This window comes from Peromyscus californicus, unplaced genomic scaffold (assembly GCF_007827085.1).
Source record: "Peromyscus californicus insignis strain IS unplaced genomic scaffold, ASM782708v3 Scaffold_10__1_contigs__length_136768540, whole genome shotgun sequence".
Lineage (NCBI taxonomy): Eukaryota > Metazoa > Chordata > Mammalia > Rodentia > Cricetidae > Peromyscus > Peromyscus californicus.
The window spans coordinates 134,239,961-134,352,834 of record NW_026294391.1 but is presented as its reverse complement, the minus strand read 5'-3'; the positions used below and the strand labels follow the sequence as shown (position 1 = coordinate 134,352,834).

Below are 112,874 nucleotides of genomic sequence, written 5' to 3'. Positions count from 1 at the left end.
GAGGCCTCTGCAAGTGGCACATTAAGCTGCATGGTGGATTTAGCCTTTGCTGGTACAAAACAAAAAAAGAGGTTTCTGGACTACACGCTGCTTGGATAAAAGCATAGACCCACACTAGCTCCCAGAGCTCGTGGTAAACCACCGCCATGTTGGGAAGCTGAGGTGGGCGGAGCCAGCAGCCACAGCTGCTGCAGCTTAAAGCAATAGATTCACAATAAGACAGATTCAGATGTAATAGTTTACAATGTGTGTAAAAGATACGTAGGCTTGAAAGAGACAAAAAAGATGATATATAGAGTTATAGAAACAAATACATAGTTTTAAAAAATAAAGTCTTTAAAGAGACAGTAAAGGTAGTATAAAAAATAAGCCATGTAAAAATGGATATTACACAGAGAATCTGCATTGTGTTGTCTTTGGGACTTTTAACTGCAGAAAAACATTTGATTGTAAAAGCTGTTGAGTTATGCCAAAATGTATATTTTAAAGGTACCTTGACTTCAAAATTTGAATATAAGGATATGTTACTTTGGAAAGGAGACTCTGCTTTTGTTCCCACAGAAAGCCAGAGGCTATGGATTTGTTCCAGATTAAGATACATCAGGTTTGACCAGCCAAGACCCCCTGAAAGGTCTCCGATGACACCATGGCCCAGATGATCCAACATCCAGAACGATTTGAAGGCAACTGGCTCAGACGATACAGCCTCATGGACTATTTCATAATCCTAAAATTTTCTTTGTTTCCCCATAAGATACAGCGCCCCCCTCCAGCAGGAAGTAGTAAGAGAAGCTACGCCCAAATTCCCAAATTATATGTAATTTTACTTTGTTAAGGTTAAAACCTTCCTTTTTGAAAAAAGAAAAAAAGGGGAAGTGCTGTGGAATGTTCTGTATGGCAAATGTGTTGCTAATTAGTCAATAAATAAAACACTGATTGGCCATTGGCTAGGCAGGAAGTGTAGGCGGGACAAGGAGGAGAATAAAGCTGGGAAGTGGAAGGCTGAGTCAGAGAGACACTGCCAGCCGCCACGATGAGAAACAGCATGTGAAGATGCCGGTAAGCCACGAGCCATGTGGCAAGGTATAGATTTATGGAAATGGATTAATTTAAGCTGTAAGAACAGTTAGCAAGAAGCCTGCCATGGCCATACAGTTTGTAACCAATATAAGTCTCTGTGTTTACTTGGTCAGGTCTGAGGGGCTGTGGGACTGGCAGGTGATAGAGATTTGTCCTGACTGTGGGCCAGGCAGGAAAACTCTACCTACATTGTTTCTTTTCTTTTTCTTTTTTTTTTGGTTTTTCGAGACAGGGTTTCTCTGTGTAAATCTGTGCCTTTCCTGGAACTCACTTGGTAGCCCAGGCTGGCCTCGAACTCACAGAGATCTGCCTGCCTCTGCCTCCCGAGTGCTGGGATTAAAGGCGTGCGCCACCACCGCCCAGCTTTATTGTTTCTTTTAGTACCGTGTGGTCAGGTCTTCAGGTTGGAATTCCAAGATCATGGTGTTGGCAGGATTGGTTTCTCCTGAGGCCTTGACTTGTGGCCTTTCTTCTGGGTGCCTCCCATCACTTACACAGTTTGCTCTGCTCCTAAATCAGCTGTTGCTCCTTCCCATTTCCGAGCTTCTACACATTGTCTCATTAGGTACTTCTCTTATTTTCTGTTGTGACTATATTTCTTTAGATAGTTGAATTATTTGTCTGTCATTTTGGCAGAGTTTTGAGGAGAATCAAGGGCTAATCATGTGTTCCATTTCTCATGTGTCACTCAAGGTGCTTAAGACTTCTGAAGTCACCTCAACTCCTCAACTTCCTCTACCACCTGCCTCTCTGATGGCCATTTGCTCAGCTGAACACCATGGGCTGCACTTGCCACTACTCATGGCTTCTTCCCTATCCTGTGGGAACTTCCCTCTCCCCACACCAGTCCCTTCTTCTAATCTGCCTCTCCCTGAAAGGGTGCTATTCCCCACACACACCCAGACAGATCAAACCTAGGGACTACTTTGCCTCTCCAAATTGTCAGATTGTCCCTTGAGATTTCAGGCTTCTGCTGAGGCAAGGCCCATGTTTGTTTCTCTTACTTTCTCAGCCTCTATCTGTGTCTGTCTACCTACCTACCTACTATCTATCAATCAATCTATCAATCTATCTCTATCTATCTATCTATCTATCTATCTATCTATCTATCTATCTATCTTTCTATTTATCGTCTGTGGTTGTTTGAATAAGAACAGCCCCCATAGGCTCATATATTTGAATGACTAATTTGAATTAGTCACCAGGGAGTGGCAGTCTTTGAAAGGACTAGAAGCATTAAGAGGTGTGGCCTTGTTGAAGGAAAGTGTGTCACTGGAGGTGGGCTTTGAGGTTTCAAAAGTCCATTTCAGGCCCAGCCTCTCTCTCTCTGCCAGCTGCCTGTGGACCAAGATGTGGAACTCTCAGCTACTTCTGCAGCACCATGTCTGTCTACATGACATCATGCTCCCCTCCATGATGATAATGGACTAAACCTCTGAAACTGTAAGCAACCACAATTAAATGCTTTATGAGTTGCCTTGGTCATGGTGTTTCTTCACAGCAATAGAACACTGACTACAACACTATCTATTATCTATCTACTATCTATTATAATCTATCATATCTATCTTTCCTAGTTAGCTACATGGGTCAACTTAACACAGCCCAGAGTTATTTGAGGGAGTCTCTTGGGGGATTACCTCAGCCAGATTGGCCTCTGGGCATGCCTATGGGCACTTTCTTGATTGTTAATTGATGTAGGAGGGCCCAGTCCACTGTGGGCAGTACCATCTCTAGGCAGGTAGGGCTAGGTTCTATAAGAAACCTGGCTAAGCATAGGCCAGAGGGTGAGCCAGTGAGCAGCTTCCCCCCGCCCCATGGTTTCTGCTCCCATTCCTGTTTGATCTCCTGTCCTGACATCCCTTAATGATGGACTGTTGGAAGTATAAGCCAAATAAACCCTTCCCTCAAAGTTGTTTTGGTCAGTATATTTTTTTTAAGTTTATCAAGACAAGATTTCTCTGTGTAACCCTGGCTGTCCTGGAACTTGCTCTGTAGAACAGGCTGGCCTTGAACTCAGAGATCTGCCTGTCTCTGCCTCCCAAGTGCTAGGATTAAAGGCATGTGCCACCATCACCTGGTGGGTCAGAATGTTTAGCAGAAAAGCAAAGAACTCTCTCTCTCTCTCTCTTTCTATCTACCATCTATTATCTATAAGTCATGTTTCCTGTATCATCTATGAATCTACTATCATAAGTTTTTCTTTTTGGCTTTCTGAGAAAGGGTGTAACTCTTGGATCTAGCTTACCTGGAATACACTGTGTAGCCCAAGCTGGCCTCAAACTTGTGCCAATCCTCTTCAACAGCTTAAGTGCTGGGATTATAGGCCTGAGCTACCATGCCTGGGTAACTTATTGTTCTACTAATCCATCACCTATTTCTCTATATTAATAGCAATCTATGTATCTGTCTATCTATCTATACCCATCTATTATTTACTTATTTTGTGGAGAAATTCACAGACGTCTCTTTGAAGTACACGGTTCAGCTGTGTTTTGGAAATTTGCAATATTGCACAACAATTACCTTTGTTGTTCCAGAACATTTTCATCACTTTCCCCCAAAAGAACCTTGTATTAATTAAACAATCTCTTCCCATATCCATTCTTCCAATTCCCCAGCCCTGGCAGCTGTACATTTGCTTTGTGTTGCTATGGATTTGTCTGTTCTGGATAATTTCATTTAAATGAAATCATAAAATACTTGGACATTAGTGTCTGGTTTCTTTGTCAGTATCATGTCTTTAAGGTCCGTGCATGTTGTAGCATGTGTCACTGCTTCACTACCTTTTATGGCCCAGTAATATTCTACTGTATGGATATGCCACATTTGTCCATCTGTGGGCACTCAGGCTTCTGTGAATATTGTGTAGAATCTACACCATGGGTTTCTGACTGAATGGCTGTTCTTAGTTTTTTTGGTATAACACAAGGGTGGGAATGCTGGGCAGTATGGGAACTCAGCTTAGCTTTACTAGAGCTGCCCACAGCAGCCCCTCCCTATCCTGCCTGCCTCTGTCTCCTGAGGGCTGGGATTAAAGACGTGTGCCACTATGCCTAGCTTACTGCCCAGAACTTCTACCAGACACCAAGTCCAGGAGGCAGGAGTGTACTTTCCAGAGGTTTTTACTGAGGGGGCTGTGGGGGGCACCCAGCCAGAGGGCTGAGGGCCTAGGAAAGGCACACAGCGGCAGTGTGTGTGGGGTCTCCCTCTTGGTGAGGGCTGGCTTAGCAGACACAGCACCTCCTATGACCCCTCTTTGGCACTAAGCTGGGAACATTGTGCCCTCACTCCTGCCTAGCCGGCAGAGGGCACTCCCAGTGGCAGTGTAGGCTGGTGAGGGGCCAGGTTTGGCACCAGAGGCTGGGCAGACCAAAGGGACCACCCAGTGACCTCCTGTGCTGGCAGGGTGCTCATGTTGGCAATTCAGACAGCTATAAACTGGGAGTCAAATAAATTAGGTTGTAGAAGGTGGAGGAGTGGGAAGGCCAGGGCTATACTCTTCTCATGGTTCAGGAGGAACACTGTACTGTTCTGGGGGTTAACATGGGGAAGGAAGGGCACACTTTGGACCTTGTCTGATCCTATGCCTCATTCGGCTGTTTCCATGAGGGGGTGTCCTGTGGGACAGGGGCATTGGCTGGCCACCCGAAGAAATGGCAACAAAGGGATCAAAGGAACAATGAGGACTTGGGTTTCACAACCACCAGGCTTGCCAAACATTCTGGCTGCTGGCAGTAAAGGGGCAGCTCCTGCTTACTTCCTATGGCTCAGCCATACTGGTGTAGGGTCAGGACTAGGGCCTTCCAAACCCTCCACCCCTCCCCAGAGAAAAGTAAAGGACACATTACCCTAACAGGGCACAGTTCATGGAGCAGATCTCAGGGTGAAGGTGGGATGGGGGCAGGAAGAAGCAGAGTGTCCTCATTCATATCCACTTGCTCGAGAGTGGGATCTTCAGAGAAGGCAGGCAATTGGCTAGGAAGGAGGAAGGCATGCAGGGGAGTGAAGGGAGGGTGGGAGCTCCAGCTTCCTTCATGTGATCCGAGAGCCTGGAGAAGGGTAGGGGCTGGGGACAAGGTCCCCAGTCAAGTGGAGACACCTGGGACTAAGGGCTGAACTGGGGCTGCAACCTCGCCAAGGATCTGGCGGAGTTCCTGAAGGCGCCCCTGCATCTTGGGGATGCCTGCCAGCTGCTGCTCCAGGCGCTGCTTCTCCTCAGTCAGGCTCAGGCGGGCTGCAGAGTCCAGCTTCTCAAACTTCCAGCCTCCCTCCCCATCAAACTGCAGCAAGTGTGTGTGGTACTTCCTGAACAAGAGAGAGATGGAAGGCTGTCACAGGTGCTTTCCCACCTCAGGTGGCAGCCCCACTCACAACTCCAAGAGCACCTACCAGAGGGAGGGCCGGTGGGTGATGGACAGTAGTGCGATACCAGCATCTTTGGCTGCTTGGAAGATCTTGCCTTCCACATCAATGCTCACAGCACTAGTGCACTCATCCAGGAGGGCGTACTTTGGCCTTAGGGTGGGAGTGGGTGAAGAGAAAAGTTGGACTGTGGATTCCCCACCACTGTCCAACTTCTAGCCCATGGCCAGCCATTTGTGAACCATGGCCCTGTTGTACTGGGATGAGGGTGAGAGTCCTCCATGTAGTTGTCTTCCTCCTACTGGGAGCACCCACTGTCCCTTCCTTGTTGGATCCAAATCACTACATGTCCTTGAAAGACACTGCAGTGCTCACCTGTGGTAGAACATGCGGGCCATGCCAATCCTCTGCTTCTCACCTCCAGATAGGACGTCCTTCCAGTCACACACAGCCTCCCAACCTGGGCAGGAGGTGAGGGGCTCAGCTCAATTCAACAGGTACCCAGTGAGAGTCAGGGTAGGACCAGGGTTAAGTGAGGCTGATGGAAAGCCAGAGCACTTTGACCCTGGCTGAACTTGTCCAGCTGCAGACTTCTGCTCTGTGTCCTCATCTGCCTGCCTATAACACTAATAGCTAAAAGACTTGGAACAAGAACTGTCTTTCCCACATAAAATATGCTGCAGTCCTACCTCCAGAAGGATTTGGAAAGAGGGTCTTTCCAAATGTGCTCAGGTTGAGGTCAAGAAGGTGGACCCTAATCAAGTGTGGCTGGTGCCTTTATAGAGAATGGACATTTAAACACAGAGACATATATAGAGAAAAGATGTGAAGACACACAGTGAAAAGTTGGCTGGCTACCAGCTGAGCAGAGTCCCTTGATGTGTTCTTCCTCATAGTCTCTGAAGGAGCTAGCTTTGCCACACCCAAATTTGTCTCCAGAATGCCAGAAAACAAAGTTCTCTGTTGAAGCCTGTGAGTCTGTGGCACTTAGTCATGGCAGCCCCAGGATACCTAATGGGTTGACAATAAAGAACCTGTCAATACTGCCCTCAGCAGGCAGCAGATGTTGAGGGCAAAGAGCCCCAGAGACGGTTAGAGTGTTCTCCCCAGAACAGAGGCTCCTCACTAGAGGAATTGGGTCATATCTCATGGCCTGGTGCTACTATGCTGGCATAGAGGACTGAATGAGCATGTGAGGAGGGTGACTTGTCAGGACTGTGTGGCATTAGTGGCATTTCCTCTCCTATCATCCACCCTATGTTTCTATATGACTAGAAGTTTCCTTAGGGCATGTGAAACATTTTAGCTTGTCCTCTTGTGAATGGTAACCATGGTGCTAATTCTAGCCACTGTCATACATGTAGTACCCACAGAACCTTCCTAGGAAGACAGAAGGCAAGTATTCTTTGTCTTCGTCCTTCACCACTTCCTCCATCCTACAGCCTGTGACTGGACATGATGACTACAGCAGTCATATTGGTAATAAGGTAACTTTAGGAATGGAAGTCATGCACAGCATCATAACTTGGTATAAGAGCTTGTATCCCTACAGCTTATTGTGAACCTTTCTGTCCCCCAAACTGTGGCGTGTTTCTTTTAGGATCTACAGCACAGTGGAATTAACCTGTAAATGACTTGAACCATTATGAGGACTAGCATGGTACTGTTATTCGGAGTTGAATTCGATCCTAAGAGGTTGCAATTGTTGGCTACAGGTACTAGTCATTCAGAGCAACCACAGGGCACTGCAGGAGATGTTCCTCAATAAGCTTTCTCTTCTCAAAAACACTTTCTCTAGCCACTTGTCCTTCCCTCTTGGGGGCTTTCCTCAGAGTCATCCATGACTCTGCCCTCCACTCACATTCCAAGCCTCTGTGCAAACAGAAACATATACCTGGCCATCTTACCCTACCTACAGAAGGGTCAGCTTGCTCAAATGCAAAACTGATCTTATCAGTTCGTTTACCTAAAGCCTCAGAGCTTCCAGTATCTCACAGAGGCAGACAATATCTTTGTACCCCAAGCCCCAGTTGCAACCTACCCTGCTGTCATCTGGCTCCCTAACAAGGTGATTGTCCTAGGTTCTTCTTCTTCTTCTTCTTCTTTTTTCTTTTCTTTTTTTTTTTTTTTTTACAGAGGGTTTCCTAGGTAGCCAATGAGGCAAGTGCTCTGCTACTTTTCTTGGCACCCAAGCAGCCTGTTTACCCTTTCTCCCTGGCAGGCACTTTGAACTCCTGGATGCTGAGGTAACTCATGTCCCCTGCGATTAGGGGAAGAGGCCAGAGGTAGGTTGGCAACAGGTTCCCCATTAAAGTCTTGGGACAAAGGGTGACTGATGTGTGACCCCATACCCTGTCCCTACCTCCCTCCCGTTGCAGGATGTGGCGGAGATGCACGATGCCCAGGATGGCTTCCAGCTGCTGTTCCGAACAGCCCTTCCTCCGCATATCTTCCGCAGAATCAGGATAGATCACTTGGTCACGCAAGGAGCCCACGGACATGTAGGGCCTGTGGGAAAGCTGCATGTCCACTGGGGCAAGGTAGTCCTGTTTCCCAGCAGTGCTCTGTGCCTTAGTAGGCTCCGGAGTGGCCGTGGCCACAAAGCTTTCCAACTGTTGACATACCACACCCAGGTACTCCCCCAGCTAACATGTCCATATATTCACCTATGTGCATGGACACAAGTATGTGTACCACCCCCATTTGTGGGCATGAGTGTAAGAACCACCGTCCTGATCTGAAATGGACAGGACGAGTTTGTGCTCCTGACTATTGGCATCCCGATGCACAGATGGGAAAAGGTGGAGAAGACACAGGGAATGGATTTACTCACCTCTGAGGGATATAAAACATGCGCTGGGGTGGGGGCTTATAGAGTACACCACTGTATGTGGGCCAGAGTCCACCCAGGATTCGGAACAGTGAGCTCTTGCCACAGCCATTGGGGCCTGTGATGAGCAGGTGCATGCCTTCTTCCACCTGTGGAAGAATCAGGGCATGGCATCCAGAGCTTCAGTCTCTTTCCCCATACTTGAATCACTGTGGCCTCCTTCCCAGTCTCAATAAAGCTTTCTATATCTGGGATGGGGATGCATCTCAGTTGGTAGGGTGCTTGCTGAGCACACACAGACCATGGGTTCAATCCTCAGTACCACATAAACCATGTATGCTTGTAATGCAAGCACTTGAGAGGTATAAACAGCAAGATCATAAGTTCAAGTTCAATTCAACTTAAATCCTTGGCTACACAGTAAGTTCAAGGCCAACTTGCATTACATGAGATCCTGTCTCAAAAAAGAAAGAAAGAAATGAAGAAAGAAAGAAAGAAAGAAAGAAAGAAAGAAAGAAAGAAAGAAAGAAAGAAAGAAAGAAAGAAAGAAAGAAAGAGTAAGATAGGAAGGAAGGAAGAAAAGCAAGCAAGTTAGTTTCCTATATATAAGGCTGGCATGTGGGTTTTGCTATGTTGCCCAGGCTGGTCTGGAACTTAAGTCTTTCTGCCTTAGAATCCCAAGGGCTGAGATTTTAAGTGTGTGCTACCATACCAAGTCCACTCTTGATTTCTTGGCAAGTGACTACAAGGCCACAGGGATGGGGTCTAGTATGCAGAGCCTCAGCTGAATGCCAGGTCTAGGATATAGGGGAATGGACAAGACTTGATTCTTTCCCCTAAGGTCCTAACATGCCTCGATAATACAAACCAAACACAGGGGCCTCATTGGCTTTTAGACCCCAGAGTAGCTGAGCACTGGAGTTCTGGCAGCAGTAGCAGGAAGGAGGGGTTAGTCCATTTAGTGTCACTGCTAGCTAGTCAGAGAGAATGGGTCACAGAGGAGGCACAGCACCCTGCAGTAGACATGGCATGACCATCCCCAGCACTACTATCCTCAGTCCCTTCCTTTTCAGTGTAGGTGTTTCCTTATCTGCAAATGATAAGGGTGTTACTGCATGGGGCTCCCTGGAAGATCCAGGTTCTGGCCTTTGATTTACTTTAAGCAATGTGATAGGTTGACCTGTGTACCCTGAACTTATCTGAAGTACTATGTCCTACTGTCTCAGAGTGGGACCTGCCATTGCACATGAAATTAGCTAAATGAACACTAAGGCATACTGGAGGAGAGTGGGTTAAATCCAACATAGCTGGGGTCCTTACAAAGAAGTAAGATTCAAATAGACACACATAGAGGGGTGTGTATGTGTGTGAGGATAGAGGCAGAGAATAGGGTGATACAGCAGAAACCCAGGAACATTAAGGACTGTCAGTGAACCAGAAGTCAGGCAAGGCCTGGGGTGCACATTCTCTCCAAGAAAGAATCCATCTTAGTCCTTGAAGCTAGACTTCTGGCCTCAAGAATATGGAAGGAGTCCATTTCTGCTGATAATGCTGCCCAGTCCAGGGGGCTTGTTTAGGGCAGCCCCAGGACACTCACTAGCATAGGACAGTTGGTTCTGGAGGGTAGGAGTGGCAAGAGGGTTTCAGGCTCCCTCAGGGCCCCAGCCCTACTCTTCCACCTGATTCCTTGGCAGTCTTGCTCTCCATTCAGGTTCAATCTGTTCACCCAGGCTGCAGTATCTTTGCTTCCTTGGGCAAGGCAGGAAACTACCTACCTTGGGTCCATCAGGGACCATACCATTATGTTATGCTGTTTAGGGAAGGGACATGTGCTGTATGTACTCAATTGGCTTTCTAGGATCTTGCCCTTCTTCCTCCTCTCCAGGCTCAGCCAACCCCTCAGTGAAGGCAGGGGCCTGATATTCCACTTCCTCTTTCATCTTTCTAGCTTCCTCCCTTGCTGGGACATTTCAGGCCCAGGTCCCTTTGTCCCTTAGCCCCTAACTCAAGTTGTGTCCACCTATCTACCTCCTATGTTTTGAGGAAAAGCTTCACTGGGCTTCCTCTTATCAAATGATGATCAACCTTTGGTGGCATTTATTGTACTCTGCATCAGAGTCTAACTAGAGACTCTTTAAATTTATTTATTTATTTAGTTGCTTTTTTTCTTGAGACAGGGTCTCACTATGTAGCCCTGACTGTCCTGGAACCCACTCTGTAGACCAGGCTGGCCTTGAACTCACAGAGATCTGCCTTCCTCTGCCTTTTGAGTGCTGGAATTAAAGGTATGCACCACCACACCAAGCAGTGGGTAATTTTTAAGGGCATCCTAGTCTCTGATTTATCTTTGGTTTCTAATAGCCCAGAGTTCAGAGAAGCTTGATAGGATGAGCAAATGATCAAACCAGGAGTACTTTGGTAACCCTTGGACAACCCTGGTAATTGTTAGTCTCTTTTATCAGCACTCACATTATTGCTTCAGAACTCATGGTCAGAGACACGTTTGTCTCTCAGCTTGACCTTGGCCTTTTTGCCACGCAGACCTGGGGACAATGTCACTGCTAGCACAGCTAAGCAAGATGCCAAAGGTTAGGGTTCACAGATGCAGGTGGCCAGATAAACTGGGAAGTGTACCCTGTCCCCAGCTACTTGGTCCAGACTGGTTAGCACTTCAGGTTGGGCATGCTCCTCCACTTGACCTACCCTGATGTTGAGGCTGGCCACCACCACCTCTCCTGTGGGTGTGATGATGGGGATGTTCTCACAGATGATCCCCTGCTCCACATCTACCACCTGGCCTGTAGAGAGAAGGCACGGAAGGATAGGGGCACAGCATTTTTCTGCTTTCCTGTGCCCTGATGCTCACCCCAGTTCCCTTGGCACAGGCTTAACCTACCTCAATAGTAGGCCCTAGGTTCTCAAATAGTATGGTGTGGTCCAGGGCCCCATGGAAAACCAGAGGTCTTCCAACAAGTTGATAACCCCAGAGTCAAGTAGCATGCCCTAAGCTTCCACCTTTTGGTCCTCTGGAATCCGAGGCACTGAGCGGGTACTCTTGCCCTGTGACAACCCCTCTTGGCAACATTGTAAGATCAGCTACAATGCCTGAGCTCCACTGCTGCAGTACCCTGACTCCTGTGAACTGGCAGCTGGCTGGAATTTCTTTTGTGCTTACACTCTGCCTTGACTTTTTTTTTTCTGTTTCTTTTTGAAACAGGGGCTTATACTATAGCCCTCACTGGCCTTGAATATGCAGCAATCCTGCCTCAGCCTCCCAAGTGCTGGGATTACAGGCATTAGCCACCACTTATGAACGTAAATATTTTATTTATTTACTTATTCATTTATTTAATTTTAGACAGAATGCTAAACTTGACACCACCATTCCAGCTTTATGTGGTAGTACGGATTGAACCAAGGGCCTTGTGTATGCTAGGCAAACACTAACTGAGCTATATCCCTAGCCATGCAACCCTTTTTTTTTTTAATTGCAGTGTTGGGAAATAAACCCAAGGTCTCATTTTTGTTAGGCAAGCACTCTACTACTGAACTACATACATATATCCGCATCCCTCACTGCCTTGATTTATCTGTGTGGGTATAAGATAACCAGCACTGAGAGTCCATAACCCTTTCTGTCTTAACTGGTAACCCAGACCAACATACTTGGGAGGGTGTGTCAGTAGCCAAACCGGTAGCCAGTGCTTGGAGAATGCAGGCTGCTGGGCCAGCCCCCTCCCAAGTGATCTAGTTTTCAATGATCTTTCTGGCAATGAGTGCTGAGTGGATGAGACAGGATATACAGGGTTCCTTGAGTGTTGGGGTAGTAATGTGAAGAGACAAAGCAGTGGGTAAGAAGGCAGAGGAAGCACTCTGCACCAAGGGTACCTTACCTTGGATCTTCAGGGGCCCCTCTACACGGACACCAGACTGTACCATGGCCCCAGGCCTAGCCTGAGCCTCCTCTAGATCCCCGGTCCTCTTAAAACGACAGTGTTGGACATCTTCAAATACCTGGAACATCTCATACACTCTGGCTGTGTAGCCAGCCAGCTCTGTCACCTATAAGGAGGGTGACATGGGCTCAACTTCAACTAGTTTGGGAGTGGGAGAGCAGGCAGGATGGGAGCTGCACTGGGGTTACCTCCTTGTAGGATGACATGATCCTCTCGGTGGCATCTGCAGCAGCTGTGAGGAGGTTTCGGGCAATGGTGAAGGCTTCTGTGCGCTCACTAACCAGCTCCTCCTCCTTCATTTCCAAGGCTGCCTTCTTGATGGCTTCTGAGTCTACAAACCAAGGTTAGGGGTAGGAGAGACAGTGGAAAGTCACAGAGCTACCATGGAAAAGATGAGCATTGTGCATACCATGTTATGATAGATGTACAGAAACACTTATGTTCTCAACCTCACAGCATAAATAAAAACTGACTGACTCACAGGAGAAAATGGGTAAAACTTGTTCTTAGATTTGATTTCTTAGCCATGTGCTGTGGGATGGTCTGTATGTCAAGTGTGTTGCTGATTGGTCAATAAATAAATCACTGATTGGCCAGTGGCCAGGCAGGAAGTATAGGCGGGACAAGGAAGAGAATAAAGCTGGGAAGTGGAAGGCTGAGTCAGAGAGACACTGTCAGCCGCCATGATGAGAAACAGCATGTGAAGATGCCGGTAAGCCATGAGCCACATGGCAAGGTATAGATTAATAGAAATGGATTAATTTAAGCTGTAAGAACAGTTAGCAAGAAGCCTGCCATGGCCATACAGTTTGTAAGCAATATAAGTCTCTGTGTGTTTACTTGGTTGGGTATGAGCAGCTGTGGGACTGGCGGGTGAGAGAGATTTGTCCTGACTGTGGGCCAGGCTACAAAACTCTAGCTACAAATGGCGTCCAACGTGGTGAGACTAGAAGCACAAGTAGTTAAAGAAAAACAAATCAACCTGAACTTCAAAATAAATACTTTTGAGCACTGAGGGACATCATCAGCAAAGTGCAAAGGCAACAATACAGACTGGGAAGGAATGCTTGTAAACCACATGGCTAGTAAAGGTATGGTCCTCTAAAACTTTTCTTAGCCCAGAGCAATCTAGCATTTGGTTGTGGAGGCAGGAGGATATATATATATAATATATATTATATATAATATATATATATATTATATAATATATATATATAAATGCCAGGTGTGGTAGCACACACCTATAATCTCAATACTCTGAAAAGGCTGAGGAAGGAGGATTGCCTCAAGTTCAGGGCCAATAGTGTGGAACATTTTCTCAAAAAAATTAAAGATATATAAAGAGCAATAGGGTGGGCTGGTGAGGTGGCTCAGCTGGTAAAGGTGCTAACCACAAAGCCTGATGACCCAAGTTTGACCCCCAGGATCTGTATGGTGGAAGTTGAGAACTAACTCCCAAAAGTTGTCTTCTGACTTCTACATGTGTGTAGCATGAGTACTTCCTCATCCTACTATCATAATAAATAAGTAAATATGTCATCCTGACTAGGGAAGCTGGAGCAATGGGAGGTAAGAGCAGACATTGACCAGGTGAGAAGTAGGACCCTCACCCATGGCTGGGAGGAGATGAAAATAGAAAAGCACTTGGCAGTTCCTTACAAAGTTAAACAGTGAATTTCCAAAGGACCTAGGAATTCCTCTCCTAGCTATATAGCCAGGAGAAACAAAAGCATGAGTTCACACAGAATCTTGTATGGAATGTTCACAGTACTGCTATTCATAACAGCCAAAAGGTGGAAACAATTAGCCTGTTTGGTAATGGATGAAGACATTGAAGTGTATATGGTAGAACAAAACTAGATTCCTATCTCTTGCCCTATACAGAACAATTCTAAATGAATCAAATACCTTTTGTACCCTTGGTATGAGGATACACTCTTGAAACCCCAGCACTTGGGAAGACAAAGATGAAGATCAGAAGTTGAATGCCCTCCTTGGCTACATAGTGAATTCCAGGCCAGCCTAAGCTACATGAGATCCTGACTAAAAAAAAAAAATGCATGCTGGGCATGGTGGCACACACCTTTAATTTCAGCACTTGGGAGCTACAGGCAGGTGGATTTCTGTGATTTTGAGGCCATTCTGGTCTACAAAGCGAGCTCCACACTAGTCAAAGCTACATAGTAAGACCCTGTCTAAAAATAACAGCAAAATTAAATACCAAACAAAACAAAACAACAAGCGATCCAGTTACACACACACACAATCTGTGTGGCATGTGTCTACCACATCATACACATGCACACACAATAAATAATAAATAAAAAATAAAGAAAAATGTTGAACACCCTAGCTACCAGGGAAATGGAAGTAAAAAGTATACCAAATTCCATCATCCTACAGAGGATGGCTACCATCAAGTTCCAGGCCCACCAGAGATACAAAGTGAGAACCCTGTCTTAAAAAAAAAATAAAGTCTGCCAGGCGATGGTGGCACACGCCTTTAATCCCAGCACTTGGAAGGCAGAGGCAGGCGGATCTCTGTGAGTTCGAGGTCAGCCTGGTCTATAGTGCAAGTTCAAAAAACAAACATAAACTTACAAAAAAAGGAATGACAACAAATGCTGGGAGGATGTAGGGAAAGGTGAACCTCTTTCCTTTTTTTTGTGCAGGAATGTAAATGGGTGCAGCTGCTATGTCAATCAATGTGGAGGATCCTTAAAAAACTGAAAATAGGACTTCCATATGACATATCTGTACCACTCCTGCACAAACACCTAAAGGACTCTAAGTCCTACCACAGAGATACTTGCACATCCATGTTTATTGCTGCACTATTCACAATAGCCAAGAAATGCAATCAGCCTAGATGGCCATCAATAGATGAATAGATAATGAAAATGTGGTACATATATAAAATGGAGTTTTATTCAACCATAAAGAAATTGAAATTATGTCATTTGCTAGAAAATAGATATAACTGGAAATCAACATACTAAGCAAAACACACTGGACTCAGAAAGACAAACATCATGTTCTCTAAAATTTATGAAAACGGAGATTAACAGGGGCAGGGAGAGAGACAGGAGAATGTAACAGGAGGTGAATCTGGTAAGAGTACATGATATAGTTGAATGAAAATGTCTTTATGAAAGCTGAACATAGTGATGCATGCCTTTTATCCTAGTACTTGGGAGGCAGAGGCCAGCCTGGTTTGTATAGTGAGTTCCAGGAAAGCCAGAGCTACATAGTGAGACCCTGGCTCAGAAAAACAAACAAACAAACAAACAAACAAACAAACACTTTATGAAACCTATCATTACATACAATGAATATATAGTTAAAAAGCATTTATAAGTCAGATGTGACGACACATGCCTGTCTCAAAAGAACAGAAAGAGAAATTGTGGTATATGCATATAATGAAATATTAGTCAGCCATAAGAGGGAATGAAGGACTGGTTCACTTCCAACATAGATGAACCTTGAAACAATTATGTTCACTGAAAGAAGCCAGACAGCAAAGGTCACATACCATATGATTCCATTTCTATGCGATGTCTGGAATAAACAAATCCATAGAGATAGAAGGCAGATTAGAGGATGCCAGGGGCTGAGTGACAGAAGATTAGGAGTGACTGATAATGGATCTGGAGTTTCCTTTAGAGGTAATCAAAGTGTTCTGGACTTAGATAATGGTGATGGTTACACAATTGTTAAAAAAAACTGGAGAGATGGCTCAGAGGTTAAGAGCACTGTTTGCTCTTCCAAAGGTCCTGAGTTCAATTCCCAGCAACCACATGGTGGATCACAACCATCTGTAATGAAATCTGGTGCCCTCTTCTGGCCTGCAGGGATATGTGCAGACAGAACAGTGTATACATAATAAATAAATCTTAAAAAAAATATAAAAAAATCTTAAAAAAAACCCCTGATTATATATATATATATATATATATATATATATATATATATATATATATATATATATATATAAGTTTTTTGAGACAGGGTTTCTCTGTGGAGCTTTGAGCTTTGGCTGTCCTGGAACTTGCTCTGTAGACCAGGCTGGCCTCGAACTCACAGAGATCCACCTGCCTCTGCCTTCAGTGTTGGGATAAAAGGTGTGCTGCCTTGAGGTATATTTTTAAAAAGGCTGAATTGAATGGTCTGTTAATCACATCTCAATAACATCTATTAAGGAGCTGGAGAGATGGCTCAGTGGTTAAAAGCAGAGGATCTGAGTTTGAGTAGCTTCCAACTGCCTGTCACTCCTGCTCCAAGGGATTTAATGCTTCTGGCTTCTTAAGGCATCTGTATTCACATGTACATACTTGCCCTCCACATACACATAATTGTTGGGTACCTTATCAGTTCTTCTTGCTGAATATCTGGATTTCTTCATTCAGCTCCTACTGAGCTTTGTTTCTTAAGTGTGACTTTTCTCCTCCTGACTTTGCAGTCCCCCACATTCTCCCTCACATTCTACTCTGTGGTCTCTAACCTCCTGTCAATGGACATCTCTGATTTCTTACAAGAATCACTCCTGTCTAAACCTGCTGTTTTGGTCACAGTTTATATCCCATGGCCATGCCCTTAAAGTCTCCATAGTTGACAGTTTAGACTTTCAAGACCTTATGACCCACAGAAGAGCAAGGCTTTAATAAATTATTATTATTAGTAGTAGTATGTGTATGCATGTATATGTACATGTAATATGTGGGCACACATGTACAACAGCATACATGTAGGGGTCAGAGGACAACTTCGTGGAGTGGGTTCTCTTCACTTTTTAAAAAATAATTTATCTCTTTTTATTTCATGTGCATTGGTGTTTTGCCTGTGTGTATGTCTGTGTGAGGGTGTCAGAATCCCTAGAACTAGAGTTACAGACAGTTGTGAGCTGCCATGTGGGTGCTGGGAATTGAACCCGGGTCCTCTGGAAGAGCACCCAGTGCTCTTAACCACTAAGCCATCTCCCTTTTCTTTCCACTTTTATGTGGGCTCCAGAAATCAAACTCAGACCACCAGGTTTTCAGGGAAAGCACCTTTATCTGCTAAGCCATCTTGCCAGCCCCAGTGCAAGGTTTTTACACATGGAACCTGGAAATGTGGTGGGGAACATGAAAGAAGCCAGCTCCAAGGGGGGTGCAGATAGATGAATAATGAGTGTCCACTGGGGAGTCATCAAAGGACCAGGGCTCTGGTAGGTGAAGCTGTGGGAGGAGGTAACCAGGATATATATGACCCTCAAGTGGATTAATGGCTGGGGTTGGTCAGGGAGGAAAAGGTACAAAGAGTCAGCTCAGAAAAGTTCAAGTTTGAAAGGGAACAGGATGGATGCCTTCAGGGCCTGGCCCAGGAAATGGGGGAGGGGAAATTAATGCACTAAAGTTGTGGTGAGCTAAATCTAAATATCCCTTTTTCCACTGTGTCTTCAAAGACATAGCTACAGTAGGCAGCAGAGACATTAGCCCTTCTTCCCAATATCCCTATAGCTTTTCCTTTGTCAGTGAGACAAAGGAAGGGACATGTCTTTGTGACCAGGACATTCTGGCAGCAGCTAGCACTTCCTAGAGGCAGACCATCCTAGGACCTTTGGAGTTAAGGCTTGGCAGACAAGATACTGCAATCTCAACCCCTTTCCAGCCCTGGGGCTACCATTGCAGGACAGCAAAACAAAGCTTATCTAAAATCATCCCCAGTGGTAAGGTAAGGTGGCTTCCTCTAAGGCTTTCTTTGAAGTACTTGGAACATCACTTGCCACATCTATACCCTCATTCAGCTCACCATAAAAGGTGAGGGAGAAAAATCACACAAAGAAGTGACATACACAAAGAGGCAGTACTTGGGAGAGGAGTAAGGCAGAACACATAAAGGTAGGCAGAAATAGTTAAATGTTTTAAAAAATTCAAGTTGGACATGACTGAAAGAAAAACAACAGGTGACCTGGAGAGTTATTAAGCAAAAAGAAAGACTGAGAAGCTGAAAAGCCTAAATATGGCTCATTGGTTAAGAGCTGTTGTTGCTTGTGGTTGTTTGAATGAGCATGGCACCCATAGGCTCATATTTCTGAATGCTTGGTCCTCAGTTGGAACTGTTTTGGGAAGGATTAGGAAGTATGGCCTTTTGGAGGAGGTGTGTTAAGGAGGGTGGGGGTGGGCTTTGAGGTTTCAAAAGCCCATGACAGGCCTAGTCTCTCTGGCTCTCTGCCTCCAATTTGTGGGTAAGATGTAAATTCTCAGCTACTGCTCCAGTGCCATGCCTGCTTGTCTGCTGCCACGTTCTCCATCATGATGGTCACGGACTCACCCTCTGAAACTATAAGCAAGTTCCCAATTAAATGCTTTCTTTTATAAGCTGCCTTGCTCTCTTCTGGCTTCTGCAGGCACCAGGTATGCACTAGGTACACAAACATATGTGGTGGCAAAACAATCATATACATAATATTAAAAAAAGAGAAAAGCATGCATATTTGAAGGAAATACAAGTCTGATGCAAGGAGAAGCAGAAACTCACACCTAAGCACATTTCACTAAAGCTGAAGAATACAAAAGAGAAAGAAAATGATAAAGGTATCTAGAGAGAAAATGCATGGTACTAATAATTAAACTAACAAAAAAATTTAACAGCTATGCAAGAAGGGAGAAGACAATGAAATTTTGTCAAATGACTGGAATAAATTAACTGTCCACTAAATTTTTATGCTTAACCTAACTAGTTCAGGAATAAGAGTAAAAGATTTAAAAAAAGAGTGAAAGATATTTTCAGACAAATTAATTAAAAAAGACCCCATGAAGCTGGGTAGTGGTGGTGCATGCCTTTAATCCCAGCACTCAGGAGGCAGAGGCAGGTGGATCTCTGTGAGTTTGAGGCCAGCCTGGTCTACAGAGCAAGATCCAGGACAGCCAGGACTGTTACACAGAGAACCCTGTCTCGAAAAACCAAGACAACAACAACAACAAAAACAAAAACAACCCTCCAAAAAAGAACCCAAAATCAAAAGACCTCATGATACCCTTACTAAAAGAACTTTTTAGCCAGGCACAGTGTAATACTAGCACTTTGGAGGCTGAGGCAGGAGGATGTTCAAGGGTAGTCTGGGCTACAAAGAGAACTCCATTTCAAATCAAAACAAACCACAAAAAGAAAGAGTTAACTTCTGAAAATGTCTATCAGGAAGGATGACTAAAGGAAGGGAATGCTGAGCAGAGATATCAGTATCCATATGGGTGAGTTTACACAAATCACACAAAGCCATAATAGAGAATGAAAGCACATGATAGTCAGGTGTGCTGGCACTCACTAGTAATCTCCAGCACTCAGGAAATGGGTAGGAGGATCAATAATTCACAGTCACACTCAGTTACATAATGAGTTCAAGGTTAGCCTGGGCTATAAGAGGCCTTCTCTCAAAAATCAAAACACACAAACAAAACAAACAAAAAGAAAAAAAACCCCACAAAACTTCAGGCGGGGTTGTAATGACAGGTGTCATAGGGGTTGCTTCTCAGTTAAACTATTCTAAGGCTTAGGAGGAGGGGAGCTATTGATTAACCTAAGGAGACTTTCAAGAAATGCATGTTCACCTTTTCAAGGGCAATCACTAAAAGTTGAATGAATAAATTGCAAACCAGTAGAGGAACAAACAGAAATAAAGACAATCTGACTACCACCAAAGTGACAGGTAGGGCAGCTTCCTACTCCCTACAAAGGCCTTGCAATTTGTAAGAACCATTTGCTGGAAGAAACCAAGGCTGAGTCATGAAGGGATTTACCCAAACCATTTCCTATGCTTATCTCCAATTAAAATTGGGCTGAGGACAGATGGGTAAAGGGTACACACATGTGGAAAAGTGGTATGTGGAGTTCCTAAATCTGTGGTGCCTTCTTGGCACCAAGGACCCTGAGATGCATACATGGCAGCTAAGAGCTCTGAGGAATGCCTGACTTCTGATAATCTCAAGGCCAGTAGGACCTCAGTGTAGAAGGGAAAATTGGATGGCTGAGCTCTGGGCCCTAGTCCCTGGATCCTTGGTTCTTACCTGACTCTGCATAGCCAGTCGCTGTGATGATGGGGACAGCTACCATGAGCAGGCCAGATGCACTCCACACATATTTCATGAGGAACTGTTCCAGCATGACATACCATAGGCGTTCCAGCAGGATAAGGTTGATCTGTGAAGCCAGGTCTTGATAGGAGTGTTGTAGTAGTGCCAGTTCCACCTGCAAGGGCAATAGATATCCAACAGTCTTGTGACAACTCCTGGGGGGTAATGGTGAGCATCCCCAAGTACGGCCCACATACATGCTAAGCTATTTGATGGCCACAAGGCCAAGGGATTCAAGACTATATTTGTGGTGGGGCCAAGTCTCAAATAGGGGTGATGGTAAGGGACTGCCTGATGTTATGGGGCAGCTCCTATCCTTTCAATTACTGCTGTGGTTGGGACATTTACTGCTTTCCTCTCTGTATCCTGCCAGGGCAGTTTCTGGATCCAGGCCCCCGAGGGCAGTTGCCTTTCATCTTCTGCTGACCCCATTTCTTTGGGCTCCCTCCTAGTGCCTCCCCACTCCAGAAATCATGAGCAATAGTTTTTCTACCTTGAACTAAGCAAAGTGCAGCATGGGAGAGCAAATGATAAAGCTCTTGGTTTTGTAAAACTCAATAAATAGTCTCAGTCTACTTAGGCTCTATTTCCTGCTACTTTTCCAGGACTCTTTTCTCTGAGAAAATTACACTGAATTTTCCCACCAAAACAAGTAAATATACTCTCAAGTCTGGTGGCAGCTGCAGTCAGACAGGCCTTGGAGGAGTCTAGAAGTATTGGGAAGTATTCATGACAAGGTGACTGTGGTGTTTCAAATTGCTCTGCCCCCACCCCCATGCCCAGCATGACACTGGTTGTCAAGTGTTTTCACTTCTTTCTCCATTTTGCTGCCATACACCTCATTGTATATATTCTCATGTCTATTGCAAGACAGAGAAATAGAGAGAGACAAAGTGACCTGCTCAAGCTCATACTGCCTGGAGATAGCAAGCAGTGTAGGAATGTGGACTGAATGGGCCGGGCTGTTCAGAGAATCAGATTTTCATTTTGGTTTGAGGTATGGTGGCTAGAATTTAGGTCCTTGGGCATTCTAGGCCTTGAGCATGCTAGGTGAGCACTCTACCACTGAGTTTATTTCCAGCCCTAGAGAACCAGACTTCTGTTTTTTATATATTTGTGACAGGGTCTCATTATATAGCCCTGGCTGGTCCGGAATGCTTTATGTAGACCAGAGCCAACCTCAAATTTGTGACAATTTTCCTGTCTCTGCTTCCCAAGTGCTGGGATTACAGGTGTGCACCACCATGCCTGGCCTTTTTGTTATTTTTGAGACAGCCTCACTCTGTGCTGAGAAACTCATTATGTAGACCATGAACTCACAGTCATCCTCCTGCCTCAGCCTGATAACTAGATTCTTACAAATAAAGCTGATTTAAGACTTACTTAGTTCTTTCAAGCAGGAGGTTGTATACATATGTATGTGTACACATAAATATGCACTGTTTGAAATTCTAGCAAGAATATAATACCCTGCTGTTTGCCTACCTGCCAGCCAGCCAGTTAGTTCCCTTCTGTCATAAACTGTTAATCTGAATCTAGGCCCATGTCCACAGTACATTAGTCAGTGGGACTAGAGTGGGACATGTGCCTATACAAGGCAGTCAACTCACCACGGTGGCCCATCATTTCATACAGCTTAGACAAGCAGACCAAGGGTGTACACAAGGTCCCTGGGTCCAGCAAGAGAACTCTATTGTTGAATGTGCTATTTCCTGAAGCTAGCCCAGAGGAAGTCTTTCTAAATACCATGCTCTTTCTTTTGCATGCTCTGCCTAGGCCTGCTCATATAGCCCAGCTTTCTTCAAACCCAGCTTCTCATTCCTAAAGTGAGTAAACTACCTTGCAGCACGCTGGTAATCTAGGTTTGTGCCTTGAGCTGGTAGCAGTGCCAGCTCAGGCTGATGGTGTAGCTATGGATATTGTGCCAAGTGCCTCACCCAAGGCCCTGGCTGCTTGCCAAGGCCCTGCAGCCCGGTATGCAGAAGAGAATGGGAGAGGGGTTATAGTGAGGGTGAGACACTTTTTCTCCTCATCTGAAACCTGACCTGGACCAGAGATACCTCTCTTTGCAGAATGTAGAGACAAATCCTTTCTGAAAGTCAAAGACAAGCCTGATTCTCTTTATGATATGGAGTCAATGAGACAAGGTCCTGGGGCAAGTGGCTACCTGACCCAGGAAGCACACACAGACTTTCAAGAAATGGGTGATTTTGTGTCCCTCCCTCGCCCCAAGCACTGGGGAACCGAAACTAGTTGCCAGAATAAGGCCTGAGGCAGCTGCAACCACAGGCCTAAGGAAGGGGAGGGGCTGCCACAGAATAAAGCCTGCACTGGCCTGAAGTACCTTTCCCAGTGTCTGACAGCTCTCCTGGACCCAGCCTACCTCATAGAGTGGCTGGGATCTGGGCGGAAGGGCGGGGGTGGGGGTGGGGTGGAGCTTGTCAGGCCTTGGGCCTGCGACCAGCAGAGGCTGGGGCCAGGCATCCCCTATCCCTGGGAGGGAGGGAGGCAGCTAGGAAGGTTGCTTGCCAAGCCTGTCAGTCACCAGCCAGGCATGCCTGGGGCTTTGATAGCCTTGACCCTGAGCACTAGCTGCTGTGCTGAGCTCTGCTTGTTAACTTCTGCTTGGGCTGAGTCATGCCCATAATACTAGTCAGCCCAGGCAGCCAGCTCTGCTGGATGCTGGCCTTCAAAGGGCCCAGAGGTGCAAGAGAGGTTAGGTAGCAGGCTGTGTCCTACCATCCCTGCTCCCAGATGGTAGGAGTCTAATTCCTCCCAGTTGGTTGCAGGAATGGTTGACTGCAAGATTGGAGTGAGCTGAACCAGTAGCATCTCAAACCACTAGAATCTAAAGCTCCAAGTCCAAGACAATTTCACCAAGGAAGCAGAAGTGGCCTGGAGGTTGCAGGCAGCCAGCACAGGGAAGTTCCCACCCAGTGGTGCCATTTCTCCATTTCAGCTCCTTAAGACTAGCCATCCAAGGCCTACCCCTGAGCTCGTTCCAGTGCCTAATCACAACTTTAACATCAGCCTGAGTAGGCCTTAGTCTTTCTCTACTGCTTATAGCCAGCTGCCATGGGTCTCCCAGACACCCCCTCTCCCATATAAGCAGCATTTCAACCTGCCCCACCTCATGGCCCCCGTAGAAGGCAATTTCCTCTGAGTTGGCCACCACTCGAGAGTGCATGTAGCGCAGTTCTCCCTTCCGCCTGGCCTCCTCTGCCACCAGCTCCCCAAACTTGGGAGAGAAGGCTCGAAGCACGTTGGCTGTTAGGAACACCACCAGGCCAGCGATGGCTGAGGGCCAGGCTGTGCCAGCTCCTCTGGAGCGGGCAGCTCGAAGGAGAGTGTAGGATGTCACAGCCACGTCCAGGAGCGGCTTGGTCAGGTTGGAATACAGGTGGGCTACAGAGGCAGCAAAGGCTACCACATCCTCCGTCAGAGATTGGTCAGGGTTTCGAAGCCGTCCATCCATGTTGCTTACTCGGTAGTAAGTCTGCTGGGAGAAGTAGAGGCTGTAGGCATGAGCAACTAGACGACTTCGGAAAGACAGAGCCAGCTGGCCCTCTAGGTAACGGATGGCACTGTTGATGAAAGTGGCAGGAAGGGCGATGAGGAGCCATTGCAGCAGTTGCCAGCTAAAGGCCCGTGGGTCCTTGCGTACAATGCAGCGGGCCAGTCTGCCGTCCAAGCGGGCCACATACACAGACAGGAAAGTTCGGCTTACCAGAGCAGCAGAATGCAGGGCCAGCAGCCCTGTTTCCCGGCACAAGACTCGGGGGAACAGCAGCCTCAGGAGCACCAGGAGCCGCTGCAGGAATACCCGGTTCATACCAGCCCTGGCTGCTGTGGCCCCAGAGGTCTCTTGCATGGGCTCCCCAGTTGGCACCTGAGGGCCTCTGGCAGGAGTCAGACACTGCCGTACTAGAGGGTAGATTTTGTGGACTCCATAGGCTGTGAGGGCCAGGACCACAGCTGTGCGCTTCAGCGTGGTCACCCTCGAGGATCGTGGAGTAGAAAGCACCGGCATGTCACCTGGACTGGTGGGCAGGCTGAGGGGTGGGACTATTGCCCAAGGCTGCAGTTGCAGGCAGATGCTGGAAGGGCTGTTGCTCCGACCCAGGGCTCGTTGTCTAGGCAACTGGAAACCTTGAAGTGATTCCTGAGACTGTGGCTTTAGGTCCCTGGAGTGGTGCTGGGGCCCTTAGATCGGTTGGCTTAGGATCCTCCAGGGTCGTGGCCTCTTCAGGCAGCCCAGGTGGAGGAAACTGGCTTCCCTCTCCAGATAGTCCCTTAGCCCCTGAGGTCAGAGCCTCGAGAGGTCTTAAGGAAAGAAGCTGTCTCTTCCCTTCCACCTCCTCTTACTGCTACTCCTCCCCTTTGTGACGCCCCTCCCCGGGGCACCAGGAGTGTTCGTCCGCTTTGCACCCGGGCTGAAGCTTCAGTGACTTCGCCACAGCCCAGGATCCCCACCCACCCACCCCTCCCTAGGGGGGATGGGAGGCGGAGTTGGAGCGGAAGGCGGAGTCCGGGCAAGGGGTGCCCCACCCCGTTCTCGCCCTACGGCTAGGTTCCACTCCCTCTCTGACCACAGAGACGAGGGACGATCGCGCAGGCTAGAGAAGCGGCCCTAGCCTTCCCGCCAAGGCTCCTCCGATCTCCACCCCTGCGTGTCCGAAGTGTAAGAGGCGCGGCACTGCAGGCACTTCCTCTGAAGATCTAGGCAATGGCCTGCGGCCTGGGGGGGCGGGGCGGGAAACGGCAGTGGGCGGAGCCGTTGGGGACCTCACAGGGCTTGTAGGTGTGGCCCAACGCGCGTTTCCGGTTTCCGGCCGCGGGCTAAGGGGCGGTCTCGAGCGGTGGTGAGAGTTTGGTAGTTGCGGTTGGGCGTGCGTGTTGTCTGAAACTCGGTAAGCTGGGTCCACGGGCATGGCTGGCTCCCGGACCACAGAGGTTCCCCCAGCCCCTTCATGAGGGCGGAAACTGATCCCAGAAAGACTGGGGATTCTGGGAAATGTCGGGATTCCGGCCGACTTGGGAGTCTAGGGCAGGGGCCGGTAGAGGGATGTTGGAGTGGCATGTGGAGCGGTGCTCCAGGGGCACGAGGGCGGGGCCCAGTGATGAGGTCCTACCCGAGAGAGCTGTTCAGGTAGGCCTAGCTCCTCGAAGGCCACCTGGCACGATGGAACTGGGTGGCATTGTGGCGTACTAAGGCTGTTAGGAGGTTGGTCCCTTTGGCTTCGGGAGAGACTTTTTGGTTCTGGAACTTTCTCCAGGTAAGGCTTCGAGGTGTTCTGTGGAGACCTGCATTTGCTTTTGGCCTGGATTCCTGCCCTCTAGGAGTCGCTCTTGTGGGCCTTTTGAGGGTACGTTAATGCTTCACACTTTATGTATCCGCAGGAGCAGTCAGAAGGCCTGTTTAGTTCCCAAAAAGCAGCTTCAGCGGGAGGCTGCTGGGTTATCTGTCCCTCCCAGGTGTTAGGGGAGGAATGGGCCTCCTTGCTTGTTCAGGAGCCGAGGCAGTGGCGTTTGCAGAAGGTGCACATATGAACATTTGTAGTCCCAGGCCCATTGTAGCAGTGACTGAAAGACATGTAGCTCCTGCAGAGGCTTCTGGTCTGGGAAGGGAGTCTGAGGGGTGCTCCTGTTTATGTACTGTTCTTATGAGAAATATTTTCTTAGTTAAACAGGTCTAAGGAGTCCCTTGGACCCCCCTCCCCCGCCCCCAAAGAATCATCAACAAAGGTACCTTGTCGTGGTAACACACATGCTTGAGGGTCATAAGTAACTATCCCAGTCAAGGCATGTTCTTTGACTGGTTAACATTGGAGGGACTCTAGCAGGCCTCAGCATGGCAGGCTTTGCCCATCTCCCAATCCCTCTTCCTTACTAAAAACGGTTAGATTACATTCTTAAAGCCAGCCACCAAGGTCTGTTCCCTTATTTGGCCACTACCTCTTCCTGAGGCTGACTACCAAGGTCCAGCTATCAAAGTATTGAAGTAATCAAAAGCCCCCTTTTGGGTACCCTAATTAACATGTCCATTCAAAATTAACCGACTCATCCTAACACGGGGTTTCTCTTTTTCCCTTTATAAACTGCCATTTGCCTATGGGCCATGTCTTGTTTCCTCTCTATCCAGAGGCAGTCCTTTGTCCCAGAGGGACAAATACCCATTCTCCCTCGATCTCTGTCTCCTATTCCTTGTCCTTTGTCCCTCTGGGGCAAATGAATCTCCTTTGTGCTGAGAACTTGGTCTTGGGGTGTCTTGGGCTGACTTTACAGTCCCTTTCAAACATCATTGACCAAGTATCCCTATTGGGTTAAGACCTGTTTCAGCTAGGTCTTCAAAAGCTCTGAAGCAGAGTGCTGGAATCTGTTGTGAAGAGTAGCAACCCCAGCCTCTCCAGGGTCCTTGAACTAGATGTCAGTGGCTGCCCAGATCACATGGTTCCTTCTTTTCCCTCTGACCTACCAGGAAACAAGCTCCCGTTTCTCTGTTGGAAACCTTTAAGTCACAGGATGAGTCTGCAGTGGACTGCCGTTGCCACCTTCCTCTATGCAGAGGTCTTTGCTGTGTTGCTTCTCTGCATTCCCTTCATTTCTCCCAAAAGGTATGGCTAGTAGAGCAATAAGACAAGCATATGGGGAGGGTGCCTATCTAACCCTGAACCTTATAGTTTCTGTGTGCAGAGTTGGTGGACCCTGAAATTAGGGCTAAACGGAAACAAGTAAAACCTGTCTTAGATGAGGGTGGCAGCAGTGGGTTTTTTGTTTTTTGTTTTTTTAAATCCTGCACACTGTTTTGCTTTGTCACCTCTTCAGTTCCTTTCCTGTGCATCTGGTCTTTGCAAAGGAAGATCTAGCTTCAGTTTTGTGAATAAGAGTCTCTTGCCTATTCTTAGGCCTCAGGGCTGTGGGGGATGGTTGTGTAGAAATCAGAATACTTGCACCACTGGCTTACATTGTTGATTTGCTGACTTTTGTCCTCCTAACTAGCTCTTACTGGCATTGCTTAGCAGCCTCATGAGCATTACTCAGCCTATGAAAGATGAAGCCATATTCCCTTTTAACAAACAGGATTTGCTAAAAGTTAATTAGGTACTAATTTTTAAATTATACATAGTACATCAACACACTATTTAAATTAAGATGTCATAAAATCACCACAGTTAATAATACCCAAGGAATTATTCTTGCCAAAACCCACATTGGCATCCAATTTACAGGAAATACAGAGACCAAAATACTGGTGGGACTGTAGGCTTGGATGCTTTCTAGGACAACTTTGTTCCAACACTCAGGAGGTGAAGGCAGGATCAGTTCAAGGTCTATTTTGGCTACATAACAAATTTGAAGCTCGCCATGAGACCTTCCCTGTCTGAAAATGATAAGGGCTAGGGAGATGGCTTGTCAGTAAAGTGCTTATTGTACAAATATGAGGATCTGAGTTTGATCACTACCACCCATGTGAAAGCTGGACAGGGTGACACACTCCTGTAATATAGTGCTTTAGAGGCAAAGACTAGGAGGATCCTAGTCAGTCTAGCAGAATCAGTAAGCTCTGGGTTTAGTGAGACCTTTGAAAAAAAATAAAGTGGAGAATGATTAGAGAAGACATCTACCTAAGGCCCCCACACTCATGTGCATGGACCAGAACACATGTGTATCCACATATAGATACAAACACATAGAAAAAAGTGAAAAAGGAGAAGGAAGCAGGGACTAAGACCAACTTAAAACACTAAGTGCAAATTCAGAACCATGCCATGTCATGTTTCTAGCAAACCAACTGTTGATTTTTAACTCTGCATCTGATGATGAAGGTGGTTTGATGACAGGGTCTCAGTATGTAGACTTGGGACTTGCAATGTAGACCAGTCTGGCCTCGAACTCAGAGATCCACCTGCCTCTGCCTCCCAAGTGCTGGGATTAAAGGCGTGTGCCACCATGATCATCCTGGCTTGCTGATTTTTAACAGTATGGAACGCCTTCTGAAGGCTTTTTAAAACCATATCTTGAATATTTGTTCTTGAAAATGGAGAGTCTTTTTATAACCTAGGGTGGTAAGAGTCTAGACAAAAAAATGATTGTTACATAGTAGAAAGACAAAAGGAAGCCAGACATAGTGGCACACTTCTTTAATTCCAGCACAGGGAGGCAGAGGCAGGTGGATCTCTGAGTTCAAGACCAGCCTGGTCTACATAGTGAGTTCCAGGACAGCCAGGGCTACATAATGAGACCCTGTGTCAGAAAAAAAGAAAAGATAAAAAGAAAGACAAAAGGAATAAACTATTTGTGGCAGACACTTCAACTACTACAAAGAAAAGTACAATGAAAAATAAGTTTCTTTTTTCTTTTCTTTTCTTTTCTTTTTTTTTTTTGGTTTTTTGAGACAGGGTTTCTCTGTGTAGCTTTGCGCCTTTCCTGGAACTCACTTGGTAGCCCAGGCTGGCCTTGAACTCACAGAGATCCGCCTGGCTCTGCCTCCCAAGTGCTGGGATTAAAGGTGTGTGCCACCACCACCCGGCTGTAAGTTTCCTTTATTAGAGACTGCCAGTGTTTTAAGACTAATTTTCTAGGTTTTTCTGCAGGTGGACAAACATCTTGGTCATTGGAGAAGAGCACCAAGCTATCTTTCCATTTTGCTCAGGGTTTGGATTACAAAAGTGCGGCTTCTTTAGTGTCTATCTTCATCTCCTTAACAGATGGCAGAAGATTTTCAAATCCCGGCTGGTCGAGTTGGTAGTGACCTATGGCAACACCTTCTTTGTGGTTCTCATCATCATCCTTGTGCTGTTGGTCATTGGTGAGTGAGCTGCAGTAGGGGTTGCTGCTTGACCAGATCCTGTGTCATGGCTTCTAAAGCCCTCTGTCACGTTGGATTGATAGAAAAGTTTTACCTTCTCAGAGACAAACTAATTAAGTGCCTTTTCATTCATCTGTGACGGAGGTGCTATTAGCAAGGCTTTCATTTCAAGAGGTTCCTATAGCAGTCTGTGTGGGCTTATACTCAGTGGCTTTTATATACTCTTATGACCACCTGTGTTTCCAGGGTACTCTAGTTAATTTAAAACTGATGCTGAGAGAACTAACTGGCCTGTGACATTGGTCCAGATAGTGCTGCTTTTTAGTCATGTAGGCAGCAGTGTGGTCTTCTCGCTTGAAGCCTAACATCATCATCTTTTTAAATTTATTTTGTCTTTTACTTTTTGTTTATTTGTCATTGTTATTATTATTTTTTGTTGTTTGAGACAGGGTCTCTCTATGTGGCCTGGGCTGTCCTGGAACTTGCTCTGTAGACCAGGCTGGCCCCAAATTCAGAGATCTGTCTGCCTCTGCCTATGCCTTCAAAGTGCTGAGATTAAAGAGATGTGTGCCTGGCTGCTTTTTGTTTGTTTTGTTTTCTCATCTTAAGAGGCATGACAGGGTTGGAGAGATGGCTCAGCAGTTAAGAACAATGGCTGCTCTTCCATAGGACCCGGGTTCAATTCCCAGCACCCACATGGCAGCTCAACACTGTAACTCTAGTTCCAGAGCATCTGATACTTTCACACAGACATACATGCAGGCAAAACACCAATACACATAAAATCTTTAATAAAAGAAAAATATGAGTTGTTTTTTTCTTTTATTTGAGATATGGTCTTACCCTGTAGTCTAGGCTGGCATTAAACACCTGGCTCAGTCTCTTGAGTGCTGGGGTTACATATATGTACCAACATGCCTGGTGAAACAGGGCTTCCAAGTACAAGACAGACCAATTAAACAGCCTAGCTGGAAATGGGGTTCTGCCTTATCCTATAGTGTAGGTAGAAAACTAGGTGTTTAACAGCATGTCTTAGAGACAGAACTGAGACCTCTTTGCATATGTATAGAAGTAAAGTCTTTCCAGGTCATTCAGTTGTATAGTATTGTAAACTCCAGCATTAATATGCATCATCCACAAGATTTTGAAAGATAAATGGGTCAGAGGGCAGGCTCAGGTCTGTGGCCTTGATAGGTGGTATCAAGATGGAAGGGGAGACAAGCAAGTTGGTGCTTGCCTTTAATCCCAGCACTCAAGAGGTAGGTGCAGGTGGATCTATCTCTGTTTGAAGCCAGTCTGGTCTACATAGAAAGTTCCAGGATAGCCAGGGTTACATAGACCCTGTCTCAAAAAACAAAGATGGAAGGGGAACATTTTACCGTGAGGTGGTAGTGAGCCCATATAGAGACGGAACCAATAAAGCTCTTGTCTGGCTGTTGAATGTTTGTTGTTTTGCTGTAGTGAGCCATCAGTCTGTTCCCTTGCTTGGACTCAATTTTCTTTACTCTGCTGTGAAACATCAAGTCCTGTTTCAGAGATGTGATGCCCACGTAGGCATAGAGTACTCCTTTCTCAAGTTCCTAGCAGAAACATTGCAGGGTACAGTGTGGGTTAGTGTTGTGCATCGCTTCACCCACTCACTGCAGCATTGGGCATTTTCCCTTAATGTTTAGTGATTGATGGGATTTGTTCAGGCAGGACTTCCTCTGAACAGGTCAAATGTGCCCATAGATTTCCAGGCACAGCTGGTGGGTGCCCGCTACTCACATACCTTTTGAAACGCTTTTAGCACGATTCCATGAGGCAGTTTTTTTCACTTACGGTTTGAGTAGCCTCTAGGGTAGGAGCCAATAGGGTGTATGTAGGTCTTGCTTAGAGTTAGCAAGATTCCATGAGGCAGTTTTTTTCACTTATGGTTTGAGTAGCCTCTAGGGTAGGAGCCAATAGGGTGTATGTAGGTCTTGCTTAGAGTTGAACTTCATGAAATGCCAAGCTATAATAGTTAGTGTAGTAGTACTTTTTCATCGGGACCATCAGCCTACAAATAATGAGACTTATTTATTATTAATTATGAAAGCTCAGCCTTAGCTTAGGCTTGTTCCTAACTAGTTCTTATAACTTAACCTATTTATATTAATCTGCATTCTTTTATGTGGCTTGTTACCCCATCTCTGTACCGCCCATCCTGCTTCCTTCATGTCTGGCTGGTTACTCCTCCTTTCTTCTTTCCAGAGTTCTCTCTCTGCCCAGAAGTCCCTTCTATACTCTCCTCCTAGCTATTGGCTGTTCAACGTTTTATATCACCAATCACAGCAATACATCTTCATACAGTATACAAATATCCCACATTTCCCCCTTTTTGTCTAAATAAAAAGGAAAGCTTTTAATGCTAACATAGTAAAACTATTTACAGTAAGAACAATTATCAGGTAAGAATTAGATTCATAATGTCCAGTCTATTTCTATTTGGCATATTCAGAGAAAATACTCTTATTATTTATACTTTCTTTGTGAGTCCAAAGTTTTATACCTAAACCACTTTCTATCGTAACTTGTATTACCATCCTAAAAATCTTTTTAGACCTTAAAACATTTTCTTAGATAAACAAGCTTTAATGTTTTTGAACCTTATAAACTTTACATCTTTTATGTAAGTTTCTTTTCTGAATTTGGTAACAAGGAAAACTGTAGGCAAAGTTTTCTCGTCCCAGCAGCCACTTCCAAATTACTACACTGAGGCTTATATTATTTATAACTGCTTAGCTAGTAGCTGAGGCTTGTTACTAACTAGCTCTTACAACTTAACTCATTTCTATTAATCTATGTGCTTCCCCAAGGCTCATGGCTTTTACCTCTATCTCATTTTGTGTGTCCAACTCGTTTGTTCACTGTGTGTCTGGCTACTCTTCTGACTCCGCACTTCCTTATCCTATTCTCCAGTTTGGCTTTCCTGCCTAACTTTATCCAGTTAAGCTATTGGCCAGTCAGCTTGTTTATTAAACCAATCACAGTGACATATATTCACACAGTGTACAGAAGGATTATTCCACATTTCCCCCTTTTGTCTAAAAAAGGAAAGTTTCAACTTTAACATAATAAAATTATTACAACAAAAACAGTTATCAGGTGAGAATTACAGTTAAAATATCCAGTCTGTTTGTATTTGGCAAAATTGGAGAACATAATCTATTATTTATCTTATCTTGGTGAGTCTGAAGTTTTATACCAAATTTGCTTTCTGTCATAACTAAGGAAAACTGTAAGTTTAACTATTTAGTCTTTAACTCCATCAAAGACCCCAGAAGGGTGAAATGTTACCTAATGACAGGGATATCAGGCTGTCTAGAAAGTCACCCAAAGTTCCTCTGCAATATTGGGGCATCCAACTCTGGCCTACAGGCCTAGCATATCTGACAGACTTTCCTGTGAAGCAGGAGATTTTGAAGGACTGTCTTACCTTGTCATGGCAAAGTTTGGTAGTCGTTTTCTTTTGCATCCTGCTGGTCCAGTTTGGAAAGTATACTGTTAGCAACTGAGGCAAGGGAAGTTTTTTTTGTCCATATGGCTAGCTTTTCCATAAAGAAAACAAACTCCATACAGAGTTTCTTTAATGCCTATTATCTTCATCTTTGAAGTAAATTGGTGTTGGCAGGAGCAGATTATCTCACTGTCATGAGAAGCCTTAGGTTATAAAACATATTAAATGCCATATCCTATAGGTCTTTGACGTTTTTGAAGACCATCTATTTAAATATATTTGTGTATGACCTTGAAAACATACTAACATGACTATAAGTTTGACTATTATAGAAGACTATTAATCTGTATTTCTTAATTATAGATTACATTTTTAAATGAGTTGCATAAACACAATACCCTAAGCAAGAGTAGAAATATACATGCAGTATAACAAAATTAACTTTAAATTTGTATCACTAAACCAAAATCCATACCAGTACAAAATATTTTGAGATAGATTCAATAATCTACCTTTTCCTATATCCCCCCTTTTTTTCTTTTCAGAAAGAGATCCTTGAATCCAGTCTCTTTTGTTCAGTGTTTTTCTGACCATGACCAGTAACAACTTGCAACTAACACCCCCCCCTAAACAATGACAAACATCCACTGAAGAACCAGAAACCACCCACCCCACCTTTTGGGAATGTGGGCATCATGTTCTTTAGACTGCTTCCTGTTGTCTGAGGGCAACAGCATCTTTAGGGGACCTTGAGAAAACTGGGATAATGGTTAAGACCTGGGAGAGCTAGCTGTATTATTTTTGTTTAGTCTTTGTGTGATGGGAAAGTGTAGAGCTTATCTGAAGTCCTGGCTGGAGTAATCTGTGAGGCTGGACCATCTCAGGTAGCAGTTTTGAAGTTGTTTTAGATGTAGAATTTTTAGGAAACTGCAGCAGAGGCATTCTGAAAGGCTAGGATCACCTGGGCTGTTTGTTTTTATTGCTGTCTGTTTTTTCTGAAAACAAACTTTTAAAGATAACATATATATCTGCATTAATACAAGTATGGAGGGGCTGAAGAGATGGCTCAGTGGTTAAGAACACTGGCTGTTCTTCCAGAGGACTTGGGTTCAATTCCCAACACCCACATGGCATTTTACTACTGCCTGTAACTCTACCCCCAGGGCATCTGACACCCTCACACAGACATACATGTAGGCAAAATATTAATGCACATAAAATTAGAAAATAAATCATTAAAAAAAACCACAAGTGTGGAATGTATGGTGTATACAAGTCAGCTAAAGATGATTTTTTGTTTTATGTTTGAGCAAGTAAAAGACATCTGTCAACTTTATAAGTCTGTTTGGACTGCTTAACCAAACCTCTGTCCATGCCATAGGAAAGGATAGCATGTAATACTAAGTCATGAGGACTCAGTAGCCAACAAGATTTATCATGTCTCATCCAGTCTCAGAGCTGTTCCCATGTAAAGAGATCAGTATATATGTCATATGTCCTGTAGTCTTTTTTGTTTTTTTCTTTATGTTTGTAGCCAAGATCCTCAGGAGGTCTCCCCCATCAAATCTGATCTGATCTTTATTAATTTTGAAGAGATCCATTGGTTTTTGTGTGGAAATAAAGGCATAACCTCTCCCAATACAGCGTATTTCCTGACTTCTGTTCTGAAGTTAAGACATCTTTAAAATGTATAGGCTGGTTCAATTCAACAGTTTCTTACACAATCTAACATCTTTCAGCAGCTGTCATTTTGTTCATTAGCATTTAAAAAATTCAGTCAATAAAACACCATACAGGGTCCAGATACCCTGTGTTTTTCCCAACCGTACATGGTTTATTCTTTTTATATTACTTTGCTTTTTAAAGACTTACTATTTTCAAACTATTCTATACCCATTTATTTTCTTCAGCATGTAAACACATTTTAAAGCATACTCTATCTGTTTAGAGATTTTCTTGGTTTGGAACTGACGTTTTGTGCATCTGCAGCGTTTTCTGGCCTCAAAAATCAAATTTTTTTTTTTTAAGATCTATTTATTATTTACTTATTATGTATGCAGTGTTCTACTTGCATGTGTCTTTGCAGGCCAGAAGAGGGCACCAGATCTCATTATAGGTGGCTGGGAATTGAACTCAGGACCTCTGGAAGAGCAGCCAGTGCTCTTAACTACTGAGCCATCTCTCCAGCCTTCAAAAGTCAAATCTTAAAGGGCTAGTCCATCCACTGCATGGTTCTGCACTGGTGCCTGGCTCAAGCACACAGCCAGCAGCTGGTAGCCTTGCCTCTGTATGCTGAGCACGGTGCCACCTGAGAGACTATGGGACTAGGAAACTATGTCTAGCTCCTTGTTTCTTCCTTCCCTTCCCTTCCCTTCCCTTCCCTTCCCTTCCCTTCCCTTCCCTTCCCTTCCCTTCCCTTCCCTTCCCTTTCCCTTCTCTTCCCTTCCCTCCCCTCCCTTCCCCTCCCCTCCCCTCCCCTCCCCTCCCCCCTCCCCTCCTTCCCTCCCTCTCTCTTTCTCTCTTTTTTTAATTATTTTATTTTATTATTTAATTTTATTTATTTATTTATATATTTTTGTATATGAGTGCACTGTCTGTACTCTGGTATGCTAGAAGAGGGCATCAGATCCCATTATAGATGGTTGTGAGCCACCATGTGGTTGCTTGGAATTGAACTCAGGACCTCTGAAAGAACAACCAGTGCTCTTAACCATGGCAGGGCTTCTTGCTAACTGTTCTTACAGCTTAAATTAATCCATTTCTATTAATCTATACCTTGCCACATGGCTCGTGGCTTACCGGCATCTTCACATGCTGTTTGTCATCGTGGCGGCTGGCAGTGTCACTCTGACTCAGCCTTCCACTTCCCAGCTTTATTCTCCTCCTTGTCCCACCTACACTTCCTGCCTAGCCAATGGCCAATCAGTGTTTTATTTATTGACCAATCAGCAACACACTTGACATACAGACCATCCCACAGCACAGGGTACAGAGCCATCTCTCCAGCCCCTTTCTTTCTCTTTCTCCCCTTTTTCTTTCTCTTTCTCCCTCTCTCTCTCTCTCTCTCTTCTCTCTCTCTCTCTCTCTTTCTCCCTTCTCACCTTTCTCTCTCTCTCTTTCTCCCCTCTCTCTCTCTTTCTCTTTCTCCCTTTCTCTCCTCTCTCTCTTTCTCCCTTTCTCTCTCCTTTCTCTCTCTCTCCTTCTCTCCCTTTCTCTCTCTCTCTCTCTTTCTCCCTCTCTCTCTCTTTCTCTTTCTCCCTTTCTCTCTCTCTCTCTTTCTCTCCTTTCTCTCTCTCTCTCTCTCTCTCTTCTCTCCCTCTCTCTCTCTTTCTCCCTTTCTCTCTTTCTCTTTCTCTCCTTTCTCTCTCTCTCTCTTTCTCTCCTTTCTCTCTCTCTTCTTCTCTTCTCCCTCTCTCTCTTTCTTTCCCTCTCTCTCTCTTTCTCTTTCTCCCTCTCTCTCTCTTTCTCTTTCTCCCTCTCTCTCTCTTTCTCTTTCTCCCTTTCTCTCTTCTTTCCCTTTCTCCCTTTCTCTCTCTTTCTCCCTTTCTCTCTCTCTTTCTCTCTCTTTCTCTTTCTCCCTTTCTCTCTCTTTCTCTTTCTCCCTTTCTCTCTCTCTTTCTCTTTCTCCCTTTCTCTCTCTCTTTCTCCCTTTCTCTTTCTCTCTCTCTTTCTCCTCCTTCTCACTCTCTCCCTCTTCTCTCTCTCTTTCTCTCTCTCTCTCCCCTCTTCTCTCTCTCTTTCTCTCTTCTCTCTTCTCTCTCCTTCCCTTTCTCTCTCTCTTCTCTCCTTTCTCTCTTTCTCTCTCTTTCTCTCTCTCTCTCTCCCTTTCTCTCTCTTCTCTCTCTCTCTCCCTTTCCCTCTCTCTCTCTCTCTCTTCTCTCTTCTCTCCCTTTCCTCTCTTTCTCTTTTTTCTTTCTTTCTCTCTTTCTCTCTTGGAAACTATGTCTAGCTCCTTGACCAGAACTTTTCTTTTTTCTTTCTTTTCTTTTCTTTTTATTTTATTCTCTCCTCTCCCCCGCCCTCTCTCTGTACGACTCATCTGTACTACTCATTCTGCTTCCTCCATGTCTAGCTGGTGACTCTGCCTTTCTTCTTCCCAGAGTTCTCTCTTCCTGGAAGTCCTTTCTATACTCTCCTCCTAGTTATTGGCCTTTCAGCTTTTTATTACACCAATCACAGCAATACATCTTCACACAGGGTACAAATATCCCACAGTAAGTTAGTTTGTTGTTGTTGTATGGTCCCTGTCTCCCAAACCCCCTCCCCCCAGACAGGGTTTCTCTTTATAGCTCTCACTGTCCTGGAACTCCCCCCTGTAGACCAGGCTGGCCTTGAACTCAAAGAGATCTGCCTACCTCTGCCTCCTGAGTGTTGGCATTAATGGCATACACCACTACCTGGCACTTTTTTTTTCTAAAGTAAATTTGTGTGCTTGCTTTTGAGTTTGGGGTAGAGCCAAGAATTGTAGCGGCAAGGCACAATTGGGATTATTCCATCAGTCTTGCTCTGTCCCCTAACTAAAGCCATGAAAGTCTTTGATTTCCTAGTACAGCGTAGTGGGCCAGAGAGATCTATGTAGAAGATACTAGTTGACACAAACTTGATTGTTTTTGTAGATCAGGGATCTGCAGATGTCTGCGTGGGGATTCTAGGGAAATATGGCTCTGATGACTGGTGACTTCCTCCTTTAATGCTATGAAGCATAATCTAGGGGGTGTGAAGATGGCTTAGTGCCATACTGTGCAGGTGTAAGAACCTGATTTCAAATTCCCAGAACCCACATAAAAGTCAGATGCTGAATGTGAGTGTCTACAGTCCCAGAACTTCTATAGGGAGATGGGAAATAAGAGTTGAAGAATCCCTGGCAGTTTGCAAGTCCTGTCTCAAACAAGGTGGAACACAAGGATTAACATCTGAGGTTGTCTTATTACTTCCACAGATGTTCTGAGACACACTTGTGTTTATATTCACACACAAATACACATATGCACACACAAATACACATGTATACACAAAGATGATTTAAAAATTAAAAAAACGTAACCTAGAAAAGTCTACATACCTTCTACAGATAGAGGTGCTGGTTGATAGCAATACTATGAAGATAGTGGGCATAACCAGTTAGAGCCCTCCTCACGTGGAGGGACCTAGATTAGATCTTTTTGAGAGAGTTGGAGGTAAAGAGGTTACGTTCTGCTGCTGTCCTTGGTTATGTTGATAGTATACAATTTTTCTTATTCCTGGTTTCCTCTTTGTTGTTTGCCAAGGTAGTCCTTGGAATGATGGGATTCCTAAATATAAGTAACAATGTAAAAATGTTTTTAGCTTGTTTTCTAATTATAAAAATAATGAATATTTTTAAATGCAAAAATTAAACACTTAACAATCCCTTGTAACACATATTAAATAGTTAATCATCATGAATACTTTATGTGTTGAAATATTTACAACCTGGAGTCATGTACATTTTCTTTGTGCTTTTTCCACTTACATGCTGTACTTTAGACATCTTTTGATAGCAATTGCATTCTTTTTAAAGAATGCATCATATTCTCCCATAATGATACCACTTTATAGGCATCCTTGCATTTGTATACAAAAGATTCTGTGGGATAAATTCATAGAGGTAGAATTACTGAACCTGAGGGTATGAATGTTTTTTATTTTCTACCAGGTGTGTTATACCAGTTTATGATCCTACTGTCAGCACTTGAGAGTGCTTGCTTCATGGCACAGATTTAATGCAAAGATACTAGGAGGGCAGGCACATTTTGTAATGCAAGATGGGCTTGAAAACCAAGTAGTCTCAAACTACAAACTACAAACTGAACAGACAATATCTTGCCTGTCTTACATAGAGGTGTGTTAAGAGCCTCCTTCAGATAGATTTTTTTTGTTTTGTTTTTAGTCATTCGTTTGAGACAGGGTCTCATCCTGTAGCCCTGGCTAGCTATGACTTGTGACCCTCATGTCTCAGTCTTTCAAATAGGTATATACCACCATGTTCAGCTCTTCAGGTAGATTTTTATGTGCTGACTTCAAAAAATGTCCCCCCTTTTTTTGGTGGTGGTGGTGGGAGACAGTGTGTAATTGTATGTACCCTTGGCTGACCTAGAACTCACTCTGTAGACCAGCCTGGCCTCAAACTCAGAGATCTTCCTGCCTCTGCCTCCCAAGTGCTGGGATTAAAGGTGTATGCCACCAAGCCCTGCTAAAATTCTTTTTTGAGGTAAGTGGTGGGGGAGATTAGTAGATAATACTAAGGTTCCATGTCTGCATTACAGACCAAAGATTCTGAGGACGTATATTATTAAACCAGAGCACTGTGTATCTGACAATGGCTCTTGTGGGAGCAGAGGCTGTTCACTCACTCAGCAGTATAGTTTTTGCTATGTGCCCTGTGTTAAACTCTAAGGGATATAGAGGAAAAGGCTTTTCAGTTTGTAGTCTGCTGTGAGGAAGATGGACAGGAAACACAGATTGAAGATAATTTCAGTGACAAATGTATGTTATAAAGATAACATAGGGTGATGTGACCAAATGACGTTAAAACTGATAGCTGTGTATTTACACATATGGATATCCTGCTATAGGTGATTGTATTAGAGATTTCTTCTTTTTACAATTTTGCTGTTTGAATTTTTGATGGACATGAATTCCTCTTTTAAAAAGCCTTTAATTACAGTTTATTGGTGGTAGGAGACACATGCATGCAACAGTGTGTATGTGGAGGTCAGAGGACAACTGGCAAGAGTCGGTTCTGTCCTTTTACCATGTGTGTCCTGGGGATTGAATTCAAGTGGTCAGGCTTAGTGGCAAGTACCCTTACCCACAGAGCCATTTTGTTAGCCCATGAAGTTCTTTTTAATTAAGTAAAACATAATAATGCTCACTGTTGCCAATGCCTCCTGGACAGGTTTTGTGAGCTTTCTACCAACAGGACCCCTGACTGATCAGTTAAGTGGCTGGCAGTCCAACTTGAGAGAAAACGACAAACTGAGGTTGGAAGTATCATGGGAAAGGGAATCTATCTCCATTGCCAGCAATGCCTCAACCCTGAATAGCATCTTGAAGTGTAATACAAGCTCGTGATCTAACTAGAGTAGGGTGGGTTTGGTTTGTAAAAAGTTAAAAGGAGGTCTAAGGTTGAGAACTTTTGATAAAACCTCCCACAAAGGTTGTGTATAGAATTAGTACTTGGATTTGAAGGAAAGGAGTCTTGCTACCTGTTTTCCTTGTCAAATGGCCATCTCTGTTCTCCCAAAGATGCTGTACGTGAGATCCGGAAATATGATGATGTGACAGAAAAGGTGAACCTCCAGAACAATCCAGGTGCCATGGAGCACTTCCACATGAAGCTTTTCCGTGCTCAGAGGAATCTCTATATTGCTGGCTTTTCCTTGCTGCTGTCCTTGTGAGTAGGGAGGGGTCAGGGACTTGTGGAAGAAGCCGTGGGCTAACCAAGAGTATAGAGCTGTGTAGTTTGGCCTTCTCCTGTGGCTTTAATTCCTCATTGTGTGTCCTTGTTTGTGTTTGATAAACCACATAATTGCCTCCTGACCTCCAGAGGCAGCATGGAGATTGGGAAGGGTTGAACAAATTCCAGAAAACCTTCTCTCTTTTTCTTTTTTTTTTTTTTTGAGACACTCTTACTGAGTATCACCTACTATCCTGGAACTCACTATGTAAGCAAGACTGGCCTTGAACTTAATTAAGATCTATCTTACTACATTTTGTAGTAGGTCAGATGTATTACCATTTTATGCTTTGTTTGCTTGTCGATTGAAGTAAGTGGCAAAGCTTTCTCTCTGGGAAAGATCTTTGGAGCCCATCTCATAAGGGACTTACTGGTTTGGGGCCTTTTGTATATGGGGTACTGAGTTGTGTAGAGTGGGCAGAAGTAACATGAATGGGTTGAGACTGACCCTGTCCTCGGGGCCTTCCCTAGTGTAAATTTGTATCCAGATCATATTGTAATCTATGGTGTCTTGAGTATTTTTGGTCATTTCTTACAAGACTGAAAGCCTTGACCAAGCCTGCAAGGGTGCCTAATTGGGTAAGATTAGATGAGGTGAAAATGCCTATTAGTGTCTAGAGCCCTGTTTTCTGCCCCTGGTTTCACCCATGGACTTTAATCTAAGGGCCCAGCGGAGAACTAGACAGACACGCTCAGGTTAGGGCAGGTAAAAACGTATTAAAAGGATATCAATAATAGGCTGGGAATATAGCTCAGTAGTAAAGGATTTGCCTGGTATGTGCAAGACCCTGGATTTGATCCCTAGCATTATTCAAACACAATAAAATCATACCTAAAATGTTGGTTGCTCTGTTGTTCAAGGCCAAGTGTCTTAGTGTATTTGTTCTGTGGTAATAAGTGCATTTCTCACTGTTCTAGAGGCTGGGGCATCTGAAATCAATGCATGGAGAGGCTTGGTGTCTAGTGAGGGCTGCTTTCTGCTTCTGAAATGATACCTTGATGCTGTATTTGTATTCTCTGGAGGGGAGGAACACTGTTCTCACATGCTGACAGCATAAAAAGCCCAAGTTAGTTTCCTGTGGACCTTTATAAGACACTAATTCATTTATGAGGGCAGAGCCTTCAAAGCTTAATGATTTCCCAATAGGCCCTACTCTAACTCTTAGTATTATCACAATGGAGATTAAGATAAACACATGAATTTGGGGGTCCATTCAGACAGTGCTACTGTGTTAGTGTGTGGATTCTCATGCTAGGTTTGAAGATAGTCATTCTCACCTGGCTTTAGGCCCGAAGACTCAAAATTTAGTGTTTAAGGGATTTTTACCCTCTTAATCACCTGGCATGTTGTGCTTTAGTAGGCATTAATATTCTACCTGTCCAGATTTTAGCTTTCCAGAAAACAGCCAGTCATGATCTTGGATTTTTCTGGATCCAAGTTGAGGAGAGTGAAATATGGAGGCAAGTGAGGATGTGTGTGTGTCTGTCTGTGTCTACTTTGTATCTTTTTAGTGTTTTAGTGTGCTGAGTCATCATTGTATGTTTGTACAATCTAGGGCTCTACAAATGCAAAGCACATTATGCTTTGCTACTACCTTCACTTTCAGCTCTTAAGACATTTTTAAGACTATATATATGTTTATGTGCATGTGAGTGTTTAATATTTTTGTGGTACCAGGCCTTGAACCCAGGGCCTCTTGCATACTAGGCACATATTCTACTACTGAACTATATCCTTTGCTTTACTTAAAATTTTTCTGATTAGATTTATTTTTATTTTATGTGTATAAATGTTTTGCTGTAGCATGAATCTTAAAGGGTCTTATTAATAAAAACAAACCTGAGGCCAGTTATTGGGGTGAATGCTGGAAGATCAGAGAGACAGAACAGGCCACAGCTTCCTCACCTCGCCAATTCCTCAGCTGATCCTGTTTCCTCAGACTGGAAGCTTCTGTGTCCTCATCCAAATAGATCTCAGCTGAACTGCTGCTCTAAAGCCTAAAAGCTTAACCAGGCTCTAGTTCCTGGTTCTCACGCCTTAAATACCTTTCTGCCTCCTGCCATCACTTCCTGGGATTAAAGGCATGAGTCACCATGCCTGGCTGTTACCAGTGTGGCCTTGAACTCACAGAGATCTAGGTGGATCTCTGCCTCTGGAATGCTAGGATTAAAGGTGTGAGTGCCACCATTTTCTGGCCTTTATATCTAGTGGCTGTTCTGTTCTCTGACCCCAGATAAGTTTATTAGAGTGCACAATATTTTGGGGAACACAATACCACCACATTTTACCTGTGTGCATGTATGTGCACTACATGTTGCCTGTTAGATCCTCTAGTATTGGGGTTATGGGTGGTTGTGAGACACTGTATAGGTGCTTGGAATTATATTCATGTCCCCTGCAAGAGTAACAAGTACTCTTATCCACTGAGCCATCTCTCCAGACCTCTTTGCTTTAAGATTTGAAATGGGGTCTTATCAAGTTGCCTGGGCTGTTTTTCAAATTTACCATTCCTTTTTAGCCTCCTGAGTTACTGGTATTATTAAATATGTGAGCCTGCTTCGCTTGAAGTAGTATGTTTGATCATCTTCAAGCTTAGCATCTTCAAATTTAGGAAAGTCAGGAAATGAGAATGCTGAGAGAAGTTGGCATATACCCTAGATATATAGAGTTTTTAAAAAAATATGATGGGAATGGGGCTGGGGGTGTAGCTCAGTGGCAGAGTGCCTAGTGTGTTCAAGGCCCTAGGTGACATCCTTAATGTGCACACACACATATACACAGAGTAAGGAGAGTGAAAACTTGCTGTTCTGCACGGGGAAATGAGAAGAACTGCAGGAAAAGTAGGCTTTACATGGCTTTGTTAAGTAAGGAGATGGAGGACAGATTGAAACCCCCAGTATATAAGGCTCTACCAGAATGCCAAGCTTCTCCAAATAATTAACTTTGCTTAAACATGATGAAATTTTATTCAGAAACTATAAGATCATCTAGAAATGGAATTGCTACTGATCCTTAAGGAACTCCAGAGAAGGATAAATGCTTCCCAATTACCAAGTAGAGAGGGTGAATGGGGAAATGACTAGAATGGGAAGATTTTATTTAGACCTGAAGTCATATTCTAGAGAGGTGGTGTGCTTTTGAGAAAGGGGGTCTGAATTACTGGAGAGTTCTGTAAGTCTTATCCCTTCTTTCTATAGATCAAACATAAGATTCTCAGTATTTGCCAGGTTGAAATGTTAGGGGAGATTTGCTCATGTTGATTGTTCTGAGACCACCACCAATGGAGCTGACTTCTGTTTGGAGGGTAAAGTCCACATTCAGCTGCCTGGAATGGGCCATGAGTTCTCTGGCCAGACTAAGAGGAGAAAGAGAAGCACACAGAAAAGGAAGAGGCAGGGCCAAGGGGTTGCGCTCACTTAGATGAAGGAAGTAGACTCTCAGGTTTATTCCTTAATATTTATCCCCAAGTTTTATTTTCCAATAAACGATAAAATATCCCAATACTGAAAGTTCTCAGGGACCCAATGCTAAAGTGTGGGCAGGGTGATGGCCTAACCAGTGTACTTAGGTATAGTTGCTACTATGCAGATCAATGCCATTTAGATAGAGGCCACATGAGGCTTTTGCCCACCCTTGGCCTATTCCATGCAGATGAGGCTGTGGTGAGCAGATATGGCAAGAAGTAGACACTAACAGAAATAGCAAATAGATGAATGACCTTTCAGAATCCCAGCTGTCTAGATTGCCTCACTAATTGGGCTGGCTGGAATGTGAGACTTGAATTTGTAATGGGAAGACATTTATAAATGGGCATGTAAGGTTCATCAAGGACAAAGAACACTGAGGTAAACAGGAACACAAAGACTTGGGGAATAGACCTTGTTGCAGCTTAGTTGAATTAGTGGCAAAAGCTCATAGGCAGGGAAGGAGCCTGTAGTTTAGTTTAGTACTCAGCATTTAAAACAAAACAAACCAAATGAGCAGGGGCTGGGCGGTGGTGATACAGGCCTTAAATCCCAGCACTCAGGAGGCAGAGGCAGACAGATCTCTGCATTCCAGGCCAGCCTGGTTTACAGAGCAAGTTCTAGGACAACCATGGCAGTTACACAGAGAAACCCTGTTCTAAAAAAACTAAAATAAAACAAAAAATGATTAACAGTTAAGAGCACTTTTTTTTTTTACAGATGCCCTAGGATAGGAGGTTTGATTCCCACCACACACGTGATGGCTTCACATCCATTTATAACCAATTCCAGGGAATCTGACACCCCACCCTCCCCCTCCTCCTCTACCAAGACAGGGTCTCACTGTGTAGCTCTGGCTATCCTGGAACTCATATATACATCAGACTGGTTTCATACTCACAGGGATCAGGCCTGCCTTTGCATCCTAAATGCTGGGATTAAAGTTATACACCACCACGCCTGACTCTTATTTATTTACTGGCCCACCTATTTATTTGTTTATGAATATGTATGTATGTATTTATATGTATATGTGTGTCTTATCTGCATGTGTGTTTCTGTATTATGTGCATACCTGGTTATAGAAAATTGTAAGCTACCATGTGGGTGCTGATTATTGAGCCCTGGGCCTCTAGAAGAACAGGCAGTACTCTTAACCACTGGGCCAACCACTGAACCATCCCTCCAGCCTGATGCCCTCTTTTGACCTCTGTGGGCACCAGTCATGCACATTGTACTTATACATATAAGCAAGCAAAACACTCATATATAAGTAAAATAAACTTTAAATAATGAAAGGGAAAGGTACACAAAAGTAAAAAAACAGTGTATCTTTATGGGGCATGAATATAGCTTGCAGTACAGGCCATTGCTCTGGGTGAGATATTGGAGGGGGGGCTGAGAAGTTAATGTAAAGGACTACCATGCTATAAACTTTATAAATACTGCACATGTAGGCTGCTTTTGTTTTAAATTTAACTTTTGATTTTTTTTTTGGTTTTTTGAGACAGGGTTTTGTTAAGATAAAAAAATAGTTTATTGAATCTACTTTTAAAAGGCAACTACTAAGCCGGGCGGTGGTGGCGCATGCCTTTAATCCCAGCACTCAGGAGGCAGAGGCAGGTGGATCTCTGAGTTCGAGGCCAGCCTGGGCTACAGAGTGAGTTCCAGGAAAGGCGCAAAGCTACACAGAGAAACCCTGTCTCGAAAAACCAAAAAAAAAAAAAAAAAAAAAAGGCAACTACTAGTTTTAAATATTTTACATTGGATTGGATATGTTAAGATAAAAGAGTAGGGGGCTGGAGAGATGGCTCAGAGGTTAAGAGCACCGACTGCTCTTCCAGAGGTTCTGAGTTCAATTCCCAGCAACCACATGGTGGCTCACAACCATCTGTAATGAGATCTGGTGCCCTCTTCTGGCCTGCAGGGATGTGTGTGGGCAGAACATTGTATACACAATAACTAAATAAATAAATCTTTAAAAAAAAGATAAAAGAGTAGATTATTGAATCTACTTTTAGAAAGCAACTACTAGTTTTAAATACTTTACATTGGATTGGATTTTTGTATATTGTATACAAATTATGTATATTGATACAGATTTGAGATTGATTTTGCCAGAAAATACTGCATATATATTTCTAATCTTGTTCAAGGTATTCTACCTTATACAGTTCATTTAACAATGTAATGCAAATTGCTAGTCCTTGAAAGTTATTACCAACTATTTAAGATATAAAGAAATGAAAGTTAGTAGTTGGTTATTACAGTTGAACTTGTAGTCATATTAGGTATGTTTTCAAGGTCAAACAGATATATTTTAGATAGGTCATCTTCAAACACTTCAGAGATCTACAGAATATGGCATTTAAGATGTTTTAAGAACATAGATTTTTTTTTTCTTTTTTCTTTTTAATGACAATGAGACATGTCTTCTCCTGGCAGCACCAATCTATTTCAGAGAAGATGATGGGCATTGAAAAAACTCCATATGGAGTTAACTTTCACTGTGGCAAAAGTTAGCCACTGGGCAAGAAAATGCCCTCGCATCAACTGCTGACAGTATGCTGTCCAAAATGGATGAGCAGGACACAAAACAAAGGACTGCCGATCCTTGCCAAGACAAGGTAGGAAGGCTCTTTAGAAAATCCTGCTTCACAGATGTGTCTGTCAGATATGCCAGGCCTGTAGGTCTAAGATGATGCCCCAACATTGCAGAGAAACATCAGGTGACTGTCCAGGCAGCCAAGCTGTTTCTGTCATTCCTCACATTTCTTGCAAGTTGCTTGTTTGTACTTCCTGTTTTACTAGGTAATGTTATTTCCTTCTTGGGTCTCTGAGGGAGTTGAAGACTAGATAGTTATAGTTTTCCTTGTTAACAAATTCAGAAAAGAAACTCACTACAGAGGTGTAAAATGTATAAGTTTGAAAGACATCAGAAGATATTTTTCAGTTGGTAATACAAGCTAGGGTAGAATGTGAATTAGGTACAACATTTTGGACTCAGCAAAATAGGATGAATAATAGAGTTTTTTGTCTGAATCTGTCAAATGTTAATGGACTGGACATCGTTAATGTAATTCTTGACTATATATATTGTATATAGTTTTTTTTATATTAGCTATAAACTTTATTTTAGACAAAAGGGGGAAATGTGGTGATATTTGTACACTCCAGTAAAACTTATCTGGGGATCAGAGATCAGAGTCAGTCACCAAATTAGATATAGAGGTCAGATATGGTGGCACACACCTTTAATCCTATCACTCAGGAGGCAGGAATCTGTCTGGATCTCTGAGTTCAAGGCTACACTGGGAATAGAGCCAGGCATGGTGGCACATACCTTTAATCCCATCACTAGTTAACCATAGAGGTCTGGAGGTCAGTCAGACAGACAGGAAGTGATAGAGCTGGGTGGAAAGAGGAAATGATGTAGCTGGACAGAGAGAGGAAGTAAGATGGCAGGGCACAGAAAGGTATATAGGCGTGAGTATACAGGAAGTAGTTTTCTCTTGGGCTGAGGATTTCCTAGGGTAAGAACTTGTGGCTTGGCTTGTTCTATTCCTCTGATCTCTCAGTTTTCACCCGAATATCTGTCTGGCTCCAGGTTTTTTATTAATAAGACCTTTTAAGATTTGCCTTACAGGTTCTGTGTAACAGTCCTGGCTGTCCTTGAACTCACTTTATAGACCAAGCTGGCCTTGAACTCATAGAGAGCTGCCTGCATTTGCTCTTGAGTGCTGGGATTAAAGGAGTACACCACCACATCCCAGCTAACTTTTGATTTTTTTAATAGCACAGTATAAGCATAAACTCATTGGATGGTTGCACAAAAACATTGTAATTATTCAATAAGGTTTTTTTGTTTACATTTTGAACTTTTTGTTAAAACCAAGACACAAACAAAATCAGCCCAGGGCTATGTAAGGTCAGAATCATCAGAATTGCCACTTTCCACCTCTGTATCTTGTCCTACTGCAAGGTCTCCAGGGGCAGTAACACATGTGGAGCTGTCCTCTCCTGTGAGGACAATATATTCTCAAGGATCTACTTAAGTCTCTTCTTTTTTTTTTTTTTTTGAGACAGGGTTTCTCTGTGTAGCCCTAGCTGTCCTGGAACTCACTCTGTAGCCCAGGCTGGTCTCAAACTCACAGAGATCTGCCTGCCTCTGCCTCCCGAGTGCTGAGACTAAAGCGTGCGACACCACTTAAGCCTCTTCTTGAGAAAGTGTTACTTTGTTGAGAAATATGTTCATTGTGACTTCGTTTGTGTGTTTCATCATATATTTGCTTATAAAGCAAATTATACACACTGAATTGTAGTTGGAGTTTTCCTGCCTGGCCCACAGTCAGGACAAATCTCTGCCACCCGCCAGTCCCACAGCCACTCAGACCCGACCAAGTAAACACAGAGACTTATACTGGTTACAAACTGTATGGCCGTGGCAGGCTTCTTGCTAACTGTTCTTACAGCTTAAATTAATCCATTTCCATTAATCTATACCTTGCCACATGGCTCGTGGCTTACCGGCATCTTCACATGCTGTTTGACATCGTGGCGGCTGGCAGTGTCTCTCTGACTCAGCCTTCCACTTCCCAGCTTTATTCTCCTCCTTGTCCCGCCTACACTTCCTGCCTAGCCAATGGCCAATCAGTGTTTTATTTATTAACTAATTAGCAACACATTTGCCATACAGAACATTCCACAGCACTTCCCCCTTTTTTGTTTTTCAAAAGGAAGGTTTTAACCTTAACAAAGTAAAATTACATACAATTTGGGAATTTGGGCGTAGCTTCTCTTACTACTTCCTGCTGGAGGGGGGCGATGTATCTTATGGGGAAACAAAGAAAATTTTAGGATTATGGAACAGTCCATGAGGGTGTATCGTCTGAGCCAGTTGCCTTCAAACCATTCTGGATGTTGGATCATCTGGGCCATGGTGTCATCGGAGACCTTTCAGGGGGTCTTGGCTGGTCAAACCTGATGTGTCTTAATCTGGAACAAATCCATAGCCTCTGGCTTTCTGTGGAAACAAAAGCAGAGTCTCCTTTCCAAAGTAACATATCCTTATATCCAAATTTTGAAGTCAAGGTACCTTTAAAATATACATTTTGGCATAACTCAACAGCTTTTACAATCAAATATTTTTCTGCAGTTAAAAGTCCCAAAGACAACACAATGCAGATTCTCTGTGTAATATCCATTTTTACGTGGCTTATTTTTTATACTACCTTTACTGTCTCTTTAAAGACTTTATTTTTTAAAACTATGTATTTATTTCTATAACTCTATATATCATCTTTTTTGTCTCTTTCAAGCCTACGTATCTTTTACACACATTGTAAACTATTACATCTGAATCTGTCTTATTGTGAATCTATTGCCTTAAACTGCAGCAGCTGTGGCTGCTGGATCCACCCACCTCAGCTTCCCAACATGGCCATGGTTTTCCGCCAGCTCTGGGAGCTATCGGGGGTCTATGCTTTTAGCCAAGCAACGTGTAGCCCAGAAACCTCTTTTTTTTGTTTTGTACCTGCAAAGGCTAAATCCACCACGCAGCTTAATGTGCCACTTGCAGAGGCCTCATTCCCGCCATACTGCAGGTCGAGTGCGCACGCCAGTAACCCGCCAGTAGCTCAAACCGGCAGCTGCCGCTCATTTGAGAGAGACAATTAGGAACTGTTTTTAGCTCCGTTTTAGAATCTTTTCTCTCAGTTTTTAGGTGGAAACTCTTGCCACCACGTTGGACGCCATTTGTAGTTGGAGTTTTCCTGCCTGGCCCACAGTCAGGACAAATCTCTGCCACCCGCCAGTCCCACAGCCACTCAGACCCGACCAAGTAAACACAGAGACTTATACTGGTTACAAACTGTATGGCCGTGGCAGGCTTCTTGCTAACTGTTCTTACAGCTTAAATTAATCCATTTCCATTAATCTATACCTTGCCACATGGCTCGTGGCTTACCGGCATCTTCACATGCTGTTTGACATCGTGGCGGCTGGCAGTGTCTCTCTGACTCAGCCTTCCACTTCCCAGCTTTATTCTCCTCCTTGTCCCGCCTACACTTCCTGCCTAGCCAATGGCCAATCAGTGTTTTATTTATTAACTAATTAGCAACACATTTGCCATACAGAACATTCCACAGCACTTCCCCCTTTTTTGTTTTTCAAAAGGAAGGTTTTAACCTTAACAAAGTAAAATTACATACAATTTGGGAATTTGGGCGTAGCTTCTCTTACTACTTCCTGCTGGAGGGGGGCGATGTATCTTATGGGGAAACAAAGAAAATTTTAGGATTATGGAACAGTCCATGAGGGTGTATCGTCTGAGCCAGTTGCCTTCAAACCATTCTGGATGTTGGATCATCTGGGCCATGGTGTCATCGGAGACCTTTCAGGGGGTCTTGGCTGGTCAAACCTGATGTGTCTTAATCTGGAACAAATCCATAGCCTCTGGCTTTCTGTGGAAACAAAAGCAGAGTCTCCTTTCCAAAGTAACATATCCTTATATCCAAATTTTGAAGTCAAGGTACCTTTAAAATATACATTTTGGCATAACTCAACAGCTTTTACAATCAAATATTTTTCTGCAGTTAAAAGTCCCAAAGACAACACAATGCAGATTCTCTGTGTAATATCCATTTTTACGTGGCTTATTTTTTATACTACCTTTACTGTCTCTTTAAAGACTTTATTTTTTAAAACTATGTATTTATTTCTATAACTCTATATATCATCTTTTTTGTCTCTTTCAAGCCTACGTATCTTTTACACACATTGTAAACTATTACATCTGAATCTGTCTTATTGTGAATCTATTGCCTTAAACTGCAGCAGCTGTGGCTGCTGGATCCACCCACCTCAGCTTCCCAACATGGCCATGGTTTTCCGCCAGCTCTGGGAGCTATCGGGGGTCTATGCTTTTAGCCAAGCAACGTGTAGCCCAGAAACCTCTTTTTTTTGTTTTGTACCTGCAAAGGCTAAATCCACCACGCAGCTTAATGTGCCACTTGCAGAGGCCTCATTCCCGCCATACTGCAGGTCGAGTGCGCACGCCAGTAACCCGCCAGTAGCTCAAACCGGCAGCTGCCGCTCATTTGAGAGAGACAATTAGGAACTGTTTTTAGCTCCGTTTTAGAATCTTTTCTCTCAGTTTTTAGGTGGAAACTCTTGCCACCACGTTGGACGCCATTTGTAGTTGGAGTTTTCCTGCCTGGCCCACAGTCAGGACAAATCTCTGCCACCCGCCAGTCCCACAGCCACTCAGACCCGACCAAGTAAACACAGAGACTTATACTGGTTACAAACTGTATGGCCGTGGCAGGCTTCTTGCTAACTGTTCTTACAGCTTAAATTAATCCATTTCCATTAATCTATACCTTGCCACATGGCTCGTGGCTTACCGGCATCTTCACATGCTGTTTGACATCGTGGCGGCTGGCAGTGTCTCTCTGACTCAGCCTTCCACTTCCCAGCTTTATTCTCCTCCTTGTCCCGCCTACACTTCCTGCCTAGCCAATGGCCAATCAGTGTTTTATTTATTAACTAATTAGCAACACATTTGCCATACAGAACATTCCACAGCACTGAATATTCCTCCCTCTTAGTAGAAAGCTTTTGTGGGTTGTGGTCAGTGTTTCAAACTTTTTTTCCAATGTTGAATATTGAACCCAGAGCCTCTTGCACACTGTATACATACATAGTCTGCCTCTGATCTATAAACTTCAGTCCTATGTTTTTTAAAGTAGATTATTGAGATCTATAAAGAACTTCGGCTAAACCCTTCACTGTAAATTTTGCGGTTTGAATGTAGTTTCCTTTTCTGTTTCAACTGTGTATTTCCTATAGGCAAAAGCTATGTTATAATCTAATCAGAGCCCTGTTATGTGTGGTGAATTGTTGAACAAACTGTTAGTGCATGAATGTATAGTAAAATTCTCACTTTCGGGCACATAGTTCTGTTTTTTCCTTGTGCTGAGGATGAAACCCACGGACTTATGCATTCTACATAAGTGATCTAACACAGGGAAATGCAGACCATCAGGCAATACCATAATAAGTATACAAAAGTGTTTTGAAATTTCTTTCTAATCTAAATGGGTAGCTTCCGATAAAAAGTAGGTCTCATATATAATCTCATAGTGATACTTGGGATGGAAAACTTCAGTTTGGGTCCACCACCGAGTTTGCTCATGTAGTCCTAATCCTCTATCTGTTAAATTGACAACTGCTGTTTACCCTTCTCCCTTTGACAAGCATATAAGGCAAGACAAATGGCTGATTTAACTTCTTCCTCAGATTGCTCAAGCAGCCACAAGTGTCTGCTCCATGAGCCGTGTGCTAGCTGCCTAGCTGTGCCTATAGCACCCTCCTGTGGCTCCATCTAGTCACAAGGTGGTCCTGTGCCACATCTTGGAAAAAGATGCAACAATCCCAAGGATCAGTGTGGGTTACCAGTTGCTCACAATCTATTTAGTTGTTTCTAGGATTTTGCTAGAAGTACATTCTCCTCCATGATCTTAGGGTCAGATTCTATGATAGTGGCTATAACCCTTAAAGAACTTTGTTACCCAAACTGACCTCAACTGCTTGGACTCAATCTTCCTTCTTGTCTTAGCCTTCTGAGTAGCTGGGGTGGTAAGTGTATGCCATTCCACTCAGCTGGAAGAAATTTCTTTTGTGTGTGTGTGTGTGGGGGGGGGACATGGGGAAGATAGGATCTCACTGTATTTTAGAGTGCCCTTGAATTTACTGTAGTCCTCTCATGTCAGCCTGCCCTAGTATAGCTAGAATTTCTGTTTTTGTGTGATCTTAGCCACAGAAATATTCCTGTCTATACCTTATATCTATAAAACTCATGTGTTGCTCAGAAACACTTAAAAAATAACCATCTTTTTTATTTTCTAGTTACAGAATTACTATACTTGGTCACAAACAGATATAAACAAGAGTCTTAAGTCATTCAAACTGTAGAAGAAATGTCAAACTGAGGCTGGGAAGATAGTTCAGTGGCTAAAAATCCTTTCTTAACCATGAGGACCCTGAGTTCAAATCATCAGCAGTTATGTAAAAATCTTGTAACTCAGCCGGGCGGTGGTGGCGCACGCCTTTAATCCCAGCACTCGGGAGGCAGAGCCAGGCGGATCTCTGTGAGTTCGAGGCCAGCCTGGTCTCCAAAGCGAGTTCCAGGAAAGGCGCAAAGCTACACAGAGAAACCCTGTCTCGAAAAACCAAAAAAAAAAAAAAAAAAAAAATCTTGTAACTCCAGTGCTGTGGTTAAGCAGAGACAGGAGGATCTTTGGGGCTTGCTGGCTGCCAGCCTAGCTTCAGGTTCAGTGAGAGACACTGTCTCAAGGGGAGACATGATAGAGTGGTAGAGCAGGACATTAGATGTCCTCCCTTGGCCTTTACTGGTGTGCACAGTTACATAAACAGACAGACAGACAGACAGACAGACACACACACACACACACACACACACACACACACACACACACAGAAGGGAGAGAGAGAGAGAATGTGGATATGAATATTGAGGGGAAAAAAGCAAACCCAGAAATTTCAGGCTGGGGATATGTTTTATGCAAGACCCTTGACACTGTTTTGTTGTTTTTTTCAAAACAGGGTTTCTCTGTGTAGCCCTGGCTGCCTTGAACTCACTTTGTAGACTAGGTTGGCTTCAAACTCAGCTGAGCGCTGGGATTAAGACGTGTGACACCACCACAACCTGGCAACACCATTTTTTTTTTAAAGTACACATAATTAGAGAAATGTCAAACTCCCTTGTGATCTTATCCCCAGACATAGCTACATGTAATACTAGGAATGTTCTGAACTTTGAATTGTTTGTTATTTATTTTTTTGAGCTAGGGTCTTGCTGTATCACACAGGCTAGCTTTAGACTGCCAGTAGTCTTACTACTTTCTTTTAGAAGTATGTTCTTGCCAGGTGGTGGTGGCACATGCTCATAATCCCAGCATTCAGGCAGGCAGTGGTAGCACACGCCCTTAATCCGATCACATGGCAAGCAGAGTCTCTGTGTGTTCCAGGACACACTAGGGAACAACCAAGTGTGGTGACACACGTCTTTAATCCCAGTACCAACCATAGAGACCTGGAGGCCTGCACAGACAGTCAGTGACAAGGAAATGAGGTAGCTAGGCTACGAGCCAATGAGAGGGCAGAACAGCAAGGCAATAAAAGCCTGGGTAGACAGGAAGTATCTCTCTCTTGGGAAGCTACGGCGGCCCGGTGAGCTAAGGTTAGTTGGTGGCTCTCACTGTTTCCCTGATCTCTACGGCTTTCACCCCTATATTTGGCTCAGTGTTCCTCATTTAATAAGACTGTTTAGAAATTTGTCTATACAGAGGGATGCCCATGTTATGTGGGAGCATAGGTGGAGAGCAGACATCTTTACATTGTTGGGTTATCTGTGCTTGTATGGGCAGTAGAATGATATTAGAGGTTCAGTGGGCTTATGTTCCCATACCCATGCTTTTCTTCCAGCAGCTCTGTGGCTTTAAATAAGCAGCCTTCCTCTCTTACCCCTAGTCTTCAATTTGTCAAATAAGGCTTATCTAGGACACTGGCCAGCTACAAGATGTCCCATGTGGGGTTTTGGGGTATGTGTCTGAGTCTAGTGTATTTTGTTCAGGTTCTGGCAGAAACCAGGAGAGACTGTAACAATCCTTTATATTAGATAGGCCTTTGTAAAAATAGAGGACACTCAGGAAAGGCTGCCATACCCAGAGTCCATGCCTGATTCTAGACCTGGTCCAGATAACGCATTCCTTGCAGTGATAAAACTTGTTAGTACTGGATGAGTGAGTTTATGTCATATCCAGCTGCAGATCACATAGTAGAAAGCTCTTTTTCCTGGCTTTTGCTAGGCAGGTTTGGCACAGTTTGAGAGCTAAACTCCACTTCCCTGTTTGTGTTAGTCTTGTTGTAAGAGGTTAGTAACTGTAATGTCTTATTACCTTTCATATATCTGAAGATCAATAAATAAAATGGTAGTACATATTTATTAGAGGAATATAAGGCTTTTTTTTTGTAGTGCTAGAAATTGAACCCATATTCTTTTGCATATTAAGTAAGTTCTTCTCAACTGCCTTTAACCTTCGTCTCACCCAAATGAGACTTTAAATGAGCAAAAATAGGAAAATAAGCTCTCTAAAATATTGTATTACCATTTGGTGTATGTGCATGTATTTGTGGGGATGTGGAGGGCAGAGGAGGACATCAGGTGTCTGGCTCTGTCACTTTCCACATTATTTTCCCTTGAGATATGTTGTTTGAATCTTAGATAGTCTTTTAATAAAAAACCCAAAGCCAGATATCAGGGTGAAAGCTGAAAGATCAGAGAAGCAGAGCAAGCCACAGCCAACCTCACTTCACCAATTCCAGCCGATCCTGTTTCCATGAATCCTCAGACTGAAAGCCTGAGTCCTCACCCCTGAGGGTCTCAGTTGAACTGCTTTAGTTCCTGTTTCCCCACCCCATATATTTCCGCCCTGCTGGCACTTACTGGGATTAAAGGTGTGTGTGCTTCTCAGTACTTAGATTAAACGTGTGTGCCACCACTGCCTTGCTGTGTTTCCAGTGTGGCCTTGAACTCTGCCTCCCCAGTGATAGGATTAAGGGTATGTGCCACCACTGTCTGGCTTCTATGTGCAATCTAGTGTCTAACTCTGTCCTCTGACCACAGATAAGTTTATTAGGGTACACAATATATCACCACAGAGATAGGTCTCTCACTAAGCCTGAAACAAGGCTGGCATTCAGTGTTAGTGGCAAGCAAGCCCCTGAAATCCTCCTGTCTCTGTTCCCCATAGTACTAGGATTGTAGGTGCGTGTAGTCATGGCCTGCTTTTTATTTGGGGGCTAGTGTCTGAATTCAAGTCCTCATGCTTAGACAGCAAGCACTCTTACCCACTGAGCCACCAACTCTAACCCTGTTTATAGCTGCACTTCTTTTTTCCTTTGAGATGGTCTAACTATGAAGCCCAGACTGGCCTCAAACTCACAAAGATTCCCTTACCCCTGCCTCTCAAGTGCTGGGATTAAAAGCATGCACCACCATGTCTAGCAATAGCCAGTCTTGACATAATACCTTTCCAGATCCTTCTATAAATATCAATCTTATTACTCATTAAGCATTTTAAGACAAGGCACATAATACAGTTTTGGACTTTTGCAAGGAAGAAATTGACATTCAGAGTAATTCAGAAGCCTCTCTGACTCCCAGAGCTTATCACTGGCTGTGTTGAAGTTTCAAATTTTGAACGCTTTGACCACGAACATGGAATTTTTTTCTTCTGGAGAATCCACCTCATTTTAAAAAACAGAATCAAGTTTTACCTGCTTATTCCTACAATCCCAACACAAGGGTGGCAAAGGCAGGAAGATCATAGCATGTTCAATGTCAGCCAAGACTGTATAGAGTTAGAAGTTGCCCCCTACAATGCAGTGTTCATTTCTACCTCTACATTTCAGGAAGGTGTATACTTCTACAACATTTTACTTTCACATTAATAGTTATTTCTCAGGGGCAGAGGGCATGGCTTAGTGGTAGAGGATTGCCTGTTCTGCACAAATATTCCAGGTTTCATGAGCAAAACCACAAAAAAAATGTTCTTAAATCTTTTTTTTTCAAGACAGAGTTTCTCTTTCTAGCTCTAGCTGTGTTGGAACTCACTCTGTAGACCAAGCTGGCTTTGAACTCACGGAGATCCCTGCCTTTGCCTCCCAAGTGCTGGGATTAAAGGTGTGTACTACCACCTCCCAGTTGCTAACTTGAATTTTTAAACTAGTTTATTGTGAAGGCTTTTCCATCTATCTTTCCAGCATTGTGTTATCTCCAATTTCCATTTGGTGGACACAAAGCCTTTGGCCCTATTTTTTTAAAAAATACATTCAGTGGCCAGGCAGTGGTGGTGCATGCCTTTAATCACAGCACTTGGGAGGCAGAGGCAGGAGGAGGATCTCTGAGTTTGAGGTCAGGTTGGTGTACAGAGCGAGATCCAGGACAGGCTCCAAAACTACATAGAGAAACCCTGTCTTGAAAAACCAAAATGAGTGGAAAATGTCTCTCAGTTGTCATTTTTCCTATGCCTTAGCTAATCTGACCTTGTTTGAGTCTCCTGGTCCTTTTTGGGATCTCTGTGTTGCCCTTGTTGTCTCTTTTTGCCTTCTGTGTTCTTGTTTCACTGGGAGGAGCTGAACAGGTCCTAGCTGATAGAGTAGGGTAGAAGGGTCAGGATAGACAAAGGGCAAGGTCTCTCAGTGGTGGACAGTTAAGTTATTTAAGTAGTACTATGTCAGCATCATGGATTAGGAATTTTTTTTTTGTAAGAGTATATGGGATGGAGGAAAGCAGGAGAATCTAGGCATGAAAAGTCATCATGAGAAATGCTGGTGTCTGAACCAAGGCAGTAATGGCAGGAGTGATGGTGTGAGAGGCACTGGCAGCTGGGATATTTTACTCTGAGTGTATTGAATGTGAGAACCTAGATGCTGGCTAGAAAGGGAGTTCTGGGTGGGTGCGGTGGCACACTGCATGCTTTTAATCCCAGCACTCAGGAGGCAGAGGCAGATGGATCTCTGTGAGTTTGAGGCCAGCCTGGTCTACAGAGCGAGATCCAGGACAGCCAGAGCTACACAGAGAAACCCTGTCTCAAAAACCACAACACTCCCCCGCCCCCCAAAAAAGAGAGAAATGGAACTCTGTGAACTGCTTCATAAGGAGGCTTCTGAGGGAGCAGCTCATGGATAGGGGCAGCAGAGCACACTGAGGGCATGCCTGGGAGGACAAGGCAAGCAAGCTGGACTGAGCACAGTCAGGACTGAGTGTATTCCAGAAAGAGGAAGAGGCTTGGGAGCTGCAAAGGAGAGGGAAGCTAGGAAGATGGAGTGCCAGTGGTGAGAGAGAGCCAGGTACACTCACCCACGGAAGATGGCATGGTTTCTGCTAAGCCAAAGTCAGAACACATGGGTGGGGATTAGCTTGCTTCTGCCACCTATTTACATAATACTTGAGTCACTTTCCTACCTCTTGGGTTTCTTTTCCTGTAATATGTGCTATGCCTGAAAAGCACTACTTTAACCCTGTCTCCGAACCCAGGAACTGAGGGTATGCTGTCCTGTCTCATCCCATGTGTCTTGTGCAATTTTAATGGAAAACACACATAATCACATACTTACCAGTCACCATCTTAAGTATAAAAGCACTCAGTATTGTTAACAAACTTTCATATTCTTCTGTAGTAGCCTCTAGAACTCTTCTCTTCAAATCTGAAACTACCCATGACACAGCCTGTGGGTCCCTTCTCTTTTTTTTTCCCCCAGAGCTGAGGACTGAACCCAGGGCCTAGCAAGCGCTCTACCACTGAGCTAAATCCCCATCCCATGGGTCCCTTCTCTAAGCCTCTCTTCCTCTACCCTTAGGACCACTACCACAGCAGAGACACCATTATCCTTTATATCCACTGGCAGGAGCCTTTCCTACAAAGTGTTCTACTGCTAGTCTTGCTCAATCTAGTTTGTCTACTGTGCTCTGGTCAAGGGATATTGGGCATAGAAACTTGACATAGATCCTTGATGCTGTGATCCCAGGAGTTTCTGCCTTACCCTCTGTCATAACTCAGCCATGTGGATCTCCTTGGAGAGCCTTGAGTGTTATGGCCCCTTTTTTTGAGCATGGCTGGCTTGACTCTCTATCTCTTCCTTATTTTCATGACTGCTGGTACTTGAGGTTGAGAGGCCTGGGGCAGTGGGAGCTCTGGTACTACCATGCTTCACCTGGAGTCTTGCCTGGGCATCTCCTGATTGTGGTTCCTTGTCGGGTAGCCACCTCATCTTTTCTTCTAATAGTTGAGGCATATTCACAGAGTGTCCCAAGGCCATGCCACACTGTACGACTTTGCTAGACAATAACAACATGAAGTCAGCAGGTGGCACTGTGACACCAAGGCCCTACTTGGTATGGGGCAGAAGTGTAGAAGAACTTGTGTATACAACATGTCTGCAGGGGTAGCTTCTCAGCTGAGGCTGTTCTGGGCCACATCATGGGACCTTTCATTTGGGACTTGCTCCTTCTCCTACTTCCTGTTCATGTTTTTCTCCTTCTGTTTGCTCACTGGGATAGATAGGTGAAAAGTGCCTGTGAGCCATGTCTCTCTACTTAATGTATTTGGCCTGTTTCTCTAGAGGTCAGAGAGATTCAGTTTCTTCTGCCTTCTCTTATTTACTCAGCCTTTTATAAAAGCATGATAGCCCTGCTTAGCCTCCAAGAATATTTTACCAGGAGCACCAAGTTGAGTTCAGGAATTTGTGTGCTGAAGGCACATCTGTATTTTGTTAAGTTTTGTTCTCTGGGCTTCATGTCTGTGCTTGGATTCAGTTAATCTGAACTGTTATCAATGACTACCCTAGACCTTTAGGAACTTTCTTTGGTTCTTTGGTTTTCACCTATGTTTTTTAAAGTGAATAGGTATGAACAGTTAATCTGAGTAAGTCTTTAGAAGATAAAACAGAGCATGATAGATAATACAACAGGAGTAGAGGCCATAAAGTAGTCATTTCTGATTTCTATAGGCTGATGTGTTTTGGGATCAGAGTATGGCAATTCTGAAGCTTGTCCCTGTTCACCATATGTCACACTTAGTACTAGGGGCCTGGAAAATGCCATAGAGAACAATGTAGACAGTGCCTGAGAGGTGACTAGCAAGTGGGATCTGGATGTACAGCTCAGTGTGAGAAAGAGCAGTAAAATGTTCTAGAAGGCTGGCTCCTAGGCTGGCAAATGCTGGAAAGGGCCTAATCTGTCTTACTAGGGCCCTAAGGTTTGGGGTGGAGGCCAGAGCTTTGGTCTGTCCCTAGCTTGAGGTTGTGAATTGAGTTTCCCATGTGGCTTCTCAGCTGCCACTTCGGCTATAAGCCTAGCTTGCTTTCTGACACACAGAGTGTCTGAGCCAGCACCTTCCCTGCTGCTTTTATGTTCTCTGTTGTTAGATAGGGCGGTGAGTGCTATATTGGCTTGTCCTCTCCCTCCTCCCCCAGTGCCAGGCTGCCAGGTAGACAAAGGTTTAGCAAGAAAAAATGGGCAGGCTTGGACCTGACTATCAGCCTCAAACATGCCCCTTCCCCTGTCCCAGGAGTGAAATTAGGTCACCTGGAAAGCTTCTTTTCATTGTACCTGGTCTGGGAGAGTAGAGATGGCATGTATAGGGACAGCCTAGAGGTGTTTGTAGCCCGATAGGGCAACCAGATAACTGAATATCCCAAGAAAGTGGATACAAGTGGGAGCTGCTTTGGGAGCATCAGAGGGTGCCTCCCCAACAAGAAAATCTTTCCCAAGGGAGGTGATGGTTGAACTGGCTAGGAAAGGATATGATGACTGATGTGCAAAACTAGGCATGTTTCAGGGATGATGATGCCTTGGCATTACTCTCACACAGTGGCTCAACTAGAGGAGAAACCAGTCAAATATGTCAGCTCTGAGGTGGATGGGAACTCTGTACAGATGCCAGTAGGAGGAAGCACCAGACACTAGCAGTGGGGTGACTAAAGGGTATCCTCTCCAGAGTTGAAATGGAAAGCACTGGATAGTGACTTGGGGTGAGGAGCAAAGAGGACAGAGTCCAAGACCACTTACATGCTTGGCACTACATCAGGGACACACTTGGTAGCTCCATCTGATGGAGTAAGGGAAGACCTATCTTGGCAGACTGTGTTGGGAGTGTTTGTGATAACATCAGAAGCTGATGTTTAGTAGGTAGTTGAATTATGAGTCTGGTAGCAGATAAACCCTTTAGGTGATAAAGTTAGCTGGAAGAAAATCTAGAGTACAGAGTAGACACCTGAGGAAGAGAGTACTAGGTGGCAGACATCTTAAAAGTGATCTGTTAGTAGCAGCATATGTTACAGAGTGCATATCCTCTGAAAACTCAAGAGTGAAGGATGAGGCAGTTAGGGGGTAAGGCCAGGGCTTAAGTGGAAATGGCAAGAAAGTTGACGAGGAGCTGTAGACAAGGGCATGAGATGCAATATACCAAGGAAAATGACCCACAGTCAGCCTTGGATGGATTAGAGGCATAGTTCCAACACAGGTGGTGTTAAAGAACTGTCGGTGTGTGTTGGTGCAATTAAATTGTTTGCCCTTGGAGGCCAACTAGAGTGCCCTGGAAGGGAGGTGGGAAATATCCATGACAGTTGGCCAGAGGAAGGAAAATCAGGACTACGTTGGCAGTTTGGTTCTCTTAATGGCTGAAAACCAAAGGCCAGAATTATGAGCAGACACTGTCTAAGGTCTTATGCTTGGGTTTTGTGGAAGCTGGATTCTGTGGGTATCCTGGACTGTCTAGGAAACCCTGGTTCGCAATATCTGAGGAAGGCCTAGGATAGCACTGACGATAGCTGTTGCACTGTGACTGTTGTTCTTGACAGCATCGCCTTTCTGGTTGTGATAGTCATCTACCACTGGGGTGACAGCTGTGGACACTCCCTAGTAGCCATTTGCCTGGCCAGGTGGGAGTTAGCAACCCTTGGTTACTCACTGATTTTTGTTAGGACCCAGCAGTGTCCATGGGCTCCATCTCTACCACCAAGTGACACACATTGCCCCCTTGCCCCATTTCTAGCTATGGGGAGGGCCCTCTTAAACTTTAAAGGGACCTGTTTGAGAACCAGGAAGCTTCTGTGCTAGGAGTTGGGACTAGTCACACTTGCCTTTCTTTCTGGCTTCTCTGTGACTTTTGACCACTATGAGTCAGGCCCATGACTTCTTGCTGGCTGCTGGGGTAGCTTCTTCTACTTTCAGGGCTTCAGCCCAGTGGGGGGCAGGCTGGTGGGCAGCTTGGGGCTGAGGCAGGAAACCTGAGCTCTAGGCCACGAGGTCTGGGCCGCTAATTTTAGAGAGCACATGTCACTGGAAACTCTCCTCTCCTGCCAGGAATCAACAGCCTGGTTTTCGCAATGCCACCAGAGACCCCTGGGAGCTTCTCCTCAAAGCAAGACCTACGGAGCCCCTCTATTCCACATGTGCATTCCCAAAAAGGGTTCTGTTAGAACCCTGCAGAGCCTAGGCTGAAACTGAGAACAGAGTTTACCTGCTCTGTGCTTCTGGTTCTGTTGCCTGCCCAGGCTGTAGGTAGGGATGACAGAGTGCCAATGCATTATGGACCAGAGAGGTCAGCCCTGGAGCAGGCCACTAAGTCTGTTGCTACTCTTCTGAGCAAGCACTTTTTAAAAAAAAAAAAAAAGATTCATTTATTTATTATGGAAACAATGTGAAGAGTGCATTAGATTTCATTATAGGTGATTGTGAGCCACCATGTGAGTGCTGGGAATTGAACTCAGGAACTATGGAAGAGCAGCCAGTGCTCTTAACCTCTGAGCCATCTGTCCAGCCCCCTGAGCAAGCACTTTTGTTGAAGTGCCCTGGAATAGGCATCAGGCATATTTTCTCCTTTTTTCCTCATCCTTTTTCCCCAGGCCTCTGCATGCATTTTGCCTGACTACAAGTGCTGTGGTTAGACTTTCTGAGACATGTGTGAAAGTATTCCCCTTTCTTGGCTGCCTGAGCAGTGCCTTTCTCAAGGCTGTGGCAATTCCTTCTATTTTCTGTCTAGTCTTACTGTTGAGGGACCAGTGCTTATCCCCACCTGCTACCTGTTTACCTTTCCAGTTGCTTGAGACAGGCAACAGACACCTGTGTCCTGATTCTTCTTTCTCTGTCGCAAGTAGTGAAAGACAACCTCGGTTTGAATGCTATCATATAACAGATACATTTTGTCAGCTGGTTGTAAGATGTGATTGGGAAGGGGATTGGAGGAGAGGTTTTTTCTTCTCATGTTGGGGCCTAGAAGCTGAGAGAATATGTTTCTCAATGCAGGTTTTGGAGTCAAGTAGATAGGAGTTGGAATTATAGCTACGTGAATTTCTGACTCTTTATCTTAGACACATTGCTTCATCCTGCTGAACCTCGGTTTTCTGTCAAATGAGGGTAGCAGTACTAACTACCTCATAAAGTAGCTCTCAGGAATTTACTTGGCAAGTTGGAAGCACCCAAATTTGTTTTTCTGACATTGTTCTCTTAGGGAGGCAAGCCTGGCCTTGCAGGGAGGAAAACAGTGCTGAGGCTTGTCTAGCACATCTAGGCCCTTACCTGGAAAATACTGGTGTTTCAAGACCTTTTGCTATATAGCTAGGCCATGCCTGGGTGTGCTTCTGTTTCCAATCCCTCCCTGAGATACTTCCCAGAGCCCAGTGTAGCTGTTTGGGGGAGGTGGCAGAGGACAGTTCCTGGGCCCTGCTTTGTGTTGCCAGGTCTGGGCTGGAGGCAGGCTGGGCAGGTAGCAGCCAGGAAGAGTTCCTGCCAGGCCCTTTGCTATTGTGCTTCTCACTTCTCCCTTCTTTTTGTAAACAATTGCAGCCTGCTTAGACGCCTGGTAACTCTCATCTCCCAGCAGGCCACACTGCTGGCCTCCAATGAAGCCTTTAAAAAGCAGGCAGAAAGTGCCAGCGAGGCAGCCAAGAAATACATGGAGGAGAATGACCAGCTAAAGAAGGTGAGTTAAGTCGGCCTTCATAACCTGAGTGGGATGCGCAGAACCACAGTGCTAGAGTCACATTTCTGAGGGTCCACAGTAGTCACTGTAGGCTGGGACCTGTGTGAGAGTGCTGTTGCCTGACAAAGGGAGGTTTTAGTGGGGATGATGTGCCTGTTGGAAGGATCTGGGGTGAGTCTCTTGCCTTCTGTTATCTCGTAGGGACATAGTAGTGGAAGAGGGTATTGCCATTATTGTATCCATATGCTGGTTCCAGTTGTGGTCTTTTCTGATGAGAAATCTGGGAGCAGGGACCTATGCTGGGACTTTCAGCCTCTTATTCTTCAAAAGTTAGCTGTCAGCTGCAGTCCTTCAGGAACATGGGACTGATGGACCCCTTGGTACTAGGAAAGAAGCAGAGACCAGTTTGTTGGCCTGTCAGAAGAGGTGAAGTATAAGCCAGCTAGGAAAGAGAGTGATGGTCTGGCGATTGGTGGGGTACAGCTGGATAGGAACAAATTTTGGGGTCATTGCCTGCAGTGAACTGCAAGAGCCAGGGAAGAGAAGGAATAGGAATGGTTAGGTTATCTGGGCAGAGAGTTCCAGGTGACAGCAAGTTGAGTCTCTGGTTAGATGAGTAAACTCCATAGAGTCATTGAGCTTTACTGGTGGGAAGGTAGGTCTAGGGGCCAGGGTGGGCAGAGTGTGTGGCCTGTGAGCTTGTAGCAGATGCCCCTGCTGGCCATTCTCCTTTCCTCAGCAGCTAGCCATATCCTGGTCTGTGCCTGGGATCTTGTAGTGGCCAGTTCTGTCTTGACATTTCCAAAAGGGCAAGTAATTCCTTTAGGTAGCTTGAGAAATCACAGTTCCATGGAGTACACTGGTCTGGAGATGCTTTACCTTCACTTTCCCTAGGGAGCTGCTGAGGACGGAGGCAAGTTGGATGTTGGGAGTGCTGAGGTGAAGTTAGAGGAGAACAAGAGCCTGAAGAATGACCTGAAGAAGCTAAAGGATGAGTTGGCCAACACCAAGAAAAGTGAGGATTGCCCCCCTGTTACATCCAGAGGCTCTACTGCATACTGCTGTCTCCTTGTATCGAGTATTAATAGCACACTTTATGTGCAAACTCAAAGTTGGGTGGAAACAAACATAGCGTTCTGCACCTTCATACCCAAATGTGACTGAGTTAGTTCACTGCTAGAACATTTCATTGGTTTGAGTAGGCTTTGGAGAAGCCCTAGCAGTTGCTGTGTATGCTTTAGTAGTGCCTACTGGGGCTTTCTTGTCAAGGCAGGCAGGCAGGCAGGGGGAGCCTCAAGATGCTTGGGAGCTGAAAACAAAAGAAATGTCAGGAAGAAGAATTTGTGTGGTCTATTCTCCCTTTCTCCCTTCGCTTTTCCATCTCCTAGATTAACCCCAGACTCATTCAGTACTGTAGGTATTGACCACTAATACTCTGTAAGGTATCACTGTCACTAGGAGTCTTAATGCTGGGATTTTGCTCATTGCTTCTCATTGCCAGCCATTCAAAAGGTCACCGCTTCTGAGAACCACTAATGTCCCTCCATTGAAGGGACTAATGGGGGCAGTGCTCTGACTTTTTGTGCCATCTATCTGTTGCGTCATCCCTTCCTTTCACCTCTCTAGTGGCAGAGACATAAAGACAGAGACATTGACAAACACTGGAACCTGTCTGTACAACCTCTTTTGAGACAGATTCAGAGCAGTTTTCCATGTTTTAAGTAGGTAGGTTTTTTTTCTTATATAATCCCAGTCTTCTAATTTCTTCCTGTCTTCATTTGTATTGTTGCCAGAACTAGAGAAAGCTGAAAATGAGGCTCTGGCCATGCAGAAGCAGTCCGAGGGCCTTACCAAGGAATATGACCGCCTGCTGGAAGAGCATGCCAAGCTGCAGGTCAGTATTTCCCTACCTATAGGTGCAGGTTAGAGTTAGGATGGTCGGGGTCCTGCAACACAGTTCCTAGGGGTGCTGGCGAGCCTGCTGCCTCCTTTATTGCTAAGTGTGGACTTGCTGCAGACTCAGCTGCTAGAACCCTTCATGCAGGAGGTATGGCATAGTACTAGATGCTAGGCTAGAACCTGCTAAGGGCAGCCCATGTCAATAGGTTGGCTCTCTCTGCTTTGAGCCCTTAGTACCTAAAATCCACTGTCAAGCTCCTAAAGAGAGGGTACTTAACATACATGGGAAAGCTGGGTGCAGTGGCCACACCCAAAATGCTAGTACTTTAGGAAGCTGAGGCTGGAGAATTGAGAAAATTCCAGGTCAGCCTAGACTACATACTGAGACCCTGCCTCAAAAAGCAAAACCCCTCAATAAGTAGGGATCTTCTTCTGTCTACCTTTCCTATGGGATGGGAGGAGGGTATTGTTTGGCAAAGTCTGAAAGGATACTTAACCTTGTTGTTCAAATCTTAGATGGTCTTTTAATAAAAAACCCAGAGCCAGATATCAGGGTGAAAGCTGAAAGATCAGAGAAGCAGAACAGCCAGCAACTAGTTCTTACCTCTATGAAATCCTCAGCATAAAGAGAATGAGTTCCTGTTTCCTCGTGCCTTATATACCTTTCTCTGCCCAGACATCACTTCCTGGGATTAAAGGTGTGTGTGCTTCCCAGTACTGGGATTAAAGGTGTGTGCTACCACTGCCTGGTTCTGTTTCCAGTGTGGCCTTGAACTCACAGAGATCCAGATGGATCTCTGCCTCCCGAGTGATAGGATTAAGGGTGTGTGCCACCACTGCCTGACCTCTATGTCTAATCTAGTGGCTGGCTCTGTCCTCTGATCCTCAGGCAAGTTTATTAGGGTACACAGTGTATCACCACATCACCTGGTAGGTGCTAGTTGTTGATCTGAGTTTTCAGGCTAGCCTCACAACTCTAGGTTTAGCAGGAAGCTCAGGTAGTCAGGAAAGAGCCAAGTTAAGTATCCCTAGATTTGTTTGGTTTACATCAGGTAGTGGGTCAGAGGAAGGGCCCAGCCCCACAGGGATTGCCTGGGCCCTCAGAATGAATGTTCTAGGCTATCTGGACAGGACTTGGGGGTTGGGGTCCATATGTCCATGTCCATGTCGACACATGTGTATGGACACCAGAGGATAACCTTGGTATCACTCCTCAAGAGCTATCCATCTTATTTTTATGGGACAGGATCTGTTACTGGCCTAGAACTTACAAAGTAGATTAAGCTGACTAGCTATAGAGATCTGCCTGATCTGTCTCGCCAGCTCTGGAATAATAAGTATGCTCTACTATACCTGTCTTTTTATGTGTTCTGGGGATTGAACCCAGGTGTTCATGCTTTTATGGCAGATATTATCTCCGGACCCCTAAGGATTTGGGTTTTAAGAACACCAATGGAAAGTACACAATGGTGGAAAGATCCTAAATTGAGACTTAAAGGCTGGTGGTCTGCTGTGTGCTCTAGAGGAGGTCTTGGTTCTGTTCTCACTGCACTGTAGTAAAAGAGAACTATAGTTATCGCCTCCAGCTGCCACTGCACCCCAGTGGGGCTCAGCTCACTGAGGTCCTGCCAGTCCTCTCCTGGCATTAGGTCCAGGGTCTTCCCTAGTGAATGGATAGGCTGACACACCAACCCTGGCAAGCTTTTGGGTACTGTTGAGGGTAGGGCACCTTGCTTGTCTGGGTACTTGTTAACAGGAGAGAGGAACCAAGTGCTTGGGGCCATAATACTAAAGGCCCAAGGGGTGGGGGTGGGCCCTGCTAACTTACTTCTTTGAGGTTTCTTTCCTTTTCCAGGCCTCAGTACGTGGTCCCTCTGACAAGAAGGAGGAGTAAAGGCTTGTTTCTCTCCCTGCCTGCAGCTGGCTTCCACCTGACCCATGCTCACTGATTCCTGGGAGCTTAGCCTTCCCCCTGGTACTTGGGTTTATTCCCTTCTACTTCCCCAGTTTTCTTCCACAGCTTATAGATCATTATTTTAAACCCCTTTACACATACTGTTATCATACCAAAAGGGACCTGATTGTTGCTCATTTGGAGTAATTTTGCCATGGTCCTGCCTGGCTAGGGCACTTTTCACTCCTAGAAGTGTAGAAGGGCACTTGTGACCTGGCCTGCAGTTGAGCCCCATTTATTTTGCTGTGTGTCCTAAAGGAGGCTGTGAAGCAAGTCACTTGTATTTTCCTGGGGGCAATAAAGGTTGTTATGTTACAAGGTGTTTGTGTCTGAGGCTTTGGGGATGGTTCTGCTTCTCCCCTTTCAAAGTATCCAGGAAAGTTGCAGACGCTCAGTGTGGTACTCTTCCTTTCCTTGAACTTGTTCTTAGCCCCTGAAGAGCAGGCTCACACTTGCCCTCAAAGCTCCTCTTTTCTCTGCCCCTGCCCTTCCCCCTCTTTCTCCCCTTTAGCCAGGACAACTCTAGTTTATGGCTCTTGGGGAGTGTCTGTCTTGTCAGTCTCCCTGGGAGTTGGCAAATGTCTGGGAAGCCCGCTAAACCAGCAAGACTTCCTGGTGCCTTCTCTGGGTTCCTATTCATCACATTCAGGACAGATAGAATGTGGCAGAGTGCCACCAGTCACTCCCTGCCCAACCCCCTCCTGATGGTTTACAGCATGACCTCTGACTAATGCTGACTGGGAGAGGAGACTGTCCTTGGCAGTGACCTAGAGCTAGCTAGGGCAGAACAAGGCAGTGGAGAGGGGCTGCAAGGCAACCAAGAAGGGACTGCACAGTGCTTGGATCTCTCTTGGGTTCATCAGCTATGAAGACTTGATGGGGTGGGGTCCTGCCTCTCTGCACTGGCTTGCTTTGCTGAGAAGTCCATGCCCTCACTGCTTACTTGGTTAGAGCAAAATCAGCCTGCAGCTAAGCTTCCATCCAGCAGGGTGCAAGAAAGGGCCTGTCCCTGATCAGGTGCTTTTCACCCCTTTCTCCCTTTCCATCAGCCTTACTGTTCAGGGTGTGTGGTATGCCTACTGTCTGTGAAGACTGGGTGGAAGGATTGTGGGAGCAGGTTAGAGGTGTCTCTTGGAATTGGAGTTAGTCCTGAAGATGTTGATATTGGCTAGATGGTTGACAGATAACTATGTTCCTACTCCTGTCTGACCTGTCTGGGATTAGGCGAAGCAGCTGCCTTCTTAAGCATCCTGTTACTCTTCCCCACCCTCAAAGCATGGCTGCCCTGTGAGGAGTCCACCCCTTTCCCAGCAGTCTAGAGGTGGTGCCCATGGGGGCAGGGACATTCAGGTAACACCCTCTGATTGCTATGCCAAGGCATAGGACTAGTCTGCTTTTCCAGGAAGTGTTCTGGACTACTTTGGGCCTCCCCAAGCTTGCTTGTCTGTGCTTTGGAAGGCTAAAGTCCAGATCACCTCTCTTGCTTTTCCACTCTGAACCTGGCCACTACCCTCTCTGGCCCAGCTTATGAGGCATCCTGTCTGATGGTTCACCACTCCATTTTCTCACTCTACTTGGACTTTTTGGTCTCAGTTTCCTAAGCCCTTTATAGAAACAGATTTCCTGAGTAAATAGGCCCCATCTATTATAGCACCCAGTGAAGCATACAGTGAACTCTGTGAAGTTGCCTTTCTGTGATGTCACTATTTTCTGTATCTGGTGTTAAGACAGTTTGCTGAGAACGCCTTTAGCATGAAGGGGAGTTGAATGTAGACCAGAGTTCTAATCCAGAATAGATACCTGGTGGAGAGAGCCTGAAGCTGTGAGCTCCTCATGGGTGGAGTTAGTTGAGAGAAAGAATGGTATGAGGGCTTGGGGAGAATTCTAGTGGACTTTAGGAAGATCTTTTGCAGCTGAATATAACAGGCTGAGACTTAGGGATGAGAGTAAGTAGGAGATTGGGAATAGCACTCTGGGCAAGAGCAAGGGGTCTATAAAGGAATAAAGACAGAAACTGAAGAAGAGTACTGAGAAGAGGGCAGGGGAACTATAGCCTGCCCCAGGTGATGACTGCTTCCTGCTCTGCATGGAACAGAACCACTTTGCACAGAACAGAACTAGGGCTGTCTGGTTACCATCCCTCCAGTGGTGCCACATACTCATCAGAGGCTGACCTCTGTGTGCACTATGTCCCACCCTTCCCAAGACCTGTCTTCTATCACTTTTTTATATTATAGTAAAACATAAATTTATATACTTGTAACACATAAAACGTCTTCACCATTTTCAAGTGCATAGTTTGATGGCATTAAGCACTTGCACATGTAAAACTTGACATCACCCGTCTGCACAATGAAGTGCTCATCTCCCCATATTGCAGCTGTCCCCATTAAACCATGTTCCCGTAATCCCAGCCTCTGGTACTCATCATTCTACTCCATCTCTGTGGATTTGACTGCTCTAGGAATTTCCTGTGAGTAGAATCATACAATGTTCTTTTGGAAGTGGCTCATTTCACTGATCGTGTCCTTCAGGACCATCCATGCAGCATATACCTCAGTTTCCTTTTTCAGGCTAAATAATACTGTATTCTGTGGACAAGCAATACTTTAATTCATTCATGTACATTTGGGTGCCTCCCTCCATTGGGCAATGAGCCTAGGGTTTTGCACATGCTAGGCAAGTGTTCTACATCTGAGCTGTATCTCCTGCTCTTTATGTTTTGAGACAATCTTGATTGGTTGCCCAGGATGACTTTAAACTTACCCTGTAGGCCAGGAAGACTTTGAATTTATGATTCCCCTGTCTTAGGCCCCCAAATAGCTAGGATTGCTAGGCTCAGCTAACTCCACCACCACCCTACCCCACCCCATCCCTTTTGGAAACCTGGGAATTAAACCCAGGCCCTTGTATATGCTAGGTAGGTGCTCTGTCATTGATCGTATCAGCTACTAAGTTGGCCTTGAACTCACTCTGCAGCAAAGCAACCTTGAACTTTTGGTCCTCCTGCTTCAGCCTCCTGAGGTAGCTGGTTTGACAGGTATACTACCTGGCCCAGTTGACTTTTTATTCCAATTTTTAAAATGAGGTTTTTGCATGTGGCCCAAGACTAGTCTTGTCTAGGTCTCCATGATCTCTGCTACACAGTGAACTATAACACCATCTTTGTACCCACTTATGCTCTCCTCCCAGTCCTTCCAGACTCAGGACTCTTCTTCTGTATGTGGTGAGAACTTCAGAAGTTTTAGCTCTAGGCCAGATTTTCTAGAACTGCAAACTCCTGTGTCCATTTGCCAACCAGAGATCTCCAATTGGATGACATTTCCCAGATGACATGGCCAAAGCCAACTCCCAGTTGTCCTCGTCACAGGATCTGGCAGCACCATTCTTCCTGTGGCTCAAGACAAACTCTCTTGACTCCTCAATCCTACATCATGTTGTCATCCACAGCCCCCTCTGGCCCTGCCAGCAAAGAGACCTCAAAACAAAGAACCTCTCCTACCCCACTCCAGTGCCACAAACCAGGTGTAGATGGTGGTGCCTAGTCCGTGGATCATTGCCTCAGCTTACCTCTTACTGTCTGTGATCTCCGTGTGCCCTCTACTTTTTAATCTTGGAAGGCTACTTGCTCAGGAACACACTTCTATTGATCCACCTGCCTCAATATCTTAAGTGCAGGGCTTATAGCAATGAGCTACCATGCCTGGTTCAATAAAATTCTTAAGAATAATTCACGGCTGCAACCTACCTTCTCTACTGCATTTGTTCCTATTGAACTTACTGTCACCCCATGCTCTTCACTCTAGGGGACTGAGGCTTTAGCCTGCATTCCTTCCCTGCTCTATTTCCAGTTTCTGACATGGTGCTATGTAGGTGTAGAATCCCTCAGAATGAGCCTTACCTAATACAGAGCTGGAGCTGGAGGAAGGTCCTCACACCTGTATCCCTACCTCATCCCTCTTCCAGAGAAGCAGAAGCAGGAGCCAGTTTTGGAAAATGAAGTGTTTTTATTGCTATGTTTGCAGTGGCTTTTTTAGCACAGTAAGAACGTCCCCAAAGGCCTGCACCCTTACCCAGCCCCACCTCCCTGGCTTAGTCTAGCCGTGTGTGAAGGAAGCCTTTCTCGGGGCTACTTGGCTATTTCAGGCGTGATGGGACACAGATGTGAGTTTAAGCTGCTACACGGAAGACTTGAGATGTCAGAAGTACATCAACCTTTAGCTTAGAGGTGGGAGCTGTGCCCAGGATCCCTTCCCTGGGCTGTGTCCATGGGTGATCCCTGCAATCATGCCCAGCCCAGGGAACAAGGTGTGGGCAAGCCTGAGCATGCCAGGTAAGCAGACCCAGATCCCTGGGACAATGCTGTAGCCTTCTACCCCATAGACTTAGGGGCAAAGGGATAGTGTGGTGATGCCCTTGAGGCCCCCACTTTTCCACTCCAGTCTCAGGCTGGAGACCATACAAAACATCTACACAACAGACTCACATACTCAACAGCCTGAAGCTTTTGTTTTGCCTATGAAAATTAAATCTATAAATTCACACTCCTTGGCTAGGGTCAGAGAAGAAAGGTGGGGATGTGAAGGAAAGGAGTGGTAAGGTGGGGATGGTTGGGGCTTTTTAGAAATATACAAGCAGAAGTCTCACTCTCAGTTTTTTTTTCATATAAAATGTGCAAAATACAAGCCTCCTTTGTCCAGAGGCTCTTTTTACTTCTGGTATTCACCTTCACTAAGAGATTAGAGATGTACACATCTTCTATACACTCACACACACACACACACACACACACACGCACACACGCACACACGCACGCATACATTCAGACCCAAGCTCATACAATTAATATTGGTGGCAATTGGCGCAAGAACACAAGGTTCCATTGCTGACTGGCTCTCTAGCTTCTAGAACGGGTGGGAAGAGGGGTCTAATCCAGCTGAAACATTTGCCTTGGTTCCATTGTCCCTCTCTTGCCTACCCTCCTGTCTCACCTTATTCTTTCCCTCCTCTCCTGTTCCCCAAGCTGCCACTGTTGTTTCTAGGGTGAAGGTGTGTTACAAAGCAGAGCTTGGAAGGCAGGCAGGTGGGGTTGGCAAGGCTAGGAGATGAGTCCTGGGGACTGGGAGGAAAGGAAGGACAGGAGTTGGGGCCTGGAAGCAATGCAAGTACCAGCGGGGCTGGGGGCTGGGGAGGAGAGGCATCTATTTTTGGTGGGTTGTGATATTTTTGGCATTTTATTAAAAATGGAAAAAGTTATTTTTGTTAGCACTCATGGTGCTTCCCCCCCCCCAGGCAGACCCCCAAACTGTCAAGGAAAGGCAAGCCCCCTGGAGGGATGGGTAGAGGCTAAAGCAGAGGCTGCTATGGCTACCAAAGGATGAGCTGGTGATATGAGCTGGGGGTGCCTGTCACATGACACTCTCCACCACGACGACCTTGCTGCTCTCGGACACTGGAGTCAGGGTGGTCAGGCCCCTGACATCTGCATCCTGAGCTCTGTATTCCAAGTGGTGGAGGCCCCAGATAGGCTGGGTCAGGTGCTGCCAGCGCTGTGGGAGAGGAGGGCATGTTGAACCTCCCATGAGTCACTTGCTCCACCCCATGGCAACAGCTTCTGCCTCTCTAGCTCCTACTACCTGCCACCAGGGCAGGTCTGTTTCTCTTAGGGCACCCTTCCAGGCCATGCTCCCTACAATGGGAAGCAAGGTTAAGTGGTCCTTGTGTGGAAAATGAGAGGTAGGCCTTGCTTCCTTGGTGCCACATGAAGCCATGATGGGTTAGCTTTCCTTCCATCTACCTGTAGTCTGTCTGAGCTGACTGTGTTTCTGGATGATGATTTGCCCCTCCCAGGGAAGGGTGGGGTAGGGATCTTACCTCTGCCATGGTTCCTTTTGCCCTGAGGAGACAGCCTAGGAGGTGGAGGGGCACACACAGCATGGAAGAGAGTGCAAAGGCCCAGCCCATGGCTTCACCCCACCATGGGTACACATAGGTATTGTTGTAGACCAGCGGCTCATAGTATACAACGTTGAAGATGAAGATGCCCTGTGGACACAGATGTTTTCAGTCACTGGGGCCCCATTACACTGCCCCACTTGCCTAGCTTCCCCAGTCTTACCATGCAGACCAATGGGGTGAAGAAGGACCAGCACCATTTCATCCAGGGGCAAGGTCGGTACCCAATCATACAGGCAATGTCATCCATGAAGCGGTCAGCTCCTGGAACAGGGTGAGGTGGATGGGAAGGATAAAGTTGGAGACCAGACACCTCCATTCCACCCTATAATTTCTAGGCCAGCCCTTCACCCTGACCTACCGTAAACCCAAGCCACCACCACACACTCCCAAAAGGCTTGCCAAAGCAGGGTAGTGCCACTAGCTGAGTAGTAGTCAAACAGCTGGAAGACGTACATCCCGCCCTGAAGAACAGAGCCAGGTCAGGAAAGATGATAGCCCATGGCTGGAGACTGACAGTAGCCCACCTTACTCCCACTCACATCGGTCACCATGGAGAGATCGATGACAAAGCAGAGGACACAGCAGAGGGCCACGGAGATCTCCCTTTGGAAACGGAAGTAGTAGGAGGCCGGGAGGAGATCCAGGAGCCCGGTGATGAAGCCCTCCACACCTACAAACTGTGACCAGGGCAGCTCAGGCCCAGGTCCCCCATGTCCCCGTGCATCTCTTGCCCAATGTGCCAAGCCCCCTGACCACCAGCCCCTACCCCATTCTTGCCCTAGAGCTCCTGCAAACCTGGCTGTCCAGACCGAGCAGCAGCAGCATGAAGAAGAACAAGGCAGCCCAGAGTGGGGCCACAGGCATCAGTGTGACAGCCCGTGGGTAGGCAATGAAGGCTAGGCCAGGCCCTGAGTGCAAAGATACAGGGTGAGACTGGGCCCTCAGCACCATCCTGAGTACCGTGATGCTCAAGGTCATGCCCATCCCCCTGATAATAAAATAATAAAAACTTGGGGACTATTTGTGCTTCAGCATGGCTGAAGGACCATTGAGGTCCTACAGGCATCTCGCACCAGGAGTCTGGAAGGCTGTGGTCCTTGGTAGCCTCACCCTGTATTAGCAGGGCTCCTGATTCACACTACTCTCCTTGGGCTCCAAGAGCCATGGCAGTTGCTGGTTGCCCTGGGGTGACACAGCAGGGACTGAAGGAGCATCTCCTTTTCTATCTCCAGCACTCAACAACTATGAAGACACACCCTGTAGCCCTAGAGGTGGGTGGCAGGGGGGCCCCCCTGGCTCCAGAGAACAGCCTTGTTTCAGGTGCTTAGAGCCATCAAACAGCTAGATGAACTTGTCTGTCATGTTTCAGAATGTTTTTGTGCATGCCCTACATTAGGGTATTAGGCAGCTCTGGAGGTGGGCTGAGGTGAGCTCACCTGATTCTGCCACCTTGGAGATGTGCACACCCTGCTCTGTGGCCATAAAGCCCAGGATGGAGAAGACCACAAAACCAGCAAAGAAGCTGGTCCCACTGTTGATGAGTGCCAGGATGATGGCGTCCCTGGAGGTGGAGGGGCAGAATGTTCTGGTTTAAGCAGCTCCACTGCTCCAGGGCAGGGCAAGGCAGGGCAGGCAGGGCAGGCAGGGCAGGCAGGGCAGAGGCGGGTGCCTACTTGTAGCAGTTGTTGTTGAAGCGATTATAGCTGCCTAGGGCTGTGAGGGCCCCCAGGCCTATGGCGTAAGAGAAGAAAATCTGGGTCCCAGCATCTATCCATACCTGGAAGGGATGGGCAGAGAGCAGTTATAAGGGACCCTGCTCAACAGGTTTTGCCCCCCAAATCCTGTTGCCACAAACCACCTTTTCTCACCTGAGGGGACCCCAGCTTCGACCAGTCAGGCTTGAGATAGTAAATGATACCATCCAGGGCTCCAGGCAGCAGCACCCCTCGCACCAGCAGCACAACGAGGACCACATAGGGGAATGTAGCAGTGAAGTACACGATCTAGGGGGCCAGGGTGCTCAGGTTCTGAACCCCTGTTCCCCCTTAAGAGGCCTGCCTAAGCTTGGTGGCTAGCTCCCAGTATTACTGTGAGCTGACCACATGGGCTACAGTCTCCCCAAGTTTCAGTCATGCTCAGAATTTAGGTGAGGAAAGCCAGTAGCACTCATTCTACTCCTAAATGACCAAGTACCCCCAGGGGAGCTAGGGGCCAGGCTGAGGCCCAGGCAGCTTCATAGCAGGCACTAGTCAGCTGTAGGAGGTCAGAGACAGGACCATGGCATTCCAAGGTGAGGGTCCCTAGGCACATCTAAAGTATAAAAAGGGAAATCAGTCCATAGGGAGTGAAACAATGTGAACTCTCCTGAGGTGCAGCTTCTGGGTATGTCCATGTGGGGGCATGCCTATAGGAGGGCAGGAAGGTTTGGGGAGTATGGGCAAGGAGAATCTGTGGCAATGTTACATGGGATTTATTTTTTTTTTTTGGTTTTTCGAGACAGGGTTTCTCTGTGTAGCTTTGCGCCTTTCCTGGAACTCGCTTTGGAGACCAGGCTGGCCTCGAACTCACAGAGATCCGCCTGGCTCTGCCTCCTGAGTGCTGGGATTAAAGGCGTGCGCCACCACCGCCCGGCGTTACATGGGATTTTAATAAGCACATATCCCTGAGAGCCCTGTGGTCCCAAACTCCAGGTCATCCTTGATAGTTTGGTGGGGTCTTTGGCAGCTAGGGATTCTAGCTGGGCAAGTGGATGGGGTTGGTTTTACAGCTTGGTGTTATTGCTTAAGAGAGATGGAAGGAGGGAGAGGGAGGGAAGGAGACACTTAACACTTGAGGACCCTGCTGTGAATGAATCTTAATGCACTGCAGTCTGGCCCTCTAGGCACCTGACCACGTCCCATGGCTTGGCAGTTTTAATATGTTGGTTCATCTGTATCTGTAACCTGAGAGAGAACCTCTGAAGGAGGAAAATACAAAGTCTTCCTGAGGGGCCTGAGGATCACAGAGGTGAGGAGAGCCCCAAAGATCAGGTCTACCCAGAGTGAAAAAATCGATTTAGGCATCTAGGGATGAGTAGGGAGAAACAGAGAGAGGCAGTGGGAAAGGAAGGAAATGGAAAGTGAAAGGGCCGAGATGGAGTGGTGGACACAGGGAAGGGTAGCTACTGCCTGGACCTTTCACCCTTAGGGCTGCAAGCTACTATCTCTGGATGTGAGATTGAGAAAGAATGCCCATCAACAGGGTGAGAATAAAAGATATGAGTGTAAGGACCTGTCTACTCTGTAGGTTCAGTCCAGTCACCTCCTGTTGTATTTGTGTCCCTTGAAGACATGCACACCTCCCAGGCAATGCTGCCCCCACCCTGCCTGCCTCCAGCTATACCTTTCCTGTTGACTTGACCCCCTTCCACACACAGAAGTAGACCAGCACCCAGCAGGCCAGCAGGCATAGGGTCACCTCCCAGTTGAGGGCCCCTGGCACCTCTAGCCCTGCAGAAAGCCTCAAGACTTTGTTCCTAGGGTAGAAAAGAAAGGAGGGCACCTGAGGATCATGTCAACAGAGGGTACAGTGACTAGGATTTGCTTTGGAGTTGATAGGTCCTTCCTCATCACAGCCCTGGTCCAGGACCCATCATCAGGTGTCTGGAGGTCTACCCCAGGTCATCATCCTCACCTCAACCTTCTGCAAACATTCAATCTCAGCTCCTTAACCAGGCCAACATGATAGGACAATGGCAAATGTCATGTTGCTGTAGGAGTAATATCTATTTAAGCCCCAGGACTGGCCTAGGCACTCCTGGAGGATAGGGACAGACAAAGCCCAGGAGTGGTTGTTTTGCATCCCTGGCCATGTGCCTCCAGGGCTTGACCACATAGAGAGTCCAAGGGATGAGATAGGATGGACTTGGCCCAGAGGTACCAGACTTACTCCCAGAACTCGATGACAGGGGACCGACGGTCAGCAAGCTGGTCACATGTGAGGTTGGCCAGGCTGGCATTGGCACAGTCTTCATGGCGAAAGATCTCCACACAGTCAGGAGTGTTCCAGGTGTGGCCACACGTGGCCCAGGGCAAAGTGGTGGTGAATGACTTGACCAGGTAATAGAAGCCCCAGGCCAGCACCATGATGTAGTAGGTGTTGCAGTAGAAGACTATCACCATGGAGGCATAGCCCAGGCCTGAGGATGAGTGAGAAGCTTCCTTTCCTTCTGGGCTCCTTTGTGGCCATTTTTCTACTACCCCCATCATCCCCCTTCCAGAGCTGGCACTGATTCCTGCTGAGTTCCTGACAGCTTGCTCCTTGTATGTCTACTTCCCTCCCTGTGTTCTCTACTTCCCTTTATCCTGCCAGAGGCTTCTCCAAGCTTTTTGAGCACAACTGTGTGTGTTCCAACAGGCTACCTTTCCCATCTGTCTGTCTCCCACTAACATTTGCCCTGTTCCTCTACTACTTTCTGTGCTTCAGCTCCTCTATCTAGCCCAGAGCTAGACAGCCCTCCTGTCCTACCTTATGTGGCTACTACATTCTGCTGATTGTCCAGCTTCAAATGCTGCCCCTTTTCCAGGTCTCACTGTCACCCTGCAGTTACAGAAGGCAAGCTTCCACCCATGTTACCCAGTAATCACCATTACATGTCAGCTGGGAGAGCTTTCTAGTAGCCTAAAGTGTGGGAAATATTCACCCCTTCAATGGGCAACCTTGGCAAATTGCTTCACCCGTGTGTCCAGCTTCTTCAAGGACAACAGTAGGACCTCTGTAGTAAGTCAAGTATGTCCAACAGGTCCTGTCCCTAAGCCTAGATGTTTCTGCTCCATCTTTTCTCTTTTAAGCAAACGTGCTACTCCACCCTAGTTCCTGACTCTTCAAGTTAACTGTGTGATGTCCTGTAGATTCTCTGCTAAGCCTGGGAGAGTATTTCCTAGCCCCCAAGTCTAGTGCTCAGGATTTCTTCAAGTGGGTCACAGTCATACTCTGTTCCCCTGCCCTCATCTCAGTAGTTGGAGAGAGGAAAACTAAGAACTGGCTCAGGGTGGCTCACCTTTGAATAGGGGACAGATGTTCCAGACATTGATGCTGCCGGCCTTCATGAATTGGCCCAGTGAGATTTCCAGGAAGAAAATGGGGATTCCTCCAACCAGGGCGATCAGGATGTAGGGAATAAGGAACACACCTAGTGGAGAAAGCATGGAGTAGACTCAGGATGCCTCCCAATGACCCCCTACAGCAGGAAGGGGACTTAACTTGAACCCCTTAGCTAAACTGTCCAGACCTCATAGACCAGCCTGGCCTCTAGAAGTCCTAGAAGGTGCAGGCAGAACCCCAGCTTCAGGCTGCACACCAGTCCCATGACTTCCCACTGAGTGAATCAGTGCAGGAGTGGCCACTGACTCAGAAGCTCAAGGTGAACAATCCTAGGAGATGAGCTCTAGGTTTGAGAGGAGGCACAACAGCAGTGCCTAGCCAGTATTTATTCCCTGTACCATGGGGCCCTTGGCCTGTGGACACCTAGGGTGACCTAACAGGCATCAAAAACACACAGGCTTATGCATGCAGGCCATCTTTTGTCCCATAGTTCTTTTTGGCAGGCAGCAGAACAGGAAGGAATGGCTAGGGTGTGTGTGTGTGGGGGGGGGGTGCTCAGGCTTGGGGGCTTGTCTAAAGGCAGTGAGCCCAACTACCCTGTACTTTGCACTCATGAGGGTCACAGGAGGAAGCTGGGTGGGTGGCTTATGGGGAGTATTGGTGTCGGACAAAGGTAGACAAGACAAGGAAAGGGGCTGAGGCAAGATTTCAGTAATTAAATAGGGTGGTAGGAAGGAGGGGAGAACTGAGCAGCTGCAGCTCTGACCTACTCCCCTCTACTGCTCTCTAGGACCCCTACTCTGCTCCAGCTCAGCTCTCTCTGCTACTTAGTAACAGAGTTAACTGCAGTTTGCCGGGTGGACTCCTGCTCCCAGCATCCTTCCTGTGTGTGACCTTGGACTAGAGGCCTTCCTTCTGGAACTCCATTTCCCACCCATCACCCAGCTGCTTTAGCTCTCCAGCAATCCAGTTCTGCTTTGCAGTCCCAGGACAGGCGAGTGCCCATTACTGTTGCGAAGCTCGGCAGCTGGACATGGGATGTGCATGCAGCCTGTCTAGTGGCGGCGCCAGGCGGGCCAGGCCGCAGACTTCCCAAGCCTGGCTCAAGCACCCAGTGTTCCAAGCCTGGGACAGAGGGGAGGGGAGAGGAGAGAAAAGAGAAAAAAAGGGGGGGGGGGAGTGGAGCGCGTGGGGAAAGACAGAGTGGCCTATTGTGTGTGTGTGTGTGTGTGTGTGTGTGTTCCTGCGTGCACACGTGGGGGGGGGCACACAATGTGTCACTTGTGTGCCTGACCCATGGGGGCAGGCAGGGCTCCTCACCTCCCAGAGTCCCCTCCACTGGGGGCAGGCCTTCCCTTCCCACCTCAGTGGCCAATCACTCCTAGTCTGGGAGGCAGCCCCTCAGTTCTTCAGGAAGCTCTCCTTGATGCCTCCCCCTACAGTGCCAGGCACATGACCGGTGAGGGAGGGGTGGTGGAGGCTGGCGTCCTGGGTCACTGCGTGCTTGGTCGGTGATGGGGCACCATGACCCCCACGCGCTCTGGGCGGGCCTCCCCACCCTCTGGACTTCGCCCCACTGCTTTGGTGGGCCTGTGGCAGGCTGGGGGTGGGAACTGACCCCTGATGAGAAGCCTGGATGCTTAGGGGTGGGGGCGCTCACCTCCGCCATTCTTGTAGCACAGGTAGGGGAAGCGCCACACGTTACCCAGACCCACAGCGAAGCCCACGCACGACATGATGAAGTCCATCTGGCGTGTCCAGGTCTCTCGAGGCGGCACGGCAAGGCGGCCACCGGGCGCCCCAAGGCCCACGGGGCCATCGCCCTTGGCAGGGGCACCGTCGGGCCCGGGCACGATGAGAGGACCCTTCTTTTCGTCGCCAGACACGCTATAGATACCGTTTTCGGCACTCTTCTTCGCCATAGTACCTGGGGCCGCCAGGCAGGGCCGGGGGTCGCGGCGCCTCGAGGGTGGCGGGCAGGCAAGGGGCTCTGGCTGCACCTGGAGAGAGGGCCCCGAAAGCGGGGGCCCGCCCGGGGGCCTCGGGGGGCGGCCGGGCCGGGGAACGGGGCGGCGGGCGGGCGGGGTGCGGGACGGCGTGGGTGGCGCAGTCAGAAGCAGTCTACGAAGCACTTGAAAGTGAGCCTGAAGAATCTCATGTGTGTCGGGGGCCCGGGAGCGCGCGGGCGGCTGTGGAGCCTGACCAGGCGGCGGCGGCTCCCGAGACTCCTGCCCGCGGCTCGGGCGGCGGCGGCTGCGGCGGTGACGGCTCGCCCGGCCGGAGGCTCACCCTAGCGCGTCGCGGGTGGCATCGGAAGCCCACTGTTTGCAAGCGGCGGCCGGAGCAAGGGGCCTGCGGTCCGCGCCCCCCGGCCCCGGCCCCGGCCCCGGCCCCGGCCCAGCCCCTCGAGGCTGTCCTGCTTGCCCGTGGCCCAGCTGTCTCTAGCGGCTCCGGTGGTCCCAGGCGCGCCTCGCCCCCTCCTTCCCGGCGACGGCGGCTACAGCCGCTCTCCGGGCAGCGGCAGACTCAGATATTCACCAAGGCACTCCAACTGTCCCTCTCTATCCTGGCGCGACCGGCTGCTGCTTAAGAATTGACTCCCGGTGATGTCACTGTCGCCCCACCCCCACGACCCGGCTGTTCCCCCTCCCCCTCCATCCCGCCCTCCTCCTCACTCCGCCCCCTCCTCCTCCCCTCCCCCTCCCCTCCCCTCCCCTCCCCCTCCCCCTCCCCCTCCCCCTCCCCCTCCCCCTCCTCCTCCTCCTCCTCCTCCTCCTCCTCCTCCTCCTCCTCCTCCTCCTCCTCCTCCTCCTTCCCCGGAGACGCCGCTCTAGTCTGGAGCAAGATGGCTGCTACCTGGGGCTCTGGTCAGCACCTCCTCCTCAGTGGGCCGAGCCTCCATTCGTTCCAGGATCACCTGGCCCAGGTGGGGCCAAAGTCCCCTCAGGTTTTTCTGAATCACCAGGAAAACTGAGTCTAGCTGACTTCCAGACATCCTAAGTCCTTCTCCTTTGTCTCCACTCTTTCTAGCCTGGAGTCTCCTTTCCTGGTGGACTATCCTTCACCAAGGTCTGTCCAGCCTTCCTGACGTCTCCCAGTTAGGACCTAGGGAGAGTTGGGTACCCAGGTGCAAAGTTTCTTGGTACCTGCACCAAAGTAGGTGCACTGTGTGATTGCCTCCTGAAGGACTAGCTCTGTGATGGCTTGGAGAGTAAGATCTCCCTCCAGGGGGTCTGTGGAACTTTGCCACAAGCATTGAGCTGTCTCCTCAAGATTTTTAGGCCTCTCCAAAGATACAGCCTGGAGGCTGAGGGTCAAGATGTCAGCTCTGGGTGTGACCAATTTCTGTTTTTCTCCAGAGTGAGCAAAGGGTAGCTTGCTTGGTGGAGGATCAATGTTACAATTTGTCACCAAGGTAGAGAAGGGGACTCCATAGATAACTCCGGTCAGTCCACCCTTTGCCTGGTGTGGGGGTGGGTAGGACGTGTGACCTATGATACTGGGATAAGAATAGGGTAAGGCTGCCCCCTGGTGCCTGGTTGCTGTACAGACCCTCCCCCTAAACTCAGCACCTACCTAATCTGCTCCGCAGCGACCTCCAGCGACCATCAGCAGCTGAGCAGCTTCTTGGGAATTTTCCAGGGCCAAGACTAGCCTGGAGTGGATTAGAAAGGTGAGGTGTGCCCATTTCAATCCCAAGCTCCCTGATCTGATCAGACACCAAAGTCCCCAGATGGCTCATCCCATCATGCTAAGCCTGCAGCTATCAGGCAGCTTTAGAAAAAAAAGCAGTTCCAGCCAGAGCCAGATTGAGCCTGATAGGTGCGGGAGGTGGGAGGGGCAGCATCTCCACCCAGGCTGTATCTGCGAGTGCTCTCTCCCTCTCTGTCTCTCTGTTTCTGTCTCTGTCTCTCTCTGTCTCTCTCCCTCTGTGTGTGTGTGTGTGTGTGTGTGACGTGCCTGTTTCATGGCAGAGTCTCCTTACTCATTAGAGGACCCTAATTTGCGTCTTCTCTGGCTCAGCCTGGGACCAAAGTCCTGGAGAAATAAAGGCCATAGAGGACTTACCCATAGCACACATCCTGGAAGAGCTGGAGCCACCCAAAGAACAAGAAAAAGGGGCATTTAAGAGAGGAAAGAAGAGGATCCCAAGGAATGAGCACACAGGACTCCAATGCAGTAGAAGGACAGAGTGCAGATGTGAGACCTGCAAAGGGAAAGGAGCTGCTGGAACAGAGACCTGGATGAGGTGTGGACAGAGGCCAGTCAACAATAGGAAAATCAGGCTGTGGAAGTGAGAGCAGAGTGGGAGCTGGGTGCAGCTGCTCTTAGGAATTTAAGACCCTGCTTATCCAGAGAGTCGGGGTGGGAGGGAAAGAACATAGTGGCCTGAGAAACATGTGGGTGAGCTGATGGCACTTTGAGGAGATGGTCACTGCTGTGTGTGGGGGGGGGAGTCTAGAGGTGAAAAAGTCAAGGCTAGATGCAAGGGTGAGGGCCTCCCTCCATCCTGGGACTGTGCTGAGCAGCTGAATGAAGAGGCATGTGCCAAGCCCAGGTACAGGAACATAAGGAAGGAATATCATCTTCACCTAGGCACAAAGAGGTGCTTTAAGGTACCAGTCACCCATGCTTAGGCACCTGGGACTGTCACCACCTTTGTGGGCTTAGAAGGTGGCCAGACAACTGGGAAACAGAAATGAAATGCCGTTGAGAATAACCTGAGGATTCATGGGCCTCTACATCTCAGGCGGATAAGTTCAGCAGGCCTCAAGACCTGATTCCATGGGGTACCACTTATCCCTTGCCTGGTAGTGACACCACCATCCAGCTCCCCTCCAGTCTTTCAGTATTCCTAAATTTCCTGCAGCTGTTTTCTTGACCACCTAATCTTCTTAGGGCCTGAACCTCTCCATACCCCAATGGCTAGTTCTGGACTAGGGCCACACTGGCCCACTGGCATTCTGCAGTGGCACAGGTTCTATTTCTTTACTGACTTTCCATTGATGGTCAGGAGGCTAAAGAAGGAGGTACTGGTAGCAACTGCCCTGTCAGCCACCCATGAACCATTTCTCAAGAAGCTAAAAAGCAGAGCCAAGCAGGCAGAGTGCTGGCAGCCTCTGTGCCTGTGGTGTTTGCTCCAACCAGACTGTGGAAATGTGTGCACTGATGGGGACAGTTCATGTGTCTAGTGACAGTTCCTTGGAAATTTGGAGCACTAGGGGGAACAAAAGCAATGGACTTTCCAATCCTGGGAAGGCTCTTTTCAGGGCATGCTCCTGCAGGGGGTGTGTGCAGTTGCTAGGGAGGAGTATGGTGGACTCCCCAGGATCTCAGCTGATAGCCACAGGCTCTTCCTAACTAGCGCTGTCCTTTGGGGCCCTGGTGTTCCATTCGTAAAGGCATTGAACTATGCTGAGAGATCCTAGGAGCTGGGGTAGAAGCTGAGAGCAAGCTGGGGTAGAGGCAGTAAGCTGAGAGAGAGCCCTTGTTGTTTGTTGGAGGCTGGCAAGTAAGGCTAAGGTTGGACCTAGTGCCTTTCCAGGCCTGAGATGGCCATGGACTGGGAGAAGGCTGGATGGAGGCTGTCACCCCTACAGTGATTCTGTGAGGAGCTAGGCAGCTGAAGGCAGGGTTTGGGCACCTCCTCTTCTGGAGGCCCAGCACAATGAGCTTTGGAATTAGAATGAGCTGGGAACAAAGGGAAAACTGGGGTCCACTTGGCAGGGCTTTGTACTTCCAACTCCTGAGCCAACAGGCAAGGGAAATAAATGGGACCAGGGTCAAGGTTCATGGAGCTGGGGGTGCAGCAGCAGAAGTCCCCTCCCCAGTACAGTCTATCTTGTCTACCAGTTGTGCTCACTCCTGCAGACAATCAGAAAGGACTGATGTTTTATGTTCTGACATAAACTTCTTCTTCCCTTTGTGGGGGCATGGTGGGACAGTGGCTGATCTTGAACTTAAGTAGATCCTCTTGCCTGAACCTCCTGAGTGCTGAGATTACAGGTGTGAGAGAAATATTTTTCCAATGTTTTGAGACAAGATGTCATTTGGTCCAAGCACCTTGAACCCACTATGTAGCTGAGGGTGATTTTGCTCTTCTGACCCTCCTGTCTTCATCTTCAGAGCACTAAGATTCCAGATGTGGGATACTATATCCAGGTTAGACTTTTTTTAGATTTACAGAAAAATTGGTGCAATAGTAATGAGCACTCCCACACCTCTCTGCCACAAAATTCTTATGCTAGATTGTTGCATTTATGCCAGATTCTTGCATTTATTCCATTTAATGAGTCAACAGAGACCCTCTATCAAGTATAGCCTAGTTTATTCAGCTTTCTACAGCATTTCTCTAAAGTCCTTTTGTTGTCCCAAGATCCCATCCAGGATCCAACACTCATTTGGGCTATCGTGTTCACTGTGACTGTGAGGAGTGCTTTGTTTTGATGACTGATAGCTCTGAGGAGAGCTGATTGAGGTTGAATGCCCTTTTTGGGTCTTCCACCATTTCTCTCATAGCTAGCTGGGCCTTAGGTGTTTGTAAGGCCATGCTCATCAATCTTTTGGGGTATCAGTGCTTACAACACCATTGTCCAGTGTTCACAATGGCTGTCTGGTGGAAGTGTGCCAGATTCCCATCCATCAACGGGACCCTTTCTCCTGTTTCCATACTGTACTCTCTTTACAAGGAAGACATCATGCCCACCTCCCTGGGGCTGTATTAGTCACTTCCCATTCCCATACAGAGGTGGGGTTAGTTTTAGTTAACAATTTTTGGAGTTTCAGGCCAAAGTCACTTGGATCTTTGTCATGTAGTGAGGCAGAACACCACGGCAAGGGCACATGGCAGAGCAAAGCTACTCACTCCATTTTGGCCACAAAGCCACAAGAAGAGGTCCCCAATATCCTCTTCAAAGACACACTCCAGTGACATAACTTCCTCTCATTAAGCCCTATCTATTAAGGGTTCTACCCCTCTCCATAGTACCACCGGCTGGTGAGCAAGCCTTTAATACATGGCCTTTGAGGGACAAGTTAACACAAACTGTAACAGACAAGAGTAGCTATGGTGATTATGTGGCATTCTTCCCTCACAGGAGTTTTATTTATTCTCTGATGTTTATTTGTTAATAGATGATTTATTACAGTTTGGACTTAGGAATATTTGTACTTTTTTGTTATCTTGTTACTTTTTTTTGTTGTTGTTGCTGTTTTGAGAGAAGGTCTTGCTGTGTAGCCTTGGCTGTCCTGGAACTCACTATATAAACCAGGCTGGCCTCTAACTGACATAGATCCTCCTGTCTCTGCCTCTCCAGCACTGGGATTAAAGGTGTGCACCACCACACCTGACTTTCACTTGTTACCATATAATATAGCTCTAGCTGGACTAGAACTTGCCATGTAGACCAGGCTGGTCTCAAACTTGCATTGATTCTACTGCTTCTGCTTCCCAAGTGCTGGGACTGCAGGTGGTGTGTCACTACACTAGATGTAGTTTATATATATTTTTATAACCCAATAGTTCTCTAATGTGTTACTTACATTTTCTGTCTGTGACTCTTGAAAGCTCTTTCAGTTGACTCCTGTGGCCCCCTGTCTTAGTAACTTTGTGGGTACTGTGACAAAATAACTGCCAAAAATAACTTAAGGAAGGAGGGATTTATTTTGGCTCATAGTGTGAGGGGTACAGTCCATCATGGAGGAAAATCATGGTGGCAGGAGCATGAAGCAGCTGGTCACATTGCATTCACAATCAGGATTCAGAGAGGGATGAATGCTTGTGCTCACCTTGCTTTCTCTGCTTTTCTTCTTTTGTCTTTTTAGTCTGGGATCTGAGCCTATGGAATGTTGGTGCTTACAATTAAGATGGTTCTTCCAATTTCCATTAACCTAATCTAGATAATCCCTCACAAGAATGCCCAGAGGCTTGCTTTTTCAGTAGTTTTAGGTCCTGCCAAGTTGACAATCAGTGTTAATTATCATGGGCCCTTTTAAATTTTATTATTTTTATGTGTATGTGTGTTTTGCTTCCATGTATGTCTTTGTACGACTTGTGTGCCTGAGGACAGAAGAGGATGTCTGATCCTCTGGGACTGGAGTTACAGACAGTTGTGAGCCAACATGGACCCTTTTAAAAAAACTGTTTTTGGTACTATATGGGAAACTCATGGCTTTATACATGCTAGGCATGTGCTCTACCATGGATCTTTTCTCCCAGCCCACTTCCGTATTCCCTTGACACCTCCTCCATCACTTGTGTGAGTGTACATGCCTGTTTGAGCACTTTCTTGCTTTCTGGCTACATGCCCAGTTTATGTATTTCCTACTTTGGATCTTGAATGAGCCATTTCTCCAAGGACTCATTCATTGGGAATGCTCATTGTTGTGGACTAGTGTTTCTGGGCCCTCTCAGCAGACAGAGCAAGGATCTTGCAAAAATCAGTACCCTGTACACTATAAATAGACATGCATCGGTGTCTGCATTAAGCTAAATAAGAATTCAAATTGATGTCTCTGACTCTAACCCATTACCACGTGGCTCATTCTAGCCTCTTCCCTTTGCAAACAATCTGGCTTCCACCTTTGGCCAACAGGTAAGTAATTGTTTAACTGCCCTATAGAGATCTAGTGGTCTTAGGATTGTTAACTCATACCCTTCCACTGCACCCCATCTGCCTTTAGTATTTTATTAATACTATGTTGCCCTGGCTGGCCTGAAACTCATTATGTAGACCAGGCTAGCTTCAAACTCATAAAGATTTTCCTGCCTCTGTTTCCTGAGTTCTTGAATTAAAGGTGTGTTCCACCATGCCTGCCTTTTTTAAAAAAAGTATCTTTGTGAACATGTGCATGCATTTGCGTGCGCGCGTGTGCATGCAGTGGCCAGAAGTCAATTTTGGGTGTCTTTCTCTATTTCACTCTCCACCTTATTTATTTATTTATTTATTTATTTGTGTGTGTGTGTGTGTGTGTGTGTGTGTGTGTGTGTGTGTGTGTGTGTGTGTGTGCCATGTCACACATGTGGAGGTCAGAGAAAAATTTTCCAGAATTAGTTCTCTCTCTACCATGTGGGGATGAAAGTCAGGTCATTGGACCTGGCATCAAGCACCTGCCAAACCATCTTGCTGGCCCTCCACTTTATTTTTTTTGAGGCAAGGTTTCTCACTGGACCTGCCCTCACTGATTCAGATAGGCTAGCTGATCATCAAGTCCCACAGATCTTCCTGTCTTTGCCTCCCCAGGACTGGGATTACAGATATGCATTGGCTTTTTATATAAGTTCTGGAGACCCCAACTAGCTTTTCGTGTGAGTTCTGGGGACCTCAACTTGGGTCCTCATGTTTGGGTGGCAAGCACTTTACTGATTCACCAATCTCCCCAGCTCTAATCTTAAACACATGTATTTATTTTAATATTTTAGAATACATTTTAATTAAAATACGATTATATCACACCCCTTCCCTTTCTTCCCTTTAGCCTCTCCTATAATTTTTATTGCTGGAGATGGAACCCGGGGTCCTATGCTTGTTGTGCAGCCTGCACTTAAGTCTTCTAGACCCTACTCTTGTCTAGAGTGACTTAAATCAACTCTTTCCCTTGCTTCAGAGATGAATATATGTGTGATACAGTTAAGGTCTTTTTGTCACAGTCTGCACTCTATGTTGTGACTCCTTTACCTCTTAGAAGATTACCGGGACTTGTATAAATGGCAGTTCCCTCTTCCACTACCTAGATACTTCTGCTGAATGTCAACCTTCTACCATGACATCACCATGCAGAATGGTTTTGCTGCTCTCAAAAATCCTCTATGTTTCCCCTAGTAAAACACTGTCCCCTTTCACTCATCTGATGACTGCTGATTTGTTTCTTGTCTCTATAGTTTTGCCTTTCTGGCATGTTCTATAAATGGAGTCTATTGTAGGTGGTTCATTCCTCATGGCTTATTTCACTTAACAATATGTTGTTTGTTTTGTGGGTGGGGGAAAGGTCTTATGTATCCTAGGCTGTCCTCAAACTTGCTATGTACCCGAGGATTACCTTGAACTCCTGATCTTCCTGACTGTATTTTCTCAGTGTGTGTGCCACCATGCCTGGCTCAGCAAAACCCTTTGAAGAATTATTAGTTTCTCTGTGTGGTTGAATAGTTTTTTCCTCTTCCTCACTGACTAGTCCTCCACTGAGCTACTGAGAGAATCCTGCTTGCTTCCAGTCTTCACTAATTTTATGAATAAAGCTGGCAGACATAAACTTTCAAGTCTGTGTCATAAACACTAAGGAATATTATCACTGGACCATATGATAAACGTAAATTTAGCTTCATTAGAAATTGCCAACCCTCATTGGGTACCAGTGACACACACCTTTAATTCCAGCACACTGGGAGGCAGAGGCAGGGGGATCTTTGAGTCTGAGGACAGCCTGGGCTACAGGACTAGTTCTAGGACAGCCAGGGCTACACAGAGAAACCCTGTCTCAACCTCCTGTCCCCCAAAATAAAGAAATTGCCTAGCCAGGTGTGGTGGCACCTGAGAGGCTGAGGCAGGAGGATCTCTGTGAGGTGGAGGTCAGACTGAGCTATAAACATCCTATCTCAAAAAAACAAAGCAATCCCCCCATGAAACAAGGCAAAATCAGACACAAAAAAAGAAAGAAAAAGAAACTGCCAAACTGTCTTCTAAAGTGGGTGTTCCAGTTTTCATTCCCACAGGCAGTAGTAGATGACTCCCACTGTCCCCATGTCCCTGCCAACATTAGCTGTTATCAGTGTTCTGCGTTTTGGCCATTTTAAGAGGTATCTAAGAACATTCTGAAATTCTCTAATGAGATATGGTGGTAAATGCCTTTTTACATGAGTATTTGCCTATTACATTTCTTTGTTGAGTGTGGTGGTATTGTGTTCCCCAAAATATTGTGTGACCCTAATAAACTTATCTGGGGTCAGAGAACAGGACAGCCACTAGATACAGAGGCTAGAAAATGGTGGCACTCACACCTTTAATCCTAGCCTTCTGGAGGCATGGATCTCTGTGAGTTCAAGGCCACACTGGAAATAGCCAGGCATGGTGACTCGAGCCTTTAATCCCAGGAAGTGATGGCAGAAAGCAGAAAGGTATTTAAGGCGTGAGAATGAGGAACTAGATGCTGGTTAAGCTTTTAGGCTTTTGAGCAACAGTTCAGCTGAGATTCATTTGGATGACAACTCAGAGGCTTCCAGTCTGAGGAAACAGGATCAGCTGAGGAATTGTCGAGCTGAGGTGGCTGTGGCTTGTTCTGCTTGTCTGGTCTTCCAGCGTTCACCCCAATACCTGGCTCCAGGTTTGTTTTTATTAATAAGACGTTTTAAGATTCATGCTACATCTGGTGCCCAATGTTTGTGGTACGAATTCACGAAAAACCTGCTTGCCTGAGGCCTTGCGGGGCCCCAGCTGAGACCCAAGCTACACGTTGCCAGTTGTGGTGGCACACTGGTTGGATTTACTGAAGGAGGCAGAGGCAGGATCCCTTCGGCCAGGGATGAGCCACAAACGGTGGCGGTGGGGCCATGGAGGCAGTGGCTGCTGCTCTGAGTTGCTGGCTGCTTCTCATTCTGTTGGTGACTGCGGTGATGCTGCTACCTGGGATTCTTGTTCAGAGAATTTCCTGGACCATCTTGTTACAAGAAAGCATCGGCAAAGGTCAGTTTGGAAAAGTTTGGCAAGACAAATGGTGGGGAGAAATTGCTGTGACGATATTCTCTTCTAGGGAAGAATGTTCATGGTTCCGGGAGACAGACATTTATCAGACTGTGATTGCTCCAAACCACAGAGGAGGCACAAAAAAAAATGTCTTCAGGGAACCATGACCACACCCAACAGCGACTTTGAAATCTTCAAAAGGATGACAGGACCCCACAATGACGATTCCACATGGACTATGATAAAGCCATTAAGCTGATTAACACCACGGAAAGGAAAGATCGACTCTGGACTACAAACTACTCAGGACAATTTTGAGATGGCTAGCTGAGGTGATCCAGCCTGACGGACTACTTGAACAAGGACTTGAGACAAGCCCTGCATTTTCTCATTATGCAGCGACTGGACAAATGATACAGGACTTGACAACCCAAAAATATTCTTTTCAAGATTCCCTAAAGATGCCTTCACCCCCAGAAAGCAGGAAGTAATTTTAAGAAAACAACACCCACATTCCCAAGAAGTGGAATGGCTGGTTTTTCGGTTGTTTAATGAGTTATGAATATTGTCATTGTTTATGACGGTTGGTTACAAGTTGTTAATTGTTAATGGTCAGAAAGAAAGCTGAACAAGGAGATTAGATTCAGAGTTTTTGTTTAAGAAAAAGAGAATATAGATTTGAGGTAGATCATTGAATCTACTCTGAGGAAAAAAAGATAAAGAAATAATAGGATAAATAGGTAGATCATTGAATCTACTCTAAAAAGAAACAGGGGAAGATATAAAAATGACAAAAGGTAGATTATTGACTCTATTATGAAAAGAAAAAAGAGAGAATATGGATATGATAAGATAAAAATGGAGATTATTGAATACACTTTTAAAAAGGAATTACTTGTTTTAAATAGGATAAGCAATGAAATTTTTTTTTGTCTGAGTTTATCAAATGTTACTGGACTGGACATTATTAATATATATAATGAAGTTTTTTGTCTGAATCTGTCTAATGTTAATGGACTAGACATTGTTAATATAATTCTTGACTGTATATATTGTATATACTTATTGGATAGTTTTTCTTGTATTAGTTATAAGCTTTTTTTTATTTTAGACAAAAAAGGGGAAATGTAGTGGTATTGTGTTCCCCAAAATATTGTGCACCCTAATAAACTTATCTGGGGTCAGAGAACAGAACAGCCACTAGATAGACACAGAGGCCAAAAAATGGTGGCACTCACACCTTTAATCCTAGCATTCCAGAGGCAGAGATCCGCCTGGATGTCTGTGAGTTCAAAGCCACACTGGAAACAGCCAAGCATGGTGACTCACGCCTTTAATCCCAGGAAGTGATGGCAGGAGGCAGAAAGGTATTTAAGGCGTGAGGACGAGGAACTATAGCCTGGTTAAGCTTTCAAGCATTTGAGTAGCAGTTCAGCTGAGAGCCATTTGGATGACAACTCAGAGGCTTCCAATCTGAGGAAACAGGATCAGCTGAGGAACTGGCGAGGTGAGGTGGCTGTGGCTTGTTCTGCTTCTCTAATCTTCCAGCATTCACCCCAATACCTGGCTCCAGGTTTGTTTTTATTAATAAGATTTTAAGATTCATGCTACAGTTGAGGTGTCTCTTCAGAGCTTGGCCTGTTTTTAAAAATTGGATTGTTCACTTTTCTACTTGAATTCTCTGTGTACTTTGGATATATTGAGTGGGTCTGGGGAGAGTTGGGGGCAGAGTGAATATATTCAGAATGTATTAAATTTTCAAAAAATTCATGAAAATATAATTTAAAATAATTATTTTATTTTAAATTATGTTTATGGAGGGGTGTTGATTTGTGCTCATGCCTGTAAGTGCCTATGGAGGCCAGAAGAGGGCATTGTATCCTCTAGAACTGGAATATAAAAGCAGTTGTGAGCCACCCGATGTAGATACTAGGAATCGAGCTCAGGTCCTCTGGAAGCAGCAGCAAGCCTTATTAATAGCTCAGTCATCTCTCCAGCCCCTTCAGTTGATTTTTGTGTAAGGCATCCCCTTAAAGGATTTTGAAAAGTTCTTTATTAACTGCCACCAACACCCACCACACACACGTATCTTGAAGTTGACATGCACAGTATTTAAATGGATGTCTAAATAGTTGCAAATGTCATAATTACTGAATGCTGGTGTGGTGTTTTGAATGAAAATGGCCCCCATATGTTCAAATATTTGAATACTTGGGTCCCAGGTGGTGAAACTGGGAAGGATTAGGAGGTGTGACTTTGTTGAAGGAGGTGTGTTAACTTTGAGGTTTCAAAAGACTCCCACCATTCCCAGTGTCTCTCTTTCTGCCTCCTACTTGTGGATCAAGTTGTGAGCTCTGAGCTACTGCTCCAGTTCCATGCCTGCCCATCTGCTGTTATGATTCCCAACATGATGATCATGGATATTAACCCTCTGAAGCCATAAGTCCTAAATTAATTAAACTCTTTCTAAGTTGCCTTGGTCATGGTGTTTTATCACAGCAATAGAAAAGGAACTAAGACAACTGGTGTCAAACAAAAACTAGGATGTCATTTTTCATAGGTGTCATTTAACTGAGGTTGACCTGGAACTCTAACCTCCACTTCCCAAATGTTGGGATTTCAGGAATGCATCATCAAACCCAGCTTGTGACATCATTTTTTAGATGGCGGCGGCGGCGGCGGCAGGGGCTGGGGTGGGGTGGGGTAGTGGGGTCTCAGTATGTTGCTCAGGCTGCCCTTGAAATCCTTGAAATGTCTTGAAATCCTGATTCTCCTCTTCAGTCTCTCAGGTAGCCAGGACTAGAGGCCACTTGCACCTGCATGTGATTTTTCACATGAAGTTGGACACATCCAAATTGCCTCACAAGGGCTGAGAATGGAACTCTCAGTTGGCAGAGTGCTAGCCTTATATATACAAAGCCCTGGGTTCCAACCCCAGCACTGACTGCATAAGAAGAAGCCTGTTGATACACGACTATAATGCCTTTTCTAGCCCAAAGTTCCAAAGTCCTTCCACGATCCTACCCAAAACAACATGGTCAGCTTTGTCACAGCAATACCCCGGTTTCTTGGTACCAACTTCTCTGTCCTAGTTAGGGTTACTATTGCCATGATGAAACACCATAACCAAAACAACCTGGGGAGAAAAGAGTTTATTTCAGCTTACATTTCCAGATAACAGTCCATCATTGAAGGAAGGCAGGAGCTGATGCAGAGGCCATGGAGGGGTGCTGCTTACTGACTTGCTTCCCCATGGCTTGCTCAGCCTGCTTTCTTATAGAATGTAGGACAACCAGTCCAGGGATCGCACCACCTACCATGTGTTGTGTCCTCTCCCATTGATCACTAATTAAGAAAATGCCCAATAGCAGGATCTTATGGAGGTATTTTCTCAAAGGAAGTTCTCTCCTCTCAGATGACTCTAGCTTGTGTTAAGATAACATAAAACTAGCCAGCACACCCCATACATAACAACAAAAAAGAAAAGTCCAACCCCCCAAAGAAACAAAGTCACATCATGTGCAGATACTGAACCCATCACCAGAGCAGGAAATAGGCCTCCAGTTGGCATATGCTGCTCTGCTCTCCAGGAGTCTCTGGGCCTTCTTATCTTGCTCAATGTGAACAGTCTCTGGTTATTCAGAAAAAAGTGTGTGTGTGATACATTTGTGAAATATAATATTTGCAAAATAGCAATTTTTTTTTACTTTTTCGATTTTCATAACTCTCCGCCTTAATCATCTGTTGTGGAATATTATTTTAAGATATGTTCATTTGTTTATGCTGTGGAACATTTGTTTTAATTATGCAAAGATGTGTTGCATTTGTTTAACTCTGTGAAGCTGTGTTACTGTGCCTATCTAAAACACCTGATTGATCTAATAAAGAACCAAATGGCCAATAGTGAGGCAGGAAAGGATAGGCGGGGCTGGCAGGCAGAGAGAATAAAGAGGAGGAAAAATCTGGGAGAAAAAAGGAAGAGTAAGAACAAGGAGAGGAGGATGCTAGGGTCCAGCCACCCAGTCACACAGCCAGCCATGGCATAAGAGTGAAAGTAAGATTACAGAAGAGAAAGATAAAAGCCCAGAAGCAAATGGTAGATGGGATAAATTTTTTAAAATTAATTTATTTATTTTGTATACAGTTGCAGACCAGAAGAGGGCACCAGATCTCATTACAGATGGTTGTGAGCCACCATGTGGTTGCTGGGAATTGAACTCAGAACCTCTGGAAGAACAGCCAGTGCTTTTAACCACTGAGCCATCTCTCTAGCCCCATAAATGGGATAATTTAAAGTCAAGAAAAGCTGGCTAGAAATAAGCTAAGCTAAAGCTGGGTGTTTCTAAGTAAGAATTAAGTCTCCATGTGTGATTATTTGGGAGCTGGGTGGCAGGCCCCTAAAAGAGCAAAAGAGCAAAGAGTTAAAAAACAACAATTATCATCAGGGCATTAGACATTCTTGGGCTTTGGAGATCTGCAGGGATCTTTGCAAGAGCAGCACTTCCTGTTGTGCCCCTTCAGCTCCCCTCCTTTTCATGTCACCTGAGCATGTGGATAAGATTGGATCTAGGCTCAGTTAACCAGGAGAGACAACTGGGAAAGGTAAAGTGAACTAGAGTGAACAAGCTACTTTTAGTCTTTGTAACTTGGCAGAGGCCTTGTGACATAGACTTGTCTGGATGTGCTCCTATGACAGTCAATAGACCCTTCTTACAGGAAGGACACAGAGCTGTGATAGGGCTGGATGGCATGGGGATGGTGGTATGGAGGAATCTTCTAATTGTTGAGTGAAGGTTGGTCTCAGTATTTCCTGAGTGCCTCGCCTGGACTGGGTCAGTTGCTTTGGGGCAGAAGACCTGGCAAGGTGATTTGCAGTGGCAGGTGTTCTGAAGAGGGGACAGGTCCTGACCTAGAGAACTGGCAGGCAGAGGCAGGGGAGGCCTGTCTGAGGAGGCAGCATGCCAGACTAATTAATGGAGTGAGGGCTGAATTGAGTAGACATCTGGACAAAGAAGGTCAGTGCATGGAAAGGCCAGCAGGCAGGTGCCGAGGAGGCTAAAGAGGGGAAAAGAGTCATCAGACCCTGCAAAGACTCCTACTCTGCCAGAGAGTGGTATATGTGCCTCCTGGAGCCACATGACATCAGCAAAGGGAATGCTGTGGTAAAAAGAGGAGGAGCAGGAGGTAAGGGTGGAAGCAGAGAGAGCCCTGCTGGTGGAGACTTACGCCAGGTCACTACTATGTTGACATCAAGGTTTCAAGGGCCAGCAGGTACTAGGAAAAGAGACTGCTGTATAGCAAATGGCCTAGACAACCTGTTTGTGGACAGCACATTAAAACAGTTCAGGGAAGGCAGAGAGCCAGGGCCATGTATGGCTGTAACACAAATTCTAAAATGGTCTTTTAATAAAAAAATCCCAGGGGCCTGATATTGAGGTAAATGCTGAAAGATCAGAGAGACAAAGGAACAAGTCACTGCCTCATCTTACTTCTACGACTCCTCAGCTGAAAAGCCTTTAGTTCTTTCTCCTCATGTCTTATCTACCTTTTCTCTGCCCAGCCATCACTTCCTGGGATTAAAGGTGTATGTGCTTCCCAGTACTTGGGTTAAAGGTGTGTGCCACCATTGCCTGGCTCTGTTTCTCTCGGAGACCGAGTCAGTCTCTTGTAGTCCAGGGTGGCCTGAACTCACAGAGATCGAGACGGATCTCTGCCTCCCGAGTGATAGGATTAAAGGTGTGTGCCACTACTGCATGGTCTCTATGTTTAATCTAGTGGCTGGCTCTGTTCTCTGATCTTCAGGCAAATTTGTTAGGGTGTACAATATATCACCACATATGGCAACATTTTTGGAAGAAGTCACCGGTGGTGCAAAGGCCCTGGGGCTTTTGGGGCACCCAGTGGGCTACCAGGGCACCAGAACATCCAGTAGTCAGCAAGCATAACTAAGGAGCCAGATAGTGGTGGCCAGAACCCGGGAATTGCCTTACAAGGAGCTCTGCAGTGCTGCGGCCACAGCCACCAGGAGCTCAGGGTTCGCGGGGGCGTGCACAAAGGGGGCGGGACCGGCAGGGTGTGGGCGGGGGGCTCAGCGCTTCAGCTACTGCGGTAGGCGACATTGCGGCGGCGTCAGCTGCAGGTCTGCACCACCTGTCTGCAGCTCTGGGCTGGGGGCAAGCGGTGGGCGGGCCAGGGCATACAGGTTCCAGGCCAACGGCCGGCGCCTTAGCTCCACAACCTCCCCCTCCCCCGCGCACACCTGTCACGCCCGGCGCACCACTTGCCTGCACTCGCGCGGCCCACGCGGCTCTGGACGCAGGCGGCCGAGGTTGCGGAGTTCCCCGACTCCAAGGCACCAGGGGCCAGGCAGCCGTTGGGTGGCCGTGGTCGTGACAGGTGGCTGCGAGCAGGGTCGCAGGTGCATTCGAACGGATTGGTGGCCTAATTGGAGTGTGCTTGAGCTGTGTGACGGTGGCAGGTCTGGTGGGGGAGGGGCACGGGCCTTAGGGGTGGAGGTGGGCCTGGATGAGCCAGCCAGGATGGGAGTGTATGGAGCCTTCTGGAAAATAACCGGCAGTGCTGGCTCGATGAGTGGTGACAGAAAGGGGGTGTAGTGTTGGTGGCTAACACTACTTGCGCTCTGGATGCTGGAGTCAGGGAGCACAGGCTGGCAGCAGCATAACTGGGTGGGAGGCCTGCATACAGTGGCCTGCCTCAGTGGGAGTGTGATTCTGACTGTGGGGGAGGGGAAAGGTGTACTTGGATTGTGGGGTAACTCCATCCTGAGTTGGGAGAGATCTGGCTTGGTGGGCAAGGGAGCTGCGCGTTGCCAAGGGGCCTAGCTCCATCTCCCCCCTCCTGCCCCCTAGACATGCTGCTGCTCAAGAAACAGACGGAGGATATCAGCAGTGTCTATGAGATCCGGGAGAAGCTGGGCTCGTGAGTGTGCATGCCGGGCTGTGGGAGTGACCGTTTCTGTATGTGAGGCGGGTATACATGTGAGTGAATGTGTGAGGGAGCCTATAAGTGGTGAGTGTGTTATGAGTGTGAACATGGGGGTGAATTGTGAGGTATGTTGTTGTCTGTGGGAGGTGGTATGCGAATGTTGGTGAATGTGTCAATGTGGGTGAATGTGTGTGAGGTGGTGTGGGGATGTGTGTGCACACTTGTAGGTGTGTGTTAGGGTGGGTAGTATGACCGAGCACCTCCTCCATTTCTGGTCTTCCTCCTCCTCTCATTGGAACCTTCCCCCTCTCTTGCCTTCTGGCTCTATGGCAGGGGTGCCTTCTCCGAGGTGATGCTGGCTCAGGAAAGGGGCTCTGCTCATCTTGTGGCCCTCAAGTGTATCCCCAAGAAAGCACTTCGGGGCAAGGAGGCCCTGGTGGAGAATGAGATCGCGGTACTCCGAAGGTATGCCCGCCTGCCCCTTGGACTGGGGAGACCTGTGGCCACAGGCTGAGTCCTCTGGACTTATGAGCCCTGGTTGCCAATCTGCAGGAGGGCCTTAGGCATCTTTTCCCCTTTGAGTCTGCATGTCTCCATGGTGACATTAGAGGCACCCTATCCATCTGTGCTTTATAAATGGCCTACAGAAGTGTGTGTTCTAGGAAGGCCTGGGCTAGTGGGGGCAGGGATTGGTAGGGAATGGGAGCCTAGGTGAAGGAAGAGAAGGGAGGGCTCAGGACAGAGCTCTTCCAGATGAAGAGGCTGCAGTGGTCCACAAGGAGCCTTTTCTCTCTGTTGCAGGATCAGCCACCCCAACATTGTGGCTCTGGAAGATGTTCATGAGAGCCCTTCTCACCTCTACTTGGCTATGGAGCTGTGAGGAGGGCTGCTGGGAGGGGGGCTGGGCAGAAGGGGTGCAATGCCCAGACCCATGCCTGGGTCAGTTGACCTCTTGCCTCATTCCTCCTGCCTTCAGGGTGACAGGTGGTGAACTATTTGACCGTATCATGGAGCGGGGCTCCTACACAGAGAAGGATGCCAGCCACCTTGTAGGGCAGGTCCTTGGTGCTGTCTCCTACCTTCATAGCCTGGGCATTGTGCACCGGGACCTCAAGGTGCCTGGATGTGCCCCTACCCTATCCCACCTACCTTTGGCCCTGAGTGTCTTCTTCCCAAAAATTCACTTCAGTCTGGGTGTGGGGAAATTAAGGGTGCTGGAGGACTACCTGTCCCAATGCCTAAACCATTCTGGGACTCATAGGCTCTTTCCCTGGCCCCATGTGTCAACAGCCTGAAAACCTCCTCTATGCCACACCCTTTGAGGACTCCAAGATCATGGTCTCTGACTTTGGCCTGTCCAAAATACAAGCTGGCAACATGCTAGGCACGGCCTGTGGGACCCCAGGATATGTGGGTAAGAGGGAAGTACTCTAAGGCTCACTGTGGTGGGGAGGGAGCTGGTGACCCTGGGGATGCTAAAGCTCCAGGACCTGGGGCAACTGCTACCTGTGGCAGTCTATTCCTGGGACTGAATAGGTACACCAGGTGTGGCCCTCAAGGGCATGACATGTGTGCGTGCCTGTGCAGACATGTCTGTCTGTCTGTCTGCCTCTGGCCGCCAGCCCCAGAGCTCCTGGAGCAGAAACCCTACGGGAAGGCCGTAGATGTGTGGGCCCTGGGTGTCATCTCCTACATCCTGTGAGTGACCGCTGGGACGGCTCAACTCCTACCTGCCTGCCCCTGCTGGGTTGGGGAGGGGTGGACATCTGGGTGATTCATCTGTGGGTGCCAGGCTGTGTGGGTATCCTCCCTTCTACGATGAGAGCGACCCTGAACTCTTCAGCCAGATTCTGAGGGCCAGCTACGAGTTTGATTCTCCCTTTTGGGATGACATCTCAGAATCAGGTGAGTGCAAGGCTGGCCCTGTGCTGGGGAGTGACAAAGGGCACCAGGGACAGGGCAGACTGACCTTGCCCCCTGCTCCAGCCAAAGACTTCATCAGGCACCTGCTGGAGCGTGATCCCCAGAAGAGGTTCACCTGTCAACAGGCCTTACAGCATCTTTGGTGAGTGGGATGCCTGGCAGGTGGTATAGGGGCAGGAGCAACACCTGTGCCAACTCTCAACCTTTCTCTAGGATCTCTGGGGATGCAGCCTTGGACAAGGACATCCTGGGTTCTGTCAGTGAGCAAATTCAGAAGAATTTTGCTCGGACCCACTGGAAGGTGAGCATGGAGAGAAAGACTACTATGCTCCTGTTTCAGGGTGTGGCCACTGGTGCTGGTCTTGGAATTGGTCTTGTTGCCAGGTCCAGCTTGGCCTGACCCCACTCTCTTTCCACAGCGAGCATTCAATGCCACATCATTCCTACGTCACATCCGTAAGCTGGGGCAGAGCCCAGAGGGTGAGGAAGCCTCCCGACAGGGTATGACCCGTCACAGCCACCCAGGCCTTGGGACTAGCCAGTCCCCCAAGTGGTGACAACCAGGTGTGTAGGCCCTGCATTCTCTGGGAACTGGCTTCTTAGGGAGCCTAAAGGATGGCAGTGAACTAAGTGGGATCTGAAGGGTCAAGGTCAGAAAGTGTCAGAGAAGGAGAAGCTGGGCAGAGGATTACAGCAGACATCTTATGCTAGTGGGATAGGGGCATGACCTCTGAAGTCTCTATGAAAGGAAAGCCAAGGCTTGAGTAAAATGCTAGGAAGGATCTAAGAAGGCTGAGTACCTCTTGAATCTGTTTTCCTCTGCTTCCTTTTTCTCCCCTCCACCCAAGGTGGATGCCAATGAAGGCCAAGTGGATTGACTCCCAGCTTTTCTTTCCTTCAGCTCTTTTGGTCTCCTTCCCTGTCCCTTGTCCCCCAGGCTTGCCTCTGCTGGAAAGTTTGAGACTGTGGGTGTGGTGCATGGCACTAGGGTAGGGGGCTTCACCAGTATGTTTCCCAGCCTCTAACCTCACCTGTGGTGGAGGCTTCCCTCCCCATGTTGCTGTCACACTTTATGGAAACTGAGGAGGTGCAAGTGAATTTGGGGGCCATCCTTCCTGCACCTTGCACGCACACATGCATCGATCGCATGGCTGTTCTGTGCTTTGCTGACTGTGGGTGATCCTGCTTGTGTTGTAGCCCTTCAGTTCCCTCTCCTCCCAACCAATAAAGACAAACAGAGCAATGCCTTGGTGCTGAACTGAGTCTGGGATGGGTGTGGGGTTGTGGGTCACCTCAAAGAAGGACATTAAGGAAGCAAGTCCACTGCCAGTGGATTTGCACTGGGTCTTGTGCTCTGCCTCCTGTACCTCTCCTTGTTGGGATCATTGCATAGTTCAAGGACTTCCTGATTCTGTCTCCCAGAGTGCTGCCAGCAAGAGGATGCCTGACTGCCTTGGTTGCCCTGGGTCGGATAGAAAATGGTTGCCAGCAAGCTCTACTGGGCTGCCAGCAGGGGGCGATGGCAGGAGACATAATTCACCACCAGCAGCATCTGCTCCAGATCCTTAGGGCTGTATAGATGACCTGGGCTGGAAAGGGCTTGAACCTGTGGAGAAGGTTGCCAGAGTTTGGGATACTTTCCTCTACTGCTGCTTCTGGTGTGACGAGCTGTGGGCTGTCCTCTGGTTCTAGTGGCCCTAGCCCCACTTACCACCAGTAGGCCAGGGCTCCAGAAGCCTGCCTTGTTGGGCCCAGTCAGGGGTAGGCCTCAGCCAGTCAGAGTTTGGAGGAGGCTCTGCTTCTTTCTCCCTCTGCTCTAGCTTCCAGTATGTGAGCTGGATGACAGAGCCTGACTGGGATGTGTGTGTGTGAGAAGTCTTATCTTGTCAAATTTTGGGATCCAAAGGGAGGTACCGAGACACAAGACAATGCTGGCCTGGGTTTCTGGGGCAGAGGTTACTCTAGGTTTCAGGATTGGAACCAGGAGGTCTGGAAGCAAGTGAGCAGCTTTCTCCACTGTCTTTCTCCATGGTCACCCCAGGGTATTCTATGCTTCAGGCTTTGGGCCATGTATCCCTGACATGCTTACCCTGTATCCTGCTGTTCTTCCCATGGGGTCACTCAGACCATAAATGGGTCTGAGTAGCTTGGTTCACTCACCTCCAATGTCCTGTCCTGGGTCCTCATTGTCTTTTGGTCACCTTTGCCAGTCTCTTTTTGACTGTCTCTGCATCTTATCTTTTCCCTCAGTCACTTATGACACCCACCCATTATTATTTTGTTGATACAGTACTAATTGGACCTCTAAACTCCAAGGGAAGAGGCTCTTAGTGGGTGAAGGCAGTGGTTTTATGAGGATGACTGTATAGGAAAAGTATTCTCCTAGCTACTCTGGGAGCCCTGAGCATGAGCATCAGAGCCAGCCTTCCAGAAAGAATCAGTGAGTGCTCTTCTAGACTAGGCACAGGACTAGGTCACTGCTGCCCCCTTGACACAATGGCCTTGACATAGGGTGCAATATGTCCTCACCACCAGCAGGGGATGCCACAGACACATGTTTAGACATCTGTAAGCCACTTCTTAATTCCTTTAGTACCTGGGGCAGCGGCTCAAATTCATTCATTGCCTGCCAGCCCCCTAAATCCTGTCCTAGATAAATCTGAACTAGCAGGGAGAGGTCCATCCTGATCATGTTGGAGTGGAGTACCAGGGACAACTCTGGGTCATACAGAGGTAGCATGTTCTTCATCCTTCTCAAATCTTCCCTTTGGAGGAAGGAAGTTTGTGAGAGCAGAACTTTGGGTCACCTAGCAGAGGGACTGCTTGTCTTCTCTGTCTGTTACTGGAAGGTAGGGGTGCTAAGACGTCATTGCAGGCTCAGACACTGAGGCTGGTCAATAGAGGAAGGAGCCACACCAAAACCTGGAAGGGGACAGCCTGTGAGCAAGGATGCTACTGATATGTTCTCCACAAGCAGCATTCTTGTCCAGTTTGGGGTGAAAGCTGGGCTTGAGATGCCTGTAAAAGTCAGGTGCTGTGAATCAGGAGCCAGGTTCAGTCTTTCAGGGACAGACAGGAATTCAGGGGGTACCCTCTTGTGGGTGTCACAAGAGAACATTGCCTCACCAGATCTTGGCCAAATAGGACTCATACTCTATCTTGGAACAAATGTGAGTGGCAGAGGTTTCAGAGAAGCTCAACTTGTAGGGCTATGTGGGTGACAGATAGGAGCTGGTTCTGTTGTTATTTTGAGACTAAGTCTCATGTAGTAAACCCAACTGACCTCAAACTTGCTATGTGGCCATGGATGGACTTCAACTTCTGATCCTCAGGCTTCCACTTCCTGAGTACTGGAATTATAGGTGTGTAATGTTGTGCTAGGGATCCAACCCAGGGTTTAGCATATGATAGGCAAGCACTCTACAAACTGAACCTCAACCCCAGCCTGAGATAGGAGCTCTTTAGGAGTTACGTGGATGGCCCTGGCAACAGACCTGGAGAAAGACTTAACTGGGATGGCTTTGTGGGAGAGGTAATGAGATCACTTTTGGATACAGTTAAGTTCAGGATGCCTGAGGGATCCAAAAGTAGAGAAAAAGCAACTTACTCTTCACTCTTCTCTTAGCAAATATGTATCTACCTTTATCGCTAATATTTATGGAAGGCTTCTCTCTCATAATAAAAAGGGAGCTGAAAATGTCTCTTTATTGGGCACTTACCTTATACTAGGCTTTGAAAAGCTTAATGTATAGTCACTTAAAGCTCACCTGTGAGTGAGGTGGCTGGTGTCATTATCACCCTCATCATTAATGTGGGGAAACTGAGGCATAGAGACTCTAAGTAACTAAGCCAAGGCCACACAGCCTGTGGCAGAGTGAGAATCTTAAAACTGTTCTCTCACCCCAAGTTATTCTGCCTGCTTCTATGTGAAGGAGGGGGTTTGCTTGGGACATAAGGACTCTGTAACTGAAGAAAGGGAAAATTCTCTCCAGCACTCTCTTATCAGTGTTCCCAAAGAGAGAGAATACCAGGCTAGATTTCATTTTTGTCTTCAAAGAATTTTGTGTAATTGTTACCATCCTCTGACTTCATTTAATGTCCTGTTAAATAGAAACCAGGGAAATATTTACATAGTGGCAGGGGTGGGGTGTAACATCTGGACCCTACAAAGATCCCTCTAGAGTTCAGAGTGAAGAATGTCCCAGAAGTGGAGTAGAAATGGTGAGTGGGAGACAGGCACTTCTGGGTTCACATGAGGAACAAGGCACATGACACAGAGAACCTTCAGCTGAAGTGGAACTCAGTAGAGGTGGTCTGTCAGGGGAAGGGCAGGAGTGGGTCATGAATAAGTCAAGGGTGTGGCCAAGAACTCAGGAAAGAGCTAGGGATGAAGGTCCCTTGGATAGACAGTGACTGAGCTGGCAGCATAGCCACAAGCTCCATCCTGCCAGGCATATGTCTGAAGGACATGTTGCAACCACATTCTCTACCCAAGTCTTGCTTTAGCAAGGCCTTAGGTCTCCATCCCTAACCATAGGGAGCAGTTTATGTGTTCTGGGGATCAGACTCAGGTTGTTAGACTTTCATGGCTAGAGCTTTCACAAACTGAGCCATGCTTTTCAATATTTTCAACCCTATCTGGCCATTTTGATCAAAATTAAAACCTTACCCTCAGGTCTCCTCCTTCACTGTCACCAGGGAGCTTTATCTTAACCTTGAATGATCCTCTGAGCAGAGGCCAAGTGCTTTTTGCCAGATTCTCCTTGCTGGTCTTTTTTAAATTTTTAAAAATTATTTTATATGTATGAGTGTTTGCCAGCATGCATATTTGTACTCCATGTGTGTACCTGGAAGGTAGATCTCCGTGAGTTTGAGGCTAGCCAGGTCTACAAAGTGAGTTCTAGCCAGCCAGGTCAATACATTGAGACCCTGTCTGAAAATAAATTTTTTTTTATTGGAATAGAATTCACACAGCACAAAATTCACCCTTTAAAGTGTAAAGGCATGGTGACATAGGCCTGTAATTCCAGCACTTAGTAGCTGGAGGCAGAAGGTCAGGACTTCATAGTTTTTCTGGACTACATAGCAATTTCAAGGACAGCCTGGGATTCATGAGATACTGCTTCATTCCCAGCCCCAATATCATGTACAATTCAATGAGTTTCACAACTATTGCCATTGTCTAACTCCAGAACATTTTCATGACTACGAAAAAAACCCTGTACCCGTTAGCAGTCACTCCTACTTAGCTCCTGCCCACCAATAAGTTACTTTCTGTTTCTGTGAATTTGCTTTACTCCAGAATTTCAAATAAACATAGTCATGCCATATATGGACTTCAGTGTCTGGCTGCTTAGCCTCAGCATAATGTTTCATTGTAGTATATATTAGACTTCATTAATTTTTTAAACAGCTGAATAATATTCCATTTATGAATCAGTTACACTCTGTTTATTCACTAATAGATATTTGGGTTGTTTCTGCATTTTACATGTTGTGAATGATGCTGCTATGAACATTTGTGTAGAATATTTTGTGTAAACATATTGTCCATTATCTATTGTTTTTTGTGATAAGGTCTCCAGGCTGGCCTGGAACTCACTACCTTATGCCTCAGCTTCCCCAGTACTGAGATTATAGGCATGCGCTACCCTGACTGGTTCAATTGTCTTGGATATAGACCTAGAAAAGGAAATGCTGAGACACGTGGGAATTCCATGTTTTATGGGAGGCTGTTTTCCAAAGCAGACATACCATTTTACATAGCAGAAGTGTTCCCACTTTTCACCTTATTGCCCACACTTGCTCTTGTCTGTGATTTTCATTTAGAGTCATTCAAGGGTATTTTATAGCTTTCATTTGCATTTCTCTGGTGATCAATGGTATTACACATCTTTTCATATACTTATTAGTCAACGTGTGTGTGTGTGTGTGTGTGTGTGTGTGTGTGTGTGTGTGTGTGTGTGTGTGTGTGTTTGACACAGGGTTTTATGTCAGACAAATTGACCAGAGCTTGTTATGTAGTTGAGCCTACCTAGCCTTGGATTTCTGTTCCTCTACTTGTCCATTTTTTGAGTCATTTGTCTTTTTGTTAATGAGTTCTTTATATTTTCTAGTTAGTAGATCCTTATCAGATATGCAATTTGTAAGTCTTTTCTCCCACTCTGTGGGCTGCCTTTTACTTGTTGATTCACACATCTTTTAAACTTGTGATAAACTCCAATAGTTTTCTTTTGTTTCTTGTGCTTGTAGTGTATGTTGTATGACTTTTCCTGGGGAGATATGAACAAATGTCTATTCATTTCAGATAAGGCACTGATGACAGACCAAAGAAACGATTCCACCCAACTGTAGCTCAATAAAATGCTGAGTTTACCGGTGTTACTTACAGGAGCACAGGTGAAAGGTTACTTACAGGAGCATGGGTGACTCAAAGACAGCTGCATCTCTGTAAAGCATATCCCAGCATGGATGATGACTCATGAAAGCTACATCCCTGGAGCTTCCTGCAAAATTTGCTGGCAGCTCAGCGTACAGTTGCTAACTGTTTTCCTAACCTTGGGGAAAGAATCTTGTAAATTTTTGAGCTCTCAGAGACTTAGAAATTTCCTTATTTTCCTGAACCTGATAAAATTACTTGAGCTTCCCTCATCTCTCCAGGAGGGGATATTTAAATTTGGAGGACATAACTATACAATAGTGTCATGTATAAAGACCTATTGTTTAATCCTGATCACAAAATTGATGCTCATATTTTCTTTTAGGTGGTTGTTGTATTAACTTTTTGAGAAGATATGGATAAACATATATTCACTCCAAATAAGGCATCAACAGACCAAGGAAATTTTTCCACCAATGGGACTAGTAAGGTTAATTGGTGTTACTTACAGGAACATAGGTGAGGCCTTACTTACAGGAATATAGGTGAGGCGTTACTTACAAGGAGTGTGGGTAACTTGCTAGCAGCTGCATCATTTAAAGAACTCTTCTTCCTTTAGAAATTGTGAACCCTTATGTATATATCCTTGGGAAAGGGTGGAACCTCATGAGCCGGATCCCCACTTCTAAGAGGTAATGTTAGGGGGCCCAATTTTGAGACTGTCTTACCTATAATCACAGCTGCTCTAATTTCAAGATGGTAATGGCACATCATGCTGAGGCCAACACCCTACAACAGTAGTTTAACTTCTACATTCAGGTCTTTGATATATTTTGAGTTGATTTTTGCATACCACTTGAGTTTAGGGTTCAATTTCTTGTGTGTACGTGTGTGTCTCTGTTGTATGAGACTTTTTCCTTGTGACACATGGTCAAATGTCTACTCACCAAGACTTAGAACCGATGATAGAGCAAACATACACTAAACTTAATAAACTAATGAGTTTATTGGGGTTACTTATAAGAATATGGATGAAGGGTCACTTTCAGGAACATGGATAACTCAAAGACAGCTGCATCACCAGAAACCACTGTTTTGAATTATTACACAGTGGGGGCTCCTGTAGGAGATGCAGCGGGCTGGGCAGATGCATGCCATGTGGAGCATGGCGGCAGTGGCTGGTGATACACAACCCAGATGATGCATCCACATGGAGAGTTTATTATAATAGAGAGATAAAGAGGCAGAGAGACAGCCAGGCCGTGGTGGGTGCACGCCTTTAATCCCAGCACTCGGGAGGCAGAGGCAGAAGGATCTCTGTGAGTTCGAGGCCAGCCTGGGCTACCAAGTGAGTTCCAGGAAAGGCGCAAAGCTACACCGAGAAACCCTGTCTCGAAAAACCAAAAAAAAAAAAAAAAAAAAAAAAAAAAAAAAAAAAAAAAAAAAAAAAAGAGGCAGAGAGACTGAAAGAGGGAGACAGGGAGAGAGAGAGGGGGGCTTCAAGGGTGTGCACCTTGTGGGAGGAAAGTAGAAGAGAGAGAGAGGAAGGGGAGGAGTTTTTCCTTAGAATGAGGCTTTTACATCAGGACACAGGGCGGTGCCAAGGGGTGGGATTTCAAGGGGCGGGTCAGAATATTAACATTCCTCTGTTTTGATGATTATAAAAAGAGGTGAGTTATGGGAGCAAGTGGGGGGAACAAGGTGCTGAATTCTCAAGGCTACTTCAAGCTGGCAAGGGGCAAAGTGGGTAGAGGGGAACTGAGAGTCACGCGTGGTGGGAGGCAGGAGTGAAGAAGCATAGTTGGCTGTCATCATGGAGACCTCAGGTGTCTGTTCCTTGAGGTTGCAGCAGTGAATTGAAGGATGGTGTGTTCTTGAGGACTTCAGGAGCCATCACGTCTGCTATTTCTCTGGAAGTGGGGGTGCGTCCCTCCCACTTGGTGTCTTTGGAGCTGGTGCCAGCTGTTGCAGGGGCTGGCATATCTGGGGAGCCCCTTGGCCCAAGCAGGATGGGGAAACTGCAAAATATGCTAAAAAAATGGGTGAGGTAAAAAATGTGCTCTGGAGACTGTTAAGTTTTCATACATGGCGATGAGGCCATATGACCTGTTTTGACCTTATTTAAGATGGTGGCTTGACCATGAGATTGCCCTTATTTAAGATAGCACTGCCTGACCACGTGATCACCCCTATCAAATATGGTGCCTGACCATGTGTTCATGTTTTTTGTTTTTTGTTTTTTGTTTTGTCAAGACAAATTGAACAGATAAGGAACAGGCAAAATGAAGCATCCAAAAGTCAGTCAGAAATAAGTTAACGTGGCCATCTTTCAAGCCCTAGGAGCGGCAGCAACAGCAGAGGAAAGACTAGCTGCTGGAGGAGGGAGGGGCAGGGCTCTGAGGGGCTCGGCCTGCGCGGTGATGGCAGGGGCAGAAATACAATCAAGTAACCAGATATTTGTGCAGCTAGTCCACGGGCTGCTGGAGGGGCAATTTTACATGTCGCAGAAAGGAACCTGGCAACAGGTAATGGTTAGCAGAGGCTGGAGGAACATGGTGGGGGGTGACAGGGAGGGGACTGGGATAGGGTAGGCGCATTTTTCCACAATGAGGTATAATGGCACAAGATAACCAAAGGACCATCATCACAATGGCTATGGGCCATGGAGGGCATAAGCCCAAGGGGCTATGAGCCCAACAGACAGTGATGAAGGCCAAAGGCCCAAGGGGCTTAGAGCCCAAAAGACAAGTGATCAGCACCACAATTGAGAGAGATGACTGAATCCTCAGTTGTGGGAAAATGGCCAAAAGGGAGGCTTACTAAACAGGATGGGGGATTACTGATCTGATAGGGTGAAGTTTCCTGCGGGCCCCCAGCCAGAAAAATGGTTGGTGGTACAGGGTCCCAAAAGCTCCTCAAGACTGCCGTGGACGGGAGAAAGCAATGGGATTGCCTGGCAATGCTGGGCGCCAATGTTATGAATTATTATGTGGTGGGGTGTGGTGATATATTGTGTCCACCAGTATATTGTGCACCCTAATAAACTTATCTGGGGTCAGAGGACAGAACAGCCACTAGATAGGCATAGAGGCCAGAAAATTGTGGCACTCACACCTTTAATCCTATCACTTGGGAGGCAGAGATCCCTCCGGATCTCTGTGAGTTCAAAGCCACACTGGAAACAGCCAGGCATGGTGACACACGCCTTTAATCTCTGGAAGTGATGGCAGAAAGCAGAAAGGTATATAAGGCGTGAGGACCAGGAACTAGAACCTGGTTAAGTTTTTAGGCTTTTGAGCAGCAGTTCGGCTGAGATTCATTTGGATGAGGACTCAGAGGCTTGTAGTCTGAGGAAACGGGATCACCTGAGGAATTGGCGAGGTGAGGTGGCTGTGGCTTGTTCTGCTTCTCTGATCTTCCAGCATTCACCCCAATAACTGGCCTCAGGTTTGATTTTATTAATAAGACCTTCTAACAATTCATGCTACAGTGTGCGGGGGGGGGGGGGGGGGGGCCCTGTGGGTATCCTGTATGCATGGAACCATGCTGGCAGATGTAGTGGGCTGGGTAGACACACACCATGCAAGGCATGGTGGCAATGGTGGCCAGTGATATACAACCCAGATGATGCATCCATGTGGAGAGTTTATTATAATAGAGAAATAAAGAGGCAGAGAGACAGGAAGAGGGAGACAGAGAGAGAGAGAGAGGAGAGAGGGGGGTTCAAGGGTGCACACCTCATGGGAGGGAAAGCAAAAGAGAAAGAGAGGAAGGGAGGAGTTTTTCCTTAGAATGGGGCTTTTATGTCAGAACACAGGTGGGCACCAAGGGGGTAGGATTTCACAACCACCCCAGCATGTGTGACAACTGATGAAAGTAAGAACTCTGGACATCTCTGCACAAGTTTCAGACAGCTCAACTGTTGAATTTTTCCTCAGCAGTCCTCTTAACTGCTTATATAACCTTGGAGATGGAGAGGGCTTGTGAATATAGTAAGTTTCAGGGACTTCTTGAGATTCCTGAGTTGTTTACTTCCTAAGTCTTAAGGAAGAGCCTCCTTTTAGAACTTCCTGAGTACTAACAAGTTTCCCTCCAAGATGGAGTTTTAAGTGAGATGAAATTGCTATAGAACAGTGTGTGTATGTATGGGTATATGTTTGTGTGGTACATGTATGTAAATGTTCAGGTGGTCAGAGCAGGATTTTGTGTGTTTTCCTCTATCATTGTCTATCTTATAGTCTACTGCAGGCCACAAGAACTTGATAGAGGAAACAGCTGATATATTAAAAGCACAATAACATCAAATACTCCTTGAGATTTGGCTTCCTCCAGAATGATTGATTGATCCATCCAGGTATAGCTTTACCATATATAGCTGAATCTCTATTTCATAGTCTTGTGGCCTGCGGCAACTCCTCTTTTTTTGTTTAGTAAAAAAAGGATGTTTAATTCTTTCTAGGGCATTGAATAATGTGGATAAATATTAAGTTTGGAGATGACTGGAAAAATGATAAGTAACAGTTAATTAATATTAATATATTATGGTGGTATTGTGTTCCCCAAAATATTGTGCACCCTAATAAACTTTTCTGGGGTCAGAGAACGGAACAGCCACTAGATACAGAGGCTAGAAAATGGTGGCACTCACACCTTTAATCCTAGCATTCCAGAGGCAGAAATCTCTCTGGATCTCTGTGAGTTCAAGGCCACATTGGAAACAGTCAGGCATGGTGACACATGCCTTTAATCCCAGAAAGTGAGCCTTTAATCCCAGGAAGTGAGGCAAAAGGCAGAAAGGTATATATGGCATGAGGACCAGAAACTAGAAGCTTTTAGCTGGTTAAGCTTCAGGCTTTTGAGCAGAAGTTCAACTGAGAGCCATTGGGATGAGGACACAGAATCTTCCAGTCTGAGGAAACAGGATCAGCTGAGGAACTGTCGAGGTGAGGAAGCTGTGGCTTGTTCTGCTTCTCTGATCTTCCAGCATTCACCCCAATAACTGGCCTCAGGTTTGTTTCTAATAATAAGACTTTTTAAGATTTATGCTACAATATATGATCAATATTTGTATCAATATATATTTATAATCAATAATCTATATAGATGGCAAGCTGAGAATTAGTTTAACTATCTAATAGGTATTTTTGTATATAATTAGAATACCTTTGTCCCAAGAAGGGGAACAGAGGAATAACATAAATGTCTATCATTAGCTAGTATAGCATAATATAGTCAAATGTGTCTAAATACTATGATTCTGACTTATCAAAAAGAAATGGTTATTTTGGAATATTGACTCTATCAATCTCTAATTAGTGGTATAAATTTGGCCCAACTGTATTTTAAGGAGGTATTGTTAGATAAAATTACCTGAATTAGTCATGAGCATCTGTAGGCCCAAGGCTGCAGTTGAAGCTTACATAATATAAATTTGTAATCAAGGCAATATTAAACCATTAGCTATGAGAGGACAGTAATAACCCGTGTCAGGGTATACATAGCAAGACTTAAATACAGAACAATTGTCAGAAGTACATGAGGAGAATATCTGATAGTACATATGTTTCAGGATCATGGGAAGAATTTATACAATTAGTAATAGAACATTTTTTAGAGGCAGACAAGTCTCTGGGTAGGAAGGCTCTGTAAGCAAAAGGGGGATAAAGGGGAGTGACATTTGAGATGTAGAATTCACTTGTGGTTGCTTCATGCTGATAGAGGGTGAAGTTTGGAGTTCAGTTCAGAAAGCTGGGACATAGTGGAAACTCGGGAAAGAGCAGGTCTTTTATGCATTGTCCATGCAGTCTGTGCTGAAAGGCCACCAGGAGAGCAGAAATCTGTTTCATGAGCTGGAGGGCAGGGCACAGGGTTGAACTGGACAGCACACGCTTGTGGGCTGGAAGGCAGAATGCAGACCTCAGCTAGACAGCATGTCTGTAGTCCAGAGGATGACAACCTGTAACTCTTTAAATGATTTGAATTTCTGCTGGGAACAAATGTATGTGTTAATGGTAGAACATGCAGCTGAGGAGTTTTAAAGAGGAAACTTTTTCTCTTAGGTGTACCTATGGAATATTAAATGCATGGTTTTAGCAGATGAGAAAAGGGGATATCAGGCCAGGGAGAGAGGGAAAGCTCCCCCCAACCAGAGAAGAAAAAGGAAAATTTGTAAGTGGGAGAATAAACTGTAGCCAGGTTATATTCCTCCTGGTCCTTCTTGGCTTGTGAGCATTGGTGAATTTTGATCTCCTGAAGTTTATATGAACCTTCTTAAAAGACAAAATCTTTAGAAATATTAGCAATATGGTAATAGCGGTGAATTTTGTCAGAGCAAAATTATGAATCCTTGGAGTCTCAACAAAACAGCAGGGTAGCCAGAGAATGAAATCTAAAATGTGTCATATATATATAAATATATATATATAATCTTGTTTGTCTTTTGATTAAAATTAATAAAATATATTTAGGACAGAATTATCATTTCTAATCATATTTCTACAAGTTTTGATATCATTGATGAACAGTTCATCAAAAGGACCTGGAATTATATCAGTTTATTCATAAAGTCAAAGCCCAATATTTAAAAATCTAGAGGTAAATAACAGCTTGTATTTAGACTAGCAGCTTTAGAGCACCTTTGTCCTGTCAATAGTCTCGAGAATGGGTCTCTTTCTGAACCAGAAGCTCACTATTTTGGCTAGGCTGGCTGGCCATTGAGCACTGGGGATCTACATGTCTTCGCCCATTCAGCAATTGGGGTACAGTCGTATTCAGCCATGCCAGCCATTTAATATGAGTGCTGAGGATTTGAACTCAGGTCCTTCTACTTCCAGAGCAAGCACCTTTATCCATAGAATTATCTTCCCAGCCTACAGTTTTCTTCTTTTATGTAGGTTGTCTAGTTGTCCTAGTACCATTTTTTTTTTTGAGACAGGGTCTCACTATGTAGCTTTGCGTCCTGGAGCTTGCTCTGTAGAACAGGCTGGCTTTGAACTCAGAGATCTGCCTGCCTCTGCCTCTGCCTCCCAAGTGCTGGGATTAAAGGTGTACACCACCACACCCTGCTAGGTATCTTTTTCTTGAGTCTCAATTCTATTACATTTATCCCTGTGTCCGTCCCATAGTGTCTTGATTATTGTAGCTATGTGATAGGTTTTGAAATCAGGATGCGAGAGTCTTTCAACTTCGTTCTTTTCAAAATTGTTCTACCTGTTCTAAGTTTCTTACATTCCCATATAAATTCTTAACGTTAACTTGTCAATTTCTGAAAAAAAAAGCAACTGAGGTTTTGGCAGATATTGTTGAATCTTCAAATAATCTGTAGATTGTGATAGACTGAAAGGGTTTGTTCCCAATTCACATGTTGAAACTCTACTTCTCATGGACTATACTTGGAAACTGGGCCTCTAAGGAAGTAATTAATAAAATTAGGATGGAACCCCTATCTGATAAGATTAGGGTCCTTATAAGAGACACCAAGAGAGCTCACTTGCTGTATTTCTCCACAGACACATCACTGATGCTAGGTGAGTATACGATGAGAAGCTGACTGTCAGCAAGTCATGAATAGTGTCTTTGCCAACCCCTGAACTACCTGGAACATTGACTTAAGTCTTATAAGTTAGGAAGGGAGATCTTTTATAGTAAAATACCTTGAAAAGCTGAGATCATAGCTGACTCCAGGGAATCTGAAATCCTCTTTTGGTCCCATGGGCCCTCACATGTATGTTTCCACACATATACATAAATAAGAACAAAATAAAATATTTGGAAAAAATGGGAAATACATTTTAGAGAATGGTTTTATACAGTGTTGTAAATGGAACTCAGAGCTCTATGTTTCCTAGACACACACTCTACCAACTGAGCCACACCTGCACCCCAAATCTTTACTTTTTAAAGCTGGGTGTGGACTTTTTG

At 46.0% G+C, this 112,874-nt stretch overlaps 4 protein-coding genes across 12 annotated transcripts; 2 read left to right on the top strand and 2 right to left on the bottom strand.

Moving 5' to 3' along the window:
- Positions 1-4,187: 4,187 nt before the first annotated feature.
- On the bottom strand, positions 4,188-24,784 carry Abcd1 (ATP binding cassette subfamily D member 1). Of its 2 annotated transcripts, XM_052741731.1 has the most exons (10): positions 23,473-24,783; positions 20,277-20,457; positions 12,420-12,562; positions 12,169-12,337; positions 10,979-11,073; positions 8,279-8,424; positions 7,808-7,953; positions 5,821-5,905; positions 5,473-5,598; positions 4,188-5,388 (listed from the first exon to the last, which is right to left on the bottom strand). In XM_052741731.1, the coding sequence occupies exons 1-10, from the start codon at positions 24,370-24,372 to the stop codon at positions 5,169-5,171; spliced, it is 2,211 nt and encodes a 736-aa protein (XP_052597691.1). In that variant the 5' UTR covers positions 24,373-24,783; the 3' UTR covers positions 4,188-5,168. The 2 variants fall into 2 exon arrangements, with proteins under 2 accessions (XP_052597691.1, XP_052597701.1); XM_052741741.1 differs by lacking the exons at positions 10,979-11,073; positions 12,169-12,337 and having other exon boundaries at positions 23,473-24,784.
- A 116-nt stretch (positions 24,785-24,900) lies between these two features.
- Bcap31 (B cell receptor associated protein 31) lies at positions 24,901-67,314 on the top strand. Of its 4 annotated transcripts, none has more exons than XM_052741836.1 (9): positions 24,901-25,023; positions 25,619-25,708; positions 26,821-26,956; positions 29,051-29,151; positions 39,896-40,043; positions 63,004-63,139; positions 64,034-64,154; positions 64,933-65,033; positions 66,894-67,314. In XM_052741836.1, exons 3-9 carry the CDS (start codon positions 26,865-26,867, stop codon positions 66,930-66,932), a joined length of 738 nt encoding a protein of 245 aa, XP_052597796.1. In that variant the 5' UTR covers positions 24,901-25,023; positions 25,619-25,708; positions 26,821-26,864; the 3' UTR covers positions 66,933-67,314. The 4 variants fall into 4 exon arrangements, with proteins under 4 accessions (XP_052597796.1, XP_052597777.1, XP_052597767.1 ...); XM_052741825.1 differs by lacking the exon at positions 24,901-25,023 and adding an exon at positions 25,226-25,252; XM_052741817.1 differs by lacking the exon at positions 25,619-25,708 and having other exon boundaries at positions 24,911-25,023.
- Positions 67,315-70,979: 3,665 nt separating this feature from the next.
- Slc6a8 (solute carrier family 6 member 8) lies at positions 70,980-80,065 on the bottom strand. 2 transcript variants are annotated; one of them, XM_052741753.1, is made up of 14 exons: positions 79,693-79,798; positions 79,042-79,157; positions 77,989-78,120; positions 76,878-77,127; positions 76,332-76,464; positions 74,819-74,953; positions 74,624-74,727; positions 74,387-74,511; positions 73,746-73,858; positions 73,490-73,627; positions 73,309-73,411; positions 73,111-73,211; positions 72,867-73,037; positions 70,980-72,541 (listed from the first exon to the last, which is right to left on the bottom strand). In XM_052741753.1, exons 2-14 carry the CDS (start codon positions 79,076-79,078, stop codon positions 72,401-72,403), a joined length of 1,683 nt encoding a protein of 560 aa, XP_052597713.1. In that variant the 5' UTR covers positions 79,079-79,157; positions 79,693-79,798; the 3' UTR covers positions 70,980-72,400. The 2 variants fall into 2 exon arrangements, with proteins under 2 accessions (XP_052597713.1, XP_052597707.1); XM_052741747.1 differs by lacking the exon at positions 79,042-79,157 and having other exon boundaries at positions 79,693-80,065.
- A 15,730-nt stretch (positions 80,066-95,795) lies between these two features.
- Pnck (pregnancy up-regulated nonubiquitous CaM kinase) lies at positions 95,796-99,818 on the top strand. Of its 4 annotated transcripts, none has more exons than XM_052741775.1 (12): positions 95,796-95,846; positions 96,577-96,646; positions 96,986-97,117; positions 97,454-97,528; positions 97,629-97,767; positions 97,943-98,066; positions 98,275-98,350; positions 98,445-98,557; positions 98,639-98,717; positions 98,789-98,876; positions 98,995-99,139; positions 99,424-99,818. In XM_052741775.1, the coding sequence occupies exons 2-11, from the start codon at positions 96,579-96,581 to the stop codon at positions 99,130-99,132; spliced, it is 1,032 nt and encodes a 343-aa protein (XP_052597735.1). In that variant the 5' UTR covers positions 95,796-95,846; positions 96,577-96,578; the 3' UTR covers positions 99,133-99,139; positions 99,424-99,818. The 4 variants fall into 4 exon arrangements, with proteins under 4 accessions (XP_052597735.1, XP_052597744.1, XP_052597726.1 ...); XM_052741784.1 differs by lacking the exon at positions 95,796-95,846 and adding an exon at positions 95,907-96,125; XM_052741766.1 differs by lacking the exon at positions 95,796-95,846 and adding an exon at positions 95,907-96,185.
- Positions 99,819-112,874: the final 13,056 nt, after the last annotated feature.

What these genes read in the sequence shown, in the direction of transcription:
- Abcd1 (XM_052741731.1), bottom strand. Translation starts at nt 24,372, where the DNA reads ATGCCGGTGCTTTCTACTCCACGATCCTCGAGGGTGACCACGCTGAAG. An exon ending in GACTGGCTATGCAGAGTCAG is followed by an intron (nt 12,563 to 20,276) that starts GTAAGAACCAAG and finishes CTTGGTTTGTAG; the next exon opens with ACTCAGAAGCCATCAAGAAG. An exon ending in GGGGCCCCTGAAGATCCAAG is followed by an intron (nt 11,074 to 12,168) that starts GTAAGGTACCCT and finishes TTCTCTCTACAG; the next exon opens with GCCAGGTGGTAGATGTGGAG.
- Bcap31 (XM_052741836.1), top strand. Translation starts at nt 26,865, where the DNA reads ATGAGTCTGCAGTGGACTGCCGTTGCCACCTTCCTCTATGCAGAGGTC. An exon ending in AGAATGACCAGCTAAAGAAG is followed by an intron (nt 63,140 to 64,033) that starts GTGAGTTAAGTC and finishes CACTTTCCCTAG; the next exon opens with GGAGCTGCTGAGGACGGAGG. An exon ending in GTTGGCCAACACCAAGAAAA is followed by an intron (nt 64,155 to 64,932) that starts GTGAGGATTGCC and finishes TATTGTTGCCAG; the next exon opens with AACTAGAGAAAGCTGAAAAT.
- Slc6a8 (XM_052741747.1), bottom strand. Translation starts at nt 79,954, where the DNA reads ATGGCGAAGAAGAGTGCCGAAAACGGTATCTATAGCGTGTCTGGCGAC. An exon ending in TTCAACAACAACTGCTACAA is followed by an intron (nt 74,512 to 74,623) that starts GTAGGCACCCGC and finishes CTCCACCTCCAG; the next exon opens with GGACGCCATCATCCTGGCAC. An exon ending in ATCTCTCCATGGTGACCGAT is followed by an intron (nt 73,412 to 73,489) that starts GTGAGTGGGAGT and finishes TCTGTTCTTCAG; the next exon opens with GGCGGGATGTACGTCTTCCA.
- Pnck (XM_052741775.1), top strand. Translation starts at nt 96,579, where the DNA reads ATGCTGCTGCTCAAGAAACAGACGGAGGATATCAGCAGTGTCTATGAG. An exon ending in CTCTACTTGGCTATGGAGCT is followed by an intron (nt 97,529 to 97,628) that starts GTGAGGAGGGCT and finishes TCCTGCCTTCAG; the next exon opens with GGTGACAGGTGGTGAACTAT. An exon ending in TTGCTCGGACCCACTGGAAG is followed by an intron (nt 98,877 to 98,994) that starts GTGAGCATGGAG and finishes CTCTTTCCACAG; the next exon opens with CGAGCATTCAATGCCACATC.